Consider the following 121,896-nt stretch of genomic DNA (forward strand, 5'->3'; position numbering starts at 1 on the left):
CATTCTTATTTCATCTTTATAATAACCTATGAGATATGTATTACTATCCTTTCATTATTGATGCAGAAAGTGATATTAAGCAGATTTGGTAATAGCCAGACAGAACAGAGGGAAAATTCATATATTACCAGTAGCCCACAAAGAGGTGACTGCATAAGAATAATAAAATTATAGCACTATCTACAATAGCCAGGACATGGAAGCAACCTATATGCTCATCAATAGATGAATGGGTTAAGAAGATGTTGTACATATAGACAATATTACCTAGCGATTAAAAAGGAACAAAACTGGGTCATTCGTAGGATGCAAATGGACCTGTAGTCTGTCACAGAGAGTGAAGTAAAGCCACAAAGAAAAACAAATGTCGTATATTAATGCATATATATGGAAACTAGAGAGATGGTACTCACCCCACTCCAGTACTCTTGCCTGGAGAATCCCAGGGATGGGGGAGCCTGGTGGGCTACCATCTATGGGGTCGCACAGAGTTGGACACAACTGAAGCAACTTAGCAGCAGCAGCAGCAGCAGAGAGATGGTACAGATGAAGGGATTTGCAGGGCAGGAATAGAGACACAGATGTAGAAAACAGATGTGTGGGCACACAAGGAGGGAAGAGGCGGGTGCGATGAATTAGGAGATTGAGATCAATATATCCATGCTTCCATGTGTAAAATCATCATGGGAACCTGCTGTACAGCACAGAAAGCTCACCTCGGTGCTCTGTGGTGACCTAGATGGGTGGGGTGGAGGGTAGGGTGGGATGGGATGGCGTGGGAGAGAGGTCCAAGAGGGAGGAGATACATGTATGCTGTGGTTGCTGTTTAGTCGCCAAGTCATGTCTGACTCTTCGAGACCCCGTGAACTGTAGCCTGCCAGTCTCCTCTGTCCAGGGGATTTTCCAGGCAAGCACATTGGAATGGGATGCCATTTCCTTCTCCAAGGGATCTTCCCAACTCAGGGATCAAACTCTAATCTCCTGAATTGGCAGGCACATTCTTTACCACTGAGCCACCTGGGAAGCCCTGGATATATGCATACATATAGCTGATACACTTTGCTGTACAGCAGAAACTAACACAACATTGTAAGGCAACTATACTTCAATAAAAATGTAATAATAATAAAATCAGTTATTGAGTAGTTCCTCTGTGCCAGGATGGTGCTCAGCATTAATCTTATTTACTCCTAAGAACCGCTCAGTGAGCTAAATATATCTGGATGGTGCCATTTAGAGGAGAGGATCAGAAAGTTGAGCACTTTGCTGGGACTCGACCCAGGACTGCCTCACTGACTTATCCTGACTCTCAGGATACTCATCGGGCTGCACACCTTCCTCCAGGATGTCACCTGTGAAAGTAACAAAAACATGAGCCATCTCCTACATGGAATGCTCACCAGCTGACTCACTGTAAGATACTACTTCCCCCCAACTTTAGAAGCCAGGATAAAGAATAGAAAGAGTCCTGAGAGGTGGCGGTTGTGAGGACTCAGGTTGGTTGGTTTACTGGGGAATGGAGTCTCCTTAGTACAGTGATGAAGGTCAAAAGGCTAGAGGAGGAAAGCACAAACCATGGCAGCAACTGGACTTCTCTGCAGTCTGGGAACACTGCAGATTTCATAAATTTAAACAAAACTCAGGGATACCCACGCTAAAACTTGTATGCAAAATTTATAGCAGAATTATTCATAGTCATCAAGAAGTAGAAATGATCCAAGTGCCCAACAGTTGATGAGTGGTTAAATACAATATAGTATATTGATACAGTAGAATCTTAGTCAACAATAAAAAGGAGTGAAATACTGGTACACTTTACAACATGAATGAACCTTGAAAACATTATCCTAAGTGAAAAAAGTCAGACACAAAGGCTACATATTAAATTACTCTTCTTACACCAAATGTCCCAGATGCATAAATCTATAGAGACAGAAACTACATTAGTGGTTGCCAAGTTGGTAAAGAATCAGTGGTAAAGATTCTGTCTGCCATTGCAGGAGACACAGGAGATGTGGGTTTGATCCCTGTGTTGGGAAGATCTCCTAAAGGAGGAAATGGCAACCCACTCCAGTATCCTTACCTGGAGAATCCTATGCACAGAGGAGCCTGCCAGGCTAGAGTCCATGGTGTCGCAAAGAGTCGAACGTGACTAAGCACGCATGCACAGTGTTTGGGGTGGGAGAGGAGGTTCTGAGGTGAAGAACTAGGAGGGAGTGACTGCTACAGGGAACAGGTTTTCCTACAGAGGAAAGAGAATATCCTAAAATGATTGTGGTGATAGTTGCACAAGTCTGTGGATGTACTGTTAAGAAAAACCATTGAATTATATACTTTCAGTGGGTGGATTGCATGGTATGTGAATTATGCCTCAATAAAGTTATCTAAAAAACAATATTCTATATGCACTTCAAAATAAAATGAGCTATTTAATTATTGAGGGGAAAAAACTTCTGGTGCTCCATGAGAACTGAGCTAGCGCCTTCCTCCAGTCTTGCTTATCGCAGAAATGGCAGCACACTCATGCATAGCCAGAAAGCTATGAGTAATCCTGGACATCTCCTTTTTCCTGTACCATTTCCAAAATCCAAGTCCATCATGAATCGTTGTTCATTATATAATCTCTAAATTATATCTTAAATTTGGCCCATTTATCCCCCTCCTTACAACCTCCACTCTATCCAAATCATCAGTCTCCTTGCTTTCAACTGATCTTGCTTCCATTCTTGCCATCCTCCAATCCATTCCCTACAAATTGCCAGAGTGATTGTCTTAGAGTGGAAATCAGACTGTGGCTGTCCCTCCTGCAGACTCCTTCAGCAATTTCCCTATTGCTGGGACACAACATCCACCTGCACCGTGATCTCAGCACTCCACTCCTTAGGATGCTCTGGGCACACTTCCTCATAAGCAGTGAGATGCTGAGGCCACAATGCAGGTGGCTCTTGTGCCCCTCTTAACAACAACATTGTGTCCTTAACACAACATTGTGAGTCAACTGTATTTCAATTTTAAAAATTAAGTCAAGACTAAATTTCAAGAATCCTCCTATGCAGGATTGCACAACTTACAGAGAAAAGAGAATCTTCCTCTTTAATTGGGTGGTACTTGTTGGATATATTTCTGTGTGTCCTTGAGAAAAGATTGTGGCCAGTATGCATTCTACAATGGCTTGTACCAATGGGATATAGCACTTTTTTGGTAACGATTCAAGTATTGGTTAGTCATCACTGCTCTCTCAGAAACATGAAATTTTAATATTTAAAACTTTCATTACTGAAAAGGTGAGCATATAAAACTGCTTAAATTATCTCCTTTGATTTTATGTAAAATCTGTGTATCTGTCTCTCTAGATATATCCTCATAGATACATAGATTCTTGTCCAGATAAAAGGTTTTAAGTTCAGTATTCAAAAAACAATGCAACCATAACAAAAAGTGCATTATTTTTCTAGCTTGTCTTCCCCTTTGTCCCTCAATTACACCAAACCCTTTATTAACTTCAGGACTCTACACTTGCTGTTTCCTCTGACGGGACCAGGGTCCTTCAGATCTTTGCGTGGCTGGCTGCCACTCATCCTTCAGGTCTCAGTTGTTCTTGCTCGGAGATGTTGCTGATTCACTTACAGAGAACAGTCTCAGCTGCTTCCATGTTACCTTACCCATGTTCAGTTTCACAGCCTTATTGTCATTTGCAGTTACTTTGTTTGTCTACTCTTCTCTTCCCTCCTAGAGTCTAAGTTTAATGTTTTCTTTATAGTATATTTATAATTAATTGAACATTTGTTCGTAAGGAAGGAGTGACTGAAAGCCCCTAGAAATCCCTACATTTTGAGGTTTATTAGTGAGGAATCCAGCAAAGGAGACTGAGAAAGAGCTATATTCCTGAAAACATCACCAGCAAAATAAAAATTTAATGGGAAAATCAGGATTATTGGATGCCTGTGAAACTGAAAAATCTTACAATGATTTTTTAAAATATTTACTGAACAAAAACAATAACAATAGCATACAAAACAAAAAGATTATCAGTAACATTTTGCAGAATTGAAATTCATAATATTGGGTATAATATTGGCACAATTAATTTCCCCATGTACTATCCTAATTTGGATTCAACATTTTGGGATTTCCCTCACATAATTCTAAAGAGAATCTAATACATTTGTTCTGTTTGGTGCTAATATAATATGGGTTAAAGAAGCACTTTTCTTCTGGGTGTGGTTCTCCATGCAAAGGTTGGATGGTTTTCTAATATTGAATATCTCAAAGTCAATGAGTCTCTGTTCCCAAGTTATGACTCAAAGAGGCTAGCAACTCATGCATATTCTTCCAAAGTTCTTACTTTTGCAGAAAATGGATAGAGTTTTGTAGCAGCATCAATTGTTTAAGGATGAGAAAGGGTGTCCATACTTCAATTAAATGAGAGGCAAGGAACCAACGATGGATGACCGGAAGTAGTTGGGTAGATGTCCTGGAAGATTCAGATCCATGACTGCCCACGTCCCTGTTTTTTATCCCTCCACCATGCCAAACCATGCAGAACCATACTGTCTCACACTGTCTCAAGATTCTGACTCGAGAGGTGTGCAGGGAGCTTTAGAGAGCTCTACATTCAGAACTCTGAAGACATTCTGACATGGAGTCAAGGTTGGAAAACACCATTGTGAGTCAGGCCCTGTGAAAAAATTGGGTCACAGAAGCACAAAAATGACCAGATGCTATCCTAGAGGAATTCTCTTCTGGGAGCAAGTTATTATGCAAACAAGTATTTCAATGCAATATGATAAGTGTTCTGAGCACATTGTTCTGAAAGTACAGAGCAGGAGCTGACTCTGTGTCATATTTGTGCTGAAGAATGAGGGAATTTTGAGCATTAATATGAAGCAAGCGCTCTCCAATATTATGTACACTGTTCTATGTTTCCAAATAACTTTTAGTGATCTGCCTTTGAGAGAGACACCTCTTTACCATCCATCAACAGATCACAGAGAGTTAAAAACTGGTCTTAAGAGGCCCGTGTACCTTTAGTGCTCAATTTGCTAAAATTATAGTGATAATGAAAAGAAGCTGTCAGAACTTCATAAGTTTTGTTAAATGGCATCCCAGACTATACGCTATGTGAAGAGAAACCAACTTGCCAGGGTTGGCATGTGAGTGTTGCCTGGGGTTGCCACAGGAGGGGTCAGAGACTTTATTAAAAGTAGGGAGTGATGAGTAGTTTTGAAGATGGATGATGATGAATGATAGAAAATAAGAGTTAGCATAGATTTTATTTTAAAATATTTGGGCTCTGTGAATATAGTGAGATGTATAAGGAAATTCATATAGGAGTATTTTCAAGTTGGAAATACAAGCTGGAAAGGACCTTGTACAGTCCTTGGCAAGGGCAACCTACAATTATATGCCCAAGGGATCACAAGTATATCTTGATAGTTTTGAATTTTTTATAGAATAAAATGCCTAAAAATATATACACATTTACAAAACACACAGCTATTGTAAATCTATCTTTGAATTTAATGGTAAATTTTTCTTTCTTTAGATGATTCCTGAAAATACATTTCAAAAGTTTTTGAAAATGTGTACGCAGGGGTGGTCTTCAAAAGAGATACGCAAGCCGAGCTGGCAGATATCGAATTGAAGAGTCCCATCCTAAAAATACTTTTTGGAAAGAGAACTGGGTTTGAATGGGACTGGACCACGAATTAGCTGCATCCATTTGGGCAGTTCCCTAGCCTCTCTGATCCTCAATTTCACTATCTATAAAATGTACCTGGGGACTCCCCTGGTGGTGCAGTACTTAAGAATCCACCTTCCATTGCAGAGGATGCAAATTGGGAATTAAGATACCACAGGTTACAGGGCAACTAAGCCCATGAACCACAACAAAGACCCAATGCAGCCAAAATAGAAATTAATTAATTAATTAATTAAAATTGTAAAAGGCAAGGAGTCACAACATTTGCCAAAAAAAACAGTAGAATTGTAAAACCTACCTAAGAGGAAGATGAAGCAGATAATTATGTAAAGTTTGGTGGTTTTCAAAGTGATGAGATAGTTGGTGGGGTTTGCTCAACTAGTCTTTCTACTTTTGTGATAAAACTTTTTTAAAGTGAAAAGTTTGGAGGGTTATAGTGAAAAACCAGTAATGGAGACAGTAAAAGGATAAGTGGTTGCCAGGGCTTAGGCAGAAGGGAAAAATGAATCCTCGGAAGAAGAAGGATTTTTAGGGCAGTGAAAATGTTCTGTATGACACGGTAATGGTAAACGCATGTCATTATGCATTTGTCTAAACCCATAAACTGCACAACACCAACAGTGAATCCTCATGTAAACTACAGACTTTGAGTGATGATGACACGTCAGAGCAGGTTTAACAGTGGTAGCAAAGGTACTGCTCTGGTGAGAGCTGTTGACAATGCGGGAGGCTATGTGTGGTGGGGAGGAAAGAGCGTATGGGAAGCCTCTGCACCTTCTGCTCTGTTTTTCTGATGAACCTAAAACTGCTCTAAAAACTAAAACCTATTTTAAAAAAGTCCATAATGCCACCAAAAACCTGGCCTGCTGAGCAATAAATGCAACCATTAAGCAGATATCCTATTATAATGTTCAAATAAATTTCAAAGGTGGAAACAATCTAGTACATCAGAGAACTAGATAAAGAAACAAGGAAGATTGGGGCTTCCCTGGTGGCTGAGTCGTAAAGAATCCTCCTGCCAATGCAGGAGACTCAGGTTTGATCCCTGATCCCGGAAGATCCCATGTAACGTGGAACAGCTAAGCCTATGTGCCACAACTATTGAGTCTGTGCTCTAGAGCCTGGGAGCCGTGCCTACTGAAGCCCTGGTATCTTGGAACCTGTGCTCTGCAACAAGAGAAGCCAGTGTAATGAGAAACCCTCATACTGCAACTAGAGGAAAGCCCATGCAGCAACAAAGACCCAGCACAGGTGAAAAAAAACTAAATAAATTAATATTAAAGAAAAAAAAGAAACAAGTAGACTTGAGGGGAAGTGGAGTGTTTTCTTCATCAGAAACTGTTAGATACACCTGGGAGAAGGAAATGGCAACCCACTCCAGTATTCTTGCCTGGAAAATCCTACGAACAGAGGAGCCTATAAGCCTATGGCGTAAAAAGAGTGAGATGCAACTGAGTACACATGCATGAATCTCAACATGATTTTAAAAACCGTGTTTAAAAAGCCTATAGCAAACATCATATTCAGCTGTGAATATCTGAAAACTTTTCTCCTAAGATCAGGAACAGAGCAAAGATGCCTACTCTCACCATTACTATTCAACATATTATTCCCATACCCCATATATTATGCGATTCCTAGTCAGATCAATCAGGCAGGAAAAAATTATACAGGCATTCAAACTGGAAATAGAGACGTAAAATTAACTCTTAAAAAAAAGAAGCTGATACAAAAATGATCCTATTTACAAACCCTAAGTGTGAGCTAATTGACATTCATACATCTACGTCTCTCCATTTTCTGCCAACTGCCAAATGTTCTGTAGAAAAAGACCACCTCTGGAATTTATTAAGAGAAAAAAAACCCCTCTAAATCAGTCTTTAAAAGAGAGGAAAATTAACAGAACTTTGCATATTTACTCAGGCTTTTTTTTTTCTTTAATTGCATCTCCTGGCAGAGACCAGAGTAAAACTTGACGTTAACAGACAACAGAGTAAGTCAACAGCGGCATCTAGTGTTCAACCAGATTCTTCCAGCAAAGCCTTTGAGTGGCGACTGGAGGAGCCACATGTTATTGTAAGATGCAAATTTGTTACTTTTAACCAACCAACCAAACAACCGAGACCATCCAGAGGCACTCACCGGAGTATTTACGGTGCTGTTTCTACAGATGTTCACAGGGAAAGCATGCAGGTTGTCCTAATTCCAGAGACACCCAGCACCTGGAAGCCTTGGACACCTGGAGCTAAGGAGTTGGTTCATCCCTTCTGCCTCAGCCTTCTCTGTATTCAAAGACAGGATGATAAGAGAGTCCCAGGGGTAAGAGCCCAGGGCCATTGCTTAACAGACTTGTCTTGGAGTAAATGGAATAGATCTTGTTTAACTTTGGGAAATAATATTGGTTTTCCATTAACTTTTTCTTGACATCTTAAACTTCTCAATGAATAGCAAATTCTGAGGGGACCCATTTAGCCTATTGCATTCTATAAATTAGGGGTTATTTTTTATCTATGCATGCAGTGGTTTTCCTCTTTTTCCACATTTTTTGAAATATAATTGACATCCAGCACTGCATAAGTTTAAGGTTACAATATAATGATTGACTTACATACATTATGAAATGATTACCACCGTAGGTTTAGTGCACACCTCACATAGATACAACATGAAAGAAATAGAAAAAATATTTTTCCTTGTGACAAGGCCAGTGATTTTCAGTATTTTTTTAACTAACAGTGGAACCATTTCCGAGAAAAATGAAATATTTGGAAAGGCAATTTACAAAGAATAGATAAATTAGGTAAAATAACCCTTAACCCTTAAAAGAATCTTAACCCTTAAGATGCGGTTGTCCCTTTGACCACCTAGGGTATCACCAATCTTTGTGGTGAAATTACAGCTCCCTCCCACCCCTTCTGCCTCTGCAAAGCCACAGCCAACACGCTAAGACTATGACCACTGCTGTAGAAGGCACGGACCTTGCACGCAGAGCTCATGCTTATGAACCGTCAATGCCTCTGGTGCCAACACTGCAGACACCTCCCAGTGTCCCATGGGGGACACAGAAAATAGCTTGTGTAGCTTTTTCTCTATTTTTTGCATCTTCTCACTTTAAAATTCAGAGATGAGGCCAGAGTGAGAAAGAAGGCAAATGTCAGAGGCAAACCTAGCGAGGCTCAGAGTGCCTGTCCTCCGTCATTAACCCTTTGTTCTTGAAGCAAACTCTGCCTCTCGACTACCTCATCCCTCAGAACGCAAGCTTCCCTCCTTCATTCTCTCCACTAATATTAACTTAGTATCTTCCACATGCCAGCCATCCTACTAGGCACAAGGAATAGATCAATGAGCAAAGATAGATGTGGTGCCCACCAGCGTTGTGGAGCTAGCATTCTATGAAGTAATAAATTAATAATCACATAGCCAAATTCAAGATGATGACTGAGCTAAGAACCAGAAAGGAAAAGTGCATGTTGTCCTAAGAGGACATGTTTTACAGTGGGGTCTAAGTTAATCTCGAGGGTCAGGGAAGGCTGTTAGGAGCAGTAACAAGCTGAGAGGGAGATGCCTGCAGGGAGCTGGAGAGTGTGCCAAATAAAGAACACTAGACGCTCAGGCTAAGAGGGAAGAGAGAGCAAAGGAGTCTATGCCATTAGAAGGAGGCCACTGGAGCCAGCTTGCAGAGTGAAGCTGAAAAGCAAGCAAGGGCCAAAACTGCAGAACTTCAAGAACGCGTTTAGGAGTTTGAATTTTTCCAAAGGATGTTGCTTTAAGGAGGAGAGGACATGAACCTCTTTGTTTGCTATGGAAGAATGGAAAGAAAGGATGAAGAAAGGGTATGAACTATTTGTAGAATTAAATATATTGTTGGTGGCAGCTCTGGGAAGCAGGTACTGCTGATTGCCCACCTACCAGCCACACTCCCCTTCTTGCTCACTCACAGGATTATAGTTTTTTTCAAGGTGCCCAGTTAAAATTACTCACCTTCTCAGATTCCCCTGTTTTCATGGCTGGCCCAGTGACCCAGTTCTGGACAATCCTATTTTATAAGCAGAACTCTTTTAGAGTAACAGGTACAGATAACATGCCCTTTGTTCCTTTGCTCTTGTACCTTCTGCTTCCCTGGATGTAGACACTAACTCTTGAGACAGCAGCCCTCTTGGAGCCATGAGGATTAAAGTCATAGTTAAGGAAGAAGAGCTGGAAGTAAGCTATAGACGACTCAGTTGATCCATGGACTGCCCCACCCCAGCCTTTCTTGTTGCATAATACAAATAAGACTTTCTGTGTAGGGGTCTCTGTAACTCACAATTGGGGAATTAGGGTAAAAAAGGAGGGGGGGGAAACATGAATAAAGTATGGACTTTAGTAGGTAATAATATATCAGTATTAGTTCACTGGATGTGATAAATATACCATATGTCAGATGTTAATAAAATAGCAAAACTGGGAGTTGGGTATATGAAAACTTTCTGTACTATCTTTACAATTTTCCTATAAATCTAAAATTATTCTAAGGCTTCCCTGGTGGCTCAGTGGTAAAGAATCTGCCTGTCAATGTAGGAGACACAGGTTCGAGCCCCGATCCGGGAAGATTCCACAAGCTACGAAGCACCTAATCCCGTCCACCACATCTACTGAGCCTGTTAAAGAGCCTGTGTGCCACAACCACTGAGGCCCACATGCCCTGGCGCCTATGCTCCACAAGAGAAGCTGCTGCAATGAGAAATCCGTGTACTGCAGCTAGAGAGTAGCCCCACTCGGTGCAACTAGAGAAAAGCCCCTATGGCAATGAGCACCCAACACAGTCAAAAATAAATTAATATTAAAAATAAATAAAACTATTCTAAAGTGAAAAGTATATTAAATTAATATTCCCAGTCTCCATGCTAGTCCTACAGAATGACACTATCATGAGTGGAATTCAACCACCTTTGTACTTAAGACCCTCAAGTTTGAAAAGTACTAGTTTAGGCCTAATCCGAGATCCCTGCTATATTTGAGAGGCAAGACACTATAGGCCACCTTCTTGGTTGCCACAAAGAAAGTTGCAGACCCTTCCACACACAGGGATATTCTGGATACCCAAAGTAAACGTTCAGTTTCTAGAACAACACTGGCAATTCCTTTTTTGTGTGTATTTTATTAACATCAAATGCCTTTGGATAGAAATCCTGAGTTCAGTGTTTTGCCCCCAGATTGAATTTGAACCTCTGCCATAATGATCCTAATAGAGTTACCTCTAATAAAATATCTAGGCTGCAATTTTGTGCCTCTATGATTAGTAAAGCAAGCATTTGGAGATTTAATTTTTCTTACTCCTTGGCTCCTACTCTTACCACCATAATCTCTTGGAATAAAAGAGTAATAAAACCATATATTTATAAAGGTTTTCCATGACTCTGTGAAAATTTTTCAACAGGCTTGAAAGAGTGAAATAATTACTTTCTGTAATAGATTGCTGATGTGAGCATACAGAAAGGCAGTCATTCATTGGCTGAATTCAGATATATCAGGATCAAATTATCTTGCAAACTGTAGCAATACATGCGACAATAGAAGAGGAAGGTGTCAGGGTGAAATGGAGAAGAGATTAAACCAGGGGTCAGAGGCCTAAGTAGTAGACGGCGGTGCTGTACTGGCTAGTTGTGTGGTTTTGGAGGAGCAGTCTAGACTCAATTTCACATCAACAAAATGAGCAGTTTGGAATGGACAACTTTTAAGACCCTTCTGAACTCTGAAAATTTGAGTATGGACTCTCAAAACCATGAGTTAGTCTAACGCCTAATAACACAGTATTAAAACTTGTATTTATAAACTCAAAACAATTCATAACTAATAATTCAGAAACCAATCACGAAATACAGGTGTCAAACTTCAGCAGTCTTAATCCTTGAGAATTATATCCCACACAATAAAGAGACGCAGCCAATATCAAAGCCTATTTAAAGATGCCTTTCAATTCATTTTGCCACTGTTACGGATGCTGCCATGCGAGACACTGAAAACCCCCAGAATGAAAGCTGACAGCAAGCAGAGAAAAGAAAAGCCCCATAAAACAGATGTTTTAAACATGAACCAGGTGTTGATGTTTATTTATACCTTGCTTTATAGCTTGACATTGTTACAATTTCAAAACAGGAGTTCACCCTGTAGACAAAGGGCAACAGAAACAAATAGACCAACCACAAAAGAAATAAAAGTGGTAAAGGAGCATATGGAATAATGCTCACTTTAATAAATAGACATGCAAATTAAATCAACAAGGAGGTACCGTTATATTTCTTTGCCATTTTTTTCTTGGTATATCCCTGAATGATGACAACAATATGCTGAAACTATATTCTCATACATCATTGCTGGAAAAAGCATGAATTGGTACAAACTTTTTGGAAAGTATTTAATGATGTATATAAAATAGGATTTAGATATTCCTGTTCTGATTCTGTAATTCCATTAAGAACACAGGAGAAAGCAATGCATATGAAGATGTTTATTGTAGAGAAAAATTGAAAAAAACCACTACATATCCAAAAATAGATGAAAGATTATAAAATTTCTTTAGTCAGTGTTCGACTCTTTGCGACCCTGTGAACCGCAGCATGCCAGGCCTCTCTGTCCATCACCAACTCCCGGAGTTCACCCAAACTCATGTTCATTGAGTCGGTGATGCCATCCAACCATCTCATCCTCTGTCATCCCCTTCTCCTCCCGCCCTCAATCTTTCCCAGCATCAGGGTCTTTTCCAGGGAGTCAGCCCTTCGCATCAGGTGGCCAAAGTATTGGAGTTTCAGCTTCAACATCAATCCTTCCAATGAACACCCAGGACTGATTTCCTTTAGGATAGACTGGTTGGATCTCCTTGCAGTCTAAGGGACTCTCAAGAGTCTTCTCCAACACCACAGTTCAAAAGCATCAATTCTTTGGCGCTCAGCTTTCTTTAGAGTCCAACTCTCACATCCATACATGACCACTGGAAAAACCATAGCCTTGACTAGATGGACCTTTGTTGACAAAGTAATGTCTCTGTTTTTAAATATGCTGTCTGGGTTGGTTATGACCAACCTAGAAGTTGTAACTTTCCTTCCAAGGAGCAAGTGTCTTTTAATTTCATGGCTGCAATCACCTTCTGCAGTGATTTTGGAGCCCAAAAAAATAAAGTCAGCAACTGTTTCCACTGTTTCCCCATCTATTTGTCATGAAGAGATGGGACCGGATGCCATGATCTTCGTTTTCTGAATGTTGAGCTTTAAGCCAACTTTTTCACTCTCCTTTTTCACTTTCATCAAGAGGCTTTTTAGTTCTTCACTTTCTGCCATAAGGGTGGTGTCATCTGCATATCTAAGGTTATCAATATTTCTCCTGGCAATCTTGATTCCACCTTGTGCTTCTTCCAGCCCAACATTTTGCCTGATGTACTCTACATATATGTTAAATAAGCAGGGTGACAATATGCAGCCTTGACGTACTCCTTTTCCTATTTGGAACCAGTCTGCTGTTCCATGTCCAGTTTTAACTGGTGCTTCCTGACCTGCATATAGGTTTCTCAAGAAGCAGGTCAGGTGGTCTGCTATTCCCATCTGTTTGAGAATTTTGCACAGTTTATTGTGATCCACACAGTCAAAGGCTTTGGCATAGTCAATAAAGCAGAAATAGATGTTTTTCTGGAACGCTCTTGCTTTTTCGATGATCCAGCAGATGTTGGCAATTTGATCTCTGGTTCCCCTGCCTTTTCTAAAACCAGCTTGAACATCTGGAAGTTCACGGTGCACATATTCCTGAAGCCTGGCTTGAAGAATCAGGAGCAGCGGCTGCACTTTGCTGGAGCAGCCATGAAGAGATACCCCACGTCCAAGGTAGGAGAAACCCAAGTAAGATGGTAGGCACTGAGAGAGAGCATCAGAGGGCAGACAGACTGAAACAACAATCACAGACAACTAGCCAACCCGATCACATGGACCACAGCGTTGTCTAACTCAGTGAAACTAAGCCATGCCATGTGGGGCACCCAAGACAGACGGGTCATGGTGGAGAGAGAGGACTGACAGAATGCGGTCCACTGGAGAAGGGAATGGCAAACCACTTCAGTATTCTTGCCTTGAGAACCCCATGAACAGTAAAATTGCTTCCATCGACTCAATATGCGGCTTTGTAAAAATGATGCTTTCAGAGGGTACTTAGTAACAGAAAATATTTATGATCTGTGAAATGTGGTAAGCTGTCCATTCTTTGGCCATTCTTTGGCTTCAGTTCAGTTCATTCAGTCGCTCAGTCGTGTCCGACTCTTTCGACCCCATGAATCACAGCACGCCAGGCCTGCCTGTCCATCACCAACTCTGGACTTCACTCAGACTCATGCCCATTGAGTCAGTGATGCCATCCAACCATCTCATCCTCTGTCGACCCCTTCTCCTTCTGTCCCCAATCCCTTCCGGCATCAGAGTCTTTTCCAATGAGTCAACTCTTCGCATGAGGTGGCCAAAGTACTGGAGTTTCAGCTTTAGCATCATTCCTTCCAAAGAAATCCCAGGGCTCATCTCCTTCAAATGGACTGGTTGGATCTCCTTGCAGTCCAAGGGACTCTCAAGAGTCTTCTCCAACACCACAATTCAAAAGCATCAATTCTTCAGCACTCTGCCTTCTTCACAGTCCAACTCTCACATCCATACATGACCACAGGAAAAACCATAGCCTTGACTAGACGGACCTTAGTCAGCAAAGTAATGTCTCTGCTTTTGAATGTATTATCTAGGTTGCTCATAACTTTTCTTCCAAGGAGTAAGCATCTTTTAATTTCATGGCTGCAATCACCTTCTGCAGTGATTTCGGAGCCGAAAAATATAAAGCCTGACACTGTTTCCACTGTTTCCCCATCTATTTCCCATGAAGTGATGGGACCGGATGCCATGATCTTCATTTTCTGAATGTTGAGCTTTAAGCCAACTTTTTCACTCTCCTCTTTTACTTTCATCAAGAGGCTTTTTAGTTCCTCTTCACTTTCTGCCATAAGGGTGGTGTCATCTACATATCTGAGGTTATTGAGATTTCTCCCAGCAATCTTGATTCCAGCTTGTGTTTCTTCCAGTCCAGCGTTTCTCAAGAGGTACTCTGCATAAAAGTTAAATAAGCAGGGTGACAATATACAGCCTCGACGTACTCCTTTTCCTATTTGGAACCAATCTGTTGTTCCATATCCATTTCTAACTGTTGCTTCCTGACCTGCATAGAGAGTCCTCAAGAAGCAGGTCAGGTGGTCTGGTATTCCCATCTCTCTCAGAATTTTCCATAGTTTATTGTGATCCACACAGTCAAAGGCTTTGGCATAGTCAATAAAGCAGAAATAGATATTTTTCTGGAACTCTCTTGCTTTTTCCATGATCCAGCTGATGTTGGCAATTTGATCTCTGGTTCCTCTGCCTTTTCTAAAACCAGCTTGAACATCAGGAAGTTCACGGTTCACATATTGCTGAAGCCTGGCTTGGAGAATTTTGAGCATTACTTTACTAGCATGTGAGATGAGTGCAATTGTGCAGTCGTTTGGGCATTCTTTAGCATTACGTTTCTTTGGAACTGGAATGAAAACTGACCTTTTCCATTCCTGTGGCCACCGCTGAGTTTTCCAAATTTGCTGGCATATTGAGTGCAGCACTTTCACAGCATCATCTTTCAGAATTTGAAGTAGCTCAACTGGAATTCCATCACCTCCACTAGCTTTGTTCGTAGTGATGCTTTCTAAGGCCCACTTGACTTCACATTCCAAGATGTCTGGCTCTAGATGAGTGATCACACCATTGTGATTATCTGGGTCATGAAGATCTTTTTTGTACAGTTCTTCTGTGTATTCTTGCCACCTCTTCTTAATATCTTCTGCCTCTGTTAGGTCCATACCATTTCTGTCCTTTATCGAGCCCATCTTGCATGAAATGTTCCCTTGGTATCTCTAATTTTTTTGAAGAGATCTCTGGTCTGCCATTCTGTTATTTTCCTCTATTTCTTTGCATTGATCGCTAAGGAAGGCTTTGTTATCTCTTCTTGCTATTCTCTTCAACTCTGCATTAAGATGCTTATATCTTTCCTTTTCTCCTTGGCTTTTCACCTCTCTTCTTTTCACAGCTATTTGTAAGGCCTCCCCAGACAGCCATTTTGCTTTTTTGCATTCATTTTCCATGGGGACGGTCTTGATCCCTGTCTCCTGTACAATGTCACAAACCTCAGTCCATAGTTCATCAGGCACTCTGTCTATCAGATCTAGTCCCTTCAATCTATTTCTCACTTCAACTGTATAATCATAAGGGATTTGATTTAGGTCATACCTGAATGGTCTAGTGGTTTTCCCTACTTCAATTTGAGTCTGAATTTGGCAATAAGGAGTTCATGATCTGAACCATAGTCAGCTCCTGGTCTTGTTTTTGTTGACTGTATAGAGCTTCTCCATCTTTGGCTGCAAAGAATAGAATCAATCTGATTTCGGTATTGACCATCTGGTGATGTCCATGTGAGTCTTCTCTTGTGTTGTTGGAAGAGGATGTTTGCTATGACCAGTGCATTTTCTTGGCAAAACTCTATTAGTCTTTGCCCTGCTTCATTCTGCCTTCCAAGGCCAAATTTGCCTGTTACTCCAGGTGTGTCTTGACTTCCTACTTTTGCATTCCAGTCCCCTATAATGAAAAGGACATCTTTTTTGGGTGTTAGTTCTAAAAGGTCTTGTAGGTCTTCATAAAGCCTTTCAACTTCAGCTTCTTCAGCATTACTGGTTGGGGCATAGACTTGGATTACTGTGATATTGAATGGTTTGCCTTGGACATGAACAGAGATCATTCTGTCATTTTTGTGATTTCATCCAAGTACTGCACTTCGGACTCTTTTGTTGACCATGATGGCTACTCCATTTCTTCTGAGGGATTCCTGCCCACAGTAGTAGATATAACGGTCATCTGAGTTAAATTCACCCATTCCAGTCCATTTTAGTTTGCTGATTCCTAGAATGTCAACGTTCACCCTTGCCATCTCTTGTTTGACTACTTCCAATTTGCCTTGATTCATGGACCTGACTTTCCAGGTTCCTATGCAATATTGCTCTTTACAGCATCGGATGTTGCTTCTATCACCAGTCACATCCACAGCTGGGTATTGTTTTTGCTTTGGCTCCATCCCTTCTTTCTTTCGGGAGTTATTTTTCCACTGATCTCCAGTAGCATATGGGGCACCTACTGACCTGGGGAGTTCCTCTTTCAGTATCCTATCATTTTGCCTTTTCATACTGTTCATGGGGTTCTCAAGGTAAGAATACTGAAGTGGTTTGCCATTCCCTTCTCCAGTGGACCACATTCTGTCAGACCTCTCCACCATGACCCGATGGTCTTGGGTTGCCCCGTGGGCATGGCTTAGTTTCATTGAGTTAGACAAGGCTGTGGTCCTAGAGTGATTAGATTGACTAGTTTTCTGTGAGTATGGTTTCAGTGTGTCTGCCCTCTGATGCCCTTTTGCAACACCTACAATCTTATTTGGGTTTCTCTTACCTTGAGCGTGGGTATCTCTTCACGGCTGCTCCAGCAAAGCAGAGCCACTGCTCTTTACCTTGGAGGAGGGGTATCTCCTTACCGCTGCCCTTCCTGACGTTCAACGTGGGATAGCTCCTCTAGGCCCTCCTGCTCCCGGGTAGCCACCGCTTTTTGGGTTGCTCCTCCCAGCTGCCGTCCCTGGCCTCCAGGGCGGGGTGCCTCCTCCCGGCCGCCACCCCTGCCTCAGGCGCGGGGTGGCTCCTCAGGGCCACCGCCCCTGGCCTCGAACGCGAGGTGGCTTATCCTGGCCGCCCCTGGCCTCGGATGCAGGGTAGCTCCTCTCGGCCGTTCCTGCGCTGTCGCAGCCTCGCACTCTCAGCCACTGCCCCTGACCTCGGACGTGGGGTAACTCCTCTCGGCAGCACTTAGTGTGCCCGGTCGCATGATGTTTTTAAATTTTAAGCTTAGTAACCATATTTTAAGATGGATAAAATTTACATAAAAATCATGCCTGTTTGGATCTTGCCAAAAAATTAGAATAAGAAACAGAACTGAGCCCTTATTCAATGACAACAATCATTTGAAGCTAAGTAATAGCTGTTCCTTTTTCTTCTTTTAGGTAAGAAGTGAATTTATTTAGAGAGAAACGCTCTACAGAGTGTATGTGGGCTGTCTTAGGAGACTAGAGGCTGTAAGTATTTCCTTTAGAGTAAAGTGAAAAGTGAAAATCACTTAATTGTGTGTGACCCCATGGACTGTAGCCCACCATGTTCCTCTGTTCATGGAATTCTTCAGGCAAGAATACTGGAGTGGATTGCCATTCCCTGACCCAGGGATCGAACCCAGGTCTCCTGCATTGCAGGCAGATTCTTCAGTGTCTGAGCCACCAGGGAAGCACTGCTTTAGAGTTAGGAACACATAACTCTCCTTGATCCACAGTTCCTACACAGTTACCCTTGGAAGCATTTGCGCTCATTACCCCTGACCTAAATTTAATAATCAGGACAGAAAATAAGTACATACAAATTTCAAATATGCCCATAAAAAATGAACCAGGGCTTCCCTGGTGGTCCAGTGGTTAGGAATCTGCCTTGCAATGCAAGGGACACTGGTTTGATCCCTAGTCCAGGAAAATCCCACACGTCTCAGAGCAGCTAAGCCCTAGCCCCATAACTACTGAGCCCATGTGCAGCAACCATTGAAACCCAAGAACCTAAGAGACTGCTCCGTAACAAGAGAAGCCACCACAACGAGAAGCCTGCACACCACAATGAAGAGTAACCCCAGCTTGCAGCAACTACAGAAAACCCACATGAAGCAACAATGACCCACCACAGTCAAAAAGTAAAATAAATAAATCTTTTTTTTAAGTAAACCTTCCCAAATGGTTTTGTTTTTTACTATTTACCTTTATATTTTCTATATAAAAAGTATTTTACTATTACTTTTATATTTTTAAAAGACAGTAGAAGTTGAGTTAAATTACTGTAACCTTTCAGCTGATGTCCAGTCTTTGAGTAAATATCAATGATCTCCAGCAATTACAAGAAAATGAAGGCTGTAGGTCTTGTCTCCCATAACTTGCAACAGAGTGAAAGCAGATCTTAGCCCAAATTCTTCTAAAGATACAACACTCATTAACCAGGAATTATGATCAGGTTCCTATAATCCCAAAGAAGTCTCCCTTTTTTCTTTTCTTAGCACCCACAATATTGAAATAAACATTTGAAAGACACTTGAGTGAAAGTTTCATTCTTAGGCAGACACAACAATATTCCAGTAACAAAGTGGAACAACTTGGTGTGAAGATTTTGAAGTAGACAGACAAAGGACAAAAAGGTGCTCTACTCCTCGGCACTGCTGGTTATAATGGATTCTTTTTTCATTATTATTAATTAATTTTAATTGCAGTATAGTTGCTTTACAATGTCATGTTAGCTTCTACCACACAACAAAAAGAATCAGTCATGTGTGTACGTACATCCCCTCCCTTTCGGATTTTCCTCCCATTTAATAGGACACCACATTATGCAGAGTTCCCTATGTTGTACAGTCTGTTCTCATCAGCTGTCTATTTTATACACAGTATCAGTAGTGTATATGTGTATATACGTCTTCATCCTGCAAAGAGGATAGTCAGTCAGTCTTTCTAGCTAACCACTTGAGTGGTTTCATAATTCATAAGTGGAAAATCATTTTTTAAATGGAAAATCATGCCTAACACTCTTTATGCAACTTGATGAACTTTCTGGTATACATTTTGATAAAGATGATTAAAATGAGTAAACAACCCTATTGGAAAGTAGTTTCCTGATTAGGATACTTCAAATGCTAAATACATGTCTCTAGGATATATGATAAAAAGTTTACTTACACATTTCACACTATTAACGTGGAAGTTTTTAAAGTAAATTGCTACCTAAAAACTACTGCTGTTGGTTTTTGAAAGAGTACTGACCTATATGTCTGTGCTTTATTTAGCTCTTATAAATCTCACAATTTTGTTTTTGTTCTTTCTATAATATTAATATAGAAATATATTAATATGTACACATATGTATGTACAAAAGACTGCTCTTTCTAAACTTAACATCACTAAATACTTAGAGATGAGTAGCAAAATTAGATAAATTTTATTTAATTACTAAGTGACTAAATGATGCGAATCAGGTTAAGACTACAGAAAACGATACAGGGTTCTAAACACATCTGATAAGGAAACTGAAAATTGAATCCCGTATGTCCAGTTGTAGAGTCAAAGAAAAATAGAGAATAATACTCTGCAAGCTAATAATAGCACTCTTTGAAACATTGTAAAAGAAAGTTCAAAGTGGCTGGCCATTTTCACTCTACACACAGCAATGATTTAGAAATTATGAATATGCTCCTTTCAATGCAATTTAAACAGATTTTCTGTGTAAGAAATCACATAAACTAGTTTCTGAGGCTGTCAGTGCAGTCCTTTCCCAAAAGTTACTGACTTTAATGTCTTAGGTAAAGAAAAGTTAACTTTAATTATGGTCTTTAAAAAGGATTCCACTGGGCTTCCATGGTGGTCCAGTGGTTCAGAATCCATCCGCCTTGCAGTGCAGGACACACTGGTTACATTCCTAGTCTGGCAAGATCCCACATGCAGCTAAGCCCATGCAACACTACTGAGCCCCCGCTCTAGAGCCTGAAGGCTGCAACTACTGAGTCCATGCACCTAGAGCCGGTGCTCCACAAGAGAAGCCACTGCAACGAGAAGGCCTCACAGTGCAACTAGAGAAAATCCCAGGCGCAGCAACGAAGACTCGGCACAGCCAAAATAAATAAATAGTTTAACCATTTATGTTAAATGAATTTACAAATAACTACCTAATTAACCTTTTAAAAAACAATGCCTTAATACCAAGGATAGATACCTGTTTAATACTTTTTAACGACTCATAATGAAATAGTATGTATTTCAATGGATAAATGCTCCAGTATAGTTCCACTAAAATTAACGTAGAATCACTATGAATGTGTTAGCTACAATTGCAGACTTGCATATTGTATTGTTGACTCAAAACAAATAACTGTCAGGATGTGTTTTCCTGAGAAAAAGATTCTGAAATGGAGATTGGCCTGCAAGAAGTTTGCAAGCGAATATGTACAGCAGGGCTGGGAAAATTGTTACTGAGATGTTGTTGCAACAAAAGGCTCCGTCAATCTGGTGGGGAGCTCCAGAGCTAAGATAACCCTTCCCAACCCTGCACCAGATAATTCTTCCGTAGAGGCAGGATGGCCCGAATGGGGGGATGACCTTGGACAAGGCAACTCTCACTGGTTGATGGCAATTCCTACAGAGAGACCTGGCTGAGATCTCAGACACCAATATCTCAGACACAGCCAGCAGCAGAGGGGATGGATATTTCCATCCCAAAGCGGGCAGACTACAGCATCTCCATGCTGCCTGACTGCTTGCTTTTCACAGCAAGTCCTGGGAAAGGCTCCTCCTGGAATCTGGTGTATTTCTTTTCCTGAAGAAAGGCTATTTGGATGATTTACAGCCCCATTGCCACAGTTGGTCTCAAAATCACACCAATACTTATCATCTCTCCCCTCCTAGATTCCTGAACAGCACTCCTCACAACCATCAAGGTCACCAAAAGCAAGGAAGGTCTGAGAAACTATCACAGGTTTCCCTGGTGGCTCAGACGGTAAAGAATCTGCCTGCTGTGCAGGAGACCAGGGTTCGATCCCTGGTTTGGGAAGATTCCCTTGAGAAGGAAATGGTTATCCACTCCAGTATTCTTGCCCTGGAAATCCCATGGACAGAGGAAACTGGCTTGCTAAGTCCATGGGATCTCAAAGAGTTGGACACGACTGAGGAGCGACTAACATTTTCACTTTCTTTCAAATGCAATACCATGTCCTGGATGGGATCCTGCAAGAGAAAGACACTAGGTAAAAACTAAGGTATCGGAGTAAACTTGGACTTTAGTTAGTAATAATGCACTGATAATGGTTCATTCAGTTCAGTTCTGTTCAGTCGCTCAGTCATGTCTGACTATTTGCAACCCCATGAATCACAGCACGCCAGGCCTGCCTGTCCATCACCAACTCCCAGAGTTCACTCAGACTCACGGCCATCGAGTTGGTGATGCCATCCAGCCATCTCATCCTCTGTCGTCCCCTTCTCCTCCTACCCCCAATCCCTCCCAGCATCAGAGTCTTCCAATGAGTCAACTCTTCGCATGAGGTGGCCAAAGTACTGGAGTTTCAGCTTTAGCATCATTCCTTCCAAAGATATCCCAGGGCTGATCTCCTTCAGAATGGATTGGTTGGATCTCCTTGCAGTCCAAGGGACTCTCAAGAGTCTTCTCCAACATCACAGTTCAAAAGCATCAATTCTTCAGTGCTCAGAATGTACTATTGTTGCTGTTAGTTGGTAATTCATGCCTGACTCTTTGAAACCCCATGGACTGTATCTTGCCAGGCTCCTCTGACCATTGGATTCTCCAGGCAAGAATACTGGAGTGGGTTGCCATTCCCTACTCCAGATCTTCCTGACCCAGGAATCAAACCCACATCTTTTGTGTTTTCTGCATTGCAGGTGGATTCTTTACCGTCTTGAGTCACCACGGAAGCCCCACGTACTATACTATGTTAATAATAGAAACTTGACATAAGGCATATGGGAATGCTCTGTACTACCTTTGCAACTTTTCTGTAAATCTAAAACTATTCTAAAATTGAATAGCTTATATTGAAAAATAACAGAAAAAATAGATTGATGTTAAATTTGACCTTACACTTTCATGGGTCTGACAAAAATCCAATTCATGATGAGCAGTTTTTCAAGTAATGTGTAATCATCCCTTGAAAATGCCATGGCCTTACTCCAGGACTCTTGGAGTCTGTATTGTCATTTTCCTATTGAGCTGTCCACAAATTCCACATGGCATCTTTTTTTTATCACCAACTTTCAATACCAATGGGTCTGTAGGGTCCTAAGCTACAAGTGTCAGGCCACTTGGCCACAGCCTTGGACCTGCTTGGGAGCCCTTCCCTGCCCTGGACCTCATTCAGAGCTGGCAGCTTTTCACATCATCCAGTTAAATGGGATGAGTGGTAGTTCCAGGTGGCAACATAGAGAGGCCTACCTAGCATTCTGGTGGCTCCTTAGAGTTGAACAATGAAGTAACTCAACGTTCCTTTTGAGGGGATGTTTCAGCACACCGCAATTTGATCTCTGCTTCCTCTGCCTTTTCTAAAACCAGCTTGAACATCAGGGAGTTCACAGTTCATGTACTGCTGAAGCCTGGCTTGGAGAATTTTGAGCACTACTTTACTAGCATGTGAGATGAGTGCAATTGTGCGGTAGTTTGAGCATTCTTTCGCATTGCCTTTCTTTGGAACTGGAATGAAAACTGACCTTTTCCAGTCCTGTGGCCACTGCTGAGTTTTCCAAATGTGCTAGCATATTGGGTGCAGCACTTTCACAGCATCATCTTTCAGGATTTGAAACAGCTCAACTGGAATTCCATCACCTCCACTAGCTTTGTTCGTAGTGATGCTTTCTAAGGCCCACTTGACTTCACATTCCAGGATGTCTGGCTCTAGGTGAGTGATCACACCATCGTGATTATCTGGGTCGTGAAGATCTTTTTTGTACAGTTCTTCTGTGTATTCTTGCTATCTCTTCTTAATATCTTCTGCTTCTGTGAGGTCCATACCATTTCTGTCCTTTATCGAGCCCATCTTTGCATGAAATGTTCCCTTGCTATCTCTAATTTTCCTGAAGAGATCTCTAGTCTCTCCCATTCTGTTGTTTTCCTCTATTTCTTTGCATTGATCGCTAAGGAAGGCTTTCTTATCTCTTCTTGCTGTTCTTTGGAATTCTGCATTTCAGATGCTTATATCTTTCCTTTTCTCCTTGGCTTTTCGCTTCTCTTCTTTTCACAGCTATTTGTAAGGCCTCCCCAGACAGCCATTTTGCTTTTTTGCATTCATTTTCCATGGGGATGGTCTTGATCCCTGTCTCCTGTACAATGTCACAGACCTCATTCCATAGTTCATCAGGCACTCTATCAGATGTAGGCCCTTCAATCTATTTCTCACTTCCACTGCATAATCATAAGAGATTTGATTTAGGTCATACCTGAATGGTCTAGCGGTTATCCCTGCTTTCTTCAATTTAAGTCTGAATTTGGTCATAAGGAGTTCATGATCTGAGCCACAGTCAGCTCCTGGTCTTGTTTTTGTTGACTATATAGAGCTTCTCCATCTTTGGCTGCAAAGAATAGAATCAATCTGATTTCGGTCTTGACCATCTGGTGATGTCCATGTGTAGAGTCTTCTCTTGTGTTGTTGGAAGAGGGTGTTTGCTATGACCAGTGCATTTTCTTGGCAAAACTCTATTGGTCTTGGCCCAACTCTATTAGTCTTGGCCCTGCTTCATTCCATATTCCAAGGCCAAATTTGCCTGTTACTCCAGGTGTTCCTTGAATTCCTACTTTTGCATTCCAGTCCCCTATAATGAAAAGGACATCTTTTTGGGGTGTTAGTTCTAGAAGGTCTTGTAGGTCTTCATAGAACCATTCAACCTCAGCTTCTTCAGCATTACTGGTTGGGGCATAGACTTGGATTACTATGATATTGAATGGTTTGCCTTGGACACGAACAGAGATCATTCTGTCATTTTTGAGATTTCATCCAAGTACTGCATTTCGGACTCTTTTGTTGACCATGATGGCTACTCCATTTCTTCTGAGGGATTCCTGCCCGCAGTAGTAGATATAACGGTCATCTGAGCTAAATTCACCCATTCCAGTCCATTTTAGTTTGCTGATTCCTAGAATGTCATCGTTCACTCTTGCCATCTCTTGTTTGACCACTTCCAATTTGCCTTGATTCGTGGACCTGACATTCCAGGTTCCTATGCAATATTGCTCTTTACAGCACCAGACCTTGCTTCTATCACCAGTCACATCCACAGCTGGGTATTGTTTTTGCTTTGGCTCCATCCCTTCTTTCTGCAGTTATTTCTCCACCAATCTCCAGTAGCATATTGGGCACCTACCAACCTGGGGAGTCCCTCTTTCAGTATCCTGTCATTTCGCCAACAGCTGCTGGATCTTGGAAAAAGCAAGAGAGTTCCAGAAAAACATCTATTTCTGCTTTATTGACTATGCTAAAGCCTTTGACTGTGTGGATCACAATAAACTGTGGAAAATTCTGAGAGAGATGGGAATACTAGACCACCTGACCTGCCTCTTGAGAAATCTGTATGCAGGTCAGGAAGCAACAGTTAGAACTGGACATGGAACAACACACTGGTTCCAAATAGGAAAAGGAGTACGTCAAGGCTGTATATTGTCACCCTGCTTATTTAACTTATGTGCAGAGTACATCATGAGAAACGCTGGACTGGAAGAAACACAAGCTGGAATCAGATTGCCGGGAGAAATCTCAATAACCTCAGATATGCAGATGACACCTCCCCTATTGCAGAGTGAAAAGGAGCTAAAAAGCCTCTTGATGAAAGTGAAAGAGGAGAGTAAAAAAAGTTGGCTTAAAGCTCAACATTCAGAAAACGAAGATCATGGCATCCGGTCCAATCACTTCATGGAAAATAGATGGGGAAATAGTGGAAACAGTGTCAGACTTTATTTTTGGGGGGTTCCACAACCACTGCAGATGGTGACTGCAGCCATGAAATTAAAAGATGCTTTCTCCTTGGAAGAAAAGTTATGACCAACCTAGATAGTATATTCAAAAGCAGAGACATTACTTTGCTGACTAAGGGCCATCTAGTCAAGGCTATGGTTTTTCCAGTAGTCATGTATGGATGTGAGAGTTGGACTGTGAAGAAGGCTGAGCGCCAAAGAACTGATGCTTTTGAACTGTGGTGTTGGAGAAGACTCTTGAGAGTCCCTTGGACTGCAAGGAGATCCAACCAGTCCACTCTGAAGGAGATGAGCCCTGGGATTTCTTTGGAAGGAATGATGCTAAAGCTGAAACTCCAGTACTTTGGCCACCTCATCGAAGAGTTGAGTCATTGGAAAAGACTCTGATGCTAGGAGGGATTGGGGGCAGGAGGAGAAGGGGACAACAGAGGATGAAATGGCTGGATGGCATCACTGACTCAATGGACATGAATTTGAGTGAATTCCGGGAGTTGGTGATGGACAGGGAGGCCTGGTGTGCTGTTGATTCATGGGGTCACAAAGAGTCAGACATGACTGAGCAACTGAACTGAACTGAACTTCAGCACACCGCTGGACCCCTAAGAACTGCAATGAATTGACAGGCTCCTGAGACTTTGTAGAATTTCTCTCTCATCCTCTGAAATGTCTTTCTTCAAGTCCTCCGGTGTATTTTCCACTTTGCATTTATCAGAACTAATGTTACCAATTTATCTAATCTTACCAATTATCTAATGTTACCATATAATAACCAAAGTGATACTGTGCAGAATCCAGAGGGTCCAGATCCTTTTTATTATAACAAGGGGTAGGAGAGTCTTAGCTCTGGAGCAATACCATAAATGTATAGTGCTGGCCGTCTCAAGTGAATGCAGTTTCTGACCTTCCTTTCTGATGGGTATGGAGAGAATGCATTCGCCAGATCAATACCCACATTGTAGCTGAGACTTGTTAATTTACTCTCACCAAGATCCCACATCTAGCTCAGCAGCTGCAATTAAGGCTTCTAATTAGTTGAATTTTCAATAATTCACTTTCATTCTCCAATATCCATCTAGTTTCAGGGTCAGAGTGGTGAATTGAACAGAATAATAATTAGGACCGACACTCCTGCATCCTCCAAGTCTTTAAGGGTGCTAATCTCTGTTGTCTTTCTGGAATCCAATGTTAATTTGGGTTTACTATCTTGCCCAGGGAGTGACGCAGTTTCAGAGTCTTCTACTTAGCTTTCTCAGTAGGTTAGTTTTTAACCCATAGGCCAAAAAACAAATATTGGTTCTGCCAAGTCCCAAGTATGTTCCGTCCAGGAATTTAATCTGGAACTGGAGAGATGACCACTAGGTAGATCCATGAACTCACCTGACTGACTGTTACACGTGGGGTAGGACGCCATTTATTATCTGCATTGCATGTGCCCCACTCTAGACGGCACACTGTAATGATCCTCTTGTCCCTGGGTATCTATGTCCACTTGGACCTTCTGTCCCCTGTCTGGAGTGTGTCTGTGTAGACTCCTTTCCCTAATGTAGTTATCCCAGTAAATAACCACAGGTCCTTTTGAGGGAGGAATAGAGGAAGCATTGCCATGTCCCCTTGCAGTGGTGTTTCAAAGTTTTCCTTCTTTAGGGACCCAGTCTTTCCTTCAGTCTGTAGTTTCTGGGTCTGGAAAATATCAATGTCTGGAAAGCTAGCAAGAGATCCCAACTTTTTATTAAACTGGCTGTGTCTGTGCCTTACTTCTCTCTTGATCATCCATCTTTGAGGGTTTTTTAAATCTTTTTTTTCATATTCGTACATTTTTGGCTGTGCTGGGTCTTCGTTGCTGTGCAAGGGCTTTATCTAGTCGCGGGGAGCGGAGGCTACCCCCTAGCTGGCAGCACGAGGATTCTCACTGCAGTGGCTTCTCTTGTTGCGGAGCCCAGGCCCCAGGGTGCATGAGCTTCAGTAGTTACGGCTGTCAGGCTCAGCTGTCCCATGGCATGTGGGGATCTTCCGGGACTGGGGATCAAACTGGAGGCCTCTGCACTGCAAGATGGATTCTTAACCACATGATCACCAGGGAAGCCTTGTCCTTGAGATCTTTAGATGGTAAAGTGTGAGCAGTATTCTCATTGGCTGCCCATCTATTTTGCCCCTAGAGAGGCCATGTTCCATCAACCATCTCCAAATCTCTCTACAGGTACTCTTCAGATCTGGTCACTCATTCTAATTGTGCCCACTTGGCCTCTGACGGTGAAGCCTTGCCACTGAGCCCCTCTTCTTCCATCCCCATTGCTACCAGTGGTGCATTTCTGGAACAGCCCCTGCCCTACAGGGATACACCAAACTTTCAGTGATGTTAGGGCCTCCTCACCAAAGCATTCTTTATCCCTTTGGTCAGTGTGTCCACTCTACCTTCCTTGGGACCCCTTTAAGGAAACATAAATACTTTTTATTGTTGGTTGTAATTATATTCATGGAATAGGAGATCTCGTGTTCTATCTGCTAAATTACAGCACCCCCACCCACCTTGCTGCTGCCGCTGCTTAGTCACTTCAGTCGTGTCCAACTCTGCAACCATATGCAGTGCAGCCTATCAGGCTCCTCTGTCCATGGGATTCTCCAGGCAAGAGTACTAGAGTGGGTTGCCATGCCCTCCTCTAGGGGATCTTCCCGACCCAGGGATTGAACCCAGGTCTCCTGCATTGAAGGCAGATTCTTTATCACTGAGCCACCAGGGAAGTCCCCACCCCCTTGCTTCCTTGGTGCATGTTAAAATACATAACAATTACTATAAAAATTTCCATCCATCATCTGAAACTGCCCTGCATACACACATGAACCCCTGGATCCTGTTCCTGAAGAGCACCTTGTGACTCCTGAAGTGGTCACTTCCGCCACCCTCAAGCCCCTCTCACGTACTTCTCAATGGACTTGAACTCAGACTGGCCCCTTGACTGGCTTTAGAACGACCAAAGGTCCTTAAGCCCATCTCTCTCAGCCTCTTTACTTTTAATTTAAAGGGATTAAGGAAAGAATATCTATTTCCTCTTTATTCTTGGAAATATAACACACATTCAACTGAAAAGTAAATATAGAAACCTTTTAATTCTTTGCAATGGAAGTTTAACCTTACTTATTCATTACCAAAAATAAAGACTATCATTACAATTTATTCTCTATAGATGCAAACAATCTCCTCTATTTTGACATCAAAAAAGTCAGAAAGACAAAACACAAATTCCATGGACAAAGATGAAAACAGTATGATCTTCAAATGTATTTTGTTAATTTATTGTTTCTTTTTGGTTTTATTTGTTTGTCTCACTGTATGTTTATCTAGCAAGAGCCTACAGAAGTGAGAGAAAATATCTGCAGGCTAATTTTAAACAACTTGAGAGAGGTATTAAGAACTAAACAAAACAAAATAAAAATGTATTATTTATTTTAAAAAATAAAACTTTTCCTTTACTTATTCAACTATGAAAAATGTTCCTGAAACATGTCAGTTAATTGGTCTGCAATGCACTCGTAAATGGGTAACATGGATCTCCTCTAACAAATATTTTAAACAAAGTATTCACTACCAAGAGAGCTAGTTGGGGTAGGGAAATCTTCAAGTCACAATCCCCTGCACAGACTACATACAAGTTACTTTTAAACTTGAAGTCAGAAAAGCAAAATCTGTAAAAGTAATAATATTGCCATTATTTTCAGCAATCTACTGATAAACCTGAAAAGCTCTTTTCAATACAATGAACCCTGATTTCATGACAAGCTCCTTGCTTAAGGGGCTATTAACTTTTGAAGCTGAGCTGCTCAACCTGTGGCAAACTTATTGACAGAAATGCTCCATTCTGAAAATCATCTTCAGGATGGAAGAAAGTCCAGCAATGACTTTCTTCAATACAACATGGCCTACAGAGTTGCAAATATGCACGAGAGGACTTTGGGCAGGTGTAACTCTCAGTCAATAAGCTGGAAATAGGCTAAAGAGAAGAGAAGACAGTGAAGGTCAAATATCCCTGATAAAATATCAGGCAGGGGCTTGTGGCCCAGAACTGGACACTATGCAAAAATGAGGTAACCAGATCTCAATAATGTTAAGAATTTGAGATGCCTGTACCACAACTGAAGACAGAGCTTTTTACATGGAGTTCTGCTTGGGATCATTCTACTTAAGACTCCCTCCTGAGCAGCAATCCTAGATATCTCTATTATTTTATACACCTAAACTTCTGGATATTCTCCAACTGATGCTCTAAACACCTCCAAGGATATGTAGGTGCTCCAAAATCAAGGAAGGTTGCATCATGCCTGGTAAGTGTTTTGGTGTTAGCCTATATTATATAACAGTTATTTAAAAATTGGTAATCCATATTTAGGCTCAATGATGGCTCCAGTAATCTTATTAACTGGAATATCCCATTCTCCCAATAGGATCAGTGGTCAAAGCTCATTATACAACCAAAACCAAAATGGGGGCAATAGAATCTAATCACCCATGATAAAACAGCCCACTGACCAACTCTCTGATGCAAGATCACCAGGATGTTTCAATGCAACCTCAACATTTATATAGTTTCATGATGACCAGCTATCCAAACTCTTAGGTTTTAGTAGGATTCAAAATCCTTTTTCTCTTAGCTAGCTCTCTTCTTGCTCATTCTTGTTTGCACGTATTTGCCCAACTTTGGTTGGCTATTGAGGTCCAGTGGAAGAATTCCCATTCTGCCTCGTAGCTTCTCCTTTAGGGACTTGGAAAAGGAAAGTAGCGCAGTTCTTTCTGGCCATCTGCCAGACATGGGACCCCAGCCTTCTTGGGGTAAGTTCGACTGGCAATTTTAAAGAACTCTTCCGCAGCATCAAGTGCAATGAGACGGTCCTGCCAAAAAATTAAAAACAAAAGTGCTATCAAAACGGAAACAAAGCCATGTCTGTGGCAAAAATTCATCTAAAAATCACATCCATCTAGAAATAACAATGAGTGAGTAGAACATTTATTAAATTTTTCTCAACAAATTTAGAGACACTCCTTAATCACTTATATTCTCCAGGAAACATTCCCCTGCTCTTAGAGTCCTTTCAAATCATTTCTCAATCTTAGGCTATATACCCACTATTTCTCACATCTCTTTGACCCCAAAATAGCTCAAAAAGCTGACTGCCCAACAAAACTGGCTGAAAAATACAGATTCTTGAACTACAACCCAAGTCTCAACTGGTCTAAGTATATTCCAGAAACGTGAATTTTTAAAGCCCTCCAAGTGATTATGATGTGCTGGCTACTGAACACCAAGGCATAAGATGCCAGCACCATCTCCCACACCTCATACCACGGTGAAGTTCATGGGGTTAGAATGATGAGTAAGTTTATGGACTAATAGAGAAGCAAAAAATTAAAGCAAAATCAGGAACCTAGATGTCCATCAACAGAGGAATGGATAAAGAAGGTGCAGTACATCTATACGATGGAAGATTACTCAGCCATAAAAGGAACAAAACTGGATCATTTGCAGAGATGTGGATGGACTTAGAGACTGTCACTCAGAGGGAAGTAAGTCAGAAAGAGAGAAATAAATATTACATATGAATGCATATGTGTGGAATCTAAAAAATGGTACAGATGGTCTTATTTGCAAAACAGAAATAGAGACAAAGATATAGAAAGCAAGTGTATGGACACCAATGAGAGGGAAAGGGGAGTGAGTGGGATGAATTGGCAAGCTGAGATTGACATATATACACTATTGATACTATTCATAAAATAGGTTAACTAATAAGAACCTACTGTATAGCTCAGGAAACTCTACTCAGTGTTCTACCAACACAACATTTGAAAGCAACTATGTGAGAGAAGTTGCTTCAGTCGTGTCTGACTCTGTGCAACCCTATGGACTATAGCCTGCCAAGCTCCTCTGCCCATGGGATTCTCCAGGCAAGAATATTGGAGTGGGTTGCCATTCCCTCCTCCAGGGGATCTTCCCAAACCCAAGGATAGAATCTGGTCTCTGAAATCTTCTGGATTGCAGGCGGATTCTTTATCATCTGAGACACCCTCCAAAAGGACAAAAGCAACTATAATAAAAATTAATTTTAAAAAATTACCAAAAAATAAGCAGATGGACACTTACCATAACAAAGAGATATCTCTCCGAGAGCTCCCAACTGGTTGGGAAAATACTGGTCTCTTCAGCCAGTCTCAATAGTATTTCCCGAGCCTTCCTTATGTTTTTAGAATCACTGATGGTGCTCAGTTTTGTCACTGACAACAAAGAGTCTGCTTCTCTTTGAAAACCTGTGTAAAGAAATTAAACCCTCATGTGAAGCAGTCACAACAGACCTGCAAGGGGTGAGGGGACCCGTCGATGGCTTTGGAGCAAATACAAGGAAGCTGAAGCCCAAGGCACCACTCCCTTTGCTGCCCTGCAGCTCAGTGAGGTTGGCCGGGTCTTTAATTAAAATGCTTTTGCGGTTTCTTCATGTCAAATTTTCTTTGTTAACTTTTCCCTCCAAGTTAAGCCTCTGCTACTCACCCACTGATGGCCTGCCACCCACTTTATCAGCTTGGAAACCCTCCTCCCATTCCCTACTCTTCATCTCCTCCTCTGTCCCCAGAATTCCTACTCGCCCCCTCAACCTGCAAAATGGTCATCTTCAGGTCCAGACTCCTCCAAGCCCAGGTTACCTCCCCTAGGGCAATATCGTTGGCTGGCTAAATTACTGTACAAAGGTCTAAAAGATTCATAGATTTAATACGAGCATAATATAAGCAACAAGGGATAGCAACTTGGTACCCACATTTGCAAAGTTATAATGCCAAGGTGTAATGTTCTCTTTCAAAGGGGAAGGACTGAGGACTTCAAAATTGATAAATTCATTTTTTCTGAACATGAAAACAAGCTTCTTTATAATGTGAGGGTCATATTTACTGAATTACAACCCTGGCAGAATTAAGAAAAATCAATACCCAATAGCTACTCTAATACCACAGGTATTTGCTGTCTCTCTTACAAATAATATTTCTCCCAATCTGCTCTATCTTATAAAGCTATGAGTAATTGGCCAATCATTCCATTTAAATCAATCAATGTACAATGCCCCCAAATTCAATGATCTTGATTGAATGAATATCCCATATGATTTCACTGCCCTGTGCTACTTGATACTGAAGACAGATGGGGTAACACGTGGCAAAAAATGTCCTCAAGACAAGGGCTGATGATAAGAGAAACATCAGATGTTTACGCTGGAGGATACAGAGAGGACGGCATTGGGAAAACAATTAGTACACAGTAGCCTTAATCAGTCAGTTACTGACATTCCTTTTATAAAAACCAGGCTGGAAAAAGTAAAGAGGAATAACCACAACTGGTTATTTTTGCCATTTTATAATCACTTTTAGACTTACCTAAATCTTCTAAAATGCGTTTCCATCTATTTCTCACTTCCCTTCGAATCTGTCGCAGGGTGTAGATATCATAATTGAGTTTTTGCCACTCCTGTAGGAAAAATTAAACTTCAGTTTTATTTTTACACTTTGGCCTAAATCTCTATCTAATTCCCAAAGCTAAGTTGTTAATGTGTGTGGTTCTCCTCTTCACTAATCTTCAAGGCATATTCCAAAAGGAGAAAAGAAGCTAGGTGAGATGAAGTCAGCAGGAATACATCACCTCCATGTCTGGGATATCAGCTATGTACCAGTGACGTAACACATTTCAGAAACTATCCCAATTAACCTCTTCACATTATCTAATCTCCCAACTACAATGATAGCACCTATAAAGTGGGGATAACAACAGTGAATATTCCATTTAAGGATGTTATAAAGATTGAAGGTATAAAAAACTTTTATATATAAAATACCTGCACGTTTTTATATATAAAATACCTGCACACAGTATTACTAAAGACTTTTTATAGATAAATAAACTGATGCCCAGAAAGTTTACCTAGCTAATATAATATCATCCAGCTAATAGGTACCGGAGAAGGCAATGGCACCCCACTCCAGTACTCTTGCCTGGGAAATCCCATGGACGGAGGAGCCTGGTGGGCTGCAGTCCACGGGGTTGCGAAGAGTCGGACACAACTGAGCGACTTCACTTTCACTTTTCACTTTCATGCACTGGAGAAGGAAATGGCAACCCACTCCAGTGTTCTTGCCTTGAGAATCCCAGGGACACGGCAGCCTGGTGGGCTACCATCTATGGGGTTGCACAGAGTCGGACATGACTGAAGTGACTTAGCAGCAGCAGCAGCAGAATCTTTACTGAGCTACAGATTTCTTTTAAACAGAATGGAAATTTATTTTCAAGGAGCCTTATCTATATGAAAAAGTCATTTTATAGAGTATACCTTTTCTGCTTTGCAAGAAATTAATCACACAATTATGCTAAAGTACAGCTTAAAAGAGCATCATTCTAAATGCTCAATTTGAGACTCAGATTATATGGCATTTTGACTCCTGTAACTGAAAACGTTTCAGTGATGCCAGGCTTGCCTTGCTCATCCCTAATCAACTTTCATGACTGGTTAAGAGAAATCAATTCAGCTGCCATTCCCAAACATTTATAGATACCACTCTAGGAAGGAAAAACTAGCAAAACAGAGCATATTTGGTTATGATTGCATTTTAAATCTCGTATCTGAAGGTACAAAGCCATCAGAAGGTCATGAATTTCACAAAACTATAGTTCAGAAAGATACACGCACCCCTATATTCACAGCAGCACTATTCACAATAGCCAAAACATGGAAACTAACTGGCCATCGACAGAGGAATGGCTAAAGATGATGCAGCACAAATACGCAACAGAATACTACTCAGCCACGAAAGAGAATGAAATAACGAACAGAATACTACTCAGCCACGAAAGAGAATGAAATAACGAACAGAATACTGCTCAGCCACGAAAGAGAATGAAATAACGAACAGAATACTGCTCAGCCACGAAAGAGAATGAAATAACGAACAGAATACTGCTCAGCCACGAAAGAGAATGAAATAACGAACAGAATACTGCTCAGCCACGAAAGAGAATGAAATAACGAACAGAATACTGCTCAGCCACGAAAGAGAATGAAATAACGAACAGAATACTGCTCAGCCACGAAAGAGAATGAAATAACGAACAGAATACTGTTCAGCCACGAAAGAGAATGAAATAACGAACAGAATACTGCTCAGCCACGAAAGAGAAGGAAATAACGAACAGAATACTGCTCAGCCACGAAAGAGAATGGAATAATGAACAGAATACTACTCAGCCACAAAAGAGAATGAAATAACGCCATCTGCAGCAGCATGGATGGACCTAGAGATGACCACACTAAGCGAAATAAGTCAGAAAGAAAGGCAAATACTCTCGCGTATCACTTATATGTGGAATCTAAAATATGGCACAGATGAGCCTATCTATGAAACAGAAACAGAATTGTGGACAAAGAGAAGAGGCTGGTGGTTGCCAAGGGGAGGGCAGTGGGAAGGGATGGATTAGGAGTTTGGGCTTACGATTATACAGAGTGAAGTAAGCCAGAAAGAAAAACACCAATACAGTATACTAACACATATATATGGAATTTAGGAAGATGGCAATGACGACCCTGTATGCAAGACAGGGAAAGAGACCCAGATGTGTATAACGGACTTTTGGACTCAGAGGGAGAGGGAGAGGGTGGGATGATTTGGGAGAATGACATTCTAACATGTATACTATCATGTGAATTGAATCGCCAGTCTATGTCTGACACAGGATGCAGCATGCTTGGGGCTGGTGCATGAGGATGACCCAGAAAGATGTTATGGGGAGGGAGGTGGGAGGGGGGTTCATGTTTGGGAATGCATGTAAGAATTAAAGATTTTAAAATGTAAAAAATAAAAAAAAAAAAAAGGAGTTTGGGCTTAGCAGATGCAATCTGGTATATATAGAATGGATGAACAAGGTCTTACTGTACAGCACAGGGAACTCTATTCAATATTTTGTGATAAACCATAATAGAAACGAATATGAAAAAGAATGCATATATATATATATATAATGAATGAACTGCTTTGCTGCACAGCAGAAATTAACACAACATTGTACATCAACTGTACTCCAATAAAATAAAACTGTTTGAAAAGTTGATGAATTTCAGCTGTTCTTTATTAGTTGGGAAGTGGTGAATCTGAGTTCTCTTGCCTGGTCCTCCGCTTTTGATCAAAGGTGTGTCTGCACATGCGTATTCATGAGTGTGCAGAGGCTGGAGTCAGGGGGAAGCCTGTGACACTGGAGGGCAACGTAACTGGGTCATCTCAGAAACGTGCAGTCCTCAGCATGTCCTTAGCACCGTGTTAAAGCACTCCTATCCAAGGCCCTACAGACTGAGTATTCAGTACGGCATTGCCATTTTCACTGGATGTGCCATTCAGCACACATAGCATCTTGGAAAAGAGCACAGAGGGTTTGAATTCCAGTTCCATTACTCATTAAGAGCTTAACTTTGGGCAGGTTCATAAAGTGACAGCATGTCACTGGCCTAATCTGCAGCATGGGATAATAATACTGCCTTCCTCTCGGGCTTATTATGAGGATCAAATGCTTTCAGGCAAGCCCTGAAAATAGAGCTTGGTGCACATTCTCCTCCAGAGCAGTGCAGGCACAGCTGCGAAACAATATTCCAAGACTCGGGACTGATTTCTATTACAAGGACTGAGGACATTACGCATGGCATGAGGCAGCACCTCATCGGTGAGGACCTTTAGAAGAAACATTTCTCTGTTCTTGACATCAGGTAGGATTTTGCTTTTCTCAAAAATTATTTCACTGTTCTGAACACTGAATTTTTATAACTGATCGGTTCCCATGCTTTCCTGAAAACATAGAGTCCTATCATGGAAAATGTACAGAATCTTGAAAACATTTTTGAATTAACAGAAGTTTTTTTTTACTACTTTTTATATCTTTTTTTTTTCTCTTCTAGTTTGTGCTCTCTCATTGTAGTTTCATGTAAGTTAACTTAAGTCCTTTCTGATTTTAAAAAAGATTATAAATATATAAAAGATTACACAGAGCAGCGCTGTGCTTCTTCTCAATGAAACTGACCCTCCTTGCCGGACTAAATGATAAGTGATCAGAGTCCTATTCATGCGTGATAGAGACCCATTCAATCAGTTCGCAAGACACTTTATACATTCACATAAATTATCTAACAAACCACTAGGTGGCTTCATTACCTTGCGATGAAAAGTCTGCTAATTTTTCTTTTGCTCCTTGGGCTGATGGTCAGAACTTCTGTCCTGAACTAAGTGTAGCCAAATCTCTCTTTTTCAGACACCCACTCATCATTGGATAATCCAGGCTTCAGATTTTCTTAAATCTTTCTTTTCTTGCTGTCCATATATTGGTTATTTTTGCTATTCCTAAACACTAACAATGTTACACAAACTCATTTCATTTTCCTGTCTGTTCCTCTGATAAACTGTCAAAGGAGAAGCAACGATGCAACATTTTAAAATCTGCTGAGTATGGATGCATGTGATAAGTGCCTGTTAAAAGATTAACAGAATGAAACTCAGCATTTCATAAATCCACATTTCTTCTTTAGACAGAATGGTCATGGATAACCATACATGAAAGCATCCTGAACGCTCTGCGCAAAACTTAAAGCTCTGAAACCAGAAGTAGCTTGGGCAGAATTTTAACAAAGAATTGGCTTTTGAAAAAATAAATGATGATAACAGAGGATTTGAATTTTTTTTCACATATGATCCCAAAGAACAAAATCTAAATGTAGCAAATAAGAAACAATGATGAACAAAATCTTACCCACAACTAAAGAAACTAACTCATTTACTCCTTAGTATTAGAGAAAAACAAGTCTTATGATGTCCTTCTACATTTTAAAAATTGCACCAATTTTCTTCAGACAAATGACTTGAAAATAACAAGTCAAATATTCTTCACAAATGACTTGACACTCAAATCTACTAGACATTAAAAGTTAACACTCTTATCTTCTAAAACAATCTGTGTTTACTCATAATTTCTGAAGTAATGCAATATGGTCATTGTGTCACCGGGGCCTGAAAGTTGAACAATGAGTACATTAGCAGAAGTATAATCAAAGAAATCATGCAAAGTTAATTTCATAAGATATCTGGGAACCAAGTCGAACCGAAAAACATCTGATTGAAAAAGAACAACTGAAGATACTTAGCTGAATCCTTGAGGATTTTCTCCTCTCTAGTTGTTGGCCAGATCAGATTAGAGCTGCTAGATAAGAAGGCTGAGGTCAAACACGAAAAGCAGAACAAAGAGCAATCGGCTTCCACAGTCAGGAGCCAGCTCTCCTGCAGCTTCTCCATCCCATGAGCTGGTCCTGACCTTGAGCTCTGATTTAAGCTCCAGGGGTCATTTTCTCATACATAAAATTAAAACATTTTATTCACACCTATTCTGTATTATTGTGAGGTTGTGGATACATGGCACAGTTAAAATATACTTCTTACTTCTTCCTAAAATGGAGATTTGTACATCTAAAGAAATGTACTCTAACAATAGATGACATATACTTTAAAATCATCTTATACTTTTAGAAGCAACTTCAAAAGAGATTAATTTATTTTTAACTATACAAATATAATTAATATAATCACAAAGAAATAAAAATTCAAAGAGAACAGAGGGCATAAAATGAAAACTTGCATCGACTTGGCTTGAGTTGGGTTACGTGCCCATCCTTGCTTGAGCCAATGGGATATGCTAATTGCCTTATGTTATTGGATTTCAAGCCAAGCACCCCTTCAAAGGATTCTGATTTTGTTGCTCTGAGAGGTGGGTCCCATGCACAGATACTTAAAAATAGTCCCTTACTGATTCTAATATCCAGCCAGGGTTGTTTATTAGCTTAAGCCTATCAGTGTCCTGTTTGAGCTGTGGTGCTGGAGAAGACTCTTGAGAGTCCCTTGGACAGCAAGGAGATCAAACCCGTCAAAATCAGTACTGAATATTCATTGGAAGGACTGATGCTGTAGCTGAAACTGCAATACTTTGGCCACCTGTTACAAAGAACTGACCCATTGGAAAAGACTTTGATGCTGGGAATGATTGAAGGCAGGAGAAGGGGATAACAGGATGAGATGGTTGAATGGCATCACCAACTCAGTGGACATGAGTTTGAGCAAGCTCTGGGAATTGGTGAAGAACAGGGAAGCCTGGCGTGCTACAGTCCATGGGGTCACAAAGAGTCAGACACGACTGAACGACTGAACAGAACTGAATCAGTGTCCACTCTTAGAACTGAGAATGTAACTTTTTTCTCCAAAGGAAATTTGGGACAAACTTGATAGACTGATGAGAGAAGGGGAAAACAGGTCTTGGAGAAGCAGGCATCAAGCATCTGCAGTGGCAGATAGATCAGTTACCCCAGGGTCTGTATTTTGTCTTTCTTTGTTGCTACCGGAACCCAAATTTTTATTTGGGGCTGCAATGTGTCCCAATGTGTTCCCCAGGGAACAGATCGTGATCTGTGCAAATGCTAGTGAGACTCTGTGTCCCCACTTGTCCTCCTCCCTTGCAATGAGAGAGAGAGAAAGATGGAAGAGCTATATTGCCCCAAGTACCCACATGTATCATACACTGTGTACATTCCTATGGGAATTCCCACTTCAACTCAACATCCACATTAAAAGAAGACTCCATACGACTGTGGCTATAATAACATTATATTGCAAATATTACACATCTAACTCAAGGAACTACAAGGTGCAGAGTAGTCAAATACTTTTACTTGCAAGTGACAGCTTTTTGATAAAATGAATTCTTTGAACATTGTAACTGCTATCTCTTTCCTTTCAACTTTCACCATCTGTATCATCTTATGCTACTTTCTATTCAAAATGGAGTTTCCAAAAGATATTTTAAATATATATATATTGACTGTTTCTCCCATTTCATTTTCTTTCATTCTGCAAGTAGATAAGTAAGAAAAAGATATGTGATATATGGGGGTGGGGGAATATCTGTATTTTAACAAGCCTCTAACAGATTATCTCATGCTTGCTTTTCACAGAGAAATGTGAAGTGGATAACACAGACTAGGGTAGTCTTCCAGCTATTGAAGAGCATTCAAAGCTGTTGACATCAGCCTGGAGGAAGGTTTTTAGTGACACAGGAAAGGGCTTGGTTTGTGAGCTTAGCCATCATTCTCATCAGGTACTGCATGGGGGTCAAAGGTCATAAAAGTAGCAGAGATGACTAACACAGGGAATGTAAGAATCGAGGCTTGAAACCTGTAACAAATAAGGCCTATAATATAAAATCTACAAGTTAAAATTTATTAGCAGCAGTTCATGCAAAAGACACGTCCCTGCATCTGGTCCTTTGGCTATGTTGACTTTTTTCAACCTAAGAGTTGGGTGCATTTTTATTTGCTCCTAATAACAAGAACTAATAACTTTATTTATTCCTTGTTCCAGTAAGACTTGTCTGCGTTAGTGGAAGCCACAGAAAGAGCGAAATTAGATGGAACTTTCCACCCCGGATGAAGCTTTTCTAAGACAATGGGCTCTCCATCACTGGAGCCATGTGATAGTTGCTGTACTTTAGGGGCTTGCCTGGTGGCTCAGACAGTAAAGAATCCACCTACAATGCAGCAGACCTGGGTTCGATCCCTGGGTTTGGGAGATCCTTGGAGGCAAGCACGGCAACCCACTCCAGTATTCTTGCCTCGAGGATCCCCATGGACGAAGGAGCCTGGTGGGCTACAATCCATGGGGTCACAAAGAGTCAGACACGACTGAATGGCTAAGCACACAGCACAGTGAAAATACACTATATAATTTATCATTTCTAGAAATATAACTTCTGTAGGCTCTTTCAACATAATATATTCCTTCTGTGTCACCTGGAAAAATTAGAAAGGGATTTGAAGGCATTTACAAAAAAAAGAGAGTCAGACAGACAGTAGACAGACATAGATAGATAATACTGATGGAGTACTTACTCCCAGGTACTACTCTAAGCTCTTTATAGGTATTTAGTCAATTCCCATAATATGACATGTAAGAGATGGATTTTCTAAAATATTTTTATTTATTTATTTCGCTTATTTGCAGCAGGATCTTTAGCTGTGGCATGCAAACTCTTAGTTGCAGCGTCTGGGATTTAGTTCCTGGACCAGGGATCAAAACACTGGCCCCCTGCATTGGGAATGCAAAGCTTTAGCTACTGGGCTACCAGGGAAGTCTCAATGAGATGGATATTATTATAACATTTGAAAAATGAGGAAACTGAGGCTGAGGGAGATGAAGTACTTGCCCAGGTATACACCTCAGTAGGTAAGGAGCTGGGATTTCTGACTCAGGCAGTCTGGTTGCAGGGCCAACACGCATAGCCACTGTCCACCCTGTCTCTTCAAACAAGAAAGTGGCGGGGGGTTGGGGGGGCAATGGGGAGGAGTTGCCGATGAGCAAGGGAAGAAGGGAGGTAAAGACGAAAGAGCAGATGATTAGAACAGAGGTCAACCTGAAGGAGGAACTAAGAAAACACAGTTAAAATCATGGGAGAAAAAAGAACTTTTGTAAAAGCAAAGTATTGCCAGGCTTTAGGCAAGAATGCAGCCATGCAAGAAGATCCTTCTCAAGGGCTGACTCCCTGGGAGTCCTTCCTCTGGGGTCTTCCGTTCCGCCTCCCCTCCTCAGAGCAGGTGGAGGGACCTCAAGCCCCTCACCTACCCCTCTCCCACACCCTCCTGTCCACCTGGCCACTGTCATCTCTGAGGAGTGAGACAAAGGCAAAACCACTCCCTTCAAGATGCAGACGGGCTGGGCCGTGAGAGGTGGCAGAAGCCAAGGTCTGAGATTCCGAGGACAGAGGAGAAAAGGTCAATGTCTGGGATTGGGCTATGCTTGGATGCAAGGCAGAGACAGCTGATAAACTGCCCACACTTTGCTGAAACTAGGCTTTGGAACTGAGAAAGGCCCCAAGTTTCTTAGACTCACCTACCTACTGGGTACTTCCTTCGCTCTTCCCCTTGAAGCCCCATCACTCATTTCAGAAGGAGACCGGTCATACTGTCTCCCTTCCCTTGGAAAAGTCCCCAGAAAGCCGGCGGCCCTCTCCTCTCAGGCTTTGGAGATGACTGGGTCACAGGACATCTAATTCAGAAAGCCGGCCGGGGCCCCAACGGGCTCACAAGACCAACCACGGTTTCCCTGGCTCACATGACAGACTTCTTCCTTCCAGAGTGCATCGGCTGGCATCTCTGAATAAACACCAAAAGCTTCAACCCCAGATGCCAAGAAGTGGAGTTCTGCCAGGAACTAGCTCCCTCTTCCTGAGAGGTCAGAGGGTTTCAATGATGCACTACCAGGACGTCCTTCCCTTTACCCTGCTCCCTCTAATGCCACGTGGTTCTCCACACCCTCCCTTCTCGGCCACGTGGCTTCAAAGGGAGTTTCCAGAGCCTTCTCTCTTCCTCCTCATCCCCTTATTCATCAGCGCCTGGCCACCAGCTTTTCAGACCTGCTACCCACAGCAAGTGCCAAGGTCCATCCCCCACCTCCTCAGCTCAGGAGTAACCCAACAGGAGTGTCCTTTCCTAAAGCATAGGATGCTGATATGCCCCCCTCCCTACTTCTTCCCATGCCTCCCCAGGTCTCTAAGGGAAAGAAGCAATAAGCATCTACTAAGTGCCCTCCAGGACACCTGGTGGGGCAGGGTGGACATTAGTCCCCCCATACGGCAGTAGAAAGGTCTGGCTCTTGCCTGGAGTCAGCCAGCAGGAGGTCGGGGGTTCAGACTCATCGCCTCTAACGTGCCTCCTCCGGCTCCACTTCCTCACTCTCCTCCCTCTCTCTGCAGGTCCTCTTCCTCCTCTGCCTCTGCTTGTGCGGTCCTTTCCCAAGGCTCTGTGTGGGTCTTTTCCTTTCTACCTGCCTGGATGATCTCTTCTAACGCCCCGCCTCTGCTGTCACTACTTTCCAGCCGGTGACTCCCAGGCCTCCTCTGGTGCCCTGAGCCCAAGCCTCAGGTCCAGGTTTCCAACGTCCCCTTTCTGCCAGATGCCTCCACACGGATGGGTGGCTGACTCAGCCACTGGATAGAGCCCAGTCTGACCACCCCCCCCCAACCCCCGCCAGCCTCCACCAAGCCAGCGCAGGCCCTCTGACACTCCCAACGTGGCCGTCTACCGCTCACTCCCCTTCCAGCCCACCTTCACATCTCATCCAAATCAGTCACCCAGTCCTGGTCCTTCTCCCTCTGTCACAAGACTCCGCTCTTATCTGTCCCCACTGCCTCAGCTTTCATTGGCCTAAACAGCTCCAGTAGAGGTCCCTCTGCTTCCAGAAGCTAACTACTCCGGTCTCCTCCCAACCAGCTATCTTCCTAAAGGTCAGATTGAGTCATCTCTCTCACAGAGAACTCCAGTGGGTACCACTTACTGAAAAAGCAGTGTCAGTCCCAGACACGGCTCTCCATCTTGACCCTGTCTGCCTCTGACCACATTCACTCCTGCCCTCATTCCACTGTCATCTAAATCTTACCCCATCTTCCAGGATGATGCTGTGAAAATGCTGCACTCAATATGCCAGCAAATTTGGAAAAACTCAGCAGTGGCCACAGGAATGGAAAAGGTCAGTTTGCATCCCAATCCCAAAGAAAGGCAATGCCAAAGAATGCTCAAACTACCGCACAATTGCACTCATCTCACATGCTAATAAAGTAATGCTCAAAATTCTCCAAGCCAGGCTTCAGCAATACGTGAACCGTGAACTTCCTGATGTTCAAGCTGGTTTTAGAAAAGGCAGAGGAACCAGAGATCAAATAGCCAACATCTGCTGGATCATGGAAAAAGCAAGAGAGTTCCAGAAAAACATCTATTTCCACTTTATCGATTATGCCAAAGCCTTTGACTGTGTGGATCACAATAAACTGTGGAAAATTCTGAGAGAGATGGGAATACCAGACCACCTGACCTGCCTCTTGAGAAATCTGTATGCAAGTCAGGAAGCAACAGCTAGTACTGGACATGGAACAACAGACTGGTTCCAAATAGGGAAAGGAGTACGTCAAGGCTGTATATTGTCACCCTGCTTATTTAACTTCTATGCAGAGTACCTCATGAGAAACACTGGGCTGGAAGAAGCACAAGCTAGAAGCAAGATTGCCGGGAGAAATCTCAATAACCTCAGATATGCAGATGACTCCACCCTTATGGCAGAAATGGAAGAGAACTAAAAGGCCTCTTGATGAAAGTGAAAGAGGAGAGTGAAAAAGTTGGCTTAAAGCTCAACATTCAGAAAACGAAGGTCATGGCAGCCAGTCCCATCACTTCGTGACAAATAGATGGGGAAACAGTGGCTGACGTTATTTTTCTGGGCTCTAAAATCACTGCAGATGGTGACTGCAGCCATGAAATTAAAATACACTTACTCCTTGGAAGCAAAGTTATGACCAACCTAGACAACCCAGGCAGCATATTGAAAAGCAGAGACATTTCTTGGTCAACAAAGGTCCGTCTAGTCAAGGCTATGGTTTTTCCACTGGTCATGTGTGGATGTGACAGTTGGACTATAAAGAAAGCTGAGCGCCAAAGAATTGATGCTTTTGAACTGTGGTGTTGGAGAAGACTCTTGAGAGTCCCTTGGACCACAAGGAGATCCAACCAGTCAATCCTAAAGGAGATCAGTCCAGGGTATTCATTGGAAGGAGTGATGTTGAAGCTGAAACTCCAATACTTTGGCCACCTGATGTGAAGAGCTGACTCACTGGAAAAGACCCTGAGGCTGGGAAAGATTGAGCGCAGGAGGAGAAGGGGACGACAGAGGATAAGATGGTTGGATGGCATCACCAACTCAATGGACATGAGTTTGGGTGGACTCCGGGAGTTGGTGATGGACAGGGAGGCCTGGCATGCCGAAGATCATGGGGTTGCAAAGAGCCAGACATGACTGAGCAACTGAACTGAACTGAACTTCCAGGCACAGCCAAATGCCACCACCTTGAGAAGTTTTCGCCTGTCTTACCAGCTCAAAGGAACTGGTGCTTCTTTTGAAATTCCTCAGCCCCTTTATGGGAACTGTTGTAGAGTTATTTACTGTCAAGATATTGTCATATAGGGGCTTCCCAGGTGGCTCAGCAGTAAAGAATCCGCCTGCCAATGCAGGAGACATAAGAGACATGGGTTCAATCTCTGAATCAGGAAGATCTCCTAGAGAAGGAAATGGTAATCCACTCTAGTATCCTTGCCCGGAGAATTCCATGGACAGAGGAGTCTGGTTGGCTACAGTCCATGGGGTTACAAAGAGTTTGATGCAACTGAGCACACATGTTGTCAAACAGGCACTTGTAACATCTCTTTCACTACTAGATTGTGAGCTTTGTGGTTACAAGAATCTGGATTCATCCATGCCGTACACAGTCCTCTGCACACAGCAGGCGACCCAGTAGGCTGGCTGAACTCAAACGAAAATGACAATTCACAGAAAGGCCACCTTCTGCTGATGACTGAGTGCCTGCTTTGAATCTGGAAAGCAACACTAAATTTTATCAGAAAAAGCCACGTGAGTTCTACTCCATGTGGATTCTGAACAAGGCAGGTTTATATAATCAAGATATTTGGATCCCCATATTTTGGGGAAGCAGAATGAATTCAAGAAAGATTAAATAAAACAAAATAACCCATTCACCTCTCCTGCTCTGTGCTGATCAAGCAGCTGACATTTGCAAAGTACTTTTCACATATGTCTCTTTAAATAACAATAGACATTGAAGTGAGACGGTGAGGCAGGCCCTGTCCTGATCACTCTACATGCGTCCTTGTTTTCATTAGAGAATCTGATGAGCTGGGTTTGTGGATTCTTTCCTAGACGTGTGTTAAGTGAGATCCTAGGAAGTTAAACAACTCAGCTGCGACCTCACAGCTGTTAAGTAGGAAACTAAAATTTCAACCCAAGTCTCTTTGACTCCTTAACCCAGGCTTCTCCCAGTATCCTAAGCTGCACCAATTAGGCCCAAATTTAGCTCACTCCATGGCCCTTCCCTGTCACCAATGTGGAAACTGGGACACAGAGAAAGAAAGGGAGCATAATGCAGGGACGTTCATTCCCGAAGCGGCTCTGGCAGGGCCACACGGACCCAGAGGACAGACAGGCCCTGCCCTGCTCTCCACACACCCCTGACCACACACCCCTCATTGCCCAGCAACCGGGTCCCAGTGCAAGGGGCTGGCGGGGAAAGGAGGAAAGAGGAGATTATGCAGAGGAAGCTCAGAGCTTGGTCTGGACAGAGTCAAGGCCACCCACCCAAGAGAGGCACCCAACGTCGGGACTATAAAAGCCCATTCTCCCACCCTCCCTCCACCCCACGGTGTGTGAGCAGCAAAGACAGGACTGTACTCCACTGTTCCTAGACTGCTGCTACACTCATCAGCATTCTGCGTCCACCTCGGCCCGAGTGGCACAGATCAGATGAGCCGGAGTGTTAGAGGGGAAACCACAGACCAGAGGAACACTGCAGGAGGTGGTGGTAGGGAGTGGAGGCCAAGGAGGAGCCAGTGCCTGGGGCCCTGGCGCTCAATCCTTGGAGGCTCCAGAATTTGGAGGGCCCTCCAACAGCTCCCATCAAGGCTTGGCCTGATCGAGGCAGGAGGGAACGGGACAGGGCACGAACTTTAAATGAATGACATAGGGGGGCTTCCCTGGTGGCTCAGTGGTAAAGAATCCTCCTGCCAATGCAGGAGACACAGGTTTGATTCCTGTTCCGGGAAGATCCCACATTCCTCAAAACAACTAAGCTGTGAGCCGCATCTACTGAGCCGGCGCTCTAGAGCCTGGGAACTGCAGCATGGAGTCCATGTGCCGCAACTATGGAAGCTGGCATGCCCTAGAGCCCGTGCCCCACAGCGAGAGGCCTCTGCAGTGAGAAGCCCGCACACTTCAATGAAGAGTAACTAGCTCTCCCCTCACCGCAACTAGAGCAAAGCCCTTGCACTGACGAAGACCCACAAGAGCCAAAATAAATAAACATTTTTTTAAAAAAAAAGAATGACATAGTTGTTTAGGATACAACATGAACTGGTTAGAACCTAACAGGCCCAAGATGGCAAAAGATTCAACTTCCAGTAGACCTCGAGCCTCATTATATGCTCATTATAATACATTAGCATATGCTAAATGACACACCCACCAGCACCATGACAGTTCCAACGCCAGCCATAAAAGTAAGCACTGGCCCGATTCCTGGAAATCTCTGCCCCTGCCCCAAAATAGCTGGGATAATCCCCCCACTCATTAGCCTATGAAATTACCCAGCCCATAAAAACTAACCAACCTCACACCTCATGGCTTCTTGACTTCTGAGACGGCCCACACTCTGTCTGTGGAGGGTGTCTCTCCTTGAATGAACCTGCTTTCCCACTTAGCTCTCAGGGCAGAGCCCTCCTGCCTGCCCATTTGTGTCTTTCACAAGCATTCTATACCATTAATAATAAATCTACTTCTTGCCTATCACTTGGCCTCTTGCTGAATTCCTTCTGTGCTGAGACATAAAGAACCTCCTTCGTTAAGGCCTGTGATCAGACGTGGGGTTTCTTTTCTTTCTTTCTTTAATATTTATTTGGCTGCATCGGGTCTTAGTTTGCAGCCTGCAGGATCTTTAGCCAACTCTTAGTTGCCGAATCTAGTTCCCTGACCAGGGATCAAACCCAGATCCCCTGCATTGGGAGCATGGAGTCAACCCTGGACCACCAGGGAAGTCCCAGACTGTTTCAGCTGGGAGACTGTGGGTTCGAGTCCCCTTCTAAGCCAGAGATTGTGGGTTCAAGTTCCATCTCACGAGCGGCTGAATTCCAGTCCCTTCCAAAGGAGAGAAGTTAGAAGACTTGGGCTCGAGTCCCAACGGAGGTGAGCCTGGGTTCGGGTCTCAGTCTGAAGTGTACAGTTTCATTACTGCTTCAGCCCAGCCATCTCGCTACTCTGGAACACGCACTCCACAGAAGACCTATCGGTCGGTAACTAAGGCCTATGGAAACGAGCCTTTTCAGTTGGGAAGGTCAAACTCTGATGAGGTTCGCTCTCCCCTAGTCTCCTCAGACCCACCAATCCAGGGAGATAAGAACAAGCCTCTGGGGACTTCCCTGGCATTCCAGTAGTTAGGCAGGGTGTGCAGGTTCAATCCCTGGTCAGGGAGCTAAGACCCCACGTGCCTTGTGGCCAAAACAAACAACAAACAAACAAACAAAAAGTTGAACAGAAGCAATATTGTAACAAATTCAATAAAATTTAAACTTTTAAAATGGTCCACATCAAAATAATCTTTAAAAAAAAAGCTCATATTAAAAAAAAAAAAAAGGAACACGCCTCTGACTTACAGGTTTGCATCTCTGAGCAAACTCTGGGAGATACTGAAGGAGGGCAGGGGAGCCTAGCACGCTGCAGTCCACGGGGTCACAAAGAGTCAGACATGACTGAGCGACTGAACAACAACTCCTTCCTACTGACCTTCCAGAGCCATCTACTTGCCTTTTCTCTGAATCCCAGAGAAGGCTGGGCCTTAGTCAGGTAAGCTTGCTGCACTGACTGCTAGGCTCTGAGACCCCCACCTCAGATGCTCTAATTAATAGGAGTCCCCAACCTCCAGGCTGCAAAGCAGTACCTCCTGTCAGATAAGAGGTGGCATTAGATTAGAAATAAAGTGCACAATAGATGTAATGCACTTGAATCATCCCCAAACCATCCCCCATCCCTGGTCTTTGGAAAAATTGTCTCCCATGAAATCAGTTGCTGGTGCCAAAAAGGTCGGGGACCTCTGCTCTAATACTTAAAAGACAATAGAGTGAAACTTGTCCAAGGTCTGGCTGTTTGACCCAACCTACCAGGCAGAGCCTCAAACCCCAAACAGCATCCTGCAGTTCCTGCCTGAGGTATCACAGAAAAGTACATCCTGAGATGGTTGGATGGCATCACTGACTCAATGGACATGAGTCTGAGCAAACTCCAGGAGATGGTGAAAGACAGGGGAGCCTGGTGTACTGCAGTCTGTGTGGTTACAAAGAGTCAGACATGACTGAGCTACTGAACAACCACCACCCCTGGTTGCTAACGTAGATCCAGTGCCCTCTGCGAGCTCTTGTGTTAAGACCTAGAACCAGGGCTAGAAGTCTGACACAGAACAAGTCAAATGCAAGTACCAAGTAATGCTTTGCCAACTCTCCCTGCTTATTTATATTCCGCAGTTCGGCTGGAGTTCTGGAAACAGACTGCCTTGCAGCCAGTGGCCACTGACCTAATTCTTTATCTGGTTTTAACCAGATTAAGCCAAGGGATAGCTTGCAGCTCTGGCTGTGGATGGATGCCAGCAAAGCCACAGATGGGGCTGTTAAGCAAAGAGATTTCAAGTCAGTCCTGTCGAATTTGCAGGGTTCCAGCCTACACACAGTTTTAGCAATGGTAGAAGGGCCCCACTCAGGAGGCGATCTGGCCAACACAGCCAGTGCAAAGAACTGGGCCTCGGTGTTTTCCTGTGACACTGTAACTCCTAATCAACTCACTGGAACCCATTCTCGGTTCTGCTGCTCAGGCAATGGCAAAAAAGAGACAATTAGCTGGTGTCACTAAAGGCATAGGATAATAAGTTAATTCCTGTGCGTGGAGTGGAAAGGGGGCCTTGAATTTCTGGCAAGACAGAAATAGCCAATTACTTTAAGTGTGTACCTTCAAGGAAGGCAGCATCTTTAAATTACGTAGGCAAGTCTGGATGTAACCATGGATTGTCTACATGCAGAGTCTAGAGGGCATCGCAAAGGTCAGCCCCCCACCCTCAGCCTCTAGCCCTGGGCTGTGCAGTACGGCAGCTGCTGACCATGCCTGGCGAGTCATCAGCTTCAGTGAGGCTCATCCAAATGGAAAGATGCTGTAAATGTAAATACAAGCTGAAGAGTGGCAGCTTGCAAAAGGACACCTCTTTATCCAAACCTTACCAGAAAGCGTTCTTATGTGGGTCCATAAGAACTGCAGGTTCTTTCCAGGTGACAGTTGGGGGAGAAGTCACTGCCCCTATCATTGGTAGTGTGTCTTTCACTCTCTAAAAATGCTTTTGTACCATAATCTCATTAAACTGCTTCCTATACCTGAGCAAATGTCATTCTACTTTGAAAGACCTCCAAGGTAACAGAAAAATATATAATTTAACTAAATAAAAACTTAAAACTTAGTCACGGAGAAAAAATAATAACATTAAAAAGGCAAGTAACATAGTGGAAAAAGCATTTGATAGAAGTATGGTGTTTAGTCACTCAGTTGTGTCTGACTCTTCGCGACCCCATGGACTGTAGCCCACCAGGCCCCTCTGTTCATGGGTCTTCCCATGCAAGAATATTGGAGTGGGCTGCCATTTCTTTCTTCATTGATACAGTATAGCAAGGGATGAATATAGAAAGAACATTCATACTAAAGAACAGAAGCCATGGATAGATAATTCATGAAAGGATCCATTAGGAAGTAATTATCTACCCTTCAAGAATTCTCAATGAAACAATAAATTCTGTCTTGTTGTTGTCTAGCCAAATTGTATTAAGGGCTTCCCTGGTGGCTCAGACGGTAAAGAATCTGCCTGCAATGCAAGAGACCCAAGTTTGAGCTCTGGGTTGGGAAGATTCCCTGGAGAAGGGAATGGCAACCCACTCCAGTCATCTTGCCTGGAGAACCCTATGGACAGAGGAGCCTGGTGGGCTACAGTCCGTGGGGTTGCAAACAGTCGGACACAACTGATCAACTAACCAGCACTATGAACCCTTACATTTAGCCAAACTATCTATTAAAAATAAAAGAAAATGAGAACATCCAGTGCTAGGAAGGATGTGGTGTGAGGCGCTCTTTTGTATTGAGAGTTATGAAATTGGTGTTACTTTATTTTTTTCACAGATAGTGAAAACTATTTGGCAGTATATATCAGAGTATATAAAAATGGATAAAATCTTTAATCTATGAATTACAGTTTGAAAAATCTAGCCTAAGGAAATAATCTCAAATGCAAAAAAGGTCAATGCAAATAATGTGCTTTAAAGCACTAATTAAAAGATGATGGATGGAAAAAGACTTATATGATACATTAGTGATCAGTGTTAAAGCAGACTATATATATTTATCATAACATATTTTTGAAACAATAGTGTATATATTCACATTAGTATATATACTATACATATATATATACACACATAATATATAATAGTGTATATGCATAATATATATAATATGTAAATGAATAAATAAGTGAAGACGCTCAGTCGTGTCCAACTCTTTGCAACCCCATGGACTGTAGCCTACCAGGCTTCTCCGTCCATGGGATTCTCCAGGCAAGAATACTGGAGTGGGGTGCCATTTCCTTCTCCAGGGGATATAATATATATATACATAGTACATGTATGTATAGTCTATATACATAATATATACACTGTATAAATTATGTATATATGTATATATGTAATATTATGTATAGTGTATGTATATAATATATACATATTCTCCCTTCTGGAGAAGGGAATGGCAAATATTCTTTCCTGGAGAATTCCATGGACAGAAATACATGTCTGTGCATGTCTATATATACGTATATTTTGTCTTAAAAAAAGCAAAAGAAAAATGCAATGAAGTAGTATAACAGTGTTTAATCTAAGGATAAGATTATGTATAGATGATTTTTTTCTCTATATGTTCCAAAATTTCCATAATGATCAGGTACTGTTTTTATATTCAGAATAGAAACTTTAAAATCCCCAAGGATTATTTTTATTGATTTTTATTATTCTTAATGATTTCCTTTATTAACCTAACCAAGTATCTAACTGCTTCAAAAACAGAAAAATCTAGCTATGGATATTACTGTAAGTCGAATTTATTTTTTAAAGGATTTACCGTGTTCTGGATTGCAATGCACAGACCTTAGGTCACCTGATGCTGAAGTGAAAAGCCTGTCAATAAGTCTGCAAGTTCCTGTGCATGTTACAATATTTAGCTGAAAACACTGTTGCTTCTGTGGGCATTTACTCTGAATTCAGGATTTCTGCCAGCTTCAAAGAGGAGGAGGAAAAAGGGGAAGGAGCAAGGACAAGATGATAACCCGGAAGGGGGTGGCTGGTACATGCAAAACTCAGCAGAGCCAGGCAGAGAGACAGCAGAGAGGAAGGAGAGAAAGGAGGAAGTTGTCATTTGCTTTGAAAACTAACAACCCCCCAAATCTGAATGTTTTCTATTTTTTTTAATGAAAACACTTCTCTTTATAGTGATAACCCTTTCTGTAATTACTCTTTTTCCATACTTTATTACCAGGAACCCAAATTATAATTGCCCTTCCTTTATTTGAAAGCTGCCAAATTGCTTTTATTTCTGCCCAACTCTGAATAATTCCACTTCTTTACACCTTCAGGAGTTAAATAGCTGGCCTTTGGTCCATTTACTGGCTATGTGTGTATGTGTATGTATTGAGGGTAGGTGTGGGTAAGGCTCCCCCAAAAAGGAAAGAAGGCAGGTGTGTGCATGCGTGCTATGTTGCTTCAGTCATTCCCGACTCTACACAACCCTATGGGCTTCCCCAGGTGCTTAGCAGTAAAGATCCTGCCTGCAGTTCACAAGCCACAGGAGACACGGGTTCGAACCCAGGGTCAGGAAGATCCCCTGGAGAAGGGAATGGCTACCCACTCCAATATTCTTGCCTGGAGAATCCCATGGACACAGTAGCCTGGCGGGCTACAGCCCATGGGTTCACAAAGAGTTGGACACTACTGAATTGATATCATGGACTGTTTCGTGCCAGGCTCCTCTGTCCATGGGGATTCTCCAGGCAAGAAGACTGGAGTGGGTTGCCATGCCCTCCTCCAGGGGATCTTCCCGACCCAGGGACTGAACTCGCTGCATTGGAAGGTGGGTTCTTTACCACGAACATCACCTGGGAAGCCCAAGAAGGCAGGTAAATCTATCTGATTTTCTTATCAAATGAACCTCCAGGTAACTAGACTAACAATATTTGCTAGGAAGAAGGTTTGACTATAGAATACCCTTAGCAGGATGTCTCTGGCCATAGGATGACTTGGACTCAAGACATCAAATATCTGTGGGGTATAGTCCCTGGAGAATGTCACATAGTCTACAGAATAACGAGGGGGCATACACCAGAGCTCTTTCATAATTTAAATGCTTTGTAGTGTGTGAGGTAACCCCGTGAACCTCACCTAGTATTCTGAGTCAGGGTACATGTCCTGTGGGGTGCAGGGGGCCCTGGGAGACATTCTCAGTGTTCCAGACTTCTCTCTGCTTCTCCTGAGCCTCTCAATTGTCTGTGTCACTGAAAGTACTAGTAAAGCCTGGAAGAGGTGGTGGTTTAGTTGCTCAGTTGTGTCCAACTCTTTGCGACCCCATGAACTATAGCCTGCCAGGCTCCTCTGTCTATGGGATTTCCCAGGCAAGAATACTGGAGTGGGTAGCCATTCCCTTCTCCAGGGGATCTTCCCAACCCAGAGATCAAACCTGGGTCTCATGAATCCCAGGCAGATTCTTTACCAACTGAGTTCTCAGGGAAAGTTTGACGCTGGGTAAAATCTATGATCCGTGTGAATCTGATTTAACAATCTGCATTCACCCCACCTGTCCCCTCACTTGACTCCTACTTTCTAATTGTTCTGTATTTTCACTGTCTACTCCAGACCTGCTCTAAGTGATCTATGTCCTTTTGAAGACATGGACCTGTACACTGAACCACTGGCCAATCACTCGAAGAACATCTCCAGCATGTTATACCCCCACGGGCACACCGCGGAGTCACAGAGACCCTTTCAAAAGGGGCGACAAATGCTTGCTCTGTCACCTGTCAATGACGACAGGGTTCCTGTAACAATCGGAAGTCATTATTTAGAGTCAAGCCTTGTAAAACATTTTTCCTTACAATTCCAGTATCTCGCCTGCTGTCCATGTTTTACTCCTCTTCCATCTTCAGCAGAACCCAAAGATGCCGCTCCCCCGAGTCAGGTGTTTGGAGGTGACTCTGACAAAGCCCCAAGCGTGATGTAATGCCTCCGCCTCAAGGCAAAATAATGGGTTAAGTGGAAGCAGTCCTGTAATTGCCTGGAAACCCACTGGTTAGCACGTGGTTTATAATTACTCCAGTCTTCACTGGCTGTCATAGACACACGGATGACCCTTTGTTAAGCCAATTAGGAAGCTGCCTTCATGAATCCTAAATTCGGCAGTCATTTCCAATTTTCCAGACCTCTGCCTTGTCAGTCACCTGCCTGTTACCTTATCAACATGGCAGGCTTTAATTAATTCAAACAAAGCCCCTAAAACAATCTCTCTGCATTTAAAATTCTCAGAAGGTTAAAACAGCGGCACCCATCCATGGTAAAATTAACATGTTTAGAAATGCTAGGGTGTTTTGTAAAATGTTGACTAATCTAACATGATACATAAATGTATAGGCATTTTTCAAAAGGAAAAAAGCATCAGGAATTGAAAGCTGTTTTGCAGCCATAAATGAAAAGGCTGAAAAGGTCTCTCAGGTTCCAAAGAGGATGTCTTCTTCCAAAGCATCATCAAGCAGTGATTGTGGGGAGCCCTCCTCAAGGGCAGTTGGTTATGCGTCCTTGTTGTTTGAAAAATTACATCTGCCACATCAGCATCTGAGCCAAGTATGTTGTTGTTTGGTTGCTAAGTCGTTTCCTACTCTGTGACACCATGACTGCAGCAAGCCAGGCTTCCCTCTCCTTCACTACTTTCCCAGAGTTTGCTCAAATTCATGTCCATTGAGTCAGAGATGCTATCTAACCATCTCATCCTCTTCTGCCCTCTTCTCCTTTGGCCTTCAATCTTTTCCAGCATCAGGGTCTTTTCCAATGAGTTGGCTCTTTGCATCAGGTGGCCAAAGTATCAGAGCTTCTGCTAAGCACCAAACCACAAGCAAAGCTTGGATGGCATCAAGCCAGATAACTAAATATTTTAGGGTTTACAAGACACATTTAATAGCTTTTCATATTTCACAACACATATTTTACAAAACATATTTCATATGTTTACAAGACATATTTAATGGTTTTTCGAGTAGTCATGTATGGATGTCAGAGTTGGACCATAGAGACAGCTGAGTGCCAAAGAATTGATGCTTTTGAACTGGGGTGTTGGAAAAGGCTCTTGAGAGTCCCTTGGACAGTAAGGAGATCAAAGCAATCAGTCCTAAAGGAAATCAGTCCTGAATATTCACTGGAAGGACTGATGCTGAAGCTGAAACACCAATATTTTGGTCACCTGATGCGAAGAGCTGACTCATTAGAAAAGTCGGACACAACTGAGTGACTGAACTGAACTGAACTGACAGAACACAAGGTCTCCATCACAATTACTCATCTTTGACACTGAAGCACCAAAGCATCCAGAAAACACATATAAACAAGTGGGAGTGTCTGTGTTCCAATAAAACTGGAATTTGGCCCATGGACCACAGCTGTCTAGACTGTAGAGAGAGATGTGGCATGGAAGAATCCAGTCCTCCTGACTTACTCTCAGAAACACTCCCACCCCCATTTCCGCAGTGCACACATCTCACTCAAAGGAGGTCTGAATCCTTAAAATACAGATACCCAGGATGACAGCACTTAACGTTTCTTGTGTTAAAAGTTGTATCAGTGCTCCATCAGGCCTTTAAGCACAGAAACTGCTGAGACCATGTCCTCACCTAGCCCTCTAAGTTCTTGCCTTTCCTCAGGCCAGGGCAGTTTCAATTAGATCTGTTTTCTGGTAGGTTTCATGGAAGAGGCAATTGTGAAGAGTTCCAAAAATAACATAAAAAACGTTTAAAAACCACACACATACACCAAAGCATTGACCCATGGTCAAGCTCTCAGTCATGATGCCAACATGAGAACTATTTTAAGGGTGTTAGAATTGTGAAGCATCTGAGATTTGACTCACAAGCTTAGAAACTAATATGATCTCCCTCCACAGTTTCACGAGTGCTGGCAAAAGACACAAGCCTCCAGGGTCAGAAACAAAGAATCCAGCAGGAGGAGATCAGCATTCTTCATGCCCAATCCCACCCAGTAATGAGAAGAGAGCTAAATGATGCCTACACGTGCAGTAGGCTACATTACAGGGAAGGAACCCTAAACTCAGGGAACTTGACTTTTTATAATGGGATAGACCCACCCACCCTTTGCTCCAGAAGGAGACCTGGCTCTACCTCCCAAGGCTGTTCACTGTAAAACACCCTGACAAGACAGTCCAGACAAAGGGCAGACAGTGTCTCTGCTCAGGGTATGTGCAGAGACCAGGATTCCCGTGGAGATGTATCTCGCAAAGCGAGGGAGAGGCACACTGGAAGGCCAGGCCTGCTCAGGACTCCCAGGGAATGCAAGCTGCCCAGATTAGAAGTAACTGGGGCCAGAGAAGAACAGATCTTGCAAAGGAACAAATTAGCATTTCCTATTTGATTAATTCGAAAGCACTCCCTACCCCTCTTAGAATTCAAAGCCCTCACAGTGCCTACCAGGCCTGAGGGGTCAGGTCCTTGCCAGTCTGCTCAGGGTCACGCAGCACAGATCCTCCCCTGGCTCCCTCTGCTGCAGCCACCCTGGCCTCCCCGCTGTCCCCGGCACGCACCGTGCTCATTCCTGCCTCTGAGCCTCTGCACATGCTGTTCCCTCTGCCTGGAATGCCCTTTACAAGGCTCAGTTCCCAGCCCACTCAGGTCTCTGCACTGAGCCCAAAGTCACTTTCTGTTCCTCATATTATCTTATTTTTCTTCCAAACGTTTATCACAACTGAAAGGGGAGAAGATTCTATTACCCTAAAACATATCTCTTTGGCATAAGGATTATTGGGTTAGCCAAGAAGTTCAAGGTTTTTCCATAAGATGTTCCAGGAAAACTTGAATGAACTTTTTGGCCAACCCAATATTTGAGGGTAAAGGCAATCAAAACCCATCAGATTTAAGAAAAGTTTTTTAATTTCCCTTCAGCCACCTAAATTTATATTGGAAAGGGGGCCTGTACCCATAATTATTTTTTATCTAGGAAACTTATCTGCATAACAAGGAAACTTGTTTTTCAAACATCTCCTCTGCCTTCCCATGAATGGCTTTCCTCCAACTTTGAACCCCCAGATTCCTACACCCCTTTTCTTCACTCAGGATGTTACATAAACTTCAATTATGTGGTTGCCCTTTGAGTCTTCCTATCTTTATGGGAATCTCATATATACATAATTAAGTTCATTTTTCTCCTGTTAATCTGTCTTATATCAATTTAATTATCAGTCCAGCCGAAGAAGGGAAGAAGGGAAAATTTTTCCACCGCTATATAACCTTGTGTTGTTGCTCAGTCACTAAGTTCTGTCCAACTCTTTGTGACCCCATGGACTGCAGCACGCCAGGCTTCCCGGTCCTTCACTATCTCCTGGAGTTTGCTCAAACTCATGTCTAATAAGTCGGTGATGCCATCCGACCGTCTCATTCACTGTCGCTCCCTTCTCCTGCCTTCAATCTTTCCCTGCATCAGGGTCTTTTCCAATAAGTCAGTTCTTTCCATCAGGTGGCCAAAATATTGGAGTTTCAGCTTCAGCATCAGTCCTTCCAATGAATATTCAGGGTTAATTTTAATTTTTAGGATTGACTGGTTTGATCTCCTTGCTTTTCAAGAGACTCTCAAGAACCTTCTCCAACACCCCAATTCAAAAGCATCGACTATTTGATGTTCAGCTTTCTTTATGGTCTAACTCTCACATCCATACATGACTAATGGAAAGACAATGGCTTTGACTATATGGACCTTTGTAGGCAAAGTGATGTCTCTGCTTTTTAATACACTATCTAGGTCTGTTATAGCTTTCCTTCTAAGGAGCAAGCAAAACTTACGTTATTTGTTGTCAGTGTCCTTTTAATAGAATGTAAGTTCCCTGAGGGCAGACTCTTTAAACACTGCTATAGCCACAGGGTCTACATATGATGACCAAACAAAGTAACTATTTTTGGTCCCCATTACGGGTTCAACTGTGTCCTCACAAAATTTGTATGCCGAGTCCTAACCCCCAGTGCCTCAGAGTGTGACTTTATTGGGAAACAGTGTCTTTACAAAAGTGATCAAGTTAAAATGAAGTTATTAAAGTGAGCCCTAATCCAATATGACTGATGAGCTTGCAAGGAAGGCGACATGTGCCAGAAGCACACTGCACACTGCCACAATAGGTTAAAAAGGTGACACATAGTGCCAGACTTCCCTGGCAATCCAGTGGCTAAGACGCCACACTCCCAATTCCAGAGGCCTGAGTTCAATCCCTGGGCAGGGGACTAGGTCCCACATACCACAGCTGAGAGTCCACACGCCACAATTAAAGATGTCATGTGTCTCAACAAAGATCAAAGGTCGTGCGTGAGGCAACAAAGACCAGGTGCAGTCAAATAAATAAACACTTTAAAAAAAGAAAAGGAAGGAAGGAAGAAAATAAGTCACTGCAAAGAAAAAAAAGAAGCAATAGTGCCAACTACTCTCCACCCAATAGAGAATCGTCCCTCTGAAACACTTCAGCATGTACCGTCTAGTGCTTTATGTTCAAAGTGTTAGTCATTCAGTTGTGTCTGACTCACAGCGACCCCATGGACTGTAGCCTGCCAAGCTTCTCTGTCCGTGGAATTCTCCAGGCAAGAATACTGGAGTGAGTTGCCATTCCCTTCTCCAGGGAATCTTCCCCACCCATGGATTGAACCTGGGTCTTCTACATTACAGGCAGAGTCTTTACTGTCTGAGCCACCAGGTAAGCCCAAATATGTTTGAAGATGCTTTCTATACCCCGAATGTCACTTTAAAGCAGGTAAAAGATAAATAGCATGTCATGGATCAAAATACAAAGGTGAGAACTGAAGCATCAATGAAAATGCTGAGAGTTCAAAAACATTCAGCAATGAAAAACCTAGATACATGTGGGCTTGAGCCAGTTCCTCTAAATCTTAGCCAGCATCAGCCGAGACATTCACTTTAAATACAAGCCCAGACAGGGGTGAAAATATGAGCAAGCAAAATGCAGAGAAGGATGGACCAAAAAAATCAGGTTCTGCTTGTTTCCCTACTGGGACACATTACAAAGCCCTGCCCTCTGCTTTCCACGGCTAGAAGAAGAGCCAGGAGCAGGAGAAACGAGAGAGGAAGAAAAGACCTTTCCAAACTAGGGCAGAAGAGCAGGCAGGGTGAGTGGTGTGAACGGCAGCCAGTGTTTCCACATCAGCAGAGGATCTGCCAGCTCGACGGGAGACAGTGTTCAAATGTCCCCGCCTTACCCGACCTCAGTCAGATGGCTAGCATATCCAGGCACCCCCAGCTCACTGTCCACATTCTTGTTCAGCTCAAGGCTGATGCTCGCTGTGCTTGATGCTGACTGCCAGTCCATGCCAAAGTCCACTCCTTTCAACAATTCAGCCCTTGCTACTGCTAAGTCACTTCAGTCGTGTCCGACTCTGTGCGACCCCAGAGACAGCAGCCCACCAGGCTCCCCCATCCCTGGGATGCTCCAGGCAAGAACACTGGAGTGGGTTGCCATTTCCTTCTCCAGTGCATGAAAGGGAAAAGTAAAAGGGAAGTCACTCCTCGTGTCCGACTTTTCGCGACTCCATGGACTACAGCCTACTAGGCTCCGCCGCCCATGGGATTTTCCAGGCAAGAGTACTGGAGTGGGGTGCCATTGCCTTCTCCAAATTCAGCCCTTAGGCCCCACAAAATCCTTTGGGTTTAAGAAGCAGACTGGCTCATCCAGTGCCCTGGCCTCCACCCTCAGGGCCCTCAGACAGGATTCTGTCCCTACCCCAGGAATCTCACATGGCATGCTTCTGGCAGTGTTTCCAAGGTGATGAGGCTGCTCCAACCCCAGTTCAGGACCAAAAACCACAGTGACCCCAGGCATGAATACATCTGGACGCCCAGCAAGAAGCCACTACACTGAGGGACCTCTCTGCTCAGAAGACCTCCTCCCTTCCTCACACTTCACCAGTGATGATGAGTTCGGGGTCGCACATTTCTTCCTTCAAGTCATTCATGCTCTTCACTGAATTCCTCTAGCTTTGACCTAATACTTGTTTCTTTTTTTTTTTTTAAAGTTCAAAGAATTTTAATAGTCCTTTTTACTTTTTGACTGTATTCCACAAATGATGGCAGGCCAGTTATTATGTACAGGAATCATGGAATCATTTCTTCCCCATGGCTATGTAAGTTCTTAGCTAATGAAGTTTGATCCAGCTGTTTGTTGGGATTCCAGCTGCTGACAGTTTAAAGCTCTTAGTCTACTGTACTTTGAGATTATAGAAAAGACTCAACTCCATCTCCAGAATTCTACAAAACAATCCTATTTTACAATCATGTGATCAACGATTACATCTCTAACGAGTGAAGACATGCTGTTCAGATGCATGCTTTCTGGCTGAATAAGCTGATTCTTCATGTACTGTTTAATTTCTAGTAACATTGAAACTAATGTATTTTCATGTATTCAGTAATTATTAAAATTTGATAAATACTATCCTGATCATTCAAGCTTTTAAAATTTGGCTCTTTTTTAAGCTATGAAATTATGAATTAGGTCATATATGATATTCCCAGACCAACTTAATGTTATGTATTATCACAACAAGACGAACAGGTCAGGTCTAAAGAAATCTCTTGACTAGCATTATCTTCACCCTAATACAAAACTTTTACTTACTTAACAGGTTATCAGAGATACTGAAAAGTCAAAGTGAAGTTGCTCAGTCATGTCCGACTCTTTGCGACCCCGTGGACTGTAGCCCACCAGGCTCCTCCACCCATGGGATTCTCCAGGCAAGAATACTGGAGTGGGTTGCCATTTCCTTCTCCATTGTTTCTTTTTAAATTTCCAGTTGAGCTGAGCCTACAGAGAGTAAAAGGATGTTGAATTGGGTGGAAAGATGAGAGAAAAAAAATGTTAGTGATGGGATAACGGGGGGTAGGGGGACCAGGCTTGATGAGGAGCCAACAAAAGGGGCACAGCCCGAGGGTACCATGAGAAGAATCCTGGCGGGGGCGGGGTGTTGAGAAGTCAATGGGGCCCCAGAAAGGCAGGGAGAACAGTTCTGCACTCGAAGGTTGCCCATCTTGGAGGTGACAAATACATCCCTGGGTAGCTCAGTCTTACTTCCAGCAGTCTCCTGTTTGCACATCACCTTTTTCCTCACACTCCATCACCCTTCCCCCTCCAGGCTTCTGCCTAGAGGCAAATGGGCGATGGCTGAAGAGCATGGTCTACAGTCATTTCCCAGAAGGAAGAAATACAGAAACCACACTGACTTTAGGCAGATGATATTCTCTGCAGTGCAAGACGACAAGAGGGCGTTTTAAAACTTATTTTCGCACATTGCCAAGGCTGGGCTGGAAGAGCAGACACCCTGACCAGTCCTTGGTCTGAGGGTCTATCTCTTCTTATAGGCTGTTGACATTCCCACCCATAGCTCTCCTTGGAATCCACCAAGCTTTAAGTGACTGCTGGCAAAGAGTCAACAGACAAAAGCTCCTGTCCCTGAAGCATGTCTTGTGTTTAACAACAAACTCAACCTCAGGGACATTTTATTTCGACCACTTGTACATGGTTTCAAACTTCCTGGTAAACTCGCCAAGGCTGGCAAAAACAAGTAAGAGTAAAAAGTAAACTCCAAGAGACTAAGGTGCGTTCAACTGCACCATGAAACAAAAAGTATCCTGGTAGGTCTGTGAGGGCTTCCTCCTGCCTGGCCCCTCCCTGATGACTGCCCAGCATCTGGGCCTGGGGAAGCAGCAGGAGCACAGGATCTTCTGGTTCTTAGATCCACAGCCAGGACAGACGACTTGGGGCCCAAATACACACTGCTCACTGCGTGTGGCCTCCTACTGCAAACCACATCCATCAGAGAAGGAACCAGGTAAACTTGACTCAGGTCCACTGAAACTAGTCACAAGTTATTTACTTTTTAAAGGTTTTGTCTATGCTTACTCAAAAATAATAATAATAACTTGGAGCCAGTTTCAGTGGATTTTTCTTCTTAAATCTTTGTTTATGCTTACCTACCCACTCCAGTTATGACTTAAATCAAATCCCTAACGATTATACACTGGAAGTGAGAAATAGCATATTAAAAAGCAGAGACATTTCTTTGCCAACAAAGCTCCATCAAGTCAAGGCTATGGTTTTTCCAGTGGTCATGCATGGATGTGAGAGTTGGACTATAAAGAAAGCTGAGTGCTGAAGAATTGATGCTTTTGAGCTATAGTCTTGGAGAAGACTCTTGAGAGTCCCTTGGACTGCAAGGAGATCCAACCAGTCCATCTTAAAGGAAATCAGTCCTGAATGTTCACTGGAAGGATTGATGCTGAAGCTGAAACTCCAACACTTTGATCACCTGATGCAAAGAACTGACTCATTTGAAAAGACCCTGATGCTGGGAAAGACTGAAGGTGGGAGGAAAAGGGGACGACAGAGGATGAGATGGTTGGATGGCATCATCGACTCGATGGACGTGGATTTGGGTGGACTCCAGGAGTTGGTAATGGACAGGGAGGCCTGGCGTGCTGCAGTCCATGGGGTCGCAAAGAGTTGGACACGACTGAGCGACTGAACTGACTGATCCACTCCAGTACTCTTGCCTGGAGAATCCCATGGACAGAAGAGCCCTGTGGGCCACAGTTCATGGGGTCACACACAGTCAGACATGACTGAGCAACTAACACACACACACACATTTAATTTTCAAAAAATATTTTAATATTATTGGAGTATAATTGATTTACAATGTTCTGTTAGTTTCAAGCGTAAACTGTAAAGTGATTCAGTTACACATATGCAAATAGTCATCACTTTTTAAATTCTTTTCTCACATAGGTTATCACATAATTCTGGGTAGAGTTCCCTGTGCTATACAGTAGGGCCCTTCGGTCATCTACCTTATACACAGCAGTGCTGGTGTGTTCATCCCAAACTCCTGATTTATCCACACACCCCTCAACATTTCCTCCTTGGTACCCATTAAGTTTTTTTTCAACATATATAAATCTGCTTCTGTTTTGTAAATGAGTTCATTTGTATCTTTTTTTAAAATTAGATTCCACATATGAGTAGTATCATATGGTATTTGTCTGTCTCTGTATGTCTTACTCAGTATGATAATCTCTAGGTCTAGGCTCCAAGTTACTTAATAATAACAATAACAACAGCAGTGTGGTAAACAAGCTTGGGAGTGACTTTACCTCACCTCATTTCTAATTAAACAGGAGGATTATTTCAAGAGGGCAGACCTAGTTTGTATTCATTCATAAGCCACCTGACCTGCCTCTTGTATTGCAAACCCGTCAAAGGGCACAGCTCCCTCCAGGGTGGGGGGACAGCACGGTCACGTGGTCTAATTATGATTTAACAACAGTTACCCAGGGACTGAATACCTACATGGAAGGGTGGTTTCATATCAAGAAAAACATGATCTCCCTTCCAGAACACTCTGGGGATTTTAGGGTGGAGAGGCCACAGATCTGGGCCCCCAACAGAACCAGGCGGGTGCTGCTATCCACCCCCACCTCCCCTCCAGCTCCCACTCCCCACATCCACTCAAAACCAGAAAGCTGTTCTTACAGAGGACTCCCCATAAGCCTTCCGAGATTCCCAGCTGAGCACATTCACACCCTGCAGTCCCAGCACACCAGTATCCAGGGCTCTGGCAGGCTCTGTGCAATTAAGAGCCATTTTCAGTTACTCTAAGACAAGCAAGACCAATCAAAAGAAGCGGCGGGGGAGGGGTAGCGGAGAAGGTGGGGGTGGGGAAGGAGCGGACAACCGCGGCTCTGTTAATTACCATGTGAATTCACAGGCGGTTGGAGAGGAGGTGAGCTTCAGAGAAAGAGCCTGCCTTATCAGATGAATGTTAGAATGTTAAAAAGATAAATACCAACTGGCTGCTTCCTGCACATTCTGCCACTCAGTGCATTTTGGCAGGATTCCTCAAAGCCTGCTCCAGTTCCTCCTAAACTAGCTCTCATTTTCTCTTTTAACCTCTTCTGTCTCTCCCTTCCTCCCTCCCTCCTTCTTCCCACTTCTTCTCCTTTCTTCAACATACCCACACTAAAACAAGACAAATTAGAAAGACCCAGGGAAATAGCCTCCACAAAGTGTGCTGTGAAATCATGATTTTATACCAAGCAGATGTATACAGAAACAAAACACACGTATGTACTGCTCTCAGTAAAGAAGATCATGAAATTAAAAGAGAAAGTATCCTTTTTTCCGCCCACGTCTACTCCCTAGAGGTCACCAAGGCTACAAAAAGTTCACAGGTGACCTTGCTATGAAGAAACTGTTGGTTATATATTAGCATACATATACTTTTATACAAATGGGACATTTTACACGTTATACATACCCACTTAGCAACAGATCATAACTATCTTTCCCAGCCAGGATCTGTAAATCCTACCTCACTATTTTTCTCAAGATAAATATTTTAATGCAATATTTTTTAAAATAACATAAAAAAATACACAATGAACAAATAATAACATTTTTCAATACAAACAGCATAAATGACCTTTCTTTTTGCCTCAAGCTTCAGACTGGCTCATCACAAGCACTGCTTTCTTTTTGTTTTAAACCTCACTATTTTTTTAACCAAAAAAGATTTTTATTTCAGTTTACTTTTCAAAACACTACTGCAAGGAACACGTATCTTTGTTTAATGGTATAAGAATATGTACAGGATGGACTGCCAACAGCAGAACTGCCCGGTGAGTTGATGTAACTTGGATTTGATACTTAGGCTACTCCACCTTAAAAGAATTTCAAGCCAATGAATGGGGCCAAAAGGACTGATGAGGAAGCCAGGAGCTATTTTGATCACAAGGGATACCACTCAGAGGCCACCACTTCCCCTGGGCTCTCTCCTTTCTGCCAAGAGGAAAACATGTAACTGCTGAAGGCTGCCACAGTCTATTTAGGCGGAGATTCCTCAAAGCTCAACAGCCTCCTCAATTTCTATGCTCTCAGTCCAGCTTTATATATTAAATAACAAATTAAGAAAATGAATCTGTCTTCAATTTTAGAAGTGTAGCTGTCCATAGGCAACACACAGGACATCACTATTGGACTGAGAAAAGAGTCAAGAGGTTCCATGGGAGAAAATGGGATAGGGAGGACTTGCTGAGCCTTGGCAATGCATTAAATCCTATCTGCAATAAATCTACATAGATTATTTCACTGGAACTGAAATGTCTAGAGATCTTACCTTCCATTACTAATCTGCCGGCTCTGTTGGGTACCTGCCTAGCCTCTTCAGTTTAAAATATCTGAAATATCTCCCTTGCTTTCTGGAGAAGGAAATGGCAACCCACTCCAGTATTCTTGCCTGGAGAATCCCCTGGACAGAGAAGCCTAGAGGGCTACAATCTGTGGGGTTGCAAAGACTGGGACACGACTTAGTGACTAAACAAATAGCCCCTGCTCTCAGTCTGCTGCTGCTGCTAAGTCACTTCAGTCGTGTCTGACTCTGTGTGACCCCATAGATGGCAGCCCAGATTCGTCTAATATTACATTATTCTGGATCTCCCTTGATTCCATATCCTATTGCCTGCCCTCCCAAATCCCTGCTTATGTCAAGTTCCTGAAGCTACAAGTCACCTGGGGGTGATGTTCAGAAACCTCTATCCACTACCATCAAGGGGCCAGGTGTCCTAACCAAATCAGAGGAATAACTTTATACCGGGGGTGAAAGTTCTAGGTTATCACATCTGGAGGACAACAGCTGTCAATACAGTATATGGATGGCTTCCCTGAAGACTCAGTTGTAAAGAGACATAGGAGGTTCAATCTCTGGTCTGGGAAGTACCTCTGAAGAAGGAAATGGCAACCCACTCCAGTACTCTTGCCTGGAAAATTCCATGGATGGAGGAGCCTGGTAGGCTACAGTCCATGGGATCGCAAAGAGTTGGGCACGACTGAGCAACTTCACTTGGCTTGGCCTGGAGAAGGAAACGGCAACCCACTCCAGGATTCTTGCCTGGGAAATCCTATTAGGAGCCTGTCGGGCTGCAGTCCATGGAGTTGAAAAGGGTCAGACACAACTTAGTGACTGAGGAAGAGCACAGTGTAATGTACTGAGAGGAGCAAGAGTTCCTCTGGTGTCAGTGGCTACTGATCTCTGATCCCTCTTCCCCAGGCACCTTCCAGTGTGGTCACTCGCTTCCTTTACCTATTTCATCATATGGGAGAGGCTGGACAGATTAGTCAAGTTTATGGCCCATCAAATGGTTACATACATTCGGGGTTACATGGCAGTCTCTTGCAAATGGTTAGTGTTAGTAAAATCCTCTATGATGGTTCATCTTTGTGTCAAGTTGGCTGAGTCATAGTGCCCAGGTATTTGGTCAAATATTCTGGATGTTTCTCTGAAGGTATTTTGTGTAACAGATTAATATTTAAATTAGCACACTGGGAGTAAAGCAGATTACTCTCTATAATGTGGGTGAAGTCAAAGTCGCTCAGTCGTGTCTGACTCTTTGCAACCACGTGGACTACACAGTCCATGGAATTCTCCAGGCCAGAATACTGGAGTGGGTAGCCTTTCCCTTCTCCAGGGGATCTTTCCAACCCAGGGATCAAACCCAAGCCTCCCACGTTGCAGGCGGATTCTTTATCAGCTGAGGAAGGAAGCTCAATGTGGATGGGCCCTACTTAATCACTTGAAGGTTGTGATTAAAACAAAGATTACCCTCCTCTCTGCAGGAAGGAATTCTGCCTTTGAACTTGAATTGCAACTACCCCTAAATCTCCAGCCTCCCCCATCAGATGCTGACTCACCAAGCCTCCACAATTGTGTGAACCATTTCCTTAAAAAAAAATGTAAATAGGTAAATATGATAGAATGATAGAGATAGATAAGATAGAGAAGTAGAGATAGATAGATATAGGGATAAATATACAGATATAGAGATATAGATACACACACACATCCTCCTGCTTCTGTTTCTCTGAATGATATGCCCCCTAAGTTCAAACAGCCCTGTGTGCCCTGAAAAAATCAAGTGCACAGACCTGCAAAGCTGAGTATTAGATCTGGGGCGGAAGTGACACACCCATGGTATCATAAGCCTGTGAAATTTGCATGAGCAAACTACCAGGCCCCCTGGCGTACATGCCCATCACACTGACCTAAGAACAGTTGTGAAATTGAAAGCGGGTCCTGACTTTGGTGAAAGCAGAAATTCTAACTGCATGGCAAACAGAAACCAGTTCGTCCTTGTATTGAGTTGAGAGGAAGGAGATGCAGGAAGAGCATAAAGGAGTTTTCTGCATTGTTAACTCTAAATAAACATCAAGACTAGAAAACACTAGACTCTCGGGGATATGAAGAACTGAAAGTACTCATCTGAAATGAAGCTTGCCTAACTGAACATTAGACACGTTGTTTTTAATCAAATTAACCAATAAATAGGTTAGACACATTAGGCAGAATTTTGTTGAAACAAATCCTAAATAGCAGATAACCTTGAAAAATTAGACACACTGGTATTTTTTGAAGAGGGAAATCAGCTGGAAAGTGTTTTACAATTTTCTGTATAAAGTTCTAGGCCCATAGACTTACTTTACCACATGATTATTTTTGCTCCCATTTAAAATAAAGAACAGAGACAATCATATAGCTATCTGCCCTCAATCCTCAGATCCTGTAGCTCTTCTTTTCCTAGCCAGAGGGAAGGGCATCGAACCCGGAGTCACAAGCCCATTTCTGGATGCTATCAGGAAGAGAAAACCTCTTAGGGTCTCTCTCACATCCTTTTTTTTTTTTTTTAAATTTATATATTTTTTTGGCTGAATGGGGTCTTAGTTGTGGCATGCAGGATCTTTAGTTGTGACATGTGGGATGTAGTTCCCTGACCAGGGATTGAACCCGGGGCCCTATGCTGTGGGAGCTCAGAGTCTTAACCACTGAACCACCAGGGAAGCCTCTCTCACTTTTTTAAAATAAATAACTCATCTACATCAAAACACTGCTGTGAAAATCCAGGTATTCTGTGGAGGAGTCTCCGTGACTCTACACAGGCAGGTATTTCTGATGATCTTATTTGTTCAAGGAAAAACCGAAGTCATCACGGAGGTAGTACACTGAAGGCTTAATTTGCTGATAATCCTTCATGTTTCAAATTTATAACTTGTTAACTATAACCCTTATGGCAGAAAGTGAAGAGGAACTAAAAAGCCTTTTGATGAAAGTGAAAGAAGAGAGGGAAAAAGTTGGCTTAAAGCTCGACATTCAGAAAACGAAGATCATGGCATCTGCTCCCATCACTTCATGGGAAATAGATGGGGAAACAGTGGAAATAGTGTCAGACTTTATTTTTGGGGGCTCCAAAATCACTGCAGATGGTGACTGCAGCCATGAAATTAAAAGACGCTAACTCCTTGGAAGGAAGCTATGACCAACCTAGATAGCATATTGAAAAGCAGAGACATTACTTTGCCGACTAAGGTCCGTCTAGTCAAGGCTATGGTTTTTCCTTTGGTCATGTATGGATGTGAGAGTCGGACTGTGAAGAAGGCTGAGCACCAAAGAATTGATGCTTCTGAACTGTGGTGTTGGAGAAGACTCTTGAGAGTCCCTTGGACTGCCAGAAGATCCAACCAGTCCACGCTGAAGGAGATCAACCCTGGGATTTCTTTGGAAGGAATGATGCTAAAGCTGAAACTCCAGTACTTTGGCCACCTCATGCAAAGAGTTGACTCATTGGAAAAGACTCTGATGCTGGGAGGGATTGGGGGCAGGAGGAGAAGGGGATGACAGAGGATGAGATGGCTGGATGGCATCACCGACTCGATGGACATGAGTCTGAGTGAACTCCGGGAGTTGGTGATGGACAGGGAGGCTTGGTGTGCTGTGATTCATGGGGTCACAAAGAGTCGGACACGACTGAGCGACTAACTGAACTGAACTGAACTGAACTATAACTTAAAACAATACAACTTGAGGCAGCTGGATCACAACAAACTGTGGAAAATTCTTCAAGAGACAGGAATACCAGACTACCTCACCTGCTTCCTGAGAAATCTGTATGCAGGTCAAGAAGCAACAGTTAGAACTGGACATGGAACAAAAGACCGGTTCCAAATTGGGAAAGGGATACGTCAAGGCTGTATATTGTCACCCTGCTTATTTAACTTATATGCAGAGTACATCATGTGAAATGCCAGGCTGGGTGAAGCACAAGCTGGAATCAATATTGCTGGGAGAAATATCAATAACCTCAGATTCGCAGATGACACCACCCTTATGGCAGAAAGTGAAGAAGAACTAAAGAGCCTCTTAATGAAAGTGAAAGAGGAGAGTGAAAAAGTTGGCTTAAAGCTCAACATTCAGAAAACTAAGATCATGGCATCTGGGGCCATCACTTCATGCAAATGGATGTGGAAACAATGGAAACAGTGAGAGACTTTATTTTGGGGGGCTCCAAAATCACTGCAGATGGTGATTGCAGCCATGAAATTAAAAGATGCTTCCCCCTTGGAAGAAAAGCTATGATCAACCTAGACAGCATATTAAAAAGCAGAGACATTACTTTGCCAACAAAGGTCTGTCTCATCAAAGCTATGGTTTTTCTAGTAGTCACATATGGATGTGAGAGTTGGACCATAAAGAAAGCTGAGCACCAAAGAATTGATGCTTTTGAACTGTGGTGTTGGAGAAGACTCTTTAAAAGTCCCTTGGACTGCAAGGAGATCCAACCAGTCAATCCTAAAGGAAATCAGTCCTGAATATTTATTGGAAGGACTGATGCTGAAGCTGAAACTCCAATACATTGGCCACCTGATGCGAAGAACTGACTCAATGGAAAAGACCTTGATGCTGGGAAAGATTGAGGGCAGGGGGAGAAGGGGACAACAGAGGATGAGATGGTTGGATGGCATCACTGACTCGATGAACATAAGTGTGAGTAAGTTCTGGGAACTGGTGATGGACAGGGAAGCCTGGAGTGCTGCAGTCCATGGGGTCACAAAGAGTTGGACACGACTGAGCGACTGAATTGCACTGAAGCGAACTGAGGCAGCTTTATGGTCTCTGTTTCTTCTCAGGCCTAATTGCTTTATGCAAGTTTTAGAAAAACTAACGGAGAGATACAGTTCTTATCATCAAACGATCCTGCACATGAGCACCAATAAACATGTGGTCTGCCTTCTGGAAATTCACCAGCACAAGCACGGTAACTTAGGAAACCCAAAAATGCAGCCACTTGTTACTGCGACAGTGAAGTTCTAGTAATGGAAAGAGACAGACAGCTCCCTACCCTTCTCCTCCAGGCACTGAATCTTCCTGGAGGTCCCCAAGGCATTGTCCATCTTCTCTGTCACTGACCTGTCAGAACTCCCAAGGTGTACTATCTACTACCTTTCTGGAGCTCCAAGGAAGGGAGGCCAGTAGGGACAATCTAAGGAACAGGAATAGAAAGAGGGCCTGGCCATTACACATTAGCATGTGGATGCTCAGGAAAAGAAACAGAACAGGAAAAAAAACAGAACTAAATTCACATACAAAGAGCTCTCCCAGTCTTCTGATCTATTTCTCTTCCGTGGACAAGTGGCTCAGAAGGAGGCTCTGCTAAGACATCAGTTTCTTCTGGGTTTATAACCCTAATACTAATATTCAGTGGTGCTGAGTGGCCCACAGCTGCAACTGTCTCTATCTGGATGTAAAAACTGATCAATCTGAAGTCATCAGCTGTTTCACTGATCAGTGTGGAGGTTAAGAAAGGTGATCTTACTAACAAGTGTTGGTGAGGCTGTGGATAAATTAGAACTCTCATGCTTTGCTATTGAGAAAGTAAAATGGTACAGACACTGTGAAAGAGTATGGTGATTCCTCAAAAATTAAACATAGAATTATGGTATGATCCAATAATTCCACTTCTGGGTATGCACCAAAAAGAATTTAAATCAGGGACTCAAGCAAATATTTGTGTAACCACGTCCATAGCAGCATTAGTCACACTGGCAAAAAGTTGGAAGCAACCCAGATGCCTGCTGACAGAAGAATGAATAAACAAAATGTGGTTTATACATACAATAGGACCTCCCTGGTGGCCCAGACGGTAAAGCATCTGCCTACAATGCAGGAGACCTGGGTTCAGTCCCTGGGTCAGGAAGATCCTCTGGAGCAGGAAATGGCACCCCACTCCAGTACTCTTGCCTGGAAAATCCCATGAACGGAGGAGTGTGGTAGGCTACAGTCCATGTGTATTCTATACATACAATAGAATGTTATTCAGTTTTAAAAAGGAAGGAAATTCTAACACCTGCTACAACACGGATGAACTTTGAGGATCTTAGGCTAAGTGAAGTCAGCCAGTCACAAAAAGACAAGTATTGTATGATTCCCTTAATACACCTAGTACAGTCTCATTCACAGAGACAGAAAGTAGAAAGGTGGGTTTCAGGGACTGCAAAAGGGGAGGAGGGAGTTATCGTGTAAGGGATATGGAGTTCTAGTTTGGGAAGATGAAAAGTCCTGGGGGTGGATGGTGATGATGGCTGCCCAACAATGTGAATGGACTTAGTTGCCACTGAACTGACATTTAAATATGGTTAAAATGGCAATTTTTATGTTATTTATATTTTACCACAATTTTTTAAAAAGGTGCTCATACATCCCAGCTTATCTAGAGCAGTTTCCATTTCTATGTTTGGCCTGGCATACTCAGTGGCTCAGTGGTAAAGAATCCACCTGCCAATGTAGGAGACTCAAGAGACATGGGTTCGATCCCTGGGTCAGGAAGATCCCCTGGAGCAGGAAATGGCAACCCACTTCAGCATTCTTGCCTGGAAAACTGCATGGACTGAGGAGCCTGGTAGGCTATATTCCGTGAGGTCACAAAGAGTCAGACATGACTAAGCACACATGCCTATACATATTCAATATTAGGAAACTTCTTTCTTCTTGTTTTTTTAAAAAATTTTTGGCCACGGCACGCAGCATGCTGGATCTTAAGTTTCCCGACCTGGGATCGACCCTCGGTTCCTGCACTGGAAGCAGAGTCTTAACCACTGGACCACCAGAGAAATCCTCCCCCGTCCTCTTAGTTAAGACCTTGCGATCGTGTCCCAGGTGGGACAATAAACAGTAAGAACTCCCTGAGGTCACATAACTAACTATTCAGTGTCATCTCAGCACATGGCAGAGGCATGCCTCTCATCCTGAACTAAGTCCAAAACGCATGCCTTTCACCACCTCACATCCTACTGAAAGCTACAATGATTTTCCCTTTGCCTGCTTCATTTTCTGTCTCTGTTGGCTTACACAGAGTTTTGATGTGCTACCTACTTGCTAAGAAACATGTATCACCTTAATGCTAATACCCAAAATGCTTAGATTTTTGAAGTCAGGGGTGGGCAAAGAATAGAAAAGAACGTGACAGACAGACAATGTCTTCAGTGGAGCCCAACAGATCTTTTGTACCCAGAATAGTGCCCCGGGTGTTAAAACTTCCCCAGGCCGCAGCACTGGAGGCTGCTGCATGCACCGCACAACAGAGGTTTGCTGTTTTGTTAGTCGCTCAGTCGTGTCCAACTCTTTGTGACCCCACAGACTGAAGCCCACGAGGCTCTTCTGTCCATGGGATTCTCCAGGCAAGAATACTGGAGTGGGTTGCCATGCCCTCCTCCAGGGGATCTTCCTGACCCAGGGATCAAACCCAGGTCTGATGCGCTGCAGGCAAATTGTTTACTATCTGAGCCACCAGAGAGGCTGATACTAAACAAATACCAACATCAGCCACTCTGTGATTCAGCTGGTGCAGGGTGAGAAACAGCTGACAAATACACAGCCCAGGGCAGCTGCTTTGGCAGGAAGTCAACACCCATTTGCCTTCCCTGGTGGCTCAGAGGGTACAGCATCTGCCTGCAATGCAGGAGACCTGGGTTTGATCCCTGGGTCGGGAAGATGCCCTGGAGAAGGAAATGGCAGCCCACTCCAGTACTCTTGCCTGGAAAATCCCATGGACGGAGGAGCCTGGTAGGCTACAGTCCATAGGGTCGCAAAGAGTCGGACACGACTGAGCGAGTTCACTTCACTTCAACACCCATTTGATTAACACCCATTTGTCTTTGACCAAAAAGATTGCACTGAAGCTCTTTCTAAGCTCGAGAGAGAGACAGCAGCAAGTGTTTCTGTCCATAGAGACTTCCAGGTCATACACACAGACTGAACTATGATCCCAGCTGCACCACTCTCAGTGCCTTGGACAGATGGTCAAAGTCTCTGACCTTAGTGTCAAAACCCCTTCTTCATAGGGTACTGTGAGGCTTGAGTTTTTGTCTGGAGCACACGCATCAAGAAGGGCGCTTCTGCTCAGCACCCAGCATGAACCCCCATAAATATTATTACCTAGAACACAGAGGGTAAGACGACTTGATTCTCAGATCCTAATGAGTGTTTTTATTCTCTCCCCCTCTAACCCAAACAGTCACTAGCAAAGTCAAATAAAGAATGCTTGCATGCCTGGATGGGAGAGGAGTTTGGGGGAGTATGGATACGTGCATATGTATGGCTGAGTCCCTTCACTGTTCACCTGAAACTACCAACATTGTTCATTAATCGGCTATACCCTAGTACAAAATAAAATGTTTAAAAAAAAAAAAGAATGCTTACATTCAACAATCTGGATATCTGCATCCTAAACAAAGAGGCCTTTTGAGAAGCCCAGAATTATCTAGAGAATCACTTCCATTTTCCACTGTTATTTTGCTCCTTGATGCTTGACTTGAAACTTACAGTCCTATCGCCAACTGTAGTCAGTGTTCACCCACTTGCAGGGAAGTCAGAGGGCCTGACCAGAGCAAGCCCCACCCAGCAAGTGAAGACTTGGAGGGAGTCATGCAGAGCCCAACCAGAACATCCCGCCTCCAAGTGCTTCCAAGTAATGTGGCTGGTACCCAGTCAACTCAACCCTCTCTCCACCTCCTCACATCCTCCGACCAGACATTCCACTTAACTCTCTTTTGTCCTTTCTTTCAGTACCAGGGATATGACAGGCTGAGCGTATAATTCAGACGTTGCAAACAAACCCCTGGGAACATCTGTCACTCTTTTAAACATTTTATAGGAACTGTTTACAATGCCTGGCAACACTCTGCCAGCAGGGAGTCCTGACACACAGGAAGAACAAACAAACTGTAAACAGGAACATTTTATGTTTTTGCCTGTAAAGTTTTGAAGAACAATAACATACAGCCCATTCCCTGGGGCTCAGCAAAGGGAGATTTTCAAGTTTTCACAGGATCCCTTGAGCCACATAGCATCTGGTGTTCACGCGGCTCCCGCCAGTGCGTAAACACTACTTCACTCAGTGATAGAAGCTCATCATCAGAACGAGGTACGTTTCCGAGCACGTAATTATTTAATAGATTTAAAAACAAGCCTAGCATTTCTATCACCGATTGTGCCAAACAAACATTACCTATTTTGAACCAAAATAGTCCTTAATCATGTTTATGAGAACGGTTTGATTTTCAGCACTCGCATTCTTAATAAAAAATGTAAGTATTTTTGAACAGAGTAAAAAATCTTAAAGCCATGCACAAACTCCTAAAAGATCTATTACTGAATCATCGTAAAAGGCACCAAATAACTAGACAAGAGAACACTAAACAAGGAAGGGCTAAGAAGAAACACGATGAAGAATCTTGGAACTAATAAAACCGAAACACTTGGTTGGAGTCTTAACCAGCTGTACTTAACCAGTCTTAACCAGCACGTAGATCCATAATGTGGGAAAGGTGGATTTTGACAGGGACCACTTTCTGAACTTCGGTCACAATCCCCAAACCAAACACAGTTCTCATCCCACTGATGTGAGCCTGCTTTTCACATCACTGGTTTCAAAAAGTCACAGAAATAGACTTTGGATAGATTCCGCCCGTGCATTTTGAAATCTTCATGGAATCACAGACAATATCTAGTCCTCTCTTACAATTTCAATCATGGTGCTCATTACATTTTACGTCTCTAGATTCACAAAGTCCAGATTCAGATCCTGGCTCCATATTTCAGTGGTGTGGCCTTGAACAAGTTGATTCAAAACGAAATAATGGCATCCACCTCACAGCTATTGTGTAGAGGACAATGTATGTCAAGCAGCTAAACAGCGCTTGGCACAGTTTTCATTATTATCTTGGAGGGCAGGGTCAGTCAGTATGACTAGAATTATTTATACAAAACAAATAAGGTGCAATGATATTTCATTAACCATTATTAGGCCCCCTGGAATACAGAGTGTTATATGAAGTATACAGCTAGGTTAATGAGAATGACCATAAGGACAATGATTTATTGACATGATTTTGTGGTTGTTTACTATTTTAAAAAAATTTTTTGGTGGTTTGGAATGTGGGGTGTTAGTTCCCCAACCAGGGATTAAACACACACACCCCTCCATTCAAAACACACTGGACCACCAGGGAAGTCCCTATTATTTCCTAGTTAAGCATAAAATATTTTCCAAAATTAAAGACAAGAGCAAAATTTTTGGAGGTCTGTAAATGTGTCAGTTCTGCTGTCTTCAAGCTTTTGAAGGCTTGTGTAAATGAAAGTGGATTGTGTTAGAATTAAATAGTGTTACTATTTCATTTTCTGACACTGCAAATAACTTTAAATTCAGGCCATGTTTCATCATTTGTCCTCCTGTATCTCTTCTGATTTTTTTTCCACTTTGGGACAACACTGCAAATTTAGCCATAGCCCTATACTCATAGCCCTTCTCCCACCAGCTCCAGATTCAGTAAGGGACTGTAGGTGATACACACACTGTTTTGAAATTACTCTTCAATTTTCAGAGAATTCCAAGTCCAGACGTTCCTAGGTTTTTCACACTACTGCTACTCAAGGAAAAACACAATGTTCAATTTTCCTTAATGCCTTGCTTGAGTTTCTAAATCATCCTCATGCAAAAATATCTAGGGTTCCTTATTCCTTAGTAGGTGGAATTTGTTTTTCTCTCAAAAAACGAAAATCCTCTATTTTATTAAAATTTGTGCCAATTTTATCCTGCATGAAAAAGAAAATAAGCAATAGATACACCCACCACCAGATTTCTACTTCTACCTTCTAAATTCACAGTTAGTTCATTTTCAATCCTATTGAACAAGGTAACAATGATATTGAGTAGTAGTCTGTATTCTTGTCTGGAGAGTCCCGTGGACAGAGGAGCCTGGTGGGCTGCTGTCCATGAGGTCACACAGAGTCGGACACAACTGAAGCAACTTAGCATGCATGCATTGGAGAAGGAAATGCCAACCCAATCCAGTGTTCTTGCCTGGACAATCCCAGGGACAGAGAAGCCTGGTGGGCTGCCATCTATGGGGTTGCACAGAGTCAGACATGACTGAAGCGACTCAGCAGCAGCGGCAGCAGTCTGTATCATTAAGTATATGAGCCCATAAACATATTTTGTTTAGCTGACACATGTTTAATGTGAGCTATCATTTAATAATCTGACCATTTTATATGTAAATTTAGGGCTTTCATTTCTCTTAAAAATCCAGAGTTCTGGCACTTCCAGATCCACAGTCTCAGCATGGCAAATAGCTATCTGGAGATCAGCAGCCGTTCCTCTTAAACACTGCGTGAATTTCCAGTGTTACTCAGTTCTGCACCCTAACGTGGTTTTCCTAGGTTCTTCCACAAAGGAAACATTAAGACAATTCCTACATTTTAAATACACATGTACTCTTTGATCCAGTAATTCTACACCTGAAAAAAACAACAAAAGATCATATAAGTATACATGGATACCCACTGAGGCATTGCTTCTGCTCCTAACAACAAAAAACCTGAATCAACCTGAATCAACCTAAATAACAGGGACTGTCTGAATAAACGATGGGAAATCAATGCAAGAGAACAGAGAGCCCCTCAAAACAATAAGGGAAATCTACACATGGTGAAATGAAAATATGTCCAAAATATATTATTAAATGGAAAAAAAAAACAAAGTACAGAATGATATGTAATATATGATCCAATCTGTGTAGAGAATGATGCTGGGAAAGATTGAGGGTTAAGAGGGGAAGGGGGCAACAGAGGATGAGATGGTTGGATGGCATCACTGACTCAATGGAAGTGAGTTTGAGCAAGCTCTGGGAGATGGTAAAGGACAGGAAGCCTGGCGTGCTGCAGTTCAAAGGGTTGCAAAGAGTCAGACACGACTTAGCAACTGAACAACAATCCTTTTAATATGCGTATCATACTTTTGGTAGAAAATAAACTTCTTTTAACCACGTGCATATATATTCTTGCCTGGAGAATTTCATGGACAGAGGAACCTTGCAGGCTACAGTGCATGGGTCACAAAGAGTTGAACACAAGAGAGCAACTAACACTTACACTTTATTTATATATTATGTATATATGTGTGTATGTATGTGTGTATGTGTGTATGTATGTATGTGTGTATGTATGTAAATATGTGCAGATGCCGCTGCTGCTTAGTCACTTCAGTTGTGTCCAAATCCATGCGACCCTGTGGACTGCAGCCTTCCAGGCTCCTCTGTCCATGGGATTCTCTAGATGATAGTACTGGAGTGGGTTGCCATGCCGCCCTCCAGGGGATCTTCCCATTGCAGGCAGGTTCTTTACCACTGAGCCACCAGGGAAGCCCATATATCTTAAAATACCTACTTTATAAACACCTTTATATGTATGGGGCTTCCCTGGTGGCTCAGCTGGTAAAGAATCCATCTGCAATGCGGGAGACGCGCAATGCAGGAGACCTGGGTTCGATCCCTGGATTGGGAAGATCCCCTGGAGAAGGGAAAGGCTATCCCTTCCAGTATTTTGGCTTGGAGAATTCCATGGACTCTATAGTCCATGGGGTCACAAAGAGTCAGCCACAACTGAGAGACTTTCACTTTCTGTGTATATATGTATGTATAGACATAGATATAGTGTGTTAGTCACTTCAGTCATGTTTGACTCTTTGTAATCCCATGGGCTATAGCCTGCCAGGCTCCTCTATCCATGGAATTCTCCAGGCAAGAATACTGGAGTGTATAGCTATTCCCTTCTCCAGGGGATTTTCCTAACGAAGGGATTGAACCCATGTCTCCCGCACTCCTGGCAGACTCTTTACCAGCTGAGCCACCAGGGAATATATTTGTATATATATTTTACACCTAAAAAGAAGGAAGCACTATGAATAGACATTCCACACCATTTCATCATCATGATCACATCATCACATCTTCATGTTGTTGACCAATGGCCTGTCCTGGTGGCAGGGTGTCTTTCTCTAGAGTTAAACTTGACTTTACTTCTTAGGCAAGCCTTCTGGAAGGCCCTTCACACAGGCCCAAGCGCAACACAGAATGGCACAATGGCCTCTCTGGAAGCTGTGCTTATTCAGAGCGATTTGCAGCTCACACTGCCTCCTCCACGGATTCTTCAATAGCAAAGGTAAACAGGGCAGAGAAGCTGGAGCTCCTCTGAGAGAGCTGCCAGGCCCAGTGCAAACACCCTTCAAGCCCCTTTCCTAGTTGGCATGAGACCCTGTGGGGGGAGAGGGAGAGGAGTACTCTATGTTTCATTTCCCTATTACAGTCACAGCTTTGAGCAGAGTGGGGAAAGAAAAGGGAAAAAAAGAACTGGTTCCATTCTCACCAGCAGAAACCCTAAAATGGTCAGCCCTATACAGTAGGGTAAGGACTCTCTCTTCCCATTAAAGGAAAAACTAGGTCATGCATGCATTTCCGTCCATATGCTCGGGAGGGGCAGCCAGGACGGCTGTTCCTGGCCTAAGCAGCCTGCATGATGTCTTTCGAATGTTGCCAGTGGAGGAGGGGACTGCAGTGGGAGTAAGGGACGCCGGGGGTAGCAGGTGTGTGGCCACTAGTAGGATGCTGGTGGTGCTGCTTTAGTAGCTAAGACATGTCCGACTCTTTTGTGACCCCATGGTCTGTAGCCCGCCAGTTCCTCTGTCTATGGGATTTTCCAGGTGAAAATACCAGAGAGGGTTGCCATTTCCTTCCCCTAGTCTTTGACTTAAGCCCTGTGACCAATATTTTGCAGAAGTGGTCCTCAGCAAGACCCCACAGCCAAGAAAGGATGCTCATCAAAGCCACCGGGGGACTCTTCAGCTACCCTTCCCTCAGGTCTTAAGAACTAGAGGCAATTGTGAGTCTTCACTTCTAAGTCTGCTCTATCCCCCTAAGGTGCCCCATGTCACACCAGAATAAAAGGGCTGGGACACGTGGCTCTTCTAAGCTATTGGGGCTTCCCTGGCAGTCCAGTGGTTACAACTCCTCACTTCCACTGCAGGGGGTGGGGGACTGATCTCTGGGCTGGGGAGCTGAGATCCTACAAGCCATGTGGCCAAAAAAAGAGGTTATCATATCCTGCTACAGCATGTTTTGGAGAAAAAAACAATTAATAATCAAAAATATAAAGAAACCTACATAAGAAACAGATCTCCCTTGCCATAACTGCCCCATACACACACACTATGGTACTTTACTTCAAAGCAAGAGCCTAGCGTTTTAAATGTCCCTATTCTTCTTGATTACTATAATATACAAAGGAACACATAAAAGTCATATCTAATATAGGTATCTACTCAGAACTAACAGTTGAACACAGAGGTTAGAAAACTTAGGCTGTATTATATGGAAAAAGACACCTATAATATAACATTATACTGTATTGTTATAGTATATACTACTATTTTTGAAAAAAAAAGAGAAAATAAATATGATCCCTTTTGCTGTTTTCTCTTAATTTATGAAGTCATCTCCTTTTCAATAGTCTAATGTTCCTGTATCAATACCTTTGATTAAAAGTCCATTAAGAGTGATTTCAAGCCTTATCACACAAATCATCTCAAATACGCCAGACACACTATTTGATTAATAAGCACAATTCAAGAAGATAAAACAGAAAAAGAAAAAATTCAGGCTCCATTAATTCAAAACTGGGGATTGATGCAAAGTACCCTCCAGCCTTCAGTCTAAATGTTGAACTGTGGCTTGCCAAACAACTGGAAAGATCAGACATGGACTGGTTAAGCTATTTAAGACCATAAAGTATCTTCATGATCTGAGCAGCACTGCCTTGCTCTTTCCATACAGTTGTAATTTATATCATTAGAGCAACAATTGGAGAAAGCAAGCATTAAGGAGAGTTAACAGGCAGGTTGACAAGAAGTCCAAGCCTAAGGCCCCTTTAAGGAAGAGGTAAACATTCTTTCTTTTTCACACTCTTTTGCCTTAGACAAGTAGGCCTCATAGGCAGCAGTATCTCTTGTTCAAGGACCTGCCTTTTTTTGAGCTTTGGATGTATGTTATGGGAGAAAATCTGGGTTAATCAGTCTTATCTGTGTATTAAGCAGGTATACGAAGACCAGCTATACTTCGTGACTAGATGCTGCTAAAAGGCCTGCCCTTCGTTTCACACATATGCTTCATTCTTTTCTCTGTTTCAAGCTGTTCTTCTCTGTCATTGCTCTCTTTTGCTGTGCATTACCATCTGCACACAGCAAGATCTCAAAAGCTGCTTACCTCTGAATCTTTGGCCTGCTGATTGCGAACGACGATCAGGTTGTACAGGATCCTGTCGTCGTCTGCCTCTGTGTGGGACACGTCGTGAGGCATACTCCACAAATTCTTTTCATCATCCCTCGCCAGCGTGGCTCCAAACGAAGAATATGGGTTGCTACCACTATGGGATAAGAAAAGGGGGTATAAGGGCTTTATTACATGTAATACATACATCAGGCTTCCCTGGTGGCTCAGTGGTAAAGAATCCACCTGTCAATGCAGTTGGATTGACACGTTCAATCTCTGGTCCGGGAGGATACACATGTCACAAAGCAGCCAGGCCCAAGAGCCACAACTATGGGGCCTGTGCTCTGCAACAAGAGGAGCCGCAGACCACAACCAGAGAGTAGCCCCTGACGCCCACAGCTAGAGCAAAGCTGTGCAGCAACACAGATCCAAAATACTTAACTAAACATATATATACACCACATGTAAGTAACATATAAATTAAAATATATTACATATTGCAGAATGTAATGACAGCTTACGGGGAACAGTGCCACTGGATTCGTGGTCTCCAAAGCAGAAGATTTAACTCTGGGACCAAAGACAGGTCTCAGTCACTCAGAGCTTGGTGTGCAGAATTTTATTTAAAGTGACAGGACAAAGAAAGCTTCTGACATAGACATCAGAAGTAGGTAGAAAGAGTACTCGCCTCACTAGTTTAGCGGGGCCTTATACACTTTTCTGCTAGCTGCTAAGAACAGAAAAAAAATACCTCAAGGCTGTGAGAATTTTGCCCAGACTGTTTCCCATAACATACATCCTAGGATGACATCAGCATGAGATTAGCCAGAAGAAACAGGTTAACTCAGAGCTCAAGGCTGTGAAAGTTTTTACCCAGATTTTCTCCCATAACATACATCCAAAGCTCAAAAAAAGGCAGGTCCTTGAACAAGAGATACTGCTGCCTATGAGGCCTACTTGTCTAAGGCAAAAGAGTGTGAAAAAGAAAGAATGTTCACCTCTTCCTTAAAGGGGCCTTAGGCTTGGACTTCTTATCAACCTGCCTGTTAACTCTCCTTAATGCTTAGCGCTCCTTGGAAGAAAAGCTATAACCAACCTAGAGGGCACACTAAAAAGCAGAGATACTACTTTGCCAGCAAAGGTCTGTCTAATCAATGCTATGTTTTTTCCAGTGGTCATGTATGGATGTGAGAGCTGGACCATAAAGAAAGCTGAGTGCCAAAGAATTGATGCTTTTAAACTGTGGTGTTGGAGAAGACTCTTAAGAGTTCCTTGGACTGCAAGATCAAACCAGTCAATCCTAAAGGAAATCAGTCCTGAATATTCATTGGAAGGACTGATGATGAAGCTCAAGCTCCAATACTTTGGCCACCTGATGTGGAGAACTGACTCATTGGAAAGGACCCTGATGCTGGGAAAAATTGAAGGCAGGAGGAGAAGGGTACAAGAGAGGATGAGGTGGTTGGATGGCATCACCGACTCGATGGACATGAGTTTGAGCAAGCTCCAGGAGTTGGTAAGGGACAGGGAAGCCTGGTGTGCTGCAGTCCATGGGATGGCAAAGAGTCGGACACGACTGAGTGACTGAACTGAACTGAACTGAAGTTAACTCTCTCAGTAACATATAACAGTTGTGGTGGGAGGGTTCACCTGTTGTGGAGCACGGGCTCTAGAGCACAGTGGCGCTAGTGGTAAAGAACTCACCAGCCAGTGCAGGAGACTCAGAGATAGGGGTTTGATCCCTGGATCAGGAAGATCCCCTGGAGGAGGGCACGGCAACCCACTCCAGAATTCTCGCCTGGAAAATCCCATGGACAGAGGAGCCTGGTGGGCTGCAGGGTCGCAAAGAGTCAGACAGGACTAAAGCGACTTAGCATGCAGACACAACATATAAATATATATTCCAAGCAAACGAATCTGCACTGTTTTTAATAATGAAGCATAACACAACAGAACAATTAAAAAATCACTTTTAAAACAACAGAGGACAGCTAAAATAGGATACCTGGCAGAGGTAATCTTACCACGTTAAACATGAAATTATCATGAGTACCCTGACAGCTAAGACAAAAAAAAAAAAAAGGAATTCCAATGAGGAATGTAATTCTCATGTGATTAAAAGAAGCAAACAGTTAATATGAAGAGATGAAATTTTTACCGGTTCTGAATTCAAGGAAATAAGAGTGAATTCAAAGTACAATGGTATGTATTAATATTATCTATCAAATTTCTTACAATAAGAAAATGAAGTAATAAACATGCACATCTGAATACTTTCAATAAGCAGTACTGGATGCTGAGTAAGGATTTCAGGAGCCACATGCTGACACCTGGGTCATGACTTACCCTTTATGAGGCAGTATCTATGTTTACGAGGAGCTGAGTGGCAGAGTGTCATACCTAGGACATGCTTATACAAAGACCTGGCTAACTTCCGTGGGACTGGTCAGGTCGGGTCATGCTGGGGTCATCCCCTTCATCTGACGTTAATAATATGTACAAGCCCCTGACTCCACGTTACTCACAGGGCTTATAAAATTGTGAGCAACACAAACGTGGTCCCTATCCTTGGACCTTGGAGTCTAGGGAGGGACACAGTAATGAATGATCACATGACAATCTAATTAAAACCAGTGTAAGTGCTACAAAGGGGGAGTTCACGGAGCTGTGAGAGGCAGTTAGAGTTAGTCAAGTCGCTCAGTTGTGTCTATACCTTTGCGACCCCATGGGCTGTAACCCACCAGGCTCCTCCGTCCATGGGATTCTCCAGGCAAGAATACTGGAGTGGGCTGCCATTTCCTTCTCCAGGGGATCTTCCTGACCCAGGGATTGAACCCAGGTCTCCCGCATTAGAGGCAGACGCTTTAACCTCTGAGCCACCAGGGAAGCAGCTTCCCTGCTGCCGTGAGAGGCAGTAGAGGTAGGCATTAGGTAGGCGTTGTGGAAAAGGGATTTAAATGAGTTTTAAGCTGAAAGACAAGAAACAGAGTTTCAAAAAAGGAAATGGCATGTTCAAAGGCCCTGGGGTGGACTGAAGCAGGGTGAAGGTAGGAAAAGAAGGGGGATGTTGGCTCGTGAGTGAAAGAGAAGCTGAGGAGACAGTTGGGGCCAGATACTCTTGGCTCTGTAGGCCGTATTCTCTAACATTCTTTAGAAATGTGGTCTTTATTCCTAGGAGCTAGGTAAGATGCAGGAGGGCTTTAAGCAGGACTGTAATGTGACATGATCAATACTACACCTTTAAAGATTTTTCCAGCTAACTTATACAAAGAACGTGGCATCTGATACCATCACTCCATGGCAAATACAAGGGAAAAAGTGGAAACGGACAGATTTTCTTTTCTTGGGCTCCAAAATCACTGCAGATGGTAACTACAGCCATGAAATTAAAAGACACTTGCTCCTTGGAAGAAAAGCTATGACAAACCTAGACAATATATTAAAAAGCAGAGATATTACTTTGCCAACAAAGGTCAGTATAGTTAAAGTTATGGTCTTTCCAATAGTCACGTATGGATATGAGAGTTGGACCATAAAAAATGCTGAGCACTGAAGAATTGATGCTTTTGAACTGTGGTGTTGGAGAAGACTCTTGAGAGTCCCTTGGACTGCAAGGAGATCAAACCAGTCAACCCTAAAGGAAACCAATCCTGAACATTCAATGGAAGGACTGATGCTGAAGCTGAAGTTCCAGTACTTTGACCACCTTATGTGGAGAGCTGACTCATTGGAAGAGACCCGGATGCTGGGAAAGACTAAAGGCAAAAGGAAAAGGGGGTGGCAGAGGATGAGATGGTTAGATAGCATCACCAACTCAACGGACATGAATATGAGCAAACTCTGGGAGACAGTGGAGGTCAGAGAAGCCTAGCATGCTACAGTCAACGGGGTTGAAGAGAGTCGGACACAATTCAGCAACTGAACAGTGACAACAACAAAGAATACTCAAATTCACAGAGTCAGAAAGTACACTGGGGACTTTCCTGGTGGTTCACTGGCTAAGAATCCCAGCTCTCAATTCAGGGGATCCAGGTTCTATCCCTGGTCAGGGAACTAGATCTCAGATGCTGCAACTCAGACCCAGCCCAGCCATATTATATATATATATATATTTTTTTTAATAAAAGAAAGTCATTGGTAGATGAGAAGGGCCAGGAGTGGGAGGAGGTGGGGAAGGGGAAGGGGGTCTTAGTGTTTAATAGGGACAGTGTTTCAGTTTAGGAAGGTGAAAAATCCAGGAGATGGATGATGGTGAGAGTTGTACAACAATGTGAATGTACTTAGAGCCACTGAACTGTACAGTCAGATATAGTTAACATGAAAGTGAAAGGCGCTTGGTCGTGTCCAACTCATTGCAGCCCCATGGACTGTACAGCCCATGGAATTCTCCAGGCAAGAATACTGGAGTGGGTAGCCTGTCTCTTCTCCAGGGGATCTTTCCAACCCAGGAATCAAACCCAGGTCTCCCACATTGCAGGCAGATTCTTTACCAGCTGAGCCAAGAGGGAAGCCCAAGAATACTGGACTGGGTAGCCTATCCCTTCTCCAGTGGATCTTCCTGACCCAGGAATCGAACCAGGGTCTCATGCATTGCAGGCGGATTCTTTAACTGAGCTATCAGGGAAGACCATGGTTAACACAGTATGCTTTATATTATGTGACTTTTACCACGATTAAAAGAAAAAATCTTCCTGGCTACAGTGTGGAGAATGCTTCAGAGGGGTGAAGAGTGGACCTGAGGGATTCACTAAGATGGAACTGAAGCAACTCAGGTGAGACAGGATAGGTATTACCCTGCATAATCCAGGAGCAGGAGAGGGTAGACGCTCTCTGGCTTTCCACCGGGACGGTGAGTGATGCCCTCGTCTGAGGCAGAGCTACAATGCCCCACAGCCACAGGGTGGCCAGCAAGTCTGCAGGTGTGACAGGAGCAAATGGCAAAGGAGGACAGACAGTGGGCGCCTGATAAGCAGACAGCATCTGGGAAAGAAGGATAAGAGAAACGGACAACTGGGCTGAAGGTAATGTTAAGGCTTAAACCAACATGAAATATTCCAAAGTTGGCACTAAGGAGATGTTGCAACAGGAAGCAAAGTTTGGATCTCCAAACTGGTGTTCAGCACAGGAACCCTCCCAGCCAGGGATGGACTCCAGCACTCAAGTGATGAGGTCTGGGTCAGGCTTGGGAGAGCCAACCACGGCCCGCTCATGAAAACTGGGACACAGAGGGGAAGGGAGCTTGGAGCCAAGGTCTACAGGAGGCCAGCTACCTGAATGGATGCTGAAAAGTGCTCTTGAAGTCTCTCCAGTTCAGAAGTGCAGGGTTGAGACTGGATAGAGTGATCAGAACTATGGAGAAGGAGCAACTTTCAGGGAGTCGGACACAGCTCAGCCACAAGATTGTCAGAAACGCCCTGTTTTCCCTTTTGACACTGCAAAAGCTGAACAGAGAGACCCACCACTCGCTCCTTTTAAGAATGATGAGCCAACAAACAGGCAGGCAAACGATGCCTTGGTGCCCATACGAGCTTTACCAAGCGCGTCCATCTCATTCATTCATCCACGCATTCACTTATGCAACTGTGTACTGCTACTGGGCTGGATGCTCTAGGAACTCACAAATAAACAGGGCATTGCCCCTGTTGCTGGTGTGACTATCACACAAGGAGGCAAGTGAATTTTCTTTTTAAGTGCAAACAGAAAGTTGTAGGAACAGAGAGAGAGACACATATTATGTATGATGAGAAGGAAGTTGAAGAAAGGTTACATGGAGTAAATACTAACCCAGACCTGAGGAGCACACAGCCTTTCTCCAGAGAAGAGAAACAAAGGGAATGGTGTTCCTGACAGAGGGGATACCACCTACAGCGTATGGAAACTGCAAGTGTCCGCAGGGTGGGGGAACTCCCAAGTGTTCACGCAGGGCTGACCACACAGGCTCCCAAGGAGGGAAATGGACAGACAGGAAGAAAAGGACATGGGGGGTCCGCTGGAGTTCAACTTTGGTTCTGAGAACAGGGATAAGTTATCGAAGCGATTTTGAGCCTTGTCAGGTCTGAGTTTTACAGCAACAACTCTCGATAAAGAAGGAACAGGGCTTAGAAGGCTGTCACAATCAACGGTCACAAGAGGGTAGGTGTGGCTTTCCTGCCGCGGTCTTTGAGTTCCTAGTGTCAGGGGCCTCGGGGCCACTGTGGGGGAGCGGTGGGCCAGGAGATGGGCAGGGCTGCTCGGCAGAGAGAGGAAGATGCCACAAACCAACCGCAACCAGAACAGCTGGTTCAAACCTGTAATTCGTGAGAGCTCCAGAGAAGATTCCTTTGGGGCATAGGAAAGGTGGTATTCTATTGCTAAATAAGTCCACGTTTAATTCGAAACATTTTGAGATACTGGTTGGGGCACAAGTGAAGGAGGGCACGGGCTTGAGAAATAGAGGTGGGAACAGCAAGCGTGGGTTCCTGCAGCATCAGAGACTCAGCCACGGCTGCCCTATTGACCCCAGATGGGTGACACGGAGGTGGGAGGAGGGGAGTCAGTGCTGACCGCGTGAGGGTGACGCCTTTACGGAGGATGGGAGGAGCCACGGCTGACCTGCACACCTGCAGGACACGCAGAGAGCACTCAGGATCTGGGCTTAGGACCAAGGACAGGGCAGGAGACCTACATGTGGGGGAAATGCTCATGGATCTCCATCACCGCAGAAGCCAGGGGACCAGAGGAAGCATCTGGGAACAAGGAGGAAGGAAAGCGAGGGAATGAAGAAGGGCCTCAGAGGAATGGAAAAGGAGGCTACAGAGAGCAGGAGAGCCCAGGGAGCAAGAATGCTGGGCAAAGAGGAATTCTCCAGAGCAGGCGGCACCGGACAGTGTCAGAGCATGAAGAGCACGAACTCCAACATCTTTATGCCTAAACGATTTTGCGGCCAGTAAAACCACACAGCACTTTACCCCAGGCCCTCCACACTCTATCCCTCCCTCTGTACAACCATCTGAGGTCTCGGGGGCAGCTGACAGCGACGCTATCCCACTTGGCAGATAGGGACGAGACTCCACAGTTGTCTGACTTCTCCCAGGACAGGATGGTCCCCACCCTCCAGCACAAGGTCCCTGATGGGGCATCTCTAAGCAGCCACAGTCATAGAGTTCATAGAGTACGTCCAAGGGCTGTGATGGGATGGGTCCTCAAACATAGCGGCCCAGATACTGACTCCAGGTGTGAAGTGGTTCCCGACTTCCCTGGGAAGCAAATTCCCCTGGGACTTCTCCTCAAGGCATCCAAACCCCGGGGGCACAGTTTTCACCAGGACAGTACACATCCCTCTCAGATCCTGAAACCTGAGTTACGTTCCAGAAACTCAGTCTTTTATTTTTGCCCAAATCTGTTTCATTTGTTTGTCTCAAGTTAATAGATAGGTTCCACTGCTCTAAGGTAGGGATGAAAAGCGAAAGTGTTTGTTGCTGGGTCGTGTCCAACTCTTTGCGAACTATGGACTGTAGCCCGCCAGGCTCCTCTGTCCATGGGATTTCCCAGGCAAGAATACTGGAGCAGGTTGCCATTTCCTTCTCCAGGGGATCTTCCCGACCCAGAAACCAAACCTGGGTCTCCCTCATTGCAGGCAGATTCTTCACCATCTGAGTCACTGGGATGTACTCAGTATTTCTTCACAACCCACATCACCTGGTGGGGGCGGGCACAGAGAAGCTGCTTTACAAGTACTTTTAAAAGTTACAGATCTGTGACCCCAAAGTACTAAAGGAAATCCCAGACATAACTCATTACAAGTTCCCTAATGCAGGAGGTTTAGACATTAGCCAGTATCCACTTGAATGGGTGCGTGCTCAATCGCTCAGTTGTATCCGACTCTCTGTGACCCCATGGACTCTAGCCCACAGGGCTCCTCTGTCAAATAGAATTTTCCAGACAAGAATACTGGAGTGGGTTGCCATTTCCTTCTCCAGGGAATCTTCCTGATCCAGGGATCAAACTTGAGTCTCTCGTGTCTGCTCTGGCAAGCAGATTCTTTACCACTGTGCCACCTGGGAAGGTGATAAACAGCATCTGACCTTGAGTAATCCAGCCACTTTGGGCTTCATAAGCCACAATTTCTTGGCTTGTTTTGAGAAGATTATGACAGGTGCCTTCTTGACCAGTCGCTCATTGTTGTTTAGTAGCTAAGTGATGTTCGTCTCTTTGCAACCCCATGGACTGTAGCCTGCCAGGCTTCTCTGTCCATGGGATTTCCCAGACAAGAATACTGGAGCAGGCTGCCATTTTACTCTCCAGGGAATCTTCCCAACTCAGGGATCAAATCCCCATCTCCTGTACTGGCAGGTGGATTCTTTACCACCAAGCTACTAGGGAAGCCCTCTGGCCAGTCAGTCCTACCCTCTCACAATCAGTTAATATTTCTGTCTTCTCTCTCTTCTCCCCACCCCACAAGCACGCACACATACACACACACAGACACACACATATGACTCCAGCCAACATCTAAGAGTACGACCCATCCTTAACCTAAAGTCCTGAAGGTCAACACTGGCCTGTTAGGATGTCTCCAGACAGGCAGTGCCTCCCCAGCATCCCCTAATTAGGAGCAGTGCTCCCCTGACAACCCCTGAGTCTCAGACTCTGCCTGCCTAGTCACTGATCCTCTCCCCAGGGGACAATATAAAACAGGGGAGAGAACCAAGGGCTTCTGCCCCAGGGTGAGCAATGACTTTCATCCGAGTGACGCTCTCAAGCTCGGGATCTGGGTGGCTGTCCTCTGCAGAGCAGCCCCCTACTCCACTTGGCTGCCTCCCTCACCTGGACCTCACTCCCACCACCTTCTTCTTATCTATTTAAGTTACAAACCTGGTTTCTTTGAAGACCTAGAGAGGTGGGGCACACCACTAAATAAATCACTAAGTTAATAATTTCACCAAAACACGAATCAAAGTAAAAGTGAACGAGAGCTTGAACTCATTAGAGAAGGACCTGTCAGACCAGCCTGGTTCCCAAGATCCCTGCTCCCCATTCCTTTCATCCTGCTCCATCACCCAGGCAAGGCAGCATCTGCTTTGTTTTAAAACTTTGAACCCTTAGGGTGGAGAGTCCAGAGCGAAGAAAAACCTAAAGCAAACAACTAAAGCAGCAGCTTGGGAACTTCTGTGCACTCAAGCCTGTAAAGCACTGTGGGACCTTTGTGTAAAGAGAACTCCGTGCAAAGGCCCTGGGGTCTGGGACAGAACCCAGGAGGACAGACGGCAGGGAGAAGAGGGCACTGAATCGGAGCTTCACTCTCCCTCCCTCCCTCCCTCCCTCCCCTGTGAAATGATCTCTAAAGGTTTGAGGAAAGTGAGAGGAGCCGTTTCGCCCCTGGCCGCCATCTGCTGATGATAAATATTTTATGAACTTCAGACATCTGAGAGGTGACTCTGAAGTTACACATGAAGCGAAGCAAAGGCTGCTCTTTTCTCCCAGAAGGTAAGATGAGCAAAGTTTCGGCTTCCATCCCCAACCGCACCTAGGGTGTGAGGCCAAACCTCTCGGGATTCTTTTCTTCCAATATCAATAGGGCTAGGGGAGACTCCAGGCTTAGAAACATCAGTATTAATCCAATGTTTGAACATGACTGAACCCCGAGTCTAAACATCATCCCAAGATTTCCAGCGCTTTTCTCAGTGTTTAAACACCTGGTCTCATGACATCCTTCAACAGCAGAGGCATCTACCATCTCAATATGTAAGAAGAAAACTGCGGGTGCCTTTCTGGGCCCCTCTTGCTCCCTGACATGCTCTCACCCTTCATGCCTTCCCATCCCAAGGCTGAAACAGTCCCACATCATCATGGGTTCCGTTCACTGCTTTAAATGCTTTAAAGGCCTGAAGACGGTTCTGACAAGTCTGTGAAGGAGGCAAGGGAGGCATGATTTTTCTGTCTCCCAGATGAGGAAACGCTGGGGTGCGGGAAGATTAGACTCAGCCCTTGTTCTCTGCCTTGTTTACACTAACTCCTGGTCTCACGGCTTTAAATGCCATCTTCCTGAGGAAGATTCTCAAACCTGTAACTGAATCCCCAGCTCAGACACGCTCTCAAGTCCCAGACTCCTGCACGGCCTGCCTTCTTCCCTTCTCCATGAGGATGCCTGGTCCACAGCTCAAGTTCAACATGGTGCACCAAGCCCCTGACCTTCTGTCCAAAGCTCCCCACCCATAGTCTCCCCACCTAGAAGGTGGGAAACCTATCCTTCCTCAGGCCAAAACCCTTCAAGTCATCCTTGGTTCTCTCACCCTCAACATCTAATCCAACAGAAAATCCTATTGACCACACATTAAACAAATGCCCATCTCTACCAGTACCACTCCCCAGGTCAAAGAACCTCTGTCTTACAAAAGAATCCCTGCAATTTTTTTTCCACTGATCTACCTTTTTCCAGGTCTGGAAGATCCCATGGAGAAGGGAATGGCTAGCCACTCCAGTATTCTTGCCTGGGAAATCCCACGGACAAGACAAGTCTGGAGGGCTACAGTCCATGGGCTCGCAAAGAGTCGGTCGGACACGAGTTCTTTCACTTTCACCTTTTTCAACCACTACCTCTACCAATGTTCTTCTTAACACAATTAAAGTGATCTTTTCAATATGTCAATCAATTCCTGTCACCCCTCCCTCACAACCCTCCAGGGGCTACCATCTGACACAGAATATAAGCCCAGGTCACTCCGTGGTCCATAATCCCCACGTGACATGCCAGCCACTCTGGTCTCTTTGCTGTTCCCTGAACCCACTAGTCACGCGGCCATCTCCAGGCCCTTGCACCGGCTGATTCTCCTACCTATGATGGTGCTCCCTCCCCACCCCCACCCTGTATCCACATGCCTCGCTCCCTCCCCTCCGTCGTATCACTGTTTAAATACCCCCTCTTCAATGAGGCTTACTCTGACCAATCTATTTAAAACTGCACGCATGCTCTTCTGCCCCGACTCTACCTCCATATTCATGGGGTCTACATCCCTGGGTTGGGGGAGGTGCAGAGGAGATGGTGCTTTCTGGAATCAACTCCCTGCAGATACCTAGGGATGACTGTGTCTGTTTACCTTCGGATTTATTTGTCAATACTATGTTTACTGTGTGTTGTGCTTCCCCAAAACCATAATAAAAGGCCCCTGAGAATAGGATCTGTATCTCTTTTGCTCAATGATGTATGTGGAGTGCTTAGAACAGGACCTGACACTTAACGGATGCTCAATTTGTTGAATGAATGAACTGTGACTTTCCAACGTCACAGGGCTCTGAATGGCAGAAACGAGGCTGGAATCCCACTCTCTGGACTCACAGACAAGCTCTTAACATCTTTGAGCTGTTTAAATTCATGAAGGTGGGGTTCAGAGTCTTCCAGAGGAAGCAGACAGTAAGCATATATATTCATGTCTAGTGGTGATCAGCCTCTGAAGGAATAAGGGTCAGAGTGAGGGTGAAAAGTACTGTTTGAAAGAGGGTGGTCAGGGAAGATCTGTCTGATAAAATAACTTTAAGTAGAGACCTGAATCGAGGGAGGGAGTTTCCCGGGTAAGTGAAGAAAGGATATGCTAGGCAGGGAGGGCGCTAAGAGTGTATCTGAGGACCCAGGAGGAGGCCCGTGTGGCTGAAGAATGAACAATTTGCCCTTTTGTGCTGACTTTAAAATCTATACCGTGAGTAATAGCCCCAAACTAGAAACCACCCAAAAGTCCACCAACAGAAGAATGGGTGAACCAAAGGGAATACACCATAAAATCCACTAACAGAAGAATGGGTGAATCAGTGGGAATACACCATCAAGCAGTGAGAACCACCAACTGCATGCCCCAGCTGGGGCCGAGCTCACAAAATCAAGTACACACACAGTTTGATCCTGCCTATGTAAAGTTTAAAAGCAGGCAAAACTAAAGTCCATTTTTAAGGTGCATACATAGGCGGAAAAGCTATCAAGAAAAGCAAGGAAATGACTATCACAAAAGTCTAGATACAATCAGGGGTCGGGGGTGAGGGTGGGGGTGGGGGGTGGGTTGCCCACAGCTATCTCTTGCCTTGGGCAGTGATTATAGGAGTATCCATCTTGTAGTTGTTCTTTTTTTTTTTTTTAAGTTTTTTTTTTTTTCATGTGGACCATTTTTAAAGTCGTTATTGAATTTGTTTCAATACTGCTTCTTTTTTATGTTTTTGTTTTTTGGCCACCAGGCATGTGGGATCTTAGCTCCCCAACTAGGGATTCAACCTGCACACCCCCCTCCATGGAAGGCAAAGTCTTAACCACTGGACCACCAGGGAAGTCCCTGCAGTGTTTTACACTGTTTATGTGCTTGTATGTTTTCAGACTTTGATATACAAACACAAGATTTTAAAAGTTACGAAAAAAATAATGAGAGGCAATACAGCAAACTCTTAACTCCTTTCCAGGCAGTACAGGGGTTCTTTAGATACATACAGCCTCACCAAGATTATTTTCTAAAAAAAAAAAAGACACGAAAGAACAGAGTGCAGGGCCTGTTATTGGTTGCAAAACACATACTTTTGTTCAGTCACTCAGTTGTGTCCGACTCTTCACAACCCCACGGACTGCAGCATGCCAGACTTCTCTGTCCTTCACTATCTCCCAGAGCTTGCTCAAACTCATGGCCATCCAGTCAGTGATGCCATCCAACCATCTCATCCTCTATCAACCCGTTCTCCTCCTGCCTTCAATCTTTCCCAGCATGAGGGTCTTTTCCAATGAGTCAGTTCTTCGCATCAGGTGGCCAAAGTATTGGAGTTTCAGCTTTAGCGTCAGTCCTTCCAATGACTATTCAGGACTGATTTCCTTTAGGATTGACTGGTTTGATCTCCTTGCAGTCCAAGGAACTCTCAAGAGTCTTCTCCAACACCAGTTAAAAAGCATTGATTCTTCGGTGCTCAGCTTTCTTTGTAGTCCAACTCTCACATCCATACATCATTACTAGAAAAACCATAGCTTTGACTAGACAGATCTTTGTCGGCAAAGTAATGTCTCTGCTTTTTAATATGCTGTCTAGGTTGGTCATAGCTTCCAAGGAGCAAACGTCTTTTAATTTCATGGCTGCAGTCACCATCTGCCATCAGCTATAAGTATACACAGAACCCCTCCCTCTTGGACCTCCCCCCCATGCTCTCCCCATCCCACCCCCTAGGTCATCACAGAGCAACAAGCTGAGCTCCGTGTGCTATACAACAGTTCCCACTAGCTGTCTGCTTTATGCATGGTAGTGTATGTACATCATCCCCAATCTCCCAAATGATGCCACGCTCCCCTTCTCCCACTGTGTCCACACATCTCCTTACTATGTCTACGTCTCTATTCCTACTCTGCAAACAGATTCATCTGTTCCCTTTTTCTAGATTCTACATATATGCCTTAATATACAGCTATCAAGTTTGTGGCAACTTGTCGCAGCAGTCCTGGAACCTAATAACAGGTACCCCACTGTTTCTTTTAATTAGCAACATGAAATCTTGGGTCAAAACGTAATTCGCTGTTTTACAGACAAATAAACAACGATCCAGCCATTCCAAAACGATGCATTTGCATCATCGTCCTGTCCTCAGCGCATATGGATATTTTGTTGTCATTGTGATCATTACTTAACCTCCTTGAGAAAAACAGTGCGGAGAAGAATGACTTTCAGAACTTCAAACTTTACATAGATGATGGACAAGATGGACATTACATGATTCATTCCTAAACCTGGGATGAAGGTGAGGAAATGGTGAGACTGAATGAAACCTTTGGCTTTTTTATCACAGAGGCCTGGTGTCAAGCCCACATCAGGCCATGGATCATTTCTCCAAGCCTAGACTTGCTCTAAGCTTCCTGCTGTTAGAAATGCCTACTCACATATTTGCTGGGGAAGCCGACCTCGGCAGCTGGATCGGTCATGACTCACATCATGGTGGCTCTGATGGTAAAGCATCTGTGTACAATGCGGGAGACCCGGGTTTGATCGCTGGGTCAGGAAGATTCCCTGGGGAAGGAAATGGCAACCCACTCCAGTACTCTTGCCTGGAAAATTCCATGGACAGAGGAGCTTGGTGCAGGCTACTGTCCATGGCGTCGCAAAGAGTCGGGCACGACTGAGCGACTTCACTTCACTTCACACATCATAGGCCTTCAGGCTCCTTCCCAGGACTACACACAACCTTGCTGCCCCTGTATTCCATGTCAAACAGAATTTCAGCTGACATAAGGCTACAGAAAGAAGACAGTCTGCATCAAGCCTGGAACAGCTCTTCAAGGCTGCACCTTAAAGTCAGATGCCTTCCCTGGACAGAAGAAGAAACTAAGGTTCAAGGAAGTTACAAGACTTCCCCAAAGTCCCACAGACAATTAGTAGTTGGGACAAGGACTCAGGTTTCTTAACTCCTCCTGGGCTTGGCTCTCAAGGTCAGGCTGCCCCTGCATCCAGGTAGAAGAATTAAACTAAGCAAGGACATGGAAGAAAGGCGAAAAGGAGAAAAGAGTCACAATGGGCAGGAGCTAAAGCTAGTGACATCTACCAGCGTCTAGGATATAAACACTATCAGTTAAACTTGGAAACTGTTTGGTAGCTTTCTGAATTTTCTGCATTGCAAGGAATAAACTCTGAAGACATGGATTCAAATTCTGACTCTCCAACTTACCAGTTGTGACTGTGAACTAACTATTTAAACACTCTAAGCCCTGAGTTCCTTACCTATAAAATGGGGAATAAATAACACCTATTTTATCTGGTCACTATTGCTGTTCAGTGGCTAAGTTGTGTCTGATTCTTTGGGACCTCATTAACTAATTAACTGCAGCACGCCAGGCTTCCCTTTCCACTATCTCCCAGAGGTTGCTCAAACTCATGTCCGTTGCCAATGATGCCTTCCAACCATCCCACCCTCTGTCGTCCCCTTCTCCTCCTGCCCTCAATCTTTCCCAGCATCAAGGTCTTTTCCAATGAGTCAGCTCTCCACATCAGGTGGCCAAAGTATTGGAGCTTCCGCTTCAACATCAGGACTTCCAATGAATATTCAGGGTTGATTTCTATCTTTAGGATTGACTGGTTTGATCTCCTTTGCTGTTCAAGGGACTCTCAAGAGTCTTCTCCAGCACCACAGTTCAAAAGCATCAGTTCTTCAGTGTTCAGCCTTCTTTGTGGTCCAACTTTCACATCCACAGATGATTACTGGAAAAAACTGGAGTTTGCTCAAATTAATGTCCACTGAGTCAGTGATACTATCGAACCATCTCATCGTCTGCGGTAGAGCCAACAAAAAGATATCTAACTAACAATTATGCCATTGACAGCAACACCACAAGGGAAACCAGCAGGATTAGATGGATCACAGGCACAGAGACAAGAGAATGAGAAATCAGAGGCCAGAGAAGGAGGAAATGGGAAATCAGGCTCAGATGGTCAGCACAGGGGCACTCCGTGTACACCAAGCAAAGAACAGCAGCTTTCTTTCTCTTGTAACTTTCAACAGAAGAGTTTTCTTGTAATCATGCAGGGGAAGGAACCAGATCTCATGATGAGTGGGAGGCGAAGGAGGAGGTGGGGGTACAACTGACTGCACTTTAAAGACATCTGCGCGACACAAGGGAAAGCAGAAGATGCCAGCTAAAGAAAACAGCAACATGGGGATGAATTTATTGTCAGGAGAGGCCCCAGCATACTTCGAGAGAAAGGGCAAAGAAAGAACTCATGGGAAAATATACATGCAAGCCAGACAACTGACAGCCATTCCCTTTAGGTACAAAATTCCAGAAAAAGCAAACAAGGCAAGATCAAAAACACAGGGACTTTCCTGATGGTCCAGTGGTTAAAAATTTGCCTTGTAATGTGGGAGACACCAGTTGGGTTCCTGGTCAGGGAACTGGAATCCCACATGCTGCGGGGCAGCAAAACCCATGCACTGCCACAATTCCCAAGTCTGTGTGCCACAACTAAGACTCAACACAGCCAAATAAATCAATAAATATTTCCTAAAAACCACAAGTGGCAATGTCAGGTTGGCATAGGAGCTGATATTAAAAACTAGTTTTGCTGAACTAATGAGGTTCCCTGGTCTGTTCTGGAAAAGGACTGCAGATGACCACGCACACAAATGACAAACGTCTTCCTTTCGACCCTATCTCTTCCAGCACTATTGCCTTGGGGGATGAAATAAAGCTTGATAACCACTGTTCTGGGCTTCCCTAGTGGTTCAGAGGTTAAAGCGTCTGCCTGCAATGCAGGAGACCTGGGTTTGATCCCTGGGTCGGGAAGATACCCTGGAGAAGGAAATGGCAACCCACTCCAGTATTCTTGCCTGGAGAATCCCATGGACAGAGGAGCCTGGTGGGCTACAGTCCACAGACTCGCAAAGAGTTGGACATGACTGAGTGACTTCACTTGTTCTTGTTACGTGTTAACCACTGTTTTATGATGGAATAAAGGATTCAGTTGAGGGCAGGCAATGTCTGTATAAAATCTTTTTTTATAAATGAAGAAAAATGACATGAAGAATGAAGTTCTTAATAAAATAAAAATTAAGACCATCTGGCCATATGACTTCACCACGTCAAGATTTCAAATCAATCACTTTGGAAAACAGCCTGGCAGCAACTCAGAAAGTTAAAATGTACAATTTACTATGTGACCTAGCAATTCCACTTCTAGGTATATACCCAAGAGAATCAAAAACATATATCCACACAGAAATTTGTACACTAATGGTCACAGAATCATCATTTTAAAAGCCAAAAAGTGGAAATCACCCAAATATCTATCAATTGATAAATAAAATGTAAAACATCTATACACTGGAATATTATCCAAAGATAAAAAGAGTTAAGTGCTGATAAACCTACAACATAGATGAAACTTGAGAACATTATGCTAACTGAAAGTCAGATGCAAAAGGCCACATATTGAAGGATTCCGTTTATACAAAATGTCCAAAAGAAGTAAATCTCTAACGACAAAAAGTAGATTAGCGGTTGACTGTGGGCCTGGGGGATGGCAGGGAGTGGGCAGGGAAGGGAAGGCAGCAAGTGACTGCCAATGAGTATAGTGCTTCTTTTTGGAGTGATGAAAAATGTCTGGAGTTAAGAGTATTGATGACTGCACAGCTCTGTGAATGTATTAAAAAGCACTGAATTTCACATTTAAAAAAGATTTCAATCTAGACCTTCTAATGATTTGGGCAGGAAAGAACATGCAGGTATTTGTACACTGCATCCCTCTGAGGTCCATACTATTACGATTCCCATTTTACAGATGAGGAAATTAAAGCACAAAAAGTTTCATAACTTGTGCCAGGTCACCCAGGCTGGAATTTAACCCCAGGCAATCTGGCTCACGAGCACTATGCTATTCTGCCCCAACTGACTCTAAAGTCTTAAAATTACTTGCAAATTCGCTGACTTACAATGTAAACCAAGGCAGGAGAGGGTTGAGATTTTTTAAAACCACCAAAACTATTATCTTAAATAGCAATTCCCAACAGAATATTGGAAAGACCCAAGGCTCTGAGAATGAGACCAAGCTGAAGGCTGTTATTTCATGTTACTATGAATATTGACAAATTGAGGGTATAATCCAAGCCTGAAATTCCAGATTGCTATCCACTATTTGAAGACTAGGGGTCTTCAAACCCAGATTACTGGGTTTCTCCCTGCCCACAACAATCTAATAATCGAAGTGGGAACACCATTGCAGGAGCAAACAAAAACATTGTGTATGGTGTATATACTATACACAGAAAACAAACAGGACATACATGTTTACATATATACGTGCTCACTAAACCATGAGGAGCAGATAGCAAGTTCTAAACCCTAGCAAGGAGAGAAAAATGAATAAGAACGAAAAAATCAAAGAAGACTGACTGTTTGAGGGAGACTTGAAAACAAGCATTTAAGAAGGGGCAGGAAGAATAAAGGTCACCACTTGAAACAAGCTTGGAGGGAATAAGAAGCTTAGATTGTTCCTAGAGCAGTAAGGATGCCTGTCTGATTAAATCAAAGAGTGCACAGTGTGTAATATACTGGAAAACAGGAGTGGACAGGAGGGAAGGGGTTATGTAAGATCTCAAAAGTCAAGGGGAGTGTTTAGACTTGATAGAGTAAGAAAAGGTAAATCGTGTTTTTAAAAAGTTGTGAAAGCTTTATCATATTAGTTGCATATTTCATAAGAAACACTAGCTTCCATGTTTTTGCCTAGAAAACCCTATAATTTTGCCTCATCTATTTCCTAATTTCATTTTAAATCTTTTGTTTCTACCCTACCTACCCCCAAGTCATGCCGAAATGAAACCTTGATTTCAGCAGTCAAGATATAAAATAATTGCTTACAATCACAGCCCTGAACAAAGCCGTGCTGTGTGGTTCCTTCACAAAGGCACTTAGCACATTGCTAACGTGCATTAATTTCCTCACACTTAATAGCTTAAGCTGTCATGAATCAACGTTCCACTGTCCCTTGAGAAAAATATGTACCTTTTGAAATATGAAAAATATTTCCTTGCTCTCCGTCACTGAAAATGTCTTCTCTTCCTAATAAAATTGAATGATAAGGTATCCAACTTTTTTCCTGGGTGAAAGAAATTCACAGTCGCCCATTTCACTGAAATATGCCTATGAAACAGACAATCACAGTTGTATTTAATAGTACCCCTGTGCAAACTTTTCTCCGGTAGTTCTCTGCCCGGGGAACTGCACCCGAGCTCTTGTTGTTTCCCACACGCATCTTCTTGGGTCTCAGGCGCCTCCAAGGATTTGTGCATTCTGGCAAAAACTTTACCCAAGGAACAACCCCCGAGGAGCAGGATCTTCTTCAAGGAACCAAGGGGCTTAGTCTGTGCCTCCGTGTGAGCTTAAAACAAGCGCACTTCGCCAGCTCAGAGGAGCACACAGGTACCCCGAGTCCGTGGTGCCCGGCGGCGGCCAGGGAGCCCCAGATTACGGCCGGGGCGCGCGCACCCACCTGACCAGAGGCTCCTTCTCCGGCACGGCGGGCTCCTCCAGGCACTTGCAGGGGCAGCAGCAGCACGCGGTCCTCAGCCAGTCTCTCAGCCCCATGGAGAGCGAGGTGCCCCGCCGGCGCCGGGCGACTCGGGGGGAGCCGCGGCGGCGAGCGAGCGCGGCTGGGGCGCGGCCACCCGACCGGCGTCCAGGTGCGGGGACAGTGGCGGCCGGGGCGTCGCGGGCCGGTCCGTGCGCATCCCGCCGCGGCCGGCGACGCGGGCGAGGCGGGAGGCGCCTGCACTGCCCCGGAGCTGCGGAGCCGCGCGCTTTCTTCCACTTGGGTTTTGTTTGGGGCGCGGGTTTCGGTGGGGCTTTTCTTCTCGCTCTTTAATTCCCCGGGCGCAAATTGGGGCGCATGCGTCCCCGAGACGCTCCGCTGCTGCCCTCTAAGGAGGAAGCCGGGACTCCAGCCGCCAGATGGCAGAATCCGAGGGCGCAGCTGGGGATGGGGCTGGGGGAAGGAGGAGCCCGCCCCCGAGACACAGAGCACGAGGTTGGGCTGGATCTATTCATACGTTTTATTGGCTTCACTCCCCGAGGAAATAAAAGGTCCTCCTTCCCACCCCCACCCCTTGCCTTCAAAGCAGAGATTAGGGCATATTTTTAGCGTGTCAGCGCCACACAGGGTAAAAGTTAGCAAAAATGGATTCATGCATTATAGAAGTAAGCTTTTTAAGTACTCCGTTCACAACGAATTTTAAAAAAATTGTTTTCAAGTCTCCCAGCCCTTGAATAATTTTCTCAAAAAAAAGCCAACCTCTGTCATTAGCTTTTTGGCTTCCCCAGTGGCTCAGTGGTAAAGAATCCGCCTGCCAGTGCAGGAGAGGCTGGAGAGGCAGGTTGGATTCCTGAGTTAGGAAGATCCCCTGGAGGAAGAAATGGCAACCCATCCAGGATTCTTGCCGGGAAATCCCATGGACAGGGGGCCTGGGGGGCTACAGTCCATGGGGTCCCAAAGAGTTGGCTGCGACTGAAGTTTTTACTATTTTCCAGATTTTAAACACACACACACACACACTTAATGCTTATGCAAACGTGTAAGTATAGGCACCCATAGCCTTTTCCCTTTATACTCAGTGCCATACTCCACACATTTCTGTCCCTGGCTTTTTTCACTCAGTTTACAACGGAGACTGTCCCACCAGCACATGAAGAACTTCTCTATGATCTTTAACAGTTTGCATTTATGTAGTTGATGCCCTTCTGTTTCTTTAACCAGATGCCAATGGATGAATAGCAAGTTCATTACAGCCTTTTGTTATTAAAATAATGCTGCAGTAAATATCCTTGAACTATGTGTTTGGACATGTATATCTCTTGAATAAATATTTGGCAGTTGAATTTCTAGGTCACAGGTAAGATGCCTTTTTAATTTTTCATGGATCTTGCCCAAAAGTGAAGTGAAGTCGCTCAGTCATGTCTGACTCTTTGCAATCCCATGGACTGTAGCCTACCAGGCTCCTCTGTCCATGGGATTTTCTAGGCAAGAGTACTGGAGTGGGCTGCCATTTCCTTTTCCAAGGCACCTTCCCACCCCAGGGATCAAACCCGGGTCTCCTGCATTGCAGACAGACGCTTTACCATCTGAGCCACCAGGGAAGCCTGGATCTTGCCAAACTGCCCTCTAAAGAGGTAATTCCAATTCACACTCTGGCCACATCTGAAAGTATATTTCCCTAGAGAACCACCAATACTGTGGAATTTTCCTCTTTATCAATCATGTTTATTCAACAAATGTTTATCAAATATCTATAGGTACCAGGCATGTTCTAGGCTCTGGGGACACTGCAATGAATGAAATAAATAAAAATCCTTACTTTTTTGGAGCAAACATTCTACTTGGGGAGTTAGACAAATGAAATACATTATTGAGTGTGTTAGAAGGTGATTTGTACTATGGAGAAAAATAAGACAGGAAAGGGGATAAGCAGTGCCAGGAAGGCGTGTGTGTGTGTGTGTGTGTGTGTGTGTGTGTGTGTAGTATAGTGTACTGGGGAGAGGAGTGGTGGCTGCAGTTTTAAATGGGGTGGTCAGGGAAAGCCTCCCTACATGGTGACCTTTAGGGAAAGATTTAAAGATGATGAGCAAGCTAGCCCTGGTTTCATGGGGAAGAGTATCACTGGGAGAGTGAAGGCTGCATGCAAAACCCCAGAGGAGGGAGAATAAACAGTAGGATGCCCAAGAAAGAGCAGGGATTCCAGGGGCCAGAGAGAGGATTGGGCCAGGAGGAAGAGTAATAGGAGATGATAGAACCAAGTGGCCTCTTAGGACATGGTAAGAACCCCGATTTGTCTCACATGAGTGAGCAAACCTTTGGAGGCCTTTCAGTGGAGGGATAGATGTGGTCAGCAAGGATGGCATTAGGATCCATTGACTGCTGTCTTGAGAAAAAACTGGATAACAAGGACTGTTTTAGAAGAGGCGAGTGAAGGCCACTCTAATGACCCACGTGATAGATGACAGTCATTTAGATCAGGGAGGAAGCAACTAGAGGCGGGAAGAAATAACTGGACTCTAAATGGAATTTGAAGGCAGAGCCAGTGAGATTTATAATGGATTGGAAGTAAAGTAGAAATGAAAGTCAGGAGTGAGTCCAATGTTGGGGGCTTACAATTTGTGAGAGTAGAATTGTGTTATTGATTGTGATAAAGATTGATGTCGTGTGGGCAGGTTTGAAGCGCTGAGGAAGAAGAGCAAGAGTTTATTTCCAGAAGTGTTGATTCTCATGGGCAGTGTGTTCATTTAAAAGTGTGTTACTACACCTAAGTTTATCCTGTTCTGGCTATATTATGAGGCCGAGGGAACTTATCAAGTGCATATTCATTGAGAGGCTGACTACTGAGAGTTAAGGAAGGATAAGAGAAGGTTCCTTAGAGCTCTGACTTAGCTGGGGAAACAGGATAGGGACCCATCAAGAAAGTTAAGAGGATATGACAGAATACCAGTTGTCACCAGGCAGCACAGGGCTGTGGTATTGAACCCAGTGCCGTGTCCTTGATCACTTACAGCTGTGCCAGGATGGAGAGACTGTTGTTCTTGACAGCAGACTTGCTAGCAGCTGGGCAGTCCCTTTGGTGGATGAACTTTGTTCTGAAATTGGATGTTGGATTGAGTTCACTCACCTATGTTCAGGTAGAAAGTGGACCAAGGGGGCTGCTAGCAAGAAGATGAAAGCTAGCATCCGACAACTTTTATTAACTACTGAAGTTGGATTTGTTAAGAATGGAGAAATCAGAGAAGGTATTCAGTTCCTGGAAAATACAGGTTCTCTGCCCTTTACTAACCTTGATTTTAGATAAGTCACTTAATTTATCTTTTTCAAGAAGTTTTATTTATTTATTATTTCTTTTTGGCCACACTGGATCTTCATTATTGCACTCGGGTTTTCTCTAGTTGCGGAAAGTGGGGGCTACTCTCTAGATGAGGTGAAGGGTCTTTTCATTTTGGCAGCTTCTCTTGTTGTGGAGCACAGGCTCTAGAGGGCAGGCTGAATAGTTGTAGCCCATGGGCTTAGTTGCCCTGCAGCATGTGGGATCTTCTCAAACTAGGAATCAAACTCACATCCCCAGCATTAGCAGGCAGGTTCTCAACCACGGGATCACCAGGGAAGTCCCACCTAATTGTTCTGAGCCTCAGTTTTCTAATTTGTGAAATGGAGATGCTGAGTCGTAAGACTCAAATGAGACCATTGGAAAGCCATAAAGTACTATAGGAAGTAGTAGAATTCAACACAGTGGACTAAATCCAAATAGTAAGGCCTGCTGAGCAAATGTCAGTTCCAGTACTACTTCGCTGGCATATGACAGGATTTCTTTTCACATTGGTACCTCTGCAGTGTGTGGGCATCTTTCATGTGGCCCGTTTCAGACTGGATATTTCTGGAAAGCCATAGAACTATGTCCATTTTAACCAACTTGATCAGAAGGTTAATGCTCTTCCTTACTAAGGATTACATCTAGTATTTGCTTGCTCTAACAACTATTAATATTTTTAATTAATGTTAACTGTTAAAACTTTTAAATGAAATATTCCTCTAGAAGATTGAAATGTTACAAAGTTCCCTGTGATCACTATCCACAGTCCTGTCTCCTTTCCAGCCTCCTCAGGGTAACCATTATTATCAGTATGCTACAGACCTTTTTTTGGACACATACACACACGTATCTTCCCTGTAATGTATATATACCATCATTGTGTGTGTTGTCTTTTTTGGCTGCACCATGAGGCATGAGGGATCTTAGTTCCCCAACCAGGGACCAAACTCTCTCCCCCTGCAGTGGAAGTGCAGAGTCTTAACCACTGGACCACAGGGGAGTCCCTACCTCATCATTTTTGGTAGTGAGTTTGGTTTTAATATACAAGGCATGCATTCATCTACCTGCAAGCTTTTTCCACTTAATGTCTTGGAGACAGAGCCTTTTAGTACACACAACACTACCTCATTCTTCTCAACCAACGTGCATCCATGCTCAGTCGTTCAGTCATGTCCAGCTCTGCGACCCCATGGACTGTAGCCTGCCAGGTTCCTCTGTCCATAGAATTTCCCAGGCAAGAATACTGGAGTGGGTTGCCATTATCTCCAACAGGGTTAACAGATGTGAATATTCTATTTATTAGTTTTCTAAAGATTATTATATTGGTGTTCTCAAGTATTAATCTTCCCAGAAGTTAAATACCTTCATGATTTCCCTGGTGGGTTGTTTTTTTTTTTTTTTTTGGTAACTTGAGAAATGACAGTGTTACCAAACACTGCAGCTTCAGCTTGTAGATAGCTAAGACCACAGTTTGACATCCCCACTTCCTATTTCAGATTTCATTAGCAGGAGAGCAGCAAGCTTTCCTTTTTTTAGAATGATGTTACATTGTTCTTCCTGCCTGAGCTGACGCCAACACCACCCACCACTGGCAGCAACATCTGACATTTACCAAGAGCCCTTGAGCACCTGATGTTGCAGGAGTGGGCAGTCCCCTGGAACAACTGGTGACTCAGAGACCCATCAGCTGCTTGTTACAAGAAGACAGAACTGCCATCCTATAGTTTCAGATTTCTCCATGGCAGAGAAAACTAGAGTTTGCTCTGAAAACAAGAACTGGACACAACTGAGCAACTAAACAACAGGATAGTCTGAAATCCTATTTCTTTAAGAACTTACTGAGAATTCTTGCATTCCAACGCCATACGATTCAGTTCAGCTCAGTTCAGTTGCTCAGTCGTGTCCGACTCTTTGCAACCCCATGAATCGCAGCACACCAGGCCTCCCTGTCCATCACCAACTCCCGGAGTTCACTCAGACTCACATCCATCAAGTTAGTGATGCCATCCAGGCATCTCATCCTCTGTCGTCCCCTTCTCCTCCTGCCACCAATCCCTCCCAGCATCAGAGTCTTTTCCAATGGGTCAACTCTTTGCATGAGGTGGCCAAAGTACTGGAGTTTCAGCTTCAGCATCATTCCTTCCAAAGAAATCCCAGGGCTGATCTCCTTCAGAATGGACTGGGTGGATCTCCTTGCAAGTCCAAGGGACTCTCAAGAGTCTTCTCCAACACTACAGTTCAAAAGCATCAATTCTTCGGTGCTCAGCTTTCTTCACAGTCCAACTCTCACATCCATCCATGACCACTGGAAAAACCATAGCCTTGACTAGACGGACCTTTGTTGGCAAAGTAATTTTAGCGTTCCACAAAAAAGCTATGCTTGCAGCAACATAGCTCAAGTTGGTATCATTCAGTTATTCATTCAACAAATATTTAGAGTCCAGTACTAGGATACAATGGTGAAGTAGAATGTAGGTCCCATTCATGAAGGTGGGGATATTGCTTGTTCTTTGCAATATTGGAGAATCTAAAATAGTACAGACCTATCCCAAGAAAATAAATAGAAACATATGCTGTATCACAACTTTTAGAACAATGTAGGTATCTGGTAGACACTCAATAAGTGTGTTGAATAAATGTGTGTTTGAAGACAGAAAAAGAGCTGATGAACCGAGAGTTTGCATTATGCCAGTTTGTGAAGAGCCTATTAACGAGCTTCCCGAATCCAGTAAAGACTTCAAAAGCATTGTCTTCCTTAGAGAAAAAAGACATCTTCTGAAACAAATGAGCACTCCAAACCAAGGCCAGCATTATCATGTTCCCCAAGGGGCCCAAGATGGACAGCCCACATGCCACCTATGGGACTCTGCAAAGATCTCATCAGAGAGTGGACTGGATGTCACCAAGGTAAAGCCAGCCAAGGGTTCCCCTTGGGGCTGTTGTTTCTGCCTCTGCGGTGTGTCTCATCCCTCCTTCGGTTACCAGCTCTTTGTTTTCCTTTGAGGAACACCTCCCCACCCCTTTCAACTACATGAGCCAGGCAGACAGTGAAGGCACTTTCCCCACCTCTCAGCCCCTGATCCCCAGTGAGGGATAAGCATGTGACCAAGATAGACCAATCAGACCCTCTTCCTGAAATTTGCAACTTAAGGGCAAGGACCCAAAGGTGGAAAATAATTGAGTAGAGATATGAATTATTTGGGGGACATCATCTTGAAGAGGAGGTCCAACAGCAATGGACATATTTATACCTGTAGTATTTTTGGTTCTATATTTTCCAAAATCTAGCCATTCTAGCTATTTAGTTTTCCTATCATTCTGTGGGTTACTCCATAACTTGTGGATCAATAGTTCTTTTTTTGCTTAAGTAACTAAGAATCAGATTTTGTTGCTTTCAGAAATAAACAGTTTTACAAGGCAAAAAAAGGGTAATTGTGACAGGAGAGAGAGAATTAAAGAGTTCTCTTTCAAGCCAAGCACAATAGTCCACTTTGATTTAGTCAGGTGAGACTTTTATTTCTGTTTCTCTGCTTGGCTTCTCTCTGAAGAGAAACATTCATTATCCACTATCTGAGAATTTGTCAGTTACATCACTGTGGTTTCCCATAATACTTTCTAAATTTTGAAACTGTTTTTATTTGCTATAGTTTGCTGGTCAGTTTCACTTCCTTCCCTCCTCCCAAATGTATATACTCTGAGAAAACATTAATAATCAGTCTTTGTTCCTTCTTTAGTTCCAAGCAACAAACTTCTTGTCTCTCCTCAAAATTTAATTGAATGTCTTTTTTAAATAACTTCATACTTAAGAACAGGTCAAACCTTTTAAAAAGAGGCCCTTGGAGAGAATAAAAACACAGTAAGCTAGAAAAAGATATAAAGCATATGGAAAGATTCTCCAAGAAAACTGGATTCTTATAGTCCCAACGTGAAGGGAATCAAACCCTGCTGTGTCTCAACTCTATGTAATATTTTTTTTGTCTAGATTTGTGTGACCTCTGTGATAATCCTTTGGGTCTTAATTCACTAATTTTGAATGACAAAAACATCACTCGGACTAGTTTAAGTATAAAAGGAAATTTACTACGCGGATGCAGGAGGGCCTAGAGGAGCTATCCCACGTTGAAGGTCAGGAAGGGTGGCGTTGAGGAGATAACCCTTTGTCCAAGGTAAGGAGCAGCAGCTGCACTTTGCTGGAGCAGCCGTGAAGAGATACCCCACGCCCAAGGTAAGAGAAACCCAAGTAAGATGGTAGGTGTTGCAAGAGGGCATCAGAGGACAGACACACTGAAACCATACTCACAGAAAACTAGTCAATCTAATCACACTCGGACCACAGCCTTGTCTAACTCAATGAAACTAAGCCATGCCCACAGGGCAACCCAAGACGGGCGGGTCATGGTGGAGAGGTCTGACAGAATGTGGTCCACTGGAGAAGGGAATGGCAAACCACTTCAGTATTCTTACCTTGAGAACCCCATGAACAGTATGAAAAGGCAAAATGATAGGATACTGAAAGAGGAACTCCCCAGGTCAGTAGGTGCCCAATATGCTACTGGAGATCAGTGGAGAAATAACTCCAGAAAGAATGAAGGGATGGAGCCAAAGCAAAAACAATACCCAGTTGTGGATGTGACTGGTGATAGAAGCAAGGTCTGATGCTGTAAAGAGCAATATTGCATAGGAACCTGGAATGTCAGGTCCATGAATCAAGGTAAATTGGAAGTGGTCAAACAAAAGATGGCAAGAGTAAATGTTGACATTCTAGGAATCAGCGAACTAAAATGGACTGGAATGGGTGAGTTTAACTCAGATGACCATTATATCTACTACTGCAGGCAGGAATCCCTCAGAAGAAATGGAGTAGCCATCATGGTCAACAAAAGAGTCCGAAATGCAGTACTTGGATGCAATCTCAAAAATGACAGAATGATCTCTGTTCGTCTCCAAGGCAAACCATTTAATATCACAGTAATCCAAGTCTATGCCCCAACCAGTAATGCTGAAGAAGCTGAAGTTGAACGGTTCTATGAAGACCTACAAGACCTTTTAGAACTAACACCCAAAAAAGATGTCCTTTTCATTATAGGGGACTGGAATGCAAAAGTAGGAAATCAAGAAACACCTGGAGTAACAGGCAAATTTGGCCTTGGAATGTGGAATGAAGCAAGGCAAAGACTAATAGAGTTTTGCCAAGAAAATGCATTGGTCATAGCAAACACCCTCTTCCAACAACACAAGAGAAGACTCTACACATGGACATCACCAGATGGTCAACATTGAAATCAGACTGATTCTATTCTTTGCAGCCAAAGATGGAGAAGCTCTATACAGCCAACAAAAACAAGACCGGCAGCTGACTGTGGCTCATATCCTGAACTCCTTATTACCAAATTCAGACTTAAATTGAAGAAAGTAGGGAAGACCACTAGACCATTCAGGTATGACCTAAATCAAATCCTTTATGATTATACAATGGAAGTGAGAAATAGATTTAAGGGACTAGATCTGATGGATAGAGTGCCTGATGAACTATGGAATGAGGTTTGTGACATTGTACTGGAGACAGGGATCAAGACCATCCTCATGGAAAAGAAATGCAAAAAAGCAAAATGGCTGTCTGGGGAGGCCTTACAAATAGCTGCGAAAAGAAGAGAGGAGAAAAACAAAGGAGAAAAGGAAAGATATAAGCATCTGAATGCAGAGTTCCAAAGAATAGCAAGAAGAGATAAGAAAGCTTTCCTCAGCGATCAATGCAAAGAAATAGAGGAAAACAACAGAATGGGAGAGACTAGAGATCTCTCCAGGAAAATTAGAGATACCAAGGGAACATTTCATGCAAAGATGGGCTCGATAAAGGACAGAAATGGTATGGACCTCACAGAAGCAGAAGATATTAAGGAGAGGTGGCAAGAATACATGGAAGAACTGTACAAAAAAGATCTTCACGACCCAGATAATCACAATGGTGTGATCACTCATCTAGAACCAAACATCCTGGAATGAGAAGTCAAGTGGGCCTTAGAAAGCATCACTATGAACAAAGCTAGTGGAGGTGATGGAATTCCAGTTGAGCTGTTTCAAATCCTGAAAGATGATGTTGTGAAAGTGCTGCACTCAATAATCCAGCACATTTGGAAAACTGAGCAGTGGCCACAGGACTGGAAAAGGTCAGTTTTCATTCCAATCCCAAAGAAAGGCAATGCCAAAGAATGCTCAAACTACCGCACAATTGCACTCATCTCACACGCTAGTAAAGTAATGCTCAAAATCCTCCAAGCCAGGCTTCAGCAATACGTGAACCGTGAACTCTCTGATGTTCAAGCTGATTTTAGAAAAGGCAGAGGAACCAGAGATCAAATTGCCAACATCCGCTGGATCATGGAAAAAGCAAGAGAGTTCCAGAAAAACCTCTATTTCTGCTTAATGACTATGCCAAAGCCTTTGACTGTGTGGATCACAATAAACTGTGGAAAATCTTCAAGAGATGGGAATACCAGACCACCTGACCTGCCTCTTGAGAAATCAGTATGCAGGTCAGGAAGCAACAGTGAGAACTGGACATGGAAGAACAGACTGGTTCCAAATAGGAAAAGGAGTATGTCAAGGCTGTATATTATCACCCTGCTTATTTAACTTCTATGCAAAGTACATCATGAAAAACGCTGGGCTGGAAGAAACACAAGCTCCCAGAATCAAGATTGCCGGGAGAAATATCAATAACCTCAGATATGCAGATGACACCACCCTTAAGGCAGAAAGGGAAGAGGAGCTAAAAAGCCTCTTGATGAAAGTGAAAGTGGAGAGTGAAAAAGTTGGCTTAAAGCTCAACATTCAGAAAACGAAGATCATGGCATCCAGTCTCATCACTTCATGGGAAATAGATGGGGAAACAGTGGAAACAGTGTCAGACTTTATTTTGGGGGGCTCCAAAATCACTGGAGATGATGATTGCAGCCATGAAATTAAAAGACGCTTACTCCTTGGAAGAAAAGTTAGGATTAACCTAGATAGCATATTGAAAAGCAGAGACATTACTTTGCTGACTAAGGTCCGTCTAGTCAAGGCTATGGTTTTTCCTGTGGTCATGGATGGATGTGAAAGTTGGACTGTGAAGAAGGCTGAGCACCGAAGAATTGATGCTTTTGAACTGTAGTGTTGGAGAAGACTCTTGAGAGTCCCTTGGACTGCAAGGAGGTCCACCCAGTCCATTCTGAAGGAGATCAGCCCTGGGATTTCTTTGGAAGGATGATGCTGAAGCTGAAACTCCAGTACTTTGGCCACCTCATGCGAAGAGTTGACTCATTGGAAAAAGACTGTGATGCTGGGAGGGATTGGTGGCAGGAGGAGAAGGGGACGACAGAGGATGAGATGGCTGGATGGCATCACTGACTCGATGGATGTGAGTCTGAGTGAACTCCGGGAGTTGGTGATGGACAGGGAGGCCTGGCGTGCTTCGATTCATCGGGTCACAAAGAGTCGGACACGACTGAGCGACTGAACTGAACTGAAATGAACTGTCCCAAGTATCTGAAAATCAGGAAGTCATGCTAGCTTTAAACATAAATGGATCCAGGCACTGAAAAGGTTAAAAAGAAAAAAAGGGTTGGTCTTTTTAGAGACAGAATGTTTGTGTTTCTCCTTGATTCATATGTTGACCCCTAAGCCCCAATGTGATGGAATTTGAATATGAGGTCTTCGAGAGGTGATTGTTAGGTCATGAGGATGGAGCACTCATGAATATGACTAGTGCCCTAATAAAAGGAGCTTCCCAGGTGGCACAATGGTAAAGAATCCTTCTGCCAACGCAGGAGACACAAGAGAGGTGGGTTTGATCCCTGGGTTGGGAAGATCTCCTGGAGAAGGAAGTGGCAACTTACTCCAGTATTCTTGCCTGGGAAATCTCATGGACAGAGGAGCCTTGCAGGCTACAATGCATGGAGTCACAAAGAGTTGGACATGACTGAGCACTATGCACCCAATAAAAGAGACCCCAGAGAGCTCCCTCACTTCTTCGGCCATATAAGTATGCAGAGAGAGGATAGCTATGTATGAACCAGGGAGCAGGGCCTCACCAGGCAGTGAATCTAATGGTGCCTTAATCTTGGCTTTTCCAGCCTCTAGAACTGTTTATCAGCCACCCAGTCTGTGGAATTTCAGTTACAGTAGCCCAAACAGACTAAGCGGAGAAGGGCATGGCAACCCACTCCAGTATTCTTGCCTGGAGAATTCCATGGACAGAGGAGCCTGGCGGGCTACAATCCATGGGGTCACGAAGAGTTGGACATGACTGAGTGACTGACACACGAACACACAAACAGACTAGGACACTCCGTAGTCTTCTCTGGGCTCTGAGTTAGTGACACTCTCAGGCTCCAGGTAACACTAGATTTCACCATCTTTTCTGCTGATAATCTCAGCAGAAGATAAGGAGCTCCTTCACAGGCCTGGGTCCAACTTTAATTGGCGTGAAATGGAACCAATGCTCTTTCAGAGGGAGAAATATACCTACTGAGTCTCAAGTACACCCTGTAGTGTTCAAGTGAAGAGGAATGGGGGAGAGAGAAAAAGTAAGCCAGTTGGACTGAGTGGGAGGGTTTCCTATTGAAAACCAAATGGAGCCACCAAAAAAGCAATCGATGTTAGCAAGGGAGAACAACGTATGTCATCAACCCCTGTGGCTGTGTTCAGGATTAGATGAGATAATACGCAGAAAGCACTTAGTACAATTTCACGAAAAATAGGAAGCGCCCTGTAAATGCTAGCCATAATCATTGTTGTTAATAAAGCATACTTACTTTAGTCAGCTTCTAACCTATCACAGCCAGCTGTGACAAATAGTACTCATCTTCAGAGCACAACACAGAGCAAAACCTGGAAAATAATGAAGCAAGTGGTTCATCTGTGCCCCAACATACCCATCATTTTGATTCTTGCAGTGTGTCCTTTCTTACCTCACTCCTGACTTCCCATGTTTAACTGCTATGCCTAACTATGCTCATAGCTAACTATCCTGTCAGACCTTTGCTAACTATGCTCCCACAGCTAGCTACCTCGCCATACCCAACTATGTTCCCATAGCTAATTATACTGCTCCTTCTAACAATACCCCCCCTCTAACTATATTCCCACATCTATACATTATCTATACATTTATTCCCACACCTATACATCCATACATTTATCTAACTCTACTGTCATACTAACTATTCTGCTACAACAAAGACTTTTCAGATACCCAGAGAAGCTTCAATTCTCACATCTTCAAATGTAATCTAGAATCAGACCTTTTCCCACCTCTGGAAGACCACCTACTCCTACAATCCCAAGAATTCTACATTCTCTAAAGTCTCTCTATATTCCACCCAACTAAAATTAAACATAAACCCAGACCCTTCCTTCATGCCACAATTATTCTTAATCCAATTAAATGCACCTTAATAAACATTTATCAGTGCTGTGGCTCAGATGGTAAAGAATCCACCTGTAATGCAAGAGATCGGGGTTTGATCCCTGGGTCAGGAAGATCCCCTGGAGAGGGGATTGGCTACCCACTCCAGTATTCTTGCCTGGAGAATTCCATAGACAGAGGAGCCTAGCGGGCTGCAGTCCAAAGGTCGCAAAGAATTGGACACGACTGAGCAACTAACACTTTCACTTTTCAATAGCAGAAAATTTGATAATTCTGAAGCAGCATTAATCACTGTCTTGTAGGTGTAATAAACTGGAGGCTGGTTGTTACATTCATCAAAACATACAGCTATTTTATCTGAATAAAGGGAGGCAGACTGCTGCACCAAAAAATAAACACTTATTAAACATCTGCTATACACAAGGTGCTGGAGAAGGAAATGGCAACCCACTCCAGTATTCTTGCCTGGAAAAATCCCATGGACTGAGGAGCCTGGTAGGCTACAGTCCATGGGGTCGCAAAGAGTCGGACACGACTGAGCGACTTCACTTTCATACACAAGGTGACTCAAAGTTGCGTAAGACATGCATCAAAAACCACAGTAATGGAGAAACCATGACCACCTTTCATATTTGCTATGAAAGGCCCCTGAAAGTTTGCCCCAACTTAAACGCAGATCCTACCAATATGAGTGTTAATAGACAATCAAATTTATGCCAAGATTCTTCAGTTTCCCATTCATTTATATTACCTTTTTCTCCACAACACTCACAGAAATACATAAACAGACCAGAACTCTGCAAAATTTCCACCCAAGTTCTACCACTGTAAACGGACTAGGTAAATCTCCCCATCAGTCCTGAATATTCATTGGAAGGACTGATGCCAAAGCTCCAATACTTCGGCCACTTGATGCAAAGAACTGACTCATTGGAAAGGACCCCGATGCTAAGATTGAAGGCAGGAGGAGAAGGGGATGAGAGAGGATGAGATATTTGGATGGCATCACCGACTCCAGGGACATGAATTTGAGAATCTCTGGGAATTGGTGATGGACAGGGAAGACTGGCGTGCTGCAGTCCATGGGGTCGCAAAGAGTCACACACGACTGAGCGACTGAACGGAACTGAAATTTCCCCATGAAGTACATACAAACCCCCTGTAATACTCCACGCTGCCACCTTGTGGGCTTCTGCTGTAAATGAACTACAGTTTCTCTGGAGATGGGGCTAAGGATCCTTAGCTTAAAGGGCCAATTGAATTATAGCATTCAATTTGGAGTTGAAGGAAAGAAGGAAATAGCAACCCACTCCAGTATTCTTGTCTGGAGAATCCCCGTGTACAGAGGAACCTGGCGGGCTACAGTCCACGGGGTCACAAAGAGTTGGACACGACTGAGTGACTAAGTGCACAGCGCATTCAATTTGGAGGTTTAAGCTGGCGCAAGGCTAACCTCTAAAGCTGTATAGGGCACTGCTCAACTGAGCGATAAGTCCTCTCTTCTCTTGACTTGCAGGGGCCAAACAGCACTGATTACTCTTTTAATCTTTCATTTGATCTTATTAACCATTGCTACTTGATCTGTTAGCTTGAAAACCATAGAAAAAATATATACATTATATTACATATATTTCTTGACTTATATAAAAGGAGTAATGTACGTAAAATGATTAAAGTGGAAGTGCTTTGGGTTTTGCATTTTAATATTTTATTTTGCACTTTATCGACTTTAATAAACCTATCTTTGAAACAACTGGAAGACATAGATTCAAAGGTATGCGTACAATTTCCCAGAAGAACATTTTGGCACATTTGGCTTTATTATTTTTCTCTTTTATACATACCTACACACCCCTATCTATATATGTTGTCAGGTTTTTTTTGGCCTATTTGAGATAAAATTGCAGCAATCAAGATTCATCAGCCCTAAATAACCTAATGTATTTGCCAGGACTAAAATATGTCCTTATATAACCCCAGCGTAATTATTATCAAGTTCAAAGAATTTAACATCAATACAACATTATTTTTAAACATACACAATCAATATTCAGACTTTGCCAGTTGCCCCAATATTGTCCTTTACATCAACTCTTTTTCCCAATACAGAATCTGTTATAATCTCATTCATTTAGGTTTTTTATGTTAAACTTTTTATTTTGAGATAATTATAAGAAATAATGCGGAGAGATTTGAGTTTTCCCATCTTGTGGGAAATTTGTAGCACATATCCCAAGCAGGATATTGACACCGACGCAGCTCATCTCAGTACAGAACGTTTCCATAAACTCAAGAATCCTGCAGGTTGCCCTTCATAGACACACCTGTTTCCTCCCTGCTCCACCCTCTCATCAACCTCTGGCAACCACTATTCTGAACTCCACTTGTGTTAACTGTCATCTCAAAAATGTTATATAAAGGACTTCCCTGGAGGACCAGTGGTTAGGACTCTGAGCTTTCATGGCAGGGGGCACAGGTTCGATCCCTGCTGGGGGAACTAGGATCCTCCAAGCCGCAGAGGTGCAGCCAAAAAACCCAAAATGTCATACAGATGAAGTCACACAATGTGTAGCCTTCGGGAAATGGCTTTTCTCACTGAGCTTAGCTCTCTAACAGCCCATTTGGGTTGTTAAGTGTGTCAGTACGTGTACTCCTTTTTGTTTTAATGGATCACAGTTTGTTTATCCATTCCTCCATTGGATAATATCTGGGTTATTTCCTGGTTTTGTGTATTACAAATAAAACTGCTATTAACAATAATAATAAAAAAAGAACGGTCTTCATTTGGTGAAAGGTGTTAATAGGTCGTTGGGCTGTATAAGATTCCCTCTGATAAATGGTGTAGAAAAGAGGGGGAAGAGAACTACATTGTTCTACATAGAGATGGAGGCTGAGTGTGAGTGTGAGGAGCAGGGGTGGGGACAAGCTGGAACACACAGGATGGAGCAGGAAGGAGAGAGGCCAGTACCAGAAGACCATCGGCAGGGAGTTGTATCTGAAGGGAGGTGGTCTTCTGCCCCTCCATCACAGAATAGCACCATATGCCAGTATTTGGACAAGGAAAGAGTGAAACTCAGCAAGGTGATAGATGCTTAATGCTCTGCTTGGCTGGAGTTGAGGCTCTTTTCAGTATAAGCCATGAGGGCCCTTTCCTACGACTGTAAAGACTGCTACTTAAGTCTGTAAACTCCATTCTCCCTTCCCTCGCTGAACTCCACATCAGCTCTGCCTGAACTCTTTGCAATCTAGAAAGGTGTTTGCCACTTCAGGCAGGGTGTTTACATAGAGCCACCCTCCATGTACATCTTTCCTGTACACCCTATAAGGATAAGTTGCCCTGGTTTTTTTGTTTGTTTTTGTCTATAGGCTATTTTAATCATAAGGACTCCTCAGTTAAAGGCAGACCCATCCTTGCCCAGGTCATATTAAACATTGATGGTTTTCTGCCTCTAGAAAATGTATTATAAAAATGAGAAACTGGTATAACAATTTAACCCCAAATTTGAGTATATCCCCTCTCTGATTCCTAGCACCACTGAGATCCTTGACAAGGCTAAAGAACCCTTGAACATGCACATATTGGCCAGATGGGAGAATGATTTCTGTGGGAAATCAGTTCAGTCGCTTAGTCGTGTCCGATGTTTTGTGATCCCATGGACTGTAGTACGCCAGGCCTCCCTGTCCATCACTAACTCCCAGAGCTTGCTCAAACTCATGTCCACTGAACCGGAGATGTCATCCAACCATCTCATCCTCTGTCATCCGCTTCTCCTCCTGCCTTCAGTCTTTCCCAGCATCAGGGTCTTTTCCAATGAGTCAGTTCTTCGCATCAGGTGGCCAAAGTATTGGAGTTTCAGCTTCAGCATCAGTCCTTCCAATGAATATTCAGGACTGATTTCCTTTAGGATGGATAGGTTGGATCTCCTTGCTGTCCAAGGGACTCTCAAGAGTCTTCTCCAACACCACAGTTCAAAAGCATCAATTCTTTGGCACTCAGTTTTCTTTATAGTCCAACTCAAATAAGACTTAACAAATAAAAAAAAACCAAAACCCTTAATTGCTCCCCATCAAATATCCAGAAGAGATGTTGCTTTAAAGACCGTGAAAGGAAAAATTATTTTAATTTGGAGAGATGATCTCTGGTACAATAGCAAGTCTCCAGTAGGAAAAAGCTAAGCTTCTCAGCTTAGAGAAGGTGCCTAACTTCATTTCCTGGAATGCCTCGTGGAACCATGCAAAATTTGGGACTATACACTGGGTTTCCAGGGAAGCAGACTCTGAGATGGAGTGAGTTTACAGAAGATTAGCAGGAATCACTCAGGGCTTATAGGAGGCATAATGGAAAGAACAGGGCTTCCTAGATAGCTCAGTGGTTAAGAATCTACCTGCCAATGCAGGAGATATGGGTTCCCTGGGTCGGGAAGATCCCCTGGAGAAGGAAATGGCAACCCACTCCAGTATTCTTGCCTGGAAAATCCCACGGACAGAGGAACCTGGCAGGATTCAGTCCTTGGGATTGCAAAGAATCAGACACGACTTAGGGACTAAACAACAAACAATGGAGAGCACATGTCTTTCAGGAGGTCTAGCTGGGAGTACTCAGAGCTTTAGGAGGCTTAGTGAGGAGCACTCATGGAATGCTATGGGAGGGAAGGGAAGAAAAGGGAGCAGCGCTGGGTCTCAGCCAGCTCTATGGGGACTTCACAGCTGAGCTGTTCTGTGTTGGTACAAGAGGGCTTAGCCTTTCTACCTCCATGATATCAACCTCTGGATGAGGGCCACCTGGAATGGGAACATGACCTTTGGCTAGGGCAGCTCTCCAGCTGAGATCGGCCAGCAGGGGGCTGGTAGCTGCTGAGGGCTGACTGCTGGCCCTTCTGGTAGTCGCCCCAGTAACTCCTTTCTTCTTGAAGAAGATCTGGGTGGCACGTCATAGCATCCATTGCCTGGTAACCCTGAGACCTAAATCTATACCCCTGGTCATTCCATGAGCTCAGAATTTCCTTCCTCTGAAAAGGCCAGGAATTCTTGTATCAGACTACTTCAGAGTGAGATAGGCTGATCTTTATTTTCTTCGTCCTTTTATCATAGTAAAACATATTAAGTTCTCTAGGCATTATCACAAAATCCTTTTGCTCTTAAGAAGAACATTCTATAAATAAGGTTAAGAGAGTCCTGTCCAACAGTGGAGGCAATCTCACCTACATAAATTGATTAAAAATGCATGCTACAATTTGGATGAACCTCAAAAGCATTATGGTACATGAAAAAAGCTAGACACCAAGAATCACATATTGTACAATTCCATGTACATGACATATCCCAGAGTGGGTAAATCCATAGGGACAGAACTCTGCCTGATTGTTGCCAGGGCTGCAGAGCGGGGAAATGCAGAGCAACTGCCTTATGGAGTTTCCCTTCGGGAATATTTTGGGACTAGATAGAGGTGGTGGTTACGGAACACTGTGAACATACTAAATGCCACTGAATCGTTCATTTTAAAATTAATTTTATGTCAATTTCACCTCCATTTTTTAAAATAAAAATGAGTTTTTAAAAAACCTCTTCTTTGGAAGCAGTGTGTTATATTAAAACTAACCCTCTACTGCAGGAGCCTTCACTTTCGAGTAACTTGTTTAGTTGCCAAGTCATGTCCGACTCTGCGATCTCATGGACTGTAGCCGGCCAGGCTCCTCTGTCCTTGAGATTTCCCAGGCAAGAATACTGGAACAGGTTGACATTTTCTTCTCCAGGGGATCTTCCAGACCCAGGGATCAAACCCTGAATCTCCTGCACTGACAAGCAGATTCTTTACCACTGAGCCACCAGGGAAGCCCCTTCTCAGTAACTAGGTATTATCAAAATATTGTTACTCTGTCCTCAAAGCAAATTTAGATTACACAAGGCAAGTCAGCTACTACTATTTGTTTCTAAAATAAAGCATCTAGTCAAGCAGACACTGAATGAATCAAAATTATGTATAACTATAAGCAACTCATTTAAATGTAATGAGTAATTTCTATTTACAACTAAAGGGTATCTTCCTTCGAAAGGAGTTTGAAATATTGTGATTCACACAGCCTTAAAAATTTGTTGAAATAAAAAATAATGTTCAGAGATTTTAGAATCTCCAGAATGATTTGGAAAGGCACACTGCAAACGAACAATTTTTTAAAATACTTGATGAAAATCATTCATCTTTTATTGGTAAAACATGAATAACTACATCTGATTGTTTTCCTTTAATGTGTTTGGTATTTGGAAAACAAGAAATAGCAAAAGTTCATGTTCTAGACAAGTGAGAGTCAAATCAACTATCCCGTCTCCCATCCTCTCTGAAAAAAGAACCACTTATAAATTTCATTGTTTTTTTAAAGCATTCCAAATTTGAAGATTTTGTATAAAATGCTTTCTAAATTTCAAAACACATTTAAAATGTACTATATAAGGAAATTTAAAATGTTAATGTTTACCTGAATTTTCAAGAATGCAATGATCTTTATTTTTTCTTCAGTACAACTTCTTCAATCTAAAAATTTAAAATTTGAAGCATGGCATTTTGAATTCCATACAAGAATTTATATCTTTCACTAAAACTAGCTAAAATTTCATGTAAATATAAAACATGTGCTTTAGATTGAAATAAACTACATTTGAAGTGTGTTTTTTGTAAACCAAAGATGCCTTTTATGAATTGACTCCAAAAACTTAGACAATCCAAAAATATATACAAATCAACAGCAAAATTTCTATTTGATCTTTCTAGGCAGGATTTAAATGTCATATTTTGATGTTTTCCCAGTTATTGTGTATTAATTTAATTCTACTTGATCTTGCTATATTCTGGATATTTTCTCAAACAAACTTGAAGTTTGAACATTTGTATTTGTATACCATCAATGTAATACATATTTGAATTTACTTTTGAACTGTGATGTTGGAGAAGACTCTTGAGAGTCCCTTGGGCTGCAAAGAGATCCAACCAGACCATTCTAAAGGAGATCAACCCTAGGTGTTCTTTGGAAGGAATGATGCTAAAGCTGAAACTCCAGTACTTTGGCCACCTCATGCTAAGAGTTGACTCATTAGAAAAGACTCTGATGCTGGGAAGGATTGGGGGCAGGAGGAGAAGGGGATGACGGAGGATGAGATGGCTGGATGGCATCACCGACTAGATGTATGTGAGTTTGAGTGAAGTCCGGGAGATGGTGATGGACAGGGAGGCCTAGTGTGCTGCGATTCATGGGGTGGCAAAGAGTTGGACACGACTGAGCGACTGAACTGAACTGAACTGATTCGAGAAATTGGAATTCTACCTTAGGGTTGCCTGTAAGTAAAATACGGATCATATACCTAGAAATGGGTAAAATGGCAAGCTATACTATATATATACTATAATTAATTATATTTTAAAATATATATATATATATATATATATATATATATATATATGGTGGTGGTGATTTAGTTGCTAAGTCATGTCTGACTCTTGTGACCCCATGGACTGTAGCCCACTAGGATCCACTGTCCATGGGATTTCCCAGACAAGAATCCTGGAGTGGGTTGCCATTTCCTTCTCCATATAATATATATGGCCACATCTTAAAAAGAGGAAAAAAACACAAAGATAGATCTATCTATCTATCTGAGAGAGAAAGAGAATTGTATTTCTGATTATTTACCCCATCAAAATATAGAACTATGTAGACCACTCAGTATTTACAAATAGCAATTCTAATTAAGACAGTAGTACAATCAAAAGGACATCATGTTCTTAATTATTTACTTTTAAAATAAAAGGACTCAGGTAGTTTCATGGACGGTGATATAAAGAAGGACTGGGGGAATTCCCTGTGGCCCAGTGGTTAAGAATCCGACTTGTAATGCAGGGGACACAGGTTCAATCCCTTGTCAGGGAACTAAGATCCCACAGGCTGCAGAGCAACTAAATCCACGCACTACAACTAGAGAGTCTGTGTGATGCCATGAAAGATCCCACGTGCCGCAACTAAGACCTGCCGCAGCCAAATAATAAATAAACAGATACTAAAAAAAGAGAAGGACTGAGGCTGCTAAGTCAGAGCAGACAAGGCAAACGGTTAAAACCAGGCAGGAAGTGTGATGAACACTGCCCACTGCCCAAAGGCTGGCACTCCAGGTCTAGTAACAAACCTGTTTGCAGATCTAGAAACTCAAACTCGTATCTGTCTCTCCAGAGTTCTCAGAATTCAGGGATGCTGAATCATGCTCACAAACTGAAGGATGTAGCCTAGACGTACACACAACTCTCAAGCTGGCTGAAAATTCCTATACGCCAGACGAGCCCAGCTCCCTTTATCAAAGCTGCCCAGAAAATCAAAATTTATTTATTTTTGGACACGGTTTTGGGGGAAAGGGAAATGGTTTAATTTCGCACTGAGAGTCTGATGTATCCTTCTGCAAAAGAGGGATGTATACACCAAGCAAGACGCCAAGCAAAGCAGATATTTGCAGCCCAAGAAGGGGGTGTGTGTCTTATGGGCAGTGGTAGGTGAGCACTACTGTTGCTGGCCACGTGGGTTTTTCTTATGCTACCATGGTGAATCACTGTCCCACTTTTGAGAGTGATCTATGTTTTTTTCTGTTCACATTAATATTTTCAATTAGATTAAAATTAACTTCCTGAGAAATGACAGGACATTTGGAATTTGCCCTAAAATTCTTAAAAATCAAGTAGGAGAGAAATAAAAATTTGGAAAAATATAGATCATTATTGGGTTGGGGCCCCAACTGGGTTGGGGCATGATGATATTATTCTCTTTAACGTGTGTACAAATAGTTTTATTAAAATTTTTTCAAAATCTTATTTCAAAGTTATTTCTTGATGTCTTGGTTCTGGTCATTCTCAGTATATTGCATTGGTCACAGGCTCTAAAGCTAAACTCCTTTCATTGAAATTATACTTCTGCCATTTGCTAACTGAGACCTTAAACAAGTTACTTGATTGTTTATGCCAGTTTCCTCATTGTAAAATACTGTTACTGATGAAACCTACCTCACATGGTTTTTGTATGGTTAAAATAAGATCATTCATGGAAGGTGCTTGGCATTGTCTGGCATATAGTAATCACTCAATAAATGCTAGTTATTATTATCCATCATTAGTGATTCTGTAGTTTGTGGGCAATGTATTTTCTATTCTCCAATTTGAGCTCAAAAGCAAACTACAAGGCCCATTCCCTGCCCACCCCACCAACCACACACATACACTTTGCTTGATCAGCAAAATGTACTCTTCTGTATCCACTGAAATCTCTCTAGTTTCATTCCTCCAAATGAAATGGTAAGAACTAATTAGTAAAAATCAGATAAAGGTAGCCACTCTCTGAGGTCCCCTAATCTCCATCTCAACAATGTAGAAGAGAAGGCTGCTCCATCTCTCTTTCCTTCTCGCCACAGTCAATCCCACTAACCCCAAATCCACACTCAATGCCTCACAAGTGAATCTTCTTGCAGGAAGAAATAGATTATCAGTTCAGTTCAGTTCAGTTCAGTCGCTCAGTCGTGTCCGACTCTTTGCAACCCCATGAATCGCAGCACGCCAGGCCTCCCTGTACATCACCATCTCCCGGAGTTCACTCAAACTCACATCCATCGAGTCGGTGATGCCATCCAGCCATATCATCCTCCGTCATCCCCTTCTCCTCCTGCCCCCAATCCCTCCCAGCATCAGAGTCTTTTCCAATGAGTCAACTCTTCGCATGAGGTGGCCAAAGTACTGAAGTTTAAGCTTTAGCATCATTCCTTCCAAAGAACACCCAGGGTTGATCTCCTTTAGAATGGTCTGGTTGGATCTCCTTGCAGTCCAAGGGACTCTCAAGAGTCTTCTCCAACACCACAGTTCAAAACCATCAATTCTTCGGGGCTCAGCTTTCTTCACAGTCCAACTCTCACATCCATACGTGACCACTGGAAAAACCATAGCCTTGACTAGACGGACATTTGTTGGCAAAGTAATGTCTCTGCTTTTCAATATACTGTCTAGGTTGGTCATAACTTTTCTTCCAAGGAGTAAGCTTTTAATTTCATGGCTGCAGTCACCATCTGCAGTGATTTTGGAACCCCCAAAAATAAAGTCTGACACTGTTTCCACTGTCTCCCCATCTATTTCCCATGAAGTGATGGGACCGGATGCCATGATCTTCGTCTTCTGAATGTTGAGCTTTAAGCCAACTTTTTTGCTCTCCTCTTTCACTTTCATCAAGACG

At 43.3% G+C, this 121,896-nt stretch overlaps 1 protein-coding gene across 1 annotated transcript; it reads right to left on the reverse strand.

The window, feature by feature from the left end:
• Positions 1-28,441: 28,441 nt before the first annotated feature.
• MREG (melanoregulin) lies at positions 28,442-99,349 on the reverse strand. The gene is made up of 5 exons (XM_069574500.1): positions 98,886-99,349; positions 79,918-80,077; positions 32,764-32,854; positions 31,487-31,650; positions 28,442-30,237 (listed from the first exon to the last, which is right to left on the reverse strand). Exons 1-5 carry the CDS (start codon positions 98,978-98,980, stop codon positions 30,103-30,105), a joined length of 645 nt encoding a protein of 214 aa, XP_069430601.1. The 5' UTR covers positions 98,981-99,349; the 3' UTR covers positions 28,442-30,102.
• Positions 99,350-121,896: the final 22,547 nt, after the last annotated feature.

Source organism: Ovis canadensis, chromosome 2 (assembly GCF_042477335.2).
Source record: "Ovis canadensis isolate MfBH-ARS-UI-01 breed Bighorn chromosome 2, ARS-UI_OviCan_v2, whole genome shotgun sequence".
Classification (NCBI taxonomy): Eukaryota; Metazoa; Chordata; class Mammalia; order Artiodactyla; family Bovidae; genus Ovis; species Ovis canadensis.

Coding starts and splice junctions, on each gene's coding strand:
- MREG (XM_069574500.1), bottom strand. CDS start 98,980: ATGGGGCTGAGAGACTGGCTGAGGACCGCGTGCTGCTGCTGCCCCTGC. Junction 80,078..98,885: donor GAGAAGGAGCCTCTGGTCAG/GTGGGTGCGCGC, acceptor CTTATCCCATAG/TGGTAGCAACCCATATTCTT. Junction 31,651..32,763: donor ACGCATTTTAGAAGATTTAG/GTAAGTCTAAAA, acceptor TTCTTTACACAG/GTTTTCAAAGAGAAGCAGAC.